General features: G+C 32.4%; 14 protein-coding genes, 3 long non-coding RNA genes and 3 pseudogenes across 34 annotated transcripts; 10 read left to right on the top strand and 10 right to left on the bottom strand.

Moving 5' to 3' along the window:
* Positions 1 to 2129: 2129 nt before the first annotated feature.
* LOC107635169 (uncharacterized) lies at positions 2130 to 6262 on the bottom strand. 8 transcript variants are annotated; one of them, XR_002361905.2, is made up of 5 exons: positions 5974 to 6262; positions 5730 to 5842; positions 5555 to 5648; positions 3063 to 3164; positions 2130 to 2487 (listed from the first exon to the last, which is right to left on the bottom strand). XR_002361905.2 is itself a non-coding variant. In XM_016338553.3 (5 exons), the coding sequence occupies exons 1-5, from the start codon at positions 6028 to 6030 to the stop codon at positions 2478 to 2480; spliced, it is 297 nt and encodes a 98-aa protein (XP_016194039.1). In that variant the 5' UTR covers positions 6031 to 6262; the 3' UTR covers positions 2130 to 2477. The 8 variants fall into 8 exon arrangements, 1 of the variants encoding a protein (XP_016194039.1); XR_015880565.1 differs by having other exon boundaries at positions 5555 to 5635; XR_002361909.2 differs by having other exon boundaries at positions 5730 to 5785.
* A 6547-nt stretch (positions 6263 to 12809) lies between these two features.
* LOC107637184 (F-box protein SKIP23-like) lies at positions 12810 to 14051 on the top strand. Its single transcript, XM_016340622.1, has one exon. The coding sequence runs from the start codon at positions 12810 to 12812 to the stop codon at positions 14049 to 14051; it is 1242 nt and encodes a 413-aa protein (XP_016196108.1).
* A 2942-nt stretch (positions 14052 to 16993) lies between these two features.
* On the top strand, positions 16994 to 26665 carry LOC107637183 (F-box protein SKIP23-like). The gene is made up of 3 exons (XM_016340621.2): positions 16994 to 18190; positions 26367 to 26549; positions 26657 to 26665. Exons 1-3 carry the CDS (start codon positions 16994 to 16996, stop codon positions 26663 to 26665), a joined length of 1389 nt encoding a protein of 462 aa, XP_016196107.2.
* A 3263-nt stretch (positions 26666 to 29928) lies between these two features.
* Positions 29929 to 31242, bottom strand: LOC107638099 (transcription initiation factor TFIID subunit 2-like). Its single transcript, XM_088485659.1, is given in 3 exon segments — positions 29929 to 30117; positions 30387 to 30744; positions 30930 to 31242. Coding segments are annotated over 3 exon segments (588 nt in total). The 5' UTR covers positions 31046 to 31242; the 3' UTR covers positions 29929 to 30003.
* A 4153-nt stretch (positions 31243 to 35395) lies between these two features.
* LOC148569424 (uncharacterized) lies at positions 35396 to 38945 on the bottom strand. The gene is made up of 2 exons (XR_015881167.1): positions 36490 to 38945; positions 35396 to 35697 (listed from the first exon to the last, which is right to left on the bottom strand). It is a non-coding gene; the product is annotated as an uncharacterized LOC148569424 (long non-coding RNA).
* Positions 38946 to 39744: 799 nt separating this feature from the next.
* Positions 39745 to 47893, bottom strand: LOC107635168 (uncharacterized). Of its 2 annotated transcripts, none has more exons than XR_015880615.1 (4): positions 47618 to 47893; positions 47237 to 47332; positions 43594 to 47155; positions 39745 to 43232 (listed from the first exon to the last, which is right to left on the bottom strand). It is a non-coding gene; the product is annotated as an uncharacterized LOC107635168 (long non-coding RNA). The 2 variants fall into 2 exon arrangements; XR_001619177.3 differs by having other exon boundaries at positions 39745 to 43907; positions 44001 to 47155.
* A 3190-nt stretch (positions 47894 to 51083) lies between these two features.
* On the top strand, positions 51084 to 55586 carry LOC107635167 (U1 snRNP-associated protein usp106). Its single transcript, XM_016338551.3, has 13 exons — positions 51084 to 51560; positions 51682 to 51734; positions 52294 to 52462; positions 52546 to 52609; positions 53201 to 53280; positions 53475 to 53628; positions 53746 to 53807; positions 53961 to 54032; positions 54278 to 54336; positions 54659 to 54740; positions 54869 to 54909; positions 54988 to 55209; positions 55282 to 55586. Exons 1-13 carry the CDS (start codon positions 51414 to 51416, stop codon positions 55298 to 55300), a joined length of 1224 nt encoding a protein of 407 aa, XP_016194037.2. The 5' UTR covers positions 51084 to 51413; the 3' UTR covers positions 55301 to 55586.
* Positions 55587 to 56076: 490 nt separating this feature from the next.
* On the bottom strand, positions 56077 to 56878 carry TIC20-II (chloroplast import component Tic20-II). Its single transcript, XM_016341270.3, has one exon. The coding sequence runs from the start codon at positions 56781 to 56783 to the stop codon at positions 56154 to 56156; it is 630 nt and encodes a 209-aa protein (XP_016196756.1). The 5' UTR covers positions 56784 to 56878; the 3' UTR covers positions 56077 to 56153.
* A 2359-nt stretch (positions 56879 to 59237) lies between these two features.
* On the bottom strand, positions 59238 to 61257 carry LOC148569423 (uncharacterized; annotated as a pseudogene).
* Positions 61258 to 62177: 920 nt separating this feature from the next.
* LOC148569422 (uncharacterized) lies at positions 62178 to 64507 on the top strand. The gene is made up of 2 exons (XR_015880834.1): positions 62178 to 62625; positions 63855 to 64507. It is a non-coding gene; the product is annotated as an uncharacterized LOC148569422 (long non-coding RNA).
* Positions 64508 to 67704: 3197 nt separating this feature from the next.
* Positions 67705 to 68883, bottom strand: LOC107635160 (uncharacterized). Its single transcript, XM_016338546.3, has 2 exons — positions 68704 to 68883; positions 67705 to 68584 (listed from the first exon to the last, which is right to left on the bottom strand). Exons 1-2 carry the CDS (start codon positions 68782 to 68784, stop codon positions 68111 to 68113), a joined length of 555 nt encoding a protein of 184 aa, XP_016194032.2. The 5' UTR covers positions 68785 to 68883; the 3' UTR covers positions 67705 to 68110.
* A 194-nt stretch (positions 68884 to 69077) lies between these two features.
* LOC107635159 (uncharacterized) lies at positions 69078 to 70498 on the top strand. 4 transcript variants are annotated; one of them, XM_016338542.3, is made up of 3 exons: positions 69078 to 69201; positions 69271 to 69348; positions 69633 to 70498. In XM_016338542.3, exons 1-3 carry the CDS (start codon positions 69175 to 69177, stop codon positions 70200 to 70202), a joined length of 675 nt encoding a protein of 224 aa, XP_016194028.1. In that variant the 5' UTR covers positions 69078 to 69174; the 3' UTR covers positions 70203 to 70498. The 4 variants fall into 4 exon arrangements, with proteins under 4 accessions (XP_016194028.1, XP_016194026.1, XP_016194031.1 ...); XM_016338543.3 differs by having other exon boundaries at positions 69151 to 69198; XM_016338540.3 differs by having other exon boundaries at positions 69100 to 69348.
* A 5378-nt stretch (positions 70499 to 75876) lies between these two features.
* On the top strand, positions 75877 to 77974 carry LOC148569421 (uncharacterized; annotated as a pseudogene).
* A 372-nt stretch (positions 77975 to 78346) lies between these two features.
* On the bottom strand, positions 78347 to 79334 carry LOC107635161 (uncharacterized). The gene is made up of 2 exons (XM_016338547.3): positions 79138 to 79334; positions 78347 to 79040 (listed from the first exon to the last, which is right to left on the bottom strand). Exons 1-2 carry the CDS (start codon positions 79216 to 79218, stop codon positions 78525 to 78527), a joined length of 597 nt encoding a protein of 198 aa, XP_016194033.1. The 5' UTR covers positions 79219 to 79334; the 3' UTR covers positions 78347 to 78524.
* A 136-nt stretch (positions 79335 to 79470) lies between these two features.
* Positions 79471 to 85998, top strand: LOC107638096 (putative glucan endo-1,3-beta-glucosidase A6). Of its 6 annotated transcripts, none has more exons than XM_021121904.2 (7): positions 79471 to 79570; positions 79652 to 79717; positions 81512 to 82443; positions 82536 to 82594; positions 83245 to 84156; positions 84242 to 85549; positions 85642 to 85947. In XM_021121904.2, the coding sequence occupies exons 5-7, from the start codon at positions 84111 to 84113 to the stop codon at positions 85677 to 85679; spliced, it is 1392 nt and encodes a 463-aa protein (XP_020977563.1). In that variant the 5' UTR covers positions 79471 to 79570; positions 79652 to 79717; positions 81512 to 82443; positions 82536 to 82594; positions 83245 to 84110; the 3' UTR covers positions 85680 to 85947. The 6 variants fall into 6 exon arrangements, with proteins under 6 accessions (XP_020977563.1, XP_020977565.1, XP_088339942.1 ...); XM_021121906.2 differs by having other exon boundaries at positions 83215 to 84156; XM_088483816.1 differs by having other exon boundaries at positions 81512 to 82594; positions 85642 to 85998.
* A 92-nt stretch (positions 85999 to 86090) lies between these two features.
* LOC107637182 (uncharacterized) lies at positions 86091 to 86471 on the bottom strand. Its single transcript, XM_016340620.3, has one exon. It carries the CDS (start codon positions 86457 to 86459, stop codon positions 86091 to 86093), a length of 369 nt encoding a protein of 122 aa, XP_016196106.1. The 5' UTR covers positions 86460 to 86471.
* Positions 86472 to 100132: 13661 nt separating this feature from the next.
* Positions 100133 to 104519, top strand: CAC1 (chloroplastic acetylcoenzyme A carboxylase 1). Of its 2 annotated transcripts, XM_016338537.3 has the most exons (7): positions 100133 to 100431; positions 100821 to 100874; positions 101113 to 101267; positions 101435 to 101750; positions 101843 to 101914; positions 103880 to 103945; positions 104146 to 104519. In XM_016338537.3, the coding sequence occupies exons 1-7, from the start codon at positions 100279 to 100281 to the stop codon at positions 104167 to 104169; spliced, it is 840 nt and encodes a 279-aa protein (XP_016194023.1). In that variant the 5' UTR covers positions 100133 to 100278; the 3' UTR covers positions 104170 to 104519. The 2 variants fall into 2 exon arrangements, with proteins under 2 accessions (XP_016194023.1, XP_088340255.1); XM_088484129.1 differs by lacking the exons at positions 103880 to 103945; positions 104146 to 104519 and adding an exon at positions 103039 to 103193 and having other exon boundaries at positions 100170 to 100431.
* A 1915-nt stretch (positions 104520 to 106434) lies between these two features.
* On the top strand, positions 106435 to 108070 carry LOC107635157 (uncharacterized). Its single transcript, XM_016338536.3, has 2 exons — positions 106435 to 107095; positions 107617 to 108070. Exons 1-2 carry the CDS (start codon positions 106625 to 106627, stop codon positions 107659 to 107661), a joined length of 516 nt encoding a protein of 171 aa, XP_016194022.1. The 5' UTR covers positions 106435 to 106624; the 3' UTR covers positions 107662 to 108070.
* A 2488-nt stretch (positions 108071 to 110558) lies between these two features.
* Positions 110559 to 116199, bottom strand: GFAT (putative glucosamine-fructose-6-phosphate aminotransferase). Its single transcript, XM_088483861.1, has 12 exons — positions 115972 to 116199; positions 115529 to 115837; positions 114350 to 114522; positions 114095 to 114206; positions 113552 to 113697; positions 113235 to 113399; positions 112619 to 112979; positions 112268 to 112518; positions 112059 to 112173; positions 111380 to 111635; positions 111138 to 111306; positions 110559 to 110972 (listed from the first exon to the last, which is right to left on the bottom strand). Exons 2-12 carry the CDS (start codon positions 115767 to 115769, stop codon positions 110889 to 110891), a joined length of 2073 nt encoding a protein of 690 aa, XP_088339987.1. The 5' UTR covers positions 115770 to 115837; positions 115972 to 116199; the 3' UTR covers positions 110559 to 110888.
* A 1154-nt stretch (positions 116200 to 117353) lies between these two features.
* On the top strand, positions 117354 to 118758 carry LOC107637181 (receptor-like protein 6; annotated as a pseudogene).
* The last annotated feature ends 3138 nt before the right edge of the window (positions 118759 to 121896 follow it).

The raw sequence follows: 121896 nt of genomic DNA, 5'->3' as shown, positions 1-121896 counted from the left end.
AGATGGAAGATGGATAAGGGGCGAAAGGCAGAGGAAGACCTAAGAAAACCATCTATGAGGTGGTCAAACGAGATCTACATGTAAATAGTCTCTCTGTAGACATGATACATGACAGAGCACAATGTCGTCATTTGATTCATGTAGCCGACCCCACTTAGTGAGACAAGACTTTGTTATTGTTGTTGTTGTTAACATGAGAGAATATAAGAAGATCTATTTTTTTATTGGTTGCTTTTCATTTGTTTGTTGGTTTTATTAATCAGGTTATTTTTACATCCCTAATGTATGAAATAAATTAAAAGTTAATTCTATCTTTGAAACGTTGTAATAGTCATATGTACATTGTTATAAATATTATTTTTATCTGCTTTTTATTTTTATTTATTTATTTTTTGTGGATTCACACGCTTTTGTCTCTAGTTTAATGCATGTAAAATTTAAAATTGAGTTCGTCAGGAAATATCTGTTTTTATTTTTGCTAAAAAAAAATTGGTTAGCAAAAGAAATAATTATCCATCATCATAATCCTAATATACTAGCCCAATTATGAAGGATACAAAAGTTAAAGGGACATTTCGGAAAGCCAGCATTTATTTAAAAAAATTATAAAAGATTAACAAATTGTTACTCGTTATAATGAGTTTATTTGTATGCCATTAAGTAATTAGAAAAATTTTCTATGTTATCTTTTAGTGTGTTTAACAAAATTTTAATAGTAAAAATAAAAATACTAAAAAATTTAAAAATATCTCTTTTAAAAGTTATAATTTATTTTTTTTATTTTACTTAAAAAAATATTTTTAATATAATAAATAAATAAATAAATAAATATTTTATATTATTGTATCAAAATATAATTGTTAAATTAAAAAATATTTTTACATAAAATATCAAAAATTCATAAAATTATTTTTATTTTTTTTAAAAAATAAGATCACTTAAAGAATTTTCATAAAAATTTACCAAAAGAAGCCTAAAGATTAGTTTTCCTCTTTGCCTATTTATTATTTAATCATTGATATGATTTAAAATTGACTATGCTTTTTATCATTAAAAAATCATCTCCAGCAACTTTTGTAAATAGATAGATTGTTGAGGTACTAAATTACTTATATAAAATTTCCTCCACATAATTATAACACAATAACTTTATAATAACAATGCTACCAATGGACCATTTTTCATGACCAAAGAAGCTTTTTTCCAAACATAACTTCATAAGTTAAAACCAGTCTTAATCCTAATCAGTCTTAATCCTTCCACTTCCTAACGTAACTATAGCTTAATCATCCATTCTTAAAACAAACTTCTCACCAACTCAGCAAGTAACACGGCCGTTTTTTTGGAGGGTTGAATCATGCACTTAAATATCAACATTAAAACATATAAATAAATTAACAGAAAGCTTTAGTTTAACAAATTACTTAACCTATAAATAAATATCAATGATATTAAAATTTTAATTATATCTCTTACCATACCACTAAGGTTCATGGCAGTCGAATGGTGTCAGTAGGAAGTGAAATTTTTACTGTGACTAAAAATAATTATTCATTCTTTTATTTTTTGTATTAAGTACTAAACTTGATATATTAATTAAACAAATAATAGACACCAAAAAAAAATTAAACAGATAATTATTCATTCTTTCATTTTATTGTTCAACAACATTATAAAAAACTTTTTTACTATTAAAAATTTAAATACATTTAAGTATATATATTAAAGAAAGAAACAAAAAATTAAAAGATTCGAATCAGTCAGTCACCCATATTGCAAAACATAAATATTCTAAGTGCATAATAATCAAGTCCAAAATCGAACAAAGGAATTTATCGTCTGTCAACAATAATACTTATCTTACAGCAATAGCAAGAACAATACCACACTCAGAATATATATTTTAAAAAAAAAAAAAAAAAAAAAAAAAAAACCTTTCAGTAAAGAATGAATAAATCAAGAACAAAGAACTCAACCAATACTAATTATATACATAGTTTATTCCAAAAAATAAGAGGAAGAACAGTTCCACAATAATTAAAAAAAATTGTTAAGAGATATCATTAAATCTCCGATACCCCAACTATCTTCTCAGTGGTTACTTATACATACTATACTATTAAAACTCATAATTAAACATAATAATCATATTTAATTTCCATTATTTACACGGTAGCTTAAAGGTATTGATCTATTGTAATATTATTAGCCTATTTAAAAAAAGGAGAAAAACCAAGAACATCCCAAAAAAAAAAAAATTTTGATAAATAGTGAAATAACTCACCAACAATGTCCCACAAACGAAAACTCATGTGATCACATAATATGCAATCTTACTTGTGATATGCAACATTATATCATATGAGGACTTATCACAACAGCTGCAACATACATATCAAGCTTCCTAATGGCAATGCCAGTTCCATGAACTCCAAGACCTCCAAGTCCCGGAAATCTGCTCCCATTAGTAACAACAATCATAAAAACCTGAAAAGAACATAAAAAGAGATGTCTGATTTTCATAATCAAATGGTTCTGTTTGTTATCCCGGGACATTGATGCGGGACATTGATCAATATTTAAGAAAATTGAAATGTTCCAATGAAAGAAGAAAATTGAGCACGACGTATTCAGCGTAACATGATAAGCAAGGGACAGAAATTTTATGGTACAATTTAAAAAATCCTAAACAGGTGTACCATCATTAATCGGTTATCATTAATCTATCTCACTTCTTAACGTATCACAGCACATAGCAGAAACCAAAGAAAACAGACCAAATAATTTCAACCAACAATGCCCTGATTTCTATGAAACATGCTAACATTTGGTTCTTTCATGAAGATTTTCCAAAGTTTAAAATTGATTATAATGAAAACAAAATTCGAGTTGCTTAATTGAAAGAACAAAGTATCAGCTGTTAAAGTATTTTTTTCGTCCAGACGCTGGGCCTGCTTCTACGAAAAAGTTATGTCTTGCAGAAAAGCCACTGTTAATTACAAACTGCACAAAGAATTTAATTTGTAGCAAATACTGCTGTTTTTTAAGCAATGGTCGAGTACCTTACTGGATTTGATAGATCATTATGTGCCTTCTATAATCACCAAGCATTTGTTTTGGGTAGCATATGTAGAATATCCAGCAATTTCTGCATATGAATCTTTCTAAAACGCAAAATGGAGAAAACCCCATCATAAGAAAGGGAAAAGAATATCACAACCACATGCACAAATACAGGTACAAATCGATACACAAAATATCGGAAAAGCACGAACGTTTCACGGCAAATAGATTTAAATCCAATTTAACATGAGTTTCCAGAAAAAATAAAACCCAAAACTATAAAATCATAAACCTATACCCCTAAAACCTAAACCATAGACATAAACCCTACATTTTAAATACCTAATTACTAAAGTCATAAGTTTACATAAAATTAAAAAGACGAATGTTAATTCCAATAATATAATTAAAAGAAAAAAACTAAAAGAATATTTCAATGAATTAATTCCCAACTTATAAATTATACAAATTTAACTTGTCATATTTATTAGATGAATCACATAAAAAAACATCCGAACTATTTTAACTTATTTCAATTTAAGATACCGAATTTTATTTGATTAAGATTAAAAATTTTGATATTTGATTATGGTTTTTATTCTGAATTTAAATATAGATGACATAAAACTTTAAAACCGATTAACATAAAAAATCATGTTGCTAAATTTGCTTAGTAAATAAAAATTAAGATAGAAGCAGTGATTAAGGATTATAAGCATACAAGTGTTTAAATTAAATACAATATAATTTACATGGCACAAATTTAAACTTCATTGAACCTGTTTCTTTTGCACACGACGTGATGACATTGACAATTAATTGAAGCAAATTAATTTGTATAGATCAGTGAAGAACCAAAGCAATGCTAGTTAATAAAACTAATTGAAAAAAAAAAACAGATGTATTTCTATATTAAAATATAATTTAACTATGGATCATACCAAAAATGAAGAATTCAACCAATACTAATTCTATACATAGTTTATTGGAAAAAAAAAAGGCGGAAGAACAGTTCCATCACAATGAAAAAATTTGTTAGGAGAAATGATTATATTTACGATGGTCCAACTCTTTTCTCAGTCAAACATTTCTATCTACTATACTATTACAGCATGAATTCTTCCTAAAATCTCTCACCCACTAAAGGGAACACAAAGAGAACAAAAAGAAGAGAAAGTAGCACAATGAATTGAAAAACAAAGAAACTAAGTTTATAACGTTGGCTATAACCTAGTAACTGTCGATGACTATTTTTGGTATACAATAGAGTAGTTATTTGCTGGAATATTAGGATTCAACAATATAGTCAAGAGATATGATTATTTTAGAAATGTATATCACCCACTCCCATAGACTCGCCTACTCTCCTTAACTCACCTACTCACTTTGCCTAAAGCTTATTTATACTTTCTCAATTTTGTGAAGGGGAAAAAGATCCAAATCAAGTAAATTGCAATAAAGTTATAGCACAATAACATAGCGATAGACAACTAACAGGAGCAAACAATAAACTAATTAAGATCATTTATAACTAAACTACTTTATGAAATTGTACTTCATAGCTTTTAGGGATTAGCTTTTAGTTAACAGCTCTGGCAGAACCTAAGATGCAATTTTAATCAATTGTTATTGATTAGATCAAATGTTATCCTCATCAATTATCAAGTAAAAGAACACTTGCCCACAGCAAAGACGATCAATTAAGAGAATTCATAACACAATAAAAATTGAAACTCTACAGGGAAAAACCCTAAGACCTAAATTTACGAAGTCACTTTTATTGTTTTCTTCAATCATCCAAATTTAAAATAAATGGATACATTCTCTAAACCAAAGAAAATATTTAAAAGGCATAATTTCAACATAATAATCACATTTAATTTTCATTAGCTCCACGATAGCTTAAAGGACTTAATCTATTATAATCTTATTGGCCTATTTCAAAAAAAGAGAAAAAAACCAAGACCTCCTAAAACAAAACTTAATAAATAATGAACTAACTCACCATCAATGTCCAACAAACCTAAATTCATGGTGCTCTCATCCACAATAAGCATTTACCAAGGTCTTACAATAGATAATCCTACTTGTAATTCTGATTATAATTTATAAATATAAAAGGCTCCTATAACATTATAGCCTCTGTTAGAATTGAAATTCAATGCATAGTTATTTCCAATTCCCTTACACAAAATGTTATTATTATAAAGAAAGTAGCTAAATTTTCCTTTCAAAAAAACCTCACTTTCATGAACTAAGTTTTGAATTCCAAAATATTCTTCATCTTCTTTTTTTTTTAAATCAAGAACCAAAAGTAGAAACAGTAACCATTATGTAGAAGATTACATACCGCAAGAACACCAAATAGTTTTATAAGAAACGAACCAGCTCCGGCAATTTCCCATTTCAAGCTAACTCTCTATGAGACTACCATGGCACAAAACCTCACAATAAACTTCCAGAAGAAAAAGAATGAAATGGGAATCCATACCTTCTCAGCAAGAAGCCTAATATCATAAACAATGGCATACAAAGCATCCATAGGCCAGGCAGATTCCCAATTTCAAAACTCCTATATCAACGCACTACAACACATATCAATAAATTAATTCAATGAGATAAAAATTTGAATAAAGAAACGAAGGAATTAGGTAAGGAAGGGTTACTTCGCGACTTTTCGAAGGCGGGTGTAGGCTTCGAGCACATTGGATTGACAGTAGCTCTGGAGGCAGCAGAAGAGTCGAGGATTATAGAGTGCCTGACTCACAGGATTTTGGATCTCTCTCAAACAAAAAATAGAGAAAACCCATCATAAAAAAGGGAAGGAATATCACAACCACTTGCAACAATTTTATATATATAATGAGAGAATTCCCCTTAGTGGAAACGAAATTGAAGGTAGTATGTTACCTTTCTTGGCTTTGCCACCGGCTTGGGGGAGCCATGGAAATGACATTGAAGCGTCATCTATGTGGGGGAAAAAGAGTTGAAAGAGGGCTTTGATTTTAGTGAACGGGAGAGAGATGTTAGTTTGGGGGATTAGGGAAAATTCGACGGGAACAGAAAAGAAGAAGAAGAAGAAGAAGAAGAGCGTGAAGGGGAGGTGAAGACGGTTGAAGCCATTGGCAGAGTCGAAGATGGTAGAGAGTCACAATCACCTGTCACCCAACAGATGCCACCAGCAACACCCATACTACGGTTTTGTATTTGAGATTGAAAGGCTAGGAATTATATTTTATTTTTCTCTTGTTTTAAAATAATTAAAAATGATTATTTTAATATCTTTGAAAATTTTAATTTTAATTTTTTTTCTTATTTATAAATCATACTAGAAAAAATATAATTTTTAAATTAATTTTTATACTCCTCAAATTTAATATGTTAAATGTCAAAAAACACAAAAAAATCTGGTAATATATTACTGGTTATTCCATCAGATAAATACATAGTAAACATTTTACTATTGGATTTCCAATGATAATTTTGATGCTACTCAACATTTTTTATAGTGCTAGTTAGTTATACCACTAGTTAGTTTTTTAGGCTTTTTCTATAAAAAATAGAAACCACAGTTAGAGTAGAGATGAATCTGGATAGGACATGACTAAAATCTTAATTCGATCAATACTAAAATTAAGATCCAATATCAACATTTTTTATTTTGAATCCAAAATGATCTGCACATTTTTAGATTGGATATCAGATATATTTGTAAAATATAAAAATATTTTAAAATTTTTATTTTTATTAAATTATTTTTTATTCTTTTAAATATATTTATTTCTAAAATATTATTAAATATACTTATCTTAAATAATATAACATATATGATAATTATTAGTTGAAAAATATAAAAATTTATTTATTTATTTATTTTTTACGGATCCATAAATATGTGATACTTACTTAAAATTCATAATCTGATTCTATTAATGTATGAATCGAATCAAATTATATCAACTAGCGGCTCAACAGGCATTAGCCGCTTTTCTATTACTTTTAAGAAATTAATTTTTATATTTTTATTGTTAAAATTTTAAATTTAATAAAATTATTTAGATATTAAAAATAAAAAATTTAAAAACAAAAATATTTTTTGAAATTATTTAACTTTTAGAATATATAAGATTTATAAATTTAAATTAAATAAAAAATTAAAAAATTTATTATGTTATTAGTATGTGTAAAAAAAATCAAAATAAAGATTAAAAAATATTATTTACAAATAAATTATTTATAAATGTTATTAGATTTATTTATTTATTTTTAATAGTATTTAATTTGAATCAGAGATAAAAAATGATATTTAAAGTATTTTTTTATTTTTATGCATAATTCTAATTGATAAAATTTTTTTAAGTTTATTATTCAATTTTTAAAATTATCTTTAATCTTATTATTTTTTAAAATTATTAATTTATATTTTTATTATTGTCTCAACACCACTGTGATATTGTATGGTTCTCTTTTTTTGTCTTTTTTTTCTTCCAAAATTTCTTCACCCGATGGTTATTAATTATCACCAAATATTATTATCACAATTTTTAATTTTGTCTATCACTTTGTTTTATAACAAACTATTCTGTTAACTTTTTTGAGTTGTTGAAGTTTTGTTAAAAGAATTATTTTTGTGTCTTTTAAATATCTATATGTATAAAAATTATAATTTTTTTCTTGATGTGCGTATTAGTTGTCTTATTTTATTTGATTAAGAAGAAATTTAAGATAAAAAACAACTTTTTTACGTAAATGCGCATTCAAATAACTTTAATTCCCAAAATGCGCATGGCTGAAAATGTTTCTGAAAATGCGCACTGCCAACTCGCAAGAATCACACACAAAATGGAAATAGGATACATATCAAGGGGGTGTCCACGAAATAGGTTCTGGCCACTGACACAAACCATTTCATTTGTTTCAACAACGAAATGGATCACCTCACACATGGCACACACAAAATACATCATATCACCTATAGCACACACGAAATTAACCATGTCACTCATGACACACACGAAATGCATCATCTCTCTTATAGCACACACGAAATGACCCAACTCACATATGACATCCACGAGTTGGGCACTTCATGGGAGGCACACACGAAATGGCCATCCTCACATGTGGCAGGCACGAAATGGGGAGGGGGTCAGTCAAAGCAGCAAATCTCAGTGTTTAGGATTCCCGTACGAGCATGCATTGGGTGATTGGGAGGCAATTTATTGTTGTCTTGTGAGTGTAAAGCAATATAAAAGGAGGTGAAGAGAGGGGAGGGGACCAATTCGAAGGTAAAAAAGAGAAGAGAAGTAGTGGGTTGTATGAGATAATTTTATTTGTTGGTGGGATGAAAAAAAAATTTTGTGCTGGAGAAATAATTTTTATTATTAAAAAAAATGAGTGAAAGTGGAATTAATGTGGAAGAAAACTTTAATAGGTTAGATGAATTTCACATTTTTGCTCATTTACATGTTAAGGTGAGTTTTTTTTAATAAATAAATAAAAATTTGTTAATGATAAAAAAAATTGTTGTAAACTAAATAATTGTGTTTTGATCTATTTCAATTTCAGCCGGCACGTGTATTGACTTCGCATGGCACGCTGGTCGATGTTTTCTCTGTAGACGAAGCAGATCCGAGTATGGAGATTAGGAGACAGATGCTTGAGCCGTATCTAAGAAGAGCTATGGAGTGTCAACTCAGCAGTACACCCATTTCGTGCCTGCCCGCCCATAGTTGTTCCTTCCATTTCGCTGCTGCCACCATGGAAATGGGATAGCCATTTCGCGGGTGCTGGCCCTGACATGAATTGCCCATTTCGTGGGCACCTGGAGTGAAATGGTATTGAAATCCATTTCATGGGCACAGGGCAAGAAATGGAAATGTGCATTTTCAGAAAGAGTTCCAGCCATACGCATTTTGGGAATTAATATTTTTTAAATGCGTATTTAGGTAAAAAAACCGATAAAAAACATTCAAAATTTTTGCTATATTATCAAAATTTGATGTCAATAATTCTAAAAAAAATATCAAAATATATTATTTTTAACTAAATAATAAAAAAATAAAAATACATCATCGTAAGTTTTTTAATTAATAATTATAAATTGAAGTCGCACTTTAATATAGTACCTTGGACAAAAAACAATTATTGTTATCTGCATTTGAATATTATCGCTATAAAATAGTTACTTAAAGCGAAACAATACATAAAGATAAATAGAAAAATTTCATCTTTCTCTCAATTAAAAAAAATAAGCCATATTTAACACTGGCAAGTATTGTTATCGTCTCTAAAAATACATAGATACACCGGAATAAGCCATATTTAACAAGAATTCTTTTAATTATAAATTAAAAAAATAACTATTTTTCAAAAATAATCCACTTCAAATATATCAAATTGGAAAGTTCCTTGTTATTTTTGGGAAATAATTATTTTTTTAATTTATAATTAAAAAAATCCTTGTTAAATATGGCTTATTCCGGTGTACCTATGTATTTTTAGAGACGATAACAATACTTGTCATTGTTAAATATGGCTTTTTTTTTAATTTATAATTAAAAAAAATTCTTAACGAAGCCATGCTTGTTGTCTGTGTTTTTTTCTGTACTCCTATATACTGTTTGTAGATCTATATACTATTTGGAGATGATGATAATGGATTAAAAACGCGAAATTCAAACTTGCCAATTTTTATAGAGTTTGTCGGGGTCCGGCAAACTTACTTAAATGCAAAAAAAAAAAAAAAAAAATCGTATTTTAGAAAAATATGAATTTTTTTTATTTTATTATTGAAAAAATCCCAAAGGTAAAAATATTTTTAACTTTCTATATAATAAGTATTATTTAAATTATCTAATGATTTATCCTAAAAATTAAAATTAATTTTTGTTATTATTTTACTTTTTTTTTGTTTTCTAAATTAGCCTATATATTATCAACTTATTTCTGTTATTTATGCAATAATTTTTTTCTTCTAATAGTTATTCATTAATAAATGTTAAATTATTCAATTTAAATTTATTCTCTTAAACCACTTTTTAATCATATAGTTTGAATCGTTTGAACAAGAGTTCTTTAGACTCTAAAATTTTTAAAGTAAAAGAAAAAAACAATAAAATAAATTAAAATACCTAATAAAATAAAATAATTCAAAAAATAAAAGACATATAAAAAACTAATAAATTAAAACTTACATGCCCATGAGATAGAAAAAAAATAAAATAATAATGAAGATTAAACTAATAAAAAATATATATTTAGATATTTATTGGATTGTCAAAATATTTAAAAAATCAAAATTATTAATAAAATTTTTATCTTGTCACATTTTAAAGTTATATGGAGTTTGTTCACTCTATCATTAGTATGTGCATGTTTTTTATGTCCTTTGTATGATAAATAAAGTGCTTTGAGTATAAAGAAGTCTTTGCGCAACTGGAGTATTCAGGAATAATATTTTGAGTATAAAGAAGTTTTTGCGCAACCGGAGTATAGAGAGCAAAATATGTTCGACAAGTGTAACACATAGATAAGAATAGCTAATGTAAATAATGAATCATAATACGTTTGGATTTAAAATGACAATGATATGAAGGGAGAGGTTTTATCAACACTCTCATAACAATAGATAAGAAAAATATAGAGATGAGGCTGCTGTGTAGTAGATGATCCTAATAGCTGAAAACAAAATTATAAGCGACTATATAGTAGATTTTGTACTCTTTCCGCTTTTGGTCAAGAATAAAAAAGATAGAATATGGCAAGTAATTAAAAAGTATGAAATTAAAATTTTTTTTGTAGGTGACATAGATTTATTTAAATTTTCAGGAGTTTAAAGTGCATATTTTTAGGTTTCGAATTATTTGATAAAAAGTATAACAAATTAAATATCAGTGTCAATAGTCATTTCATTATTCTAAATGAATTGTTTGTAAAATCCTCAATGAATATTATTTGGCCTTATTAAACTGAGCTTTGAATAGAGGTTGACAAATAAAAAAAAAAATAGAACACATAAATTGCTAAAATATATAAATATTATTTGAAAATTGATTCAAGTATTTGAATATAATTCAAATTCTTTGAATCTATTCGGTGGAGCATGAAATTAGTTTACCAGCCCACGGTGGACTCTAATTATTCTTGTAGAGGTTGGCCGGTGTATAGCTTATCCATCGGTGAATACTTGTAAGCTCTCTGTCAATATGAGTTATACGTCGGCGAGGAGAGAACAAGGAGGTGGGTACCTGCAAAAGACACTTCGACACTCAAGTCAATAAGTGTTTAAGAGGTATATAATAATTCTATGAATATAGAATATGTTAGACATGAAATAGAACTTATCACATGTGTGTCCTTATAATAATTCTATGAATATAAAATGTAAGACATGAAAATTGAACTTATCATGTGTTGTGTTTATAATAATTCTATGAATATAGAATGTAAGATATGAAATAGAAGTTATCATGGGTCGTCTCTATAGAGATATAGAAATTAATGTCTTTTATAGGTATAAAATTGATAAATGATATTCATGTTATGACTGTTTGGTCATTAAGATGGAAATGATGGTTATTAAATCGGTAATAAAGGTGTCGGTTACAAGTAAAGAATGAATGATAGTTAACGCTGAGTTAAAACTCATAATGTATAATAAAGACCGAGTTATAAGGTGACGGATCAATATTAAAAATAATAAAATTTTGTTTTTTATTTATATTTTTTTTTCCAAATGAAAACACAAATCTGTGCGAAAATAAATCAGAATGGTTTAAATAGTTTTCACTATCTCTAAGATATGAAAATAAAGGAAATCGGTATAACTATTTTTGTGTCTTGTAAGTAGCTTTGTTTACAAAAATAGGACATCAAACTATAAACATAAAGATATAAAATTGTGTTTGACAGCATAGACATTAATATCGTATTTTGTGATATCAAATTTGTGTATTTTATATTTTTTCTGTCAATAAAAATACAAAAATACGAAATCATATTTTATTTTTTTTATTATCATTATTTATAATTATATTTTTTATTATTTATTCTGTTTTATAATTAATTTATCACTAAATAAAATAAAAAAACACTAATTTTTATGTTCTGTTTTCGTTCTTTTTTTTGTTCAGGAGTCTTAGTTCTCAAACCACCGAAATATTCCAAAATTTGAAAGGGATTTCGTGCTTCTAGCCCACAAAAATGAGGTGGTAAATTTCTTTTTTCCAGTATACAAAAAGCTTAAGCCCAATAATGGAGGTGAAAAAAAACATTAAACAGTAACTAAATCATATATTCTATACTCTCTAAATAGTGTGATTCTTAATTATATATAAAAACTGAAATCGGCTTTTATTTTCTAGTGAATATTATTGAGTTATACATTGTTATACTATTGACAAAATGATATCAATTAAAAAGGTCTTTATATCTTCATGAAAACTGAAAAATTAGTTTAAATTTTGAAATACAAAATAACTAAGTAATCATAATTAATCTTAAAAAATCACTCAAATAAAAATATTTAAAATATATTTTTTAAAAATATTTTTTAATAATTAAAATTCAACTTATATAATGGATTAAATTGTATTATCTTTTTCCATCAAAGTTAGGCCAGAAATTAATTTTAAACGTGTCAAATATTATCTTATCTCATCTTTAAATATAATAACCTTCCAAGTCTTTTGAGTAGCCTTTTTCTTTATTCTGTAAGTCAGTTTGCGTCTCATCTGAAATTTGCAATGGTTGAGTTTGATCGATGGTCACACATCCATCAAGATTTGTTTAACGAAATTACTAAGCGGATCTATTCATATGACAATTACATTCAACTTCGATTAGTTTGTAAGCAATGGAACTTGAAACTTCCAAAGATTCCTGATGGCAACAAAGTTCCGTGGCTGGTACTATCCACTGGCAGTGCAGCTAAAGAATCTTTCGAAGAAGAAGCTCATGCTCTTGAAGAAGAAGTTCGTGCTCCCGAGGATGAAGGAATTCTTGACGCTCGTAGTCTCGAAAAGAAGGCGATTTACCACCTCATTTTACCAGATATGCAAGACAACATCATGTGTGGTTCTTATCATGGATGGTTGATCATTGTAATGGTAGATGAAGGTACTGTAAGAATCCTAAATCCATTTACAAAGGTTCACTTGGATCTTCCTCCAGTTTCAACTCTTCCAAATGTAATTAATATTAATGGAGATGAATGTACTCTGGGTTATAAGGGCGACATGATCACTAGAAATACCATTTTCATGCATCAAACCCAAATTTGGAAGGCTATTATAAATTCAGCTCCTAACAATGACAATGATAGTGATTTTATAGCAGTGGTCATATATGGATTATTCCTAGAATTGGCCTTTTACATGCCCAAGAAGAAGAGATGGATTAGATTTCCAACAAGAGATCTATACGACGTTCATGATGTCATATTTTTTGAAGAGAAAATATTTGTAGTAGACGGTGAAGGCCAACTATATGAATTTGATACAAGAACAAAGTCAGGACCAGTGGGAGGAAAACATGAAGCCACACCACCTCCATCCAATGTAGGAATACTTAATTGTTATTACTATTTAATTGGAGGTGATAATGGAAGTTTATTGATGCTGGTAAAAGGGGTAAGATATAGGTATTACATGAAGAATCAAAAACGGTTCTGCGAGTGCAAAACTGTCAAATTTGATATCTATGAATTGAGAAAAAATGAGAAAACATGGTCAAGAATACACAGTTTGGGGAATTACATACTAGTAATTGGATTCAATTCTTCTGTTAAATTACTGCCAAGCAATTTTTTAAATTGCAAAGGAAATCAAATCTACTTTACAGATGACATGCATGACATGCGTGAAGTGTACTTTGAAATCATTACTCCCCCTTTTCAGATTGGCATCTTCGATTTGGAAGATGGGAGTTACCAAACATTTTTAACAGATGTGGACTTTTTTTGTCGTCCTATTTGGATATTACCCTAGTTTAGGTTTTTGTCGTCCTAATATGTAATCAAATATTTGGATATTACCCAAATTTAGCTTTCATGTTTTTTTTTTTTTTAGATTTTTTGAAGAAGAAGAAACAAAACAATGAAACAATACAATTTTAGAATGCGTTTCATTTAAGTTTTATTTTTTGTTTTTTTTAATTAATTTTTATTCTCAGAATTTTATAAAAAATAATAAATTTTGTTTTTTATTTTTTTTTACAAAATTTTAAAAATAAAAATATTAAAATTGAAAACACAAATCCTTCTATGCCAAAATAAATCAAAATGGTTTAACTAGTTTTTACTCTCTAAAATATGAAAATAAAACAAATCGGTGTAACTATTTTTGTATCTTATAGGTAGGGCTGGTAATTTATATCCTTCTATGCCAAAATAAATCAAAATGGTTTAACTAGTTTTTACTCTCTAAAATATGAAAATAAAGTAAATCGGTGTAACTATTTTTATGTCTTATAGGTAGGGCTGGCAATTCATACCCTACCCGCAGGTATCCAACCTGGTCCAACCCGTTCGGGTAGGGTAGGCTACCCTACCCGCACCTTATATATAACACATATTTTATAAAAATTAGTATATAATAAAAGAAGTGAAAGTTGAACCCACAACCTCTCTTGTGTAATGACTTACAATAAGTGAACAACCACTAAACTAGTTAGTTAATTTAGTAATTTAGAGCATTAGTTTTTTATTTTTTATGTTATTAATATGTATAAAATTTGAAATGATTGAATTTTATATTTACTTTGAAAAAATTTGATATTTCTGCGAGTAGGGCAGGGTAGGATAGGGTTTAGAACTTTAGGATGCGGGTAGGGTTAGGGTTGAGAGATTCTCAACTCACGAGTAGGGTAGGGTAGGATTTTAATAAAATTTTCAACTCGCGAATAGAATTAGGGTAGAGTCCAAATCCTATCTTACTCTACTCATTGCCAGTCTTACTTATAGGACATTGAGAATTTGAGATATAAAATTGTGTTTCTTGCCCCTCTTCCTTTCTTGTCCCTTTCTTAAATGCTAATAGCAGAAAAGTGACTTTCTCTAGGATTTGGATTAGCTTGCATCTTTGTGACAAATTAGTATATGTTGTATTTTTTCTGTCAATAAAAATACAAAAATACGGAAACACATTTTATTTTTTTATTTTTTCTTTTATTATCACTATTTATAATTATATTTTTTATTATTTTATTTTTATTTTAAATTTGTGCGAAAAATAAAGTAAAACAAGATTAAAAAAAAAAAACCATTAATTTTTGTGTCTGTCTTGTTCTCCATTCTCAAATCACCGAAATATTCCAAAATTTGAAAAGGGCTTCATGCTTCTAGCCCACAAAAACGAGGTGGTGAATTTTTTTTCCGGTATACAAAAGGCTTAAGCCCAAGAAGCAAGAATAGAGGGAAAAAAAATTAAACAGTAAACCAACTTGGGTTGGTCGAGTGGTTCGCGACGGATTAGTCCTTAGCCTGTCGGGTTAGGGGATACCGTGGGCAACCAAAAAAAAAAAAAATTAAACAGTAACTGAGTCTAGATTGTTTCATGGTTATTTATTTTTTTTAATCAGCTACCAACTAAATTATAAACCCAACCAAGGCAATCAATTTTAGATTGATCCAATAAAATTTTAAAATTTTAAATAACAAATTCTAAATTCTTACCCATTTAAATAGATAAATTTTTATCTCTAAAATTAAATTCGTTTAAATTTTAAGTTAAATAAAATTAAATTGAGCCAGCATAAACCTTGTAAAAGTCATTTTAGTCGTTTCATCGAAAAATTGCACTTAAATGCAAAACTTTATCATTCTTTTTATTTATTTTATAATGGGAAAATAACATAATTATTTTTTTAAATAAAAAAAGTCCATCAAATATAGTTTTTATTAAATAGAATAATGTCCGTGTTAATTGGAGATGGGAAGAAAAATTTTTCCACAATGAAAAACGGACAAGAGGACAGGGAGAAATGTATGTTAGGGTATATTTGTATAGAGCGAATCACCAAAAAAAAAAAATATTTGTATAGAGCGGAAAGTTCAGGATTAGCTCCTATTTCAATTCATATTTTTTATAGGAGGCTTTGTTGGAATTTAAATTCTTTTTTTTTTGAAATTTTAAATTTTGATTTTGATTTGATTTGAAGAAAGATTTGAAAAGATTTATATGGAAAAAAAGTTTATCTTTTTAGTAAAATAAATTCTATATTTTTTATAAATGTAATTAATCGATTCTATAATTTTATTATTTTACTAATTTGTAATTAAGTATCTATATTTTTTTAATTAAATTTTAATATTGTTTTTAATTTGTAATTAAATTATTTTTATATCAACCATATTAAAATTAACATAATATTTCTTCTATAAAATATATAGTCAAATATTTAATTAGGTTTTTAATTATAGATACTTTTAATTTATAAAAAAATACTCTATTAACTCTAATATTTTTTCATGGGTCAAATTATAAATTTGAAGATAAAATTTTGAAAGGTTGATTTATGAGTTTGTTAAAATTTGATTTTTAGATTTATTATGTTCTCATAAGAGTTAAGACATTTAGTTGGAATTTAAATTTTTTTATTTTGAAATTTTAAAATTTAATTTTGATTTAATTTGAAAAGAGATTTAACTAGTGTGATTCTTAATTATATATAAAACTGAGTTTGGTTTTTACTTTTTAGTGAATATTATTGAATTATATATTGTTATATTATTAATAAAATGATATCAATTAAAAAGGTCTATACGTAGGAGATCTTTTCAAAAAATAAGAAATCAGTTTAAATTTTAAAAAACACAATAACTTACTTACTATGGTTAATTTTAAATATAATAACCATCCATGTCTTTTAATTTGAGTAGTCTTCTCCTTTGTATTCTATAAATCAGTTTGGGTCTCATCTGAAATTTGCAATGGGTGAGTTTGATCGATGGTCAAACATTCATCAAGATTTGTTAAACGAAATTACAAAGAGGTTCTATTCATATGATAATTACATGCAACTTCGATTGGTTTGTAAGCAATGGAACTTAAAACTTCCAAAAATTCCTGATGGCAACAAAGTTCCGTGGCTGGTACTATCTATGGGCAGTGCTGCTACAGAATCTTTTGAAGAAGAAGCTCATGTTCTTGAAGAAGAAGTTCGTGCTCCCGAAGATGAAGGAATTCTTGACACTCGTAGTCTCGAAGAGAAGGGGATTTACCACCTCATCTTACCAGATATGCAAGACAACATTATGTGTGGTTCTTGTCATGGATGGTTGATGATCATAATGGTATATGAAGGTACGATAAGAATCCTAAATCCATTTACAAAGGTTCACTTGGATCTTCCTCCAGTTTCAACTCTTCCAAATATAATTAATATTAATGGGGATGAATGTACTATGTATTGTGGGGACAGAATTATCACTAGAAATACCATTTTCATGCATCAAACCCAAATTTGGAAGGCTATTATAAATTCGGCTCCTAACAATGACAATGACAGTGATTTTATAGCAGTGGTTATATATGGATCATTACTAGAATTGGCCTTTTACATGCCCAAGGAGAAGAGATGGAGTAGATTTCCAACAAGAGATCTAGACGACGACGTTCATGATGTCATATTTTTTGAAGAGAAAATATTTGCAGTAGACGGTAATGGCCAACTATATGAATTTGATACAAGAACAAAGTCAGGACCAGTGGGAGGAAAACATGAAGCCACACCACCTCCATCCATTGTAGGAATGCCTAATTGTTCTTACTATCTAATTGGAGGTGATAATGGAAGTTTATTGATGCTGGTAAAAGGGGCAAAATATAGGTATTACATGAAGAATCAAAAGCGGTTCTGCGAGTGCGAAACTGTCAAATTTGATATCTATGAATTGAGGAAAAATGAGAAAACATGGTCAAGAATACACAGTTTGGGGAATTACATACTAGTAATTGGACTCAATTCTTCTGTTCAAATACTGCCAAGCAATATTTTGAATTGCAAAGGAAATCAAATCTACTTTACAGATAACAAGCGTGAAATGTACTTTGAAAACACTACTCCCTCTTCTGATATTGGCATCTTCGATTTGGAAGATGGGAGTTACCAAATATTTTTAACAGAGGTAAACTTTTTTTGTCATCCTATTTGGATATTACCCTAGCTTAAGGTCTTTTATTTTGTAATTTTTACTTTTTTATCTTGGACTTTCAAGTCTCTTATATTATATCTTTATTTTATTCTTCCTTTGATCAAGCTAAGGTACCTTATCACCTTTTCTGTTAGCATACTTATATATTTAATTATTTTAGTCAAATATTACTTATTTTCTTCACCTTGCGTTTTTTTGGAGGTTTGTATTATAAATCACAATACATTGTATATAAGTAGAAATTGTATAGTAAGTAGAAATTGTTTAGTAAAAACATGTGTTAAACTCATCCATTAAAAACTTTCACTTTATTTTTACCCAACCATATATATGTACGTTAGTAGCATTAAACCGTGCTGCGAATTTGAAGAATTACAAAGGAAGTGGAGATTGACAAATGGGCATGACTTTAATAAGAAAAAGTATAGAAAATTAATTTTTAGTTAGTTAATACTAATTAATTTTAGTGTTTAAATTTATAATTTAGAATTTAAAAATTGAAATTTAAAATAAACAAAATAATTTTTAAAAGGTTGATTGATGTTAGTAAAAAAAAAAGTTGGTTAATAATTTCTTAGTATTACTCTATTAATTAATAATAGTCTTTCCTCTAACTTTTTAACAACTTTTAGATAGTGCAGCTTTAAATGTAAACTGAGGACAATTAGATTAAAGAATAATTTTAATTAATATTAATATTATCAACTAATGCATGGTAGCTGGCACTCAAGAGCCAACACGGTGGGTGACACATGACATTAACGAAGATGAACATGTGGTAAAATATGAACAATTTTGGATGTAATGTTGAGGTATATTTTTCTTGGCCTAAGAAGATGTTTGATGTTGTCATGGCAAGGTGGCTTTAGAAATCATTGGTTAGGTTGATTGCTTGGAGGGGTGTCCATGGATTCGATGAAGGTCAGAATAATTTAGAAATTAATTTGGTGTGATTTTATGGGGTTTAAAGTTAGGTAAAAGTCTTAAAAATAGACTTAATAATTATTTTGGGTCGGATTCGGAACAAAACGAATTCATCTTTACCCGACCTATGTGCAATTCAAGGGAACTAAAAAAATATATGTTTTAACTTTTAAATTAATTTAAAATAAGCATCAAATTAAAATTTATGGACAAATTGTCAAATTTAAGTTCAAATATAGATATCAACTTTTCAGTAATAAATTTCTTTTTTATAAATAAGTGCATTATAAATAAGTTTTTTTTATAAATTATTGTTAAAATTTTAAAGACTCGGTTTTCATCCGATTTAAACTCGATATAGTTGTGACAAAAAAAATATTTAAGTTTCATTAGATCTATGATCGGGTTAAGATCTAAAAAAAATATACTCAGTATACATTTAGAGAACCAGATCTAAATTAAGACAAATCCGATTTTATCCACCTTATAAACACCCCTAATTGCTTGAAATACGATAATTCAATGTATTAATAATTATTATTAAAGATATCCAGACCTTGGTCATTATCAACTGGTAGTGTTCCATTCAACATGTAAATCTTCATGCTCCATAGAGAAGAGCAAGTTGCAAACTATTTGGGACAAAAGCTTATTAAACTTATTATTTTTACTGATGTTAGCTTCTCAGATGACTTATTTAAAATTAATTTCTTGTTATTTCTTTATTTTTGTTGAGCTCATGTATAATTTAATATCTATTTAACATTTAAATAAAGACTAAATTTAATATGTAATTAGATTTCTTCAAGCTATTTTTATTAAAAGATACAAATATTTTAAAAATTTTATTTTTTTATTCGGTGTAATCTATTATGAAATATTCTAAAGAGTAAATTTTTTAGTATTTTGTTTTTTGCTAAAAAAATAACTAGTAAAAATTTAATTACAAAATACTGACATATGCATTCATATTAGATCGAAACTAAATTTGTACCCACATAAAATACCCTCTGTACTCTACATGGCACTTTAATCCTCTAAAAACAGAATACTTTTGTCACACGGAAGGTGAATACAAGTTTTCGATTTAATATAGATGTATATGTCAGCATTTTTATCTTTTATAGGTACAAATGGTTATTTATTTCCATAAAAATTCAATCATAAATTTTTAAACTAGTAAAAGTGCTAGGATAATTAATTTTGTCTCTTCACTAATTATTTAAAATATGACCCTTTTTAATGTCAAAATTAAACAATAAATATGATCCTTTTTATTTTTCTCACGTCTTTCAATAAACCAAGAATAAATTTTTTTTTTCAACTAAGTTACAGAATCTAACAACAAACCGGGCTGCATGTTGAAAAGGTCATTAAGTCAACTTTTTGGATCCAATAAGCAATCACATACTTACTTGAATGGCTCAGCTCATGGCATTCTTCCTTGTACTCTTTTGACATTATACATAGAGAATAAGACAATTTATTTTCGTCCATGACCCGTACATGGTACCAATAAAATGGATGATATCCTTAAAAAATTTTCTATCTTATTTCCTATTAAAATATGTCAACATATCATTTAAGGCAAACATATATAAAGACAAACTTACTCATCAGTCATCACCCTAATATGACAAGAAAAATTAAATAGATATCTTACTTATTATAAATTGTTCAGTGTCCTTTCATATACACTCGTTTTCAAGGCTTATTAAAAAAGGATACCTTGTTGCAGTAAGTAAACTCTTTTTTTTTACTTATATTATATACAGTATATATATAAAATTAAGATAGTGGGACATGTATATGGATAAGATCAAAGATAAATTTTTATACGCACACATGACAGGAAAATTAAATACATAATTAGTACTAGTAAATTAAGGTTCATAACTTTAATTTACAAGGATTCAAGAAACAAAGGTTTGTAACTGCTTACAAATTACTAACTATGATAACGTTTCATAAAATATTTGATATATATGTGCCTTATTAAAAGGTTAAACTTTCACATGTACCAATCACTTTTTTGGTACAGCAATATAGCAAGTACGATCTAATTAGCAGTCAAATTTTTGTCATATAGTGATGAATAAAAAGTCTAAAATGTCTTTAGTTATATAATAAAATTATGGAAATGACAGACTGGCTTTGTGCTTCATGGTTGAAGCTAATAGAAAATTGAGGTCAGAATGTATGGCTCTAATGGCTGGAAGCTGATGGACCATTTATTTACCAACCCAAAAAATATATTAGATGAACTTGGATTACTAAATAATAAAGAACCTAGACCCGATAGTGATATTTATTTTGTTTGTAAAAATTTTAAACGTTGTGGTTTTCATGTAAAACAATCCCCCAAAAGTATTGTTTTTGTCCCCAATATTTGGAGTAAGTCCCAAAGTTGTCCCTAACATTTCAATCGTCCTATTTAAGTCCCTAACGTTTCAAAATTGACTTAATGTTGTCCTGCCGTTAGGGATCCATTAACAGAATTGACGGCGGAACAAAATTGAGACGATTTTGAAACGTTGGGGACTTAAATAGGACGAAAACGTTAGGGACAAAAACGATATACAAAAATAAATTTTAATTTAATTTTATCTTTCAATAATATTAATTTTTTACTGTATATAGTATTCAATTATTTTATAATTACATCTAAATAAATTACATTTAATCACATTACTTTCATTTTAAATCATTTTTTTTATAATTTTAAAGAATTTTGATACATTAAAGACAAAAGGTATAATTTATATTTTATTATATATATATATATATATTATTTTTTTTTCTGCAAGTTTATATACTAGTCATTCTACAAATATTTCATGATAACTAAAAATCTTTAAGAGTAAAATTATAAAAAAATTAATTTATTTAAAATAAAAGTAATATGATTAAGTATAATTTACTTAGATGTGATTAAAAAATAATTGAATACTATGTATAGTAAAAAATTGATATTATTAAAGGATAAAATTAAAATTTATTTCTATGTATTATTTTTGTCCCCAACGTTTTCGTCATATTTAAGTCCCTATCGTTTCAAAAATGTCTCAATTTTATCCCGCTGTCAATTCTGTTAACGGATCCCTAACGGCAGGACAACATTGAGTCAGTTTTAAAACGTTAGGAACTTAAATAGGACGATTGAAACGTTAGGGACAAAAACGATACTTTACTCTTAAAAATTTATTTTATATTACTTGACAAATAATTAGATTGTTATATTCAAAATTTATTAACTAATTACTTTTGTTAAAAATATTATTATATAATTGTTCATACCCTAGACCAATGTCCAGGCCCAGACCCAAACACCTTAAGAAGGCCCCATCAGTAAGGTTGGCCTTCCCCCGCAACTGACATCCGCATAGGAGGTCGGTTCCAACGCTAGGAAGTCGGTAAAGAGTGTTAACGGGCAGATAACACTCATTCAAATAAGTAACTGCCTCTAAAATCTTTCAACCCACTCCCCAAGTCAAATCTCAACCTCCCTAAGATAAAGGGACGGTTATCCTCCTTAAAAGGTAGAACTATCCCAACGGTAGCTATGGGTTTACCATTATAAGTACACTGACAATCCTCAGGTAATTAGAAGTCTCATACTCTTAAACTTGCTTAGACTCTTGCTGACTTAGGCATCGAAGTGTCTTTCCAGGTACCACCCCCCTTCCCTTGCACATACATAAGTCGGACGAGGACTCTTGACCGCGAGTCGGATCAAAAGCCTCCTCATTCACCCGATTGGGCCAACCTTGTGAGTCTAGCTCATCAATCTTCGGTTACCCAACGTAACAATAATATATTTTTTTATCAAAATATTTTAAAAAATAATTTATCTAAAATATTATATATAAGTATATAACACATAGAGATATTAACTTTTTTATTTTTTTTAAATTAAAAAAAGCATAATAAGTATTAAAATTATATACAAGTCAGACTATTGCAGAAATATAATCACATAAATGCAACGTGAATCACCCTAATCACATCTCTATGTAAATTAAATGAGTCAGACTAGATTTAGCTTTCTATATAAATCAAAACAGTCTGGTTCGATTTATACATATTTGCATGTTATCCTAGTAAATCTAATCAGGTTGTTTCGATTTATGCATGCGTGCATGCTATCCTAGTAAATCTAAACATAGTGATTAGATTTACACATGCATAAATCAAAACAGGGTGATTAGATTTATATAGAGAGCTAAATCTAGTCTAGGTCATTCGATTTATTTAGAGAAGTGATTGGGGAGATTCATATAACATTTTTTAATAACCATATTTTTTTATTCATTTGATAATTTAAATAATTATCAATAACTTTATACTATTCACGTACGGTTTCTACCTTCTTCGATTCTCTATATTTATAGTTGCACTAAATTTTCGTATCTTTTTTTTTGTTTTAGTTAAGTTTAAAATTTTAAACATTATTTTAGATTAGTAACATACACGAACAAAAAATTATTAATTTCTAAAAAAATCGATGTAATTTAAAATTGTTCATTTGAAATTAACACATTATTTTTATAAAAACCAACACATTTAAATTAGTATTCAAGCAAAAAAAAAAATAGTATTAAAAAAGAATAAAAAATTAAAAATTTTAATAAATTTTATTTGAACATATATAATTAAAAATTTAAATGTGTTGGTTTATATAAATATAATGAGTTGGTGGTTTTAAATGGACAATTTTAATTCACTAATTTTACGTAAATTCATATATTTTTCTAAAAATTAGTAATTTTTTATGTGTACACTAATAATTTAAAATTGATGTTTATCTCTATTGTAATTTGAAACCATTTATTTTGAATTGTTCACTACAAATAAACATGAAAAAGTTATTAATGGGATCAAATATTATTTTCTCCAAGAGAACCTTATTTAGTTTATTTAATGGGATAAAATATTATTTTGGTTCTCAATGTTTTGGCCAAATCCTAATTTGGTCCTTAACGTTTCAAACGTCATACTTCAATAAAAAAAAAATTTAAATCTCCTATTTCAATCCCAAAAAATATTTAAGCAGGTTTAATGTTGTCCTACCATTAAATTTGACACAAACAATTCGCATATTGAATAGCCAATAACATTCGATTTCAGTATATAAGTAATATCGATCCACCAACGGTCATTAATATAAAAAATTTTTCTTTTGATTTTGAAGCGTTCATAATTGATTATTAAGATTTAAAATTTTGTACCAAAAAAATGAGAAAAATGTTATAAAAAGATTTTGACTATATATTTTTTTTAATATATAGAAAAAGATATGACTTAATTAGTAATATTATTAACGTTAATAGTAAGACTATATTAAATCTGTTTAAAATTTTTTGAAATGAAAATAGTATTTAAAATGTTAAAGACTAAATGAAAATTTGTTCCAAATATAAAAAATAAAAAATACTACTTTATAAAGAAAAGAGAGTGTGGCACGTTTTTTTACTATACTATATTAATACTAATAGATGTATAAGACTTAGTTCCATTTGTTATCTGTGGGTCGGATTTCTCAGCCTAAATAATAAACCAAAAAAAATAAAAAAGACTGTAAATTTAACAATTATGGTTTCAGAGTTTGTAATCTCATAAAATAATGCTAGCCAAAAATCATACAAAAATAATGCACTTAAAAATTATTCATTATCCTTAAATTAATATAAGAAAAATCATGTACCAAAAAGGTCTATTAACCGTTCAATAAAGAAATTAGCAATCAAAACAAAAGGTCATGACAAAAAAAAAAATCGAAAACATAAGGTAAGCCATCCAAAAAACCAACGACTAAGCCACCAAGCCACGCCACCAACAAGAGAAGCTTGTGTCAAGAGGCAGCATGATGTAATTTCCATAAATCACACCTCACAATACTTTCCATTATAAACACATGTTACATAGAAAATCACAACCCTTTGTTTAATTAATTATTAAATTCAATGGACACTTTACATGGACCATGAGAGTTCCAAAAAAGTGCTCTGGACCATTTGAAAACTTTCCAAAAGGTTAATACTTTTACTTTGTTAGTAGTATAACAAAATAATATTCTGTAATGTATAGATAGAATTAATGAAAAATAAAATTTAATTTTTTAATATTTTTATTCTCTTCATTTTTTAACATATTTAGAATAAAAATTAAATTTTATTTTTTATTATAAAAATTATAATATTATAATAAAATTATTTATTAAAAAATTAAATTAAAATACGTATATAAGAAATTATATGTCTAAAAATAACTAGTAAGTAATTTCGTTAAGAATTTGATAAAGATAATTTTGCCAGCTAAATAGTCCTATTAGTACTCAATAATTTTAGTAGAATAATGACTTAAATATAAATATAAGTATATATACTTTTGTTTCTTATTTTTTTTCATAACTATATTATATTATTTCTATTGTTTATAGACTATAACATTATTTTTTAAAAGCTAAGGAGCTGTAGTGACATAGTCTTTTCACCCTTACCTAAAAGTTTCAGATTCGAGTTTCATTCCTAATTTAAAAAAAAAAATTATCTTTTAAATATATATATATTAAATTAAAATAAAAAAATTGATTAGCAAAATAAATAAAAAAGTGTGAGTGTGTGACACTGATGATAATAAAATTTGTGTGGCAAAGACATTTTGGCACGTGCTGGTACCCCAGAGACATAACTGAGTTATGTACCTTTCCATGAAACATCACCTCTTTGTGTTTTTTTTTTTTCATTTTCGGTATTTTCCTCTTAATAACAAACCATTTAATTAATAAACTTAAACATCACGAGTAATTAGGGGTGCCAAAAATTTTTAGAAGGTGGGATCCCCGCAGGAATTGCCCTGAATGGGACCCAATGGTAGAGAATTTTCTTTGTGGGGATGGAGATGGGGAGCGAAATTCTCTCGAGATAGGCGCGAGGACCCGAGCGGGGATTCCCGCCCCATCCCCGATAATTCTCCGAATCTTTTAACTTACTTAATAACCCTTATTTTATTTCTAATATAGGGGTTTTTTTAGTAATTTCACTCATTGAAAACCCTAATTCTATTATTCAAGATTTTATTTTATGGACTATGATTTGCTATGTTATATTTTTGGACTTATAATCTTGGATAAGATATGTTTGTGTGTTTGTAATAATATTTTGTAATTTATTTTTTTATTTTTTTATATTTTTTATTATAATTTTCATATAAATGTTAAACATAGGAAGATGGAGAATGGGGTCCCACAGAGAATGCGAGGAACGCGAAGAACGGAGATGGTGACAATTATTCTCCCATGGCAGAAAATGAGACGGGGACAGGGATTAATTCTGGGGGCGGAGACGGGGAGCAGGGAGGCATCCCCCTCCACGCCCCGCCCCGTCCCGCCCCATTGACATGCCTACGAGTAATCCATTTTTGGGTTACACCTAAAAAAAAGTTGATCATACAAAATTATTCATAATATACATCTCTTCTTTTCTAATTCGCTCTCACTTCCTATTAATTCACTAGTTTCATTAGTCACCAAAAAAAAAAATTCACTAATTTCATTTAAATCATATTGTATGACCAACAATTTTGTAACCAACATTAAAAAATGGATGGAAAAGGAAAACAGAAAACCAACTACGTTACCTTTAATTTCCTCTTTTTATGAAAGAAAGAGAATTAAAATGAGGATGTTAATTATCCAGATATTGACTAAAATATTATAGGCCACCTAAAATAATATTTTCTAAGGATTAATATTTAAAATCATCTCTGAAAAATTAATCATGTGTTGATTTAGTCATTAAAAAATCAAATGCACCTCAAATTAATTTCTAAAAAGTATAATTGTAAATCAAATTAATCTTCCATCAAAATAATCAATTATTTGATTCACTGTTTTATATATATATATATATTTCAATAAATTTATTACTTAATACCGAATGAAATTTTAAAAGTGATATTTATTGTGACCGAATGAAATAAATTGATACAGTATGAATTCTACAATTTATTTTCGTAAAACACTTGATAGATTCACTTGCGATGACCCATGCAAGGTCCCTACAAGTACGAAAAATAAGTACGAAAAATTTGAATTGTGGGCCAAACACGCTAACAAATGACAACCATTGTATCAATATGTCCAACGTATGGATCGCTAACTTAGTAGCAATATGCTTGCAAAAATATGACGATGATATCACTAGATTTATAAAAATCCTATTGCACATGGATGCGAATATTATTATCATTTCTATTATTCACAATTAATATATAACTAAAATTATTAATTATTTAAAAGTATTAAAATACACTTATTTACTTGCTATATTAAATTAACAAAAAGTAAATTGTATAAGTTGAATTTTTTCTATATTAATTCTATTTCGTATTGAAATAGTACCAATATATAATTCATAATATTACACTAATTTAGTGTTCTCATTTTCTTCTAACTAATTTCTTACGAAAAAAATTTTCTACCCAAATTGAACTATAATTTTTTTCGTTAGAGACAATTCTAGAAGAAGCCAAAGAGGAGGTTAAGAAAGAGGCTAAAGAGAAGACGACCATTTTATCTCATCTCTGTATGGGTGTAGGACGAAAACTTGCTCCTGGGTAAATGGCAACAGACAATGCCAAGATGGTTGCAAGTGTAAGCTCAATGACTATCAGAATCACCGGAAGGTACCGGAGCCCCAGAAACTCTTTACTTCTATCTAAATTTTGAGTGTACTCAACACCATTTACTAATACTTTGTTGCCGACAAGGTCTGCACATAATTTTGGGCTTTTAAGTGAGGAGGGTCACAATAATAACTAAGGTAAAAACAAAGATCATTCTCCGTTACGGGTACATCTATTTTTCACACAAAAACTTTTGTGTGGAAAAGGAACGTGCAACTTCCAAGAAAATGATCTTTAGCATCGACAAACGATGTCAATGCACTCAAAATTTAGACAAAAATAAGAGCCTTCGGAATATCGGCGCTTTCGGGTGATTCTGGCAGCCATCACGCTTGCACTTGCAAGCATTTTGACATTGTGTGCCGTCATTTTTGTAGGAATAAGTTTTCGTTTTACAAAATAGTTAGTCTCTTTTTTAACCTCTTTTTTGGCCTCTTCTTTGGCTTTTTTCAGAAGGAAATCGCTTAGATAAAGATGTTTAAAATGTCTTTTTTTAATGTTTTTAAGTAATTAAAATTTAATACATATAATTAATTAAACTATGTTATTTTTATCAAAATTAGATCAAATAAATTGATTTGGCCAAAAAATTAATAAATTATATTTTGAATTAGTCTAAATTAATATTTTTTTATAAAAAATCATTACAATATTTTTATTATAAAAAATGACTAAATATTCTTTTTTATATATATATATATATATATATATTTTAAAAACCCTAAATTCTAACCATTTTTTTGTCATTATAGAGTTAGAATTTAAGATTTTTAAAATTAAAAAATATATGTAATAAAAATATTTTAGTTATTTTTTATAATAAAGTTATTGTAGTTATTTTCTATAAAAAAATATTAATTTAAATTGGTTCAAAATTTGGTTTATCAATTTTTTTATTAAATCAATTTCTTTAATTTAATTTTGACAAAAATAATATACTTTAATCAATTATATATATTAAATTTTAGTTAATAACAAACATCTTTAAAAAAAAAGACGTTTTAAACATCTTTATCAAAATATCTTCCTTTTCAGAATTGCCTCCAACTGAAAAAAAAAGTTGTTCTTCAACTTAATAAAAATTATATGGTGAATGCTACACAACTCCCTCTAAAATAACATGTAAGTTACCCTTCATTATGTGTCACATTGTAATTGGTTCTTATCTTAACCATAGTTAGGGCGCCAACGTCATCGCCATCTACTGCCCTCCCACACAACCTCTCTTCCCAGTATAGCCAGCGCCTCTTTTTGCCATGAATCACTTCTTACCCACATAATTAATGGTTAATTTGGTTATTAAGTTTTTTTATTAAAAAAACATATCTTTATTTAATTACGTGATGGAACATATATTTATATGTAAAATATAATATAATAAAATAAATCTATTCAAAGTATTTAAAAGTATAATTAAAATCATGAACATACAAATATAATAATAAAATTTGTACTCCAAACAAATAAACATATTTTTTTATCATACATATATTATTTAAAAAATAAATATATTATTAAAATTAATAACAGAAATTTAAAATGATAAAATTCAACTTTTTTACCGTATTTTTATAGTATTTTTATTTTTTTAATTTTTAATTTATTAGTACTTTATTATTTAATTAATAATTAAACAAATTATTTTTATGAAAATTTACTTTTTGTATTATATTAGAGAAGAGACCAATATAACAGTTTAAAAAATAAATTATATAAATATTTAAAAGATAAATATTTTTTTGATACTTAAAAAACATTTTGATACTTATTTAAAAGATAAATATGAAATACATACCTAAGTAATATTTAGTTTGGTTATTAAATTTTTTTATTAAAATAAATCTTTATTTAATTACACGATAGAACATATATTCATATGTAAAATATAATATAATAACTCTATTTAGAGTACTTAAAAGTATAACTAAAATCAGAAAAAAATATATTTTTTATCGTACATAAATTATTTAAAAAAAAAAATAAATTGTTAAAATTAATAACACAAGTTTAAAATGATAAAATCTAACTTTCTTACAAGTATTTTTTATAGTATTTTTATTCTTTTAATTTTTAATTTATTCGTACTTTATTATTTAATTATATTTTACATATAAATATATGTTCCATCACGTAGTTAAATAAAGATATATTTTTTAATAAAAAATTTAATAACCAAATTAACCATTAATTATGTGGGTAAGAAGTGATCCATGGCAAAAAGAGGCGCTGGCTATACTGGGAAGAGAGGTTGTGTGGGAGGACAGTAGATGGCGATGACGTTGGCGCCCCACCTATGGTTAAGATAAGGACCAATTACAATGTGACACGTAATGAAGGGTAACTTACATATTATTTTAGAGGGGTTAGGTAGCATTCACCAAATTATATATAGACAATGTTTCGATGCAGACTGAAAATTCAGTTTCTACAATTCACTCTTTATTTTTAATTTGATATAATAAGTAAATAAATGCATCTTAATACTTTTAAATGACTAATAATTTTAGTTATATTTTAGACTTTTAATAGTGAATAATAGAGACGATAATAATATACGCACCCATGTGCAATGAGACTTAGACTCAACAAAGGAATGAAACCCATTTTCAGAGACCGGCTGCTGCTCGAGCCGTTCACTCTCAGCCTTGGCCGGCTTGCAACGGTTAATGAGCAAATTCGGCACCAGCTCCTTCTCCAGAGCAGACAAGTACACTGAGCCGGCAGCTTCAGCAGCCGAGGCAGGCGAATAGACGGAGCTCCACCTCCTGTCATCGTCCTCCGCCTGCTGCTGGTGCTGCTGAGGATAATACTCGAACTCAGTGGGCTCACCGTCGACGGAAACACTCTCAATCCCCAAATTCTCAGCGTGCAGGCGAACGATCCCGATCTCCGGCACGGCAATCTCCAATTCAGCATACCTGCAGCTCAAAAAGCCACAACAAAATCAAAAGCTAAAAAAGAAAGAAAGAGAACCCCTCGCTCGAATCTAATCAAATCTAAGTTGGAGGGAACCACGAGAACAAGAAAACCTAATCAAGAACCGCAAGCAGAGAACATTTGTAGTTTAGAGGAGAAACGGCAGGAGAAAGGGAAGTGAACTGACCTGTAGAGGAGGCGTTTGTGGAGGTTGATGGAGAGTCAGAGCTTCTAGTGGTGAACTAGGGCGCCAGAATTCTCGGGTTTAGGGTCCTCGTTCTTTGGCTTACGAGGCTTCGCCATGACACAGAGACAGAGAAAGTAGAAGAGAATCGATCTTCTTCCTTTGTGTATTCTTAACACTGTGCTGTGGTGTGTGGTTCGAGTTTTGTAAACAGCCAGTGCTATCAACTTAGCATTCTGCACATATTGATATGGTTGATGTGATTTGCTGATGTGTTTGTCCCACACTTTAAATGATCCTGTACATATTGATATGGTTGTTGTGATTTGCTGGTGTGTTTGGCCCACAATTTAAATTCTCCGTAGTTATAGGGACCTTGCATGATGGGTCAAGGCAAGTGAAGCTATCGAGTGTTTCACGAAAATAAATTGTAGAATACAACATACTATATCAACAAAAAATGCTATTTCTCCTCTAAATTTCAGTCTTTCATCAGTTTTTAAATTTAACAATATATTATTTTAATTTTTTATACCCACTCTTATACGGTTAATAACTTAATATAGAATAAAAATTACTTATTTTTTATTTTTTTCTCTCTTCTAAAAATTGAATAAAGGACATCTCTTAAAAAATACCTAATTGCTGATAGATAAAATATAGAACATTATTAATCAAGTAGTCGAGATAAAATAATAAGTTAACAGTTTATAAGCATAATACATAACAATATTTATGTAAAAAAATTAATAAAACTAATGTGATGAAAATTCGATCTAAATAGTAAATATACACAAAAATATTGATTGTAAAAAAACTCTTGATGGAACCAAAAATACCTTATTTCTTAAATAAAACAATTATATTCACATAAAATAAATCAATAATGTTTTTTGTTAGAAAAAAATATAATAACCTGTTCCAGTATAAATTAAGCACTTAGATATTCAAACGGATAAAAAATAAGTATAACAACAATGATTGAAATGCTGAGATTTATACTACCATTAGAGTGCGTGTGGTTAGAGGAATTATAAATAATTCCTAGAAATTTTAAGATGGGAATATCATATTCCCATGTTTGGTTCAAAGTTTGAAAAACTATTCCTAAGCAAGTTTGATTCCAGGATCATTTTAATTCTCACATTTCCCTTGGGTATCTTTAATTCCCATGAGAATGAAATCTTTATAACAATGTAATACTTGAACCACACACACCCTTAGTGTAAAGTAAGACAGAACACCCTAAACCATAAAGAAAGAAAATAAACGAAAGAGGAAAACATAATTCACCTAAATAAAGAGAAAAACTAATTTTTTATTTTATTTTGGTATGGTATAATTTTTTGTACTAATTAAATATTCTCCTTATCTTTCATGAGTATTATCCAAGTCTGATCAAATAAAATCTTGTTTCTATTGTAATACTTTCTTTTATTCAAAGTCGAAATTTCAAAACAACTTCGGCATAATTTAGATAATTACAAATTTTATTATAATGGAATTACATCATATAATTAGCAAAAATATAAATGTAAAAAACACTCGTTAATAAAACAAAAAATTTTTATTAAAAAATTATAAAAGAACTATATAATAATAAAAAAAAACTTAAAATTAATAAACAATGTCTCAATAAATTTTGCATCAATATATAAAATCTATGCAGTTCTATAAATTGAATAATAGAAACAATTTTTAAAAACCGTCTCTATTTTTTGGTGCAATTTTGGTGCAATATGTGTACGTGATACCAATAACTTTTAGAAGCACACCCTATATTTATAAAACAAATCACACGTAAATCATAATTTAATAAATACACCCTCCTAAGACTAACCTAAGTTGATTGTAATAGAATATATATTTATATTTGTTAAAGAAAGAAAAGTCGGTTTTAATTATTTGATTATATTTTCTGTGAGGATGACCCACACATGATTCAGCCATTCAGGTGATGAAATTGGAAATGAAAGCATGTTAAAATTATCATGTTTTGAGGAGCTGATTCTAATCCAGATAGATCACGTTCACACTTAGCTTAATTATTAAAAAAAAGGACAAATAGTTTTATTACTTTTTGTTTTGCAGACAATTTTTTTTTTTACTTTTGAAAAATATTTTTAAATTCTGATCTTTATAAAATTTAGATGGATCAGTCCCTCCGTCCAAATGCCTCCATAAGACTAATGAAAAATGCTTGTTACGCGTATGCATGGGTCATGCGTACATGTCGATGGAAAATTTTCCTCTCACGCGTATGCGTCGCCATGAATTCAACAATTTCCTTGTTTTTTCATCAATTTTTTACTTTGCATACTTTTTTTTTTCCATTTCTTTCAAGTCATTCTTGCATTTAAAACTTTAAATCACTCAAACAAACACATCAAGACATCGAATGGGAGAAAAGTAAATTAAATTTAGCAATTTAGGGTGTCTTTGGCTTAGCTTTTGAAGCATCTAACGTAGGTTTAGTTTTTTTTAAAGTTTCACTTTTTAGTTTGGCTATTTTTTCTTTTTCTGAACGTAAACGTGATAGCTTTTGCATTTACATTTTCACGTTAGATTGAAATTTATTTTCTATATCCCAATTTTGTACTTCATTGTTCATATGATTAACTTTGTTACTTTTTTATAATATTTTTTCTTTAGTACTCTCTCATGGATATTATTATTCTTTATTCTTATTTTTTGTTTATATACATTTTTTACCTATTATTTTTTTTATAGAATAATAATAGTAAAATTATAGCGTACTAAAAAAGAATACTAAAAATACTAAAAATATCTATATAAAAATATCATAAAAAACTTTTAGATTTATTTCTATCATTGTCAAGATATATATTTAATTTTTATTATTTTTAGTACTCTCTTTTATAATTGTAATTCTCGTGTATTATATTTTGAGAGCAGTTAACTTTCTTTAATCATGTAGAGGCTGTATCAATCTTACTTTTCTCTCATTCGATGCTTGATATGTTTGTTTGAGTGATTTAAAATTTTGAAGGCAAGAATAACTTGAAAAAATGGAAAAAAAGCATGCAAAGTGGAGAATTGATGAAGAAATAAGGATTTGTTGAATTTATGGCGACGCATACGCGTGAGAGGGAAGTTTTCCAAGCGACGCGTACGCGCGTGATCCACGCATACGCGTGACAAGCATTTTCTATTGGGTCTAACGGAGGCATTTAGATGGAGGGACTAATTCGTCCAAATTTTATGAAGGTCAGAAACTTAAAAATATTTTTCAATAGTCAGAACGAAAATGTTCACAAAACAAAAAGTGACAGACCTATTTATCCTTTTTTTCTAATTCTTATTTACTTTTCACCTAACTTTCATTACATTTCGATCTTTTATATATACAAAAGATCAGATTATCTATCCTTGAACGAAAATTAAAGAATACCCAATACGACAAGTCCATAAATATCAAGTGAAATTCTAGCTGCACTTCCCACCGCTTCATGCATTTAGTTTTTTGATCTCTCTGTTCCTAAAACAATAAATTTGTCTCTACATAATTAGAGTAATATTTTAAATTAGTTTTTTCAAAAATTTTAATCACATATTTTAATTAGTATTATTTTTTAAACTTTAATTTTAAACATAAATCAATTTTTTATCAAATTATTCGTTTATATAAAGAAGTTGATATAAATTTTTTTTAAGATTACTGTGCTTTTATTAAATATTAATAGGGATTAATTTATCTAATAAAATAAAATATTTAAGATTAAGTTAATATTTAAAATTTGTTAAGAATTAAAGTGTTTAACTTAATAATGTTACCTAAATAATTCTCTTTAATAATTATACAAACCATTTAATTAATAAACTTAAAACATCACGATTAACCCATTTAACAAATTAGAGTAATGCATCTCGTGTATAATTTTCTTTTCTGTTTGTGGGTGCATGCTAACTGTGCTAAGATAGTTATCTTATTTCCTATTAAAATATCTCAACATATCATTTAAGGCAAACATTTATGGAGACAAACTTACTCATCACTCTAATGACAAAAAAAAATTAAATAAGATATTTTACTTATTATAAATTGTTCAGTGTCCATTTGATATATATACGCGTTTTCAACGCTTAATGCCAAAAATTTTTTTAGATTAGGAGAAAATACATGATCCTTTAATCCTTTCTCTGTCAATGTGCATACCAAGAAATATGAAGTGTGTATTTATTTTTTTAATTTATATGTACTTTTTAGTTTTTGAATATATAAAACAGTTTTAGCCGTGTAAACGGATTCTAAACGATTTCATATGTGTCTACTAGAAGTGTTCGCGGTACAATTTGATTTAATTTTTTAAAAAATAGTCATCCAATTCAATCATTTAATTAAACTGTGGTTCGATTTGATTCGGTTTTTTAATCAAAACTATCTTAACCAAACCAAATTTATTGAAATCGGTTTGGTTTGGTTCGATTTGTTCGGTTTTTTCAATCAATTAAAAAAAATTGTCATATTATTTCCAAGAGTCAAAGAACACAAATATGCAATAATTAACAAAAGTCTTCATCCAATGAAATTCAACGACAAGAATTTAAAATTCGGCAATTAAAGAAGTTTAAAAGTTCAATAGTCAACACAATAAAAATAAATTTCCAACACCATTGAGACCCTCTTCCTCGCCAGTATTAAATAAAGAATATAACACCTTTCTTCAGTCCATGAGCCTGAGAAATTCCACGAGCAAGTTCCAGTATCAACATGACACCTATACATGAACTACAATCTCCAGCCCCTTCCCTGTAAAAAGTAAAAACAATGCTATATATTTAGTGACAAATGATAAGATTCAAAAAAACATTAAATATCTCATGCCATATACCCAAAGCCGACCCTTCACAGGTTTTTGTAGAATTTCAGAAACAAAGCACCAAGTAAAACAATAAATGACAGTTGAATAATATTCCAATAAAGTGATCTTCCTATAAAAGTACTAGTATTTCATCATTAATCTTCCAATTGTGCTACTCCTGTACATTGGTTTCAAATCATTATGATAGCAGGAAGTGATATCTTAATGTTTCACCGTTATAGATCAAAGAATTATATATTCCGCCGTTTAAAGTGACTAATGTGTTAACAATTCAGCAAAACACAAACGCATATAAGAAAATGAATTCCTTATTTATTAAAAGACCATATATATATATATACACACACCTAGGCACAACTGGGTAATTTGTGGCACCAAATGAATTTCTTATGGCAACTACATCGGCACACAAATCTTAAATCCAACATTTAATTATATATAAAATGCAGTTAAATATACCTTCTCTAACAATCAGAACTTAGAATCCTAACAATCAGAAATAATACACATTTAGAAGCTAAAACCCCCAAAATACAACAAACTACATAAACAAATAAAACAATCAACAACAATCAGCAATTTCAAAAATACACTGAACATAGAACAGAGATTATTCAAACAAAATAAAATTATTAACAATTTCAAAAAATCAACACAAATAAATGAACAATCAACAACAGATACATAATACATAGAACAGAAATTATTCAAATTAATACCTGACTTGGAGGCTCCATGTCTGGTGTTCGGCGCTGGGAGGGGCTGGTTCAGCGCTGCTGGGAGGGGATGGTCCGGCGCTGGTTCGGCGGAGCTGGGAGGCGCTGCTGGGAGGGGTTGGGGTAATGGGGTTTCTTTGAGACTTTGGCTGCGCTAGGTTATCTGATGGGGTTGGCGTAATGGCCTAATGGGATTGGGTTATCTAATGCTTTTTTAGGGTTTTTAGTTGAGTGGTTTGGTTAGATTCGGTCAGGATTTTCAAGGGCAGAACCGAAAATCGAACCGAACCACAAAAAACAGTAAAATATGATTTTTTCGGTTTTCAGTTCGGTTGGTCGGTTTTGTTCGATCCGGATCGATTTCAAACACCTCACTGTCCACAATTAAAATCACACATGTCGTGGAAGATGCGGTTCTAACATCTAAAGGGATAGGTTGTTGCAGTAAATAAACTTTTTTTTTTGACTCAGATATATCTTGCTTTCTACATTAAATTAACAAAGAGTGAATTGTATAAACTGAATTTTTTCTGTATTAATAGGGTTTTCCGGCTTAGGATTCGGTGGTCCCAGAATCTTTGGACCACTTAATGGTCCCATTAGAAAACATGTTTTTAGAGTTTTTTTAACAATTGCTACATAGTCCTTGAACTAATTTTAATTACAAATTAACCCCATATATTTTATTTAATTATAGAAACTGTTTTTTATTTTATAAATTATTATTTTATCAATTATCTATTATATTTATTAACAATCAAATATAAAAACAACCAATTATATCCTCCATTGATCCTAATAAAGCTTTTGGCCATTCCAATCGATTAAAATATTAAATTTGATCTCGTGACGTTTGTCCATGGCTTCCAAATCGTGTTTCCTTGAAATTCAATCGATTGGATTACAGTGTATCACAAAACAATCGATTGAAAATTGTAAGGTAGAATGGTTTTCGCTTAAACCAATCGATTGTTTATACTTTCCAATCGAATGAATGCCTCAAAACAATCGATTGAATTCACGAAAACAACATGGATTTGCCAAATACAATCGATTGGAAAGTGATGACATTGAAGTTTTAGCCAAATTCAATCGATTGGTAATGTAATCCAATCGATTGGAAGGTAATGAAGTTGAATTTTTTGCCAACTTCAATCGATTGGTAATGCTACCCAATCGATTGAAATGTGATGACTTTGAATTTTTTGCCAAATTCAATCGATTGGTAATGCAATCCAATCGATTGAAAAGTGATGATATTGAACTTTTTGCCAAATTCAATCGATTGAAATTTGAAATGTGCTATGTATTAAAGCAAATAACTCTGCGTATTCACACACACTCTCTCCCCCTTTTAAACGTTCGAACGCCATTTCTGCACCTCTCTCCTCTCTCTAAAATCCAAAAAGCTTTTGTCTTCTTCTTCTCCATTCTCACCCACATCCACTCCAAACTACATACATAATTTCAACCCTCATCAAAATCCCTACAAAACCCATAAAACCAGTATCCCCATAATGGCCAGAACTAAGAACGCCAAAAGAGCCAGGGTTAAGGGAGAAAGCTCTGCCCCCGCCAGACTAATTGCTTCATTCCATTACATGGCAAGGTGGCTGCCGTCTCGCAGGGCATTGAACAACTATGTGGAGAAGTTCGAGTCCAGGGCAATTTCATTCAGGATAGACATTATAATTTGGTGAGGAATGCATTGCAAACACAGCACTTAATTGATTTTGTACAAACTAGGGATGATTATTACCCACACTTGATTAGGGATGTTTATAGTACTTTAAATTATGTTGTTCCTGAACCTGATGAAAAGCGTGAGGAGGTAATGCCGCTGATTGAGTTTGAATTAGGGAAACAGCATTATAGAGTTACTTTGCAAGAACTAGCTGAACAATGGAGTCTAGTTTATCATGGGGCAAAATTTACTGGAGGTATTGCGGCAGATGAGGAATGGGGTGAATACAACAGATTAGTTGGTTTGCAGAGTTTACAATATGAGAATCCACACATGGATGCTAGAGGTAATATAAGTTGCAGTGGGTTGGGCAATGAGCAGTGTATATCGATGTATTTGTTTTCATACATGTTGATTCCAAGAAAACATAATCATGGAATCTTGTTTAATGAAGATATTCTAGTGCTTTGGGCTATGGTGACTGGAAAGGAGATAAACTGGCCTTATTTTATGGTTCATCATATGCTTGAAATGAAGAAAGGAAAATCAAGTGTTGGTTTAGGATATGCTTGCTATTGGACCAAGATTTTCAAATGGCTTGGAATTGACTTGACTGAAGAGAAAAGTGTCGTCTTGACTAATGTAGCCAAGATTGATAACAGCACTCTAAGACAGATGGGAAGAGATCCGGATGCCCAAGAACCTCAGGCCTAAGGACAACCACAAGACCAGGTGCAAGCACAACCACAGACACCCCACCACCCCCTCCTTCGCCAACAATGCAAGATTTGATGGATGAATTGCGAAGCATGAGAGTATATATAGAGGAGCAATTTGCTGATATGAGGCAGCGTCAAGACAGGCAAACGAAAGCTATCAATCGTCAAGGAGAAGCAATTGATATTCTATACACTAATCTGGGCATCACAAACCCAAGGGGCATCATCCCAAGGCCTGGACCATAAAGAAATTGTTATCTAGAACTCCACATCATCCTATGATCTCCATTGATGCTTGGATGGGAGTTAATATTTTTGAGTTAAAAAAAATGTAGGACAAAATCTAGGTGTTATCTTCACTGTATCATGAAATGTGTCATTTCACTTTTGAGAGTCCCAGGTATTATTGTTCATTGTGTCATTTCACTTTTGAGAGTCCTAAGTATGTTTGATGCTGCTACTATTGCAACAGAAGCATAAGTTATTGATCAGCTTATTTTTTAAATCACCGTTGCAAAATTAGAGAATAAGCTGATCAATAACTTATGCTTCTGTTGCAATAGTAGCAGCATCAAACATACCTAGGACTCTCAAAAGTGAAATGACACAATGAACAATAATACCTGGGACTCTCAAAAGTGAAATGACACATTTCATGATACAGTGAAGATAACATCTAGATTTTGTCCTACATTTTTTTTAACTCAAAAATATTAACTCCCATCCAAGCATCAATGGAGATCATAGGATGATGTGGAGTTCTAGATAACAATTTCTTCATGGTCCAGGCCTTGGTATGATGCCCCTTGGGTTTGTGATGCCCAGATTAGTGTATAGAATATCAATTGCTTCTCCTTGACGATTGATAGCTTCTGTTTGCCTGTCTTGACGCTGCCTCATATCAGCAAATTGCTCCTCCATATATACTCTCATGCTTCGCAATTCATCCATCAAATCTTGCATTGTTGGCGAAGGAGGTGGTGGTGGTGGGGGTGTCTGTGGTTGTGCTTGCACCTGGTCTTGTGGTTGTCCTTAGGCCTGAGGTTCTTGGGCATCCGGATCTCTTCCCATCTGTCTTAGAGTGCTGTCATCAATCTTGGCTACATTAGTCAAGACGACATTTTTCTCTTCAGTCAAGTCAATTCCAAGCCATTTGAAAATCTTGGTCCAATGGCAAGCATATCCTAAACCAACACTTGATTTTCCTTTCTTCATTTCAAGCATATGATGAACCATAAAATAAGGCCAGTTTATCTCCTTTCCAGTCACCATAGCCCAAAGCACTAGAATATCTTCATTAAACAAGATTCCATGATTATATTTTCTTGGAATCAACATGTATGAAAACAAATACATCGATATACACTGCTCATTGCCCAACCCACTGCAACTTATATTACTTCTAGCATCCATGTGTGGATTCTCATATTGTAAACTCTGCAAACCAACTAATCTGTTGTATTCACCCCATTCCTCATCTGCCGCAATACCTCCAGTAAATTTTGTCCCATGATAAACTAGACTCCATTGTTCAGCTAGTTCTTGCAAAGTAACTCTATAATGCTGTTTCCCTAAATCAAACTCAATCAGCGGCATTACCTCCTCACGCTTTTCATCAGGTTCAGGAACAACATAATTTAAAGTACTATAAACATCCCTAATCAAGTGTGGGTAATAATCATCCCTAGTTTGTACAAAATCAATTAAGTGCTGTGTTTGCAATGCATTCCTCACCAAATTATAATGTCTATCCCGAATGAAATTGCCCTAAACTCGAACTTCTCCACATAGTTGTTCAATGCCCTGCGAGACGGCAGCCACCTTGCCATGTAATGGAATGAAGCAATTAGTCTGGCGGGGGCAGAGCTTTCTCCCTCAACCCTGGCTCTTTTGGCGTTCTTAGTTCTGGCCATTATGGGATACTAGTTTTGTGGGTTTTGTAGGGATTTTGATGAGGGTTGGAATTATGTATGTAGTTTGGAGTGGATGTGGGTGAGAATGGAGAAGAAGAAGACAGAAGCTTTCTGGAGTTTAGAGAGAAGAGAGAGGTGCAGAAATGGCGTTCGAACGTTTAAAAGGGGGAGAGAGTGGGTGTGAATCGATTGGATTACATTACCAATCGATTGAATTTGGCAAAAAGTTCAAAGTCATCACTTTTCAATCGATTGGGTAGCATTACCATTCGATTGAAGTTGGCAAAAAATTCAACTTCATCACCTTCCAATCGATTGGATTACATTACCAATCGATTGAATTTGGCTAAAACTTCAATGTCATCACTTTCCAATCGATTGTATTTGGCAAATCCATGTTGTTTTCGTGAATTCAATCGATTGAGTAACAAAAACAATCGATTGTTTTGAGGCATTCATTCGATTGGAAAATATAAACAATCGATTGGTTTAAGCGAAAACCATTCTACCTTACAACTTTCAATCGATTGTTTTGTGATACACTGTAATCCAATCGATTGAGTTATCATTCAATCGATTGTTTTGATAAACCAATCGATTGAATTTCAAGGAAACACGATTTGGAAGCCATGGACGAACGTCACGAGATCAAATTTAATATTTTAATCGATTGGAATGGCCAAAAGCTTTATTAGGATCAATGGAGGATATAATTGGTTGTTGTTTTTGTATTTGATTGTTAATAAATATAATAGATAATTGATAAAATAATAATTTATAAAATAAAAAACAGTTTCTATAATTAAATAAAATATATGGGGTTAATTTGTAAATAAAATTAGTTCAATGACTATGTAGCAATTGTTAAAAAAACTATAAAAACATGTTTTCTAATGGGACCATTAAGTGGTCCAAAGATTTTGGGACCACCGAATCCTGAGTCGGGTTTTCCATTCCGTACTGAAACAGTGCCAATATATAGTTCACAACATCAAACGAATTCAGTATCCTCATTTTCTTCTGACTAGTTTTCTTAAAAAAAATGTTTACTGCACAAGTAGAATTAGATCTTTTCTGGGGGTAAGGCACAAGACCTGCTCGTGCAAATATGCTGGCACAATGCCAGGATGCTTGCAGGTGCAAGAGAAGTCAGAATGCGCCGCCTGCATGCCGAAGACTTTTTTGCTTCGGTATAAATTCTGAGTGCGCTGACACAGTTTGTCGTTGCCAATATTGTTTGCACACTCTCTTGTACTTGTGATAACTATATTTGCACTAACAACTGTGCCTTTGATCTCTTACCAAAATGAGATTCTTGAGACGGTATAATTTTACTGTTTACTATATTATCTTTAGAAGTGAATGCCAAATTTGATTTTAATATATATACTTAAATGTATCTAAATTTTTAATAGTAAAATTTTTTGACAATATTATTGAACAAATAAAATAAAAGAATAAATAATTATTTGTTTAATTAATATATCAAGTTTAATACTCAATACATAAAATAAAAGAATGAATAATTATTTTTAACAACAGAAAAAATTTTAGTCTTACTAACATCATTCGACTGCCATAAATCTTAGTGGTGTGGTAAGAGATATAATTAAAACTGTAATATTATTTATTTGTTTATAGGTTAAGTAATTTGTTAAACTAAAATTTCCTGTTAATTTATTTGTATGTTTTAGTGTTGATATCTAGGTGGATGACTCAACCCTCCAGAAATGACTACCGTGTTCGGAAGTTTGTTTCAAGAATGCATAATTAAGTTATAGTTATGTACTTATGTTAGTAAAGGAAGGATTAGGATTGGTTTTAAAGTTATGTTTGGAAAAGAGCTTCTTTGATTCTGAAAAATGGTCTACTGTTAGCATTGTTATTATAAGGTTACTGTGTTTCTCAAAATTATTTAAGGATGTTATAATCATTTAGAGAAAAATTTACATAAATAATTTAGTAACTCAACCATCCATCCATTTATAAAAGTTGCTATAGATAACTTATTAATAATAAAAAAAAACATATAGTCAATTTTAAATCATATAATATTCTTTAGGCTATTTATTATTTAATTATTGATATGATTTAAAATTAACTCTATATATATATTTTAATCATTAATAAGTCATTTATAGTAACTTTTGTAGATGGATGGATTGTTAAATTACTAAATTACTTATGTAAGTTTTTTTCCACATGATTATAACACCCTTAAATAACTTTGAGAAATATAATAAACTTATAATAACAATGCTAACAGTGGACCATTTTTCAGGATCAAAGAAGCTTCTTCCCAAACATAACTTTAAAATCAATCCTAATCCTTCCTACCATAACTATAGCTTAATCCTGCATTCTTGAAACAAACTTTCCAACAATTCAGCAAATGACACGGCGGTTTTTTCGGAGGGTTGAGTCATTCACCTAAATATCAATATTAAAACATACAAATAAATTAACAGGAAGTTTTAGTTTAACAAATTACTTAACCTATAAACAAATATCAATAATATTACAATTTTGATTATATTTCTTACCACACCACTAAGGTTTATGGCGATCGAATAGGGTTAGTAGGAGGTGAAATTTTTAGCAAAAAATAATTATTCATTCTTTTTACTTAGATATATTAATTAAACAAATAATTATTAATTTTTTATTTAATTTTTTCAATAACATTATCAAAAACTTTTTCTATAAAAATTTTGATACATTTAAGCATATATCTTAAAATCCAATTTGGTATTTACTTTTAAAGATAAAATAGTAAACAGTAAAATTATACCGTCTCAAGAATCTCATTTTGGTAAGAGATTAAAGGCACCGTCATTAGCACAAGTGTCGTCATCACAAATGCAAGATGGTGTGCAGACAATGCCGGCTACCGGTGTCGGTGCACTCAGAATTTATAAAAGTCTAGGCCAGAGGCACCTTCGAGCGATTCTAACAATCACTCCTCTCGCACCTGCAAGCATCTTGACATTGTGCCGGCATATTTGCACGAGCAGATCTTCCACGAGACAAAATGGTTGGTCTCCTCCTTGGCCTCTTCTTTGGCCTCCAAGAGGGAAAAGATCTAATTCTACTTGGCCAGCATACCTTTTTTCGCAGAAAACTAGTCAAAAGAAAATGAAGGCACCGAATTCGTTTGATGTTATGAACTATATATTGGCAAAGAAAGAGTTTACTTACTGCAACAAGCTATCCCTTTAGATGTAAGTGCACCCAGAATTTATACAGAAGCAAAAAGTCTCCGACAGCGCTACCGGCGCCGTCAGGCGATTATGACTGCTCTTGCAACTGCAAGCATCTTGGCATTGTGTGCCGGGCGAAAACCACAAACCCATAAATAATAAACTATAAAACAAAAATCCAAAACCCCTAAATCAAAAACCATATGACCAAATTCCTAAAACACTAAACCATAAAACCCAAAACTATAAAACCATAAATCCAGACCTGTAAAACCTAAACCATACACATAAACCCTAAATCTTAAATACCTAAATACTAAAGTAATAAGTTTATACAATTTAAAAAAGACAAACTTTAATCCTAATTATATAATTAAAAGGAAAAAAAACTAAAAGAAAATTATAATGTAATAATTCACCATTTATAAGTTACATATATTTAACTTGCCATATTTATTAGATGAATCAACATAAAAAACATTCTAACTATTATAATTTATTTAAATTTAAGCCATTGAATTTTATTTGATTAATATTCAAAGATTGATATATGGTTTAGATTTTTATTGTCTTTGAATATAGATGACATAAAAATTTAAAATCGATTAACATAAAAAATCATGATAATTAAGCAATTAACGTAATGTAAAATTGATTTATATGGATAACAAAAACATTTTTATGAACACTGATATTAAAACATATATAGAATATAATTTAAATTTAAATAAAGATGAAGAATTTAAAAATAACTATCCAATATGATATAATAATAATAACAAAAAACTTTATATTATCAATGTTTAATTTAAACTAATTTGCTTAGAAAATTATTGAAAGATAATTATATATTTTAATATATAAACTCTAGACTGTAAACCCTAAACTATAAACACTAAGCCCTAAGCCCTAATTCGGGAAAAACAAAACTCCAAATCCTCACCAATACAAGCTAATTCTAATTCCAAAACTCTAAAACCTAAACAGTAAAATCTAAACACTAAGCCCTAAACATTAAACATAAACCCTAATCCGTAGCTCCTAAAACCTAAACAAAAATACCTAGACACTAAACCCTAAATTCTAACCCCTAAATCCTAAACATAAACCCTAAGCCCGAAAACACAAAAACCACAATCTTAAACCATAAAATCCTAAACCCTAAATATAAAAACCTCAAACCAAAAACCATAAACTCATAAATAATAAACCATAAAACATACACCTAAATAAAAAATCACATGACTAAAACCCAAAAACACTAAATCGTACAATCTAAAACTCTGAATTCTAAACCATGAAACTCAAAACTATAAAACCATAAACCCAACCCCTAAACTCTAAAACCTAAATCTTAAATACCTAAATACTAAAGTAATATATAGAGCATTTAGATTTAATTTTAAATTTGAATCTGATATGTTGCTAAATTTGCTTAGTAAATAAAAATTAAGATAGATGCAGTGATTAAGGATTATAAGCATATAAGTGTTTAAATTCAATACAATATAATTTACATGGCACAAATTTAAACTTCATTGAACCTGTTTCTTTTGCACACAACGTGATGATGTTGACAATTAATAGAAGCAAATTAATTTGTATAGATCAGCGAAGAACCAAAGCAATGCTAGTTAATAAAACTAATTGAAAAAAAACAGATGTATTTCTATATTTAAATATAATTTAACTATAGATCATACCATGAATGAAGAATTCAACCAAAAAGAGAAACAGAAAGAGAACAAAAAGAAGAGAAAGTAGCACAATGAATTGAAAAACAAAGAAACTAAGTTTATAACGTTGGCTATAACCTAGTAACTATCGATGACTATTTTTGGTATACAATAGAGTAGTTATTTGCTTGAATATTAGGATTCAACAATATAGTCAAGAGATATGATTATTTTAGAAATGATATCAGCCACTCCCATAGACTCGCCTACTCTCCTTAACTCACCTACTCACTTTGCCTAAAGCTTATTTATAATTTCTCAATTTTGTGAAGGGGAAAAAGATCTAAATCAAGTAAATTGCAATAAAGTTATAGCACAATAACATAGTGATAGACAACTAACAGGAGCAAACAATAAACTAATTAAGATTATTTATAACTAAACTACTTTGTGAAATTGTACTTCATAGCTTTTAGGGTTTAGATTTTAGTTAACACCTCTGGCAGAACCTAAGATGCAATTTTAATCAATTGTTATTGATTAAATCAAATGTTATTGATTAAATCAAATGTTATCCTCATCAATTATCAAGTAAAAGAACACTTGCCCACGGCAAAGACAACCAATTAAGAGAATTCATAACACAATAAAAATTGAAACTCTACCGGGAAAAACCCTAAACCCTAAATTTACAAAGTCACTTTTATTGTTTTCTTCAATCATCCAAATTTAAAATAAATGGATACATTTTTCTAAACCAAAGAAAATATTTAAAAGGCATAATTTCAGCATAATAATCACATTTAATCTATTATAATCTTATTGGCCTATTTCAAAAAACGAGAAAAACCAAGACCTCCTAAAACAAAACTTGATAAATAGTGAACTAACTCACCAGCAATGTCCAACAAACCTAAATTCACAGTGCTCTCATCCACAATAAACATTTACCAAGGTCTTACAATAGATAATCCTACTTGTGATTATGATTATAATTTATAAATATAAAAGGCTCCTATGACATTATAGCCTCAGTTAGAATTGAAATTCAATGCGTAGTTATTTCCAATTTCCTTACACAAAATGCTATTACTATAAAGAAAGTAGCTAAATTTTCCTTTCAAAAAACCTCACTTTCATGAACTAAGTTTTGAATTCCAAAATATTCATCATCTTCTTGTTATTTTTTTTAAATCAAGAACCAAAAGTAGAAACAGTAACCATTATATAGAAGAATACATACCGCAAGAACACCAAATAGTTTTATAAGAAACGAACTAGCTCCGGGAATTTCCCATTTGAAGCTAAACTCTATCAGATTACCATGGCATAAAACCTCACAATAAACTTCCAGAAGAAAAAGAATGAAATGGGAATCGATACCGTCTCAGCAAGAAGCCTAATATCAGAAACAATGGCATACAAAGCATCCGTAGCCCAGGCAGATTCCCAATTTCAAAACTCCTATATCAACACACTGAAACACATATCAATAAATTAATTCAATGAGATAAAAATTTGAATAAAGAAATGAAGGAAATAGGTAAGGAAGGGTTACTTCGTGACTATTCGAGCACATTGGATTGACGGTAGCAGGAGGCAGCAGATGAGTCGAGGATTATAGAGTGCGTGACTCACAGGATTTTGGATCTCTCTGAAACACAAAATAAAGAAAACCAATAAAAAAAGGGAAGGAATATCACAGCCACTTGCAACAATCCAGGCGCAAATCAAGACACAATTTATCGCATTTCAACCAAGGAAACAAAAACAGATCGAAAAAACACTAAAGATTCACATCAAATAGACAAAATAAAATATTCACGCAACTGCAAGCACAACATAACACAACACCCAAACCATTTTATATGTATGTAATGAGTGAATCCCCTTAGTGGAAATGAAATTGAAGATAGTATGTTAGCTTTCTTGGCTTTACCACCGGGCTTGGGGAAGCCATGGAAGTGACATTGAAGCGTCTTCTATGTGGGGGAAAAAGAGTTGAAAGAGGGCTTTTGATTTTAGTGAACGGGAGAGAGATGTTAGTTTGGGGGTTTAGGGAAAATTCGACGGGAACAGAGAAGAGCGTGAAGGGGAGGTGAAGACGGTTGAAACCATTGGCAGAGTCGAAGATGGTAGAGAGTCACAATCACCTATCACCCAACAGATGCCACCAGCAACACCCATACTACAGTTTTGTATTTGAGATTGAAAGGCTCGGAATTATATTTTATTTTTCTCTTGTTTTAAAATAATTAAAAATGATTATTAGAATATCTGAGAAATTTAATTTTAATTTTTTCCTTATTTATAAATCATACTAAAAAAATATGATTTTTAAATTAATTTTTATACTCCTCAAATTTAATATGTTAAATGTCAAACACCGCCAGTAACATATTACTGACGAGGTTTATTCCGTCAGATAAATACCGATCCAAAATTCGACAGGAAACATTTTACCAAGGTTCTGAAAATTGAACCGGTCATTGAACCGCTCTAACTACTGGTTCATTGGTTCATAGGTTCAACCGGTTCGACTGTGGTTGAACCGAAAAAATCGTTTTATAATAAAATATAAATAAACACATTAAAACATAATTATAGTCTAATATAAATCTTAAAATATCATCCAAATTAAAAGTACTACATAAACCAAAATGTTATAATCTCATTCAAATACAAACTCAAAAGGCAAATAACAAAAACAACCAATCAACATAAACATAAGATGCCATGATAAAAATTTTTACTTACAACAGAAAGCATCAAAGCTGTTGATGGTAATACAGCAGTTCCTCCTGGAACATAAAGGCCCACAAAATTAATACTTCTTGCAACTCGCTTGCATTGAACTCCTTGGTACTTTCAGAAGACTCAAAACAAAAATATTGGTGTAACACCCCAAGAATGAACAAACACGTAAGCATAATTACAAAATCAAAGGACTTGGCACAAACATAATGGTGAAAATCCACAAATCAGGGGCAGTAATGCACATCTGACTAGAACCAAAATAAATCTTCCACGTATTTTGTATTTTGTATATAATCTTTTTAGGAATATCTAGCCTTTTCTAAATAAAGTTGCAAGCAACAATTGTCATAAAAGGACACCACTTAACATATCTTTAAATAATTTATTTTCAACTATTTAAAAAAATTGACTTAATAAAACATGGATCATCCAAAGTAAGTATAAGAATTGGAATGGCATACATACTTTCATGTTCTCAACAATTCTCTCAGGTGTCTTCTGAGCAGCATGGAATGCATATATATTGTTGTAGGCCACATCAAAAGCTTCCTTAACAGCTCCATCAAGCTGTACTCCCATAAAACAACATGAAGTTAAACAGCAGAAAAGCTGACTCTTACTCACTCAAACCAGAAAATTAGGTGCAGAATTTCAATTCGAATTCAAGAGAAATAAACAAACAAAACCTACCTATCAATTAGTTGCAGAATTTCAATTTCGATTTCAATTATTCAGTTGAAACAGGCAAACAATTATTCAATCAATTATTCACAATAATCTCAAGTTCACAACAAACACCATCCAAAATTATTCACAATTATTCAACAAACAACAAAATTCAGTTCAGTAAACAAAGAAAAATCAGCTCAGTAAACAACCATTGTTAAACAAACTTCACAGTTCAGTTCAGTAACTTCAGTTCAATCAGTTCACACTCCACAGCTCAAAGAAAAATAAAATATCAGTATATCAGAGACATGCAACAGAGCTTCAGTAACTTCAGTTCATAGAGCTTCACAGAATCAAAAAATTATTCAATCATACTCATTAGGGAGACAGAGACATGCAACACTGCAACGGTTATTCAATCAATTAATCAAACAATCATATCTAAAAGAAAATTACCTGGAAGCTCGAAGATGCCTTCAACAGAGATGGAGGGGAGACAGAGACACCGAGTGACCAAGGCAAGGAGCAGTGGTGGAGCACCTTCGAACCGAGTGACCAACAGAGCTAGCGGCGGCGTGGGTGCGCGACGGAGGCTTTGACGTTCCCACGGTGGCTGCTTAATGGAAGGGAAGGAAGGTTGCGATGGAGGGGAAGGGAGCGAGCTGAGGGACGACGGCGGCGGCACGAGGAGGTGGCTGGACGGAGGTGAGGGACGACGAGCTCGAGGAGATTGGGAGGAGCCCTGTTGCGTGAGAGAGGCGTTCTGACTTCTGGAAGCTGGATCTGGGCAAGTGGAATGAAACGGCAACGTTTGGCTGTTCATTTAAAAAACCGGTCGGATTATGGTTTGATTCGACCAACCGATTTATCGGTTTAATTTTTTATGATTCATGATTTAATCGATTCGACCGATCAGTTCAAACCAATTTTTAGAACATTGCATTTTATCCTTGAATTTTCGACGATAATTACGAGATACTTAACGTTTTATTTGTAGTTCTAGTTGGCTATATCACTAGTTAATTTTTTAGACATTGGATATCAAATTATTTGCAAAATATAAAAATATTTTAAAAATTTAATTTTTTTAAAGATCAATAATTTTTTCTATTTTTTTAAATATGTTTATTTTTAAAATATTATTAAATATATTTATTTTAAATAATACAATATATATGATAATTATTAGTTAAAATAAAATATAAAAAAATATTTATTTATTTTTTACAAATTTATAAATATATAAATACTTACTTAAAATCTAATATTTAATTCTATTAATATATAATTGAATCAATATCTGTAATTTTCGAATTAAATTCAGATAAATACCTTTTATATACGGTTTGAATTCGATCCACGAACTCCTTAACCACAATATCACTTTTTCATTCTTTTAACCCGGAAAGAGGGATAGATTATCTGGAGTTCAATTTGGAAGTTAAAATGCCAGCCCAAAATTAAAATTTTTCTATGAAAAGTAATGCATGAAGGCTTACCAGTTAAAGAAAGATTGCACTCTAGAATCCAAATGGTGAACCCAATTTGTAATCGTTGTGATGCTACAGTAGAATCAATTCTCCACTGTCTCACCCAGAGCGTAGGGCAGATGCAAAAAGAAACTCATTTGGCAGCAATACTAACCTGGCAGATTTGGAAGATGAGGAACTTGATAATTTTTGAAGTCAAAGTCATTTCTCTTCAAGAAGTAGTAGCTATTGCAAGATCCAGAACTTTGGAAGCAGTGACTCACCTCCATTGATGAAACTCCAAGAACGACACTCCTTCTCCAAAAACTCTTCCTTTTTCACTTTACCCTTTTTCACGTTCTATGTCTTAATGAGGAGATAACATCTAATACTTTTATTTAGTTAAAGAATTTCCATTTCTCTGTTGCTCTAAGGCCAAAATAGGTCTTTTATTTTATTATACCAATAAAATTTGTCTTTTAAAAAAAAAAGAAAGAGGGATGGATTCATGGATCCCACTTGGCCACTTGAAGTTGGAGCTGCTCCATAATCCTGATCTCAAGCCTAGGTCCGTAACCAAGGTTTTGCGGGTAAATACTAGAGATCTCAGGGGCACCCAGCAAAAAATAAAATTCACCAAAATGAACAAACAATAGTAAAAATTAGGAAACCGGAGAAGAAAAGAAAAAGAGTGAGTGTGTGTGTAAAAAACAGAAAAAGGTAGTAAGAAGCAAAATAAATCCCGTCGTCGAAATCCTCCCAATCTGCATCAATAGAAACCCTAACCATTGGGTAGGTGTTTCTCCTGCTCCTTCTCCTCCTCCTCCTCCCACCACCACCATGGATGCCATAAGGAAGCAGCTGGACGTGTTAATGGGAGCAAATCGGAACGGTGACGTCAGAGAGGTCAACCGCAAGTACTACGATCGAGACGTCTGCCGCCTCTACCTTGTCGGTCTCTGCCCACATGAACTCTTCCAGCTCACCGTAACTACCTAACGAACCATCTCTCTCTCTCTCTCTCTCTCTCTCTCTCTCTCTCTCTTTTGTTCCTTATGATTAGGGTTAGGGCTTAATTTTAGTTTTGTTATTTTTGTTTCTCTTTCAGAAAATGGATATGGGTCCATGCCCCAAGGTTCACTCCTTGCAGCTTCGGAAAGAGTATACTACCTTCTCGATCTCTATTTACTTTACTCATTTTAACCTTATTCTATAATCTTTTTCCCCTTCTTTCTTTCTTTCTTTCTTTCTTTCTTTCTTATGTTACCTGAATTGAAGATTTTAGCTGTAAAATGGTTTAGTTTGATTTTTAATGATCTACACCTGCTGCACGAGTGCTCCAATGATTTGTCATAATACTGATTCTTCACTGGAAAAAAGAGCCCCTCCAATTATTGATATAGGTTTGATTCTTCACAATGAGTATATTAGTGAGGAATTATGGATTTTACCTATGGTGGGAAGGACCTAAGCTGGAACCTTTTGGGGTTTTGTCATGTGATGACAAAATCGGTAGGAACATTTGTTATAGTAGTAGTTCAGATGAAGGGGAAGCTTAGCAGGTTAGGTAGAGGTAGACACATAAGAAACTGAAAACAAAACTATTAGAAGGGATTTAGACTAATGATCCTTTTAGTAGACATGGTTTTGTGTTAGGGCATAATATTGTCGTCAAAATGGCTTAGTCGGTGTTCACGTTGTATTGCTTTACCATTTCTAGATATGAGGAAGCAAAAGCGAAAGGGACAGATAATTATGACAGGGAGTTGGAGGATGTTATAGACAAGCTCATTGGTGAATGCGATAGGAAGATTGGTAGAGCTCTGAAGCGTCTTGAGGATGAAGATGCAAAAGCGGCAATTGCAATTTCAGTTTCTGAAGTTACTCAGGTGACGCTATGAGGCATGGTTGGGATTTTCTCAGTGATTGTGATGGTCTATAAATTCTAATGATTGTTCTGTTGAATGTGCAGACTCCTGAGGTGCTTGAGTTGTCAAAAGAAATCAAGGAGAAGTTAAAAGAAGCTGATCAATATGGTATAATTATTAGTCCATACTCCATAGACTTGTTAGCATGTAGATGATCCTGCATCTCTTTTCCGTTAATTGTATGAAATCATGCAATTCCACGGGGTATAATGCATGAATTACTTCTGCTTATGCCATTATAACCCCTTTTTTTGGGTCTTAAGTTGTAGCTTTTGCTGATAAGTTGAATGTATATATTGCCTAAGTATTATATTAATGTTTATTTTTTTGGTTCTTTCTAATGGTTCTTTGCTTGAAAAATGATAATGTATCTACATTTGTTGATGGTTCTGGTATGTTGTAGAATTGCATGGTGGCTATGCAGCCTACATCTATTCATAACATATATTTTCAAGTTTAATTACATGTAAAACCACATCAGTTGAAAGGGTTTATTCCTTTCACCAAAGCTGATTATGAGACTTTAAAAACATTTGTGGTGTTTAGGATTTGAACATTTGTGTACGCTTGATATTTTAATATTCCCCCCTTTTGATGAGCGTGGAGTTATATAAGATGTTATATTTTCATGTGTGTATTCCATGATGAAAACTTAAGTCTTTATTTATCTTTCCACCGTGTAAAATATTTTGGATGCAGATCTTGAAGGCAAGACAGATCTCAAGATTCGTGCTTTAGAGGTTGTGGAAGAACTTAGAACTAAAAGAGCAGACAAGCAGGTCAGTTATCCGTTATCACCCTTGAATGCTAAGATCCATGTGTCGTTGTCAGTGTTGTAAACTCTGGATCATTGTTTGACCTTTTTCCTTTCGTTGTTTATCCTTTGTCATTAGACTATTAAGATAGTTGTCTGATCACTATTTTAGAGGAGCATACTAACAATTCTTTTGACTTTCTAACAATTTCCAAACAGTCCATGCTCCTGTTAGATGCCTTTAACAAAGACAGGGCATCTTTACCTCAACCTCTGCCAAATCCACCTCCTTTGGCTCCCATTCCTGTTGCTGCTCCTGATCCTCGAACTCAAGAGATGATAAATGAGAAGTTGAAGAAAGCCGAGGACCTTGGTAAGCCACTGATCTGATATTCTTTAGCTTATTGGAAGACTGAGGAGAGATGCCTTCTTTAAGGAAAAAGCCCTTTAATTTATATTTAACAATATATAAGTTTGGATTAATGAACAGGCGAGCAAGGAAAGGTTGATGAGGCGCAAAAAGCATTGGAAGAAGCCGAAGCACTTAAGAAGGTCCTTCACTTTTTATAATATGGTTTTGTTTGTCTTGCTATTGAAATCATTTTGGGTACTGTTTGCTTATTTAAATCGAAGAGTTCATATATACCTGCAGTGATTTTTTCTTGTTAATTTTGATCTGTGTTAACAATCTGATTTTTGTGTCAGCTTCCGGCAAGGCAGGAGCCTGTAGTGGATAATTCAAATTCTTCAAAATATACAGCTGCTGATGTGCGGATTGTGAGTAGATTTCCTGTGTTCTATAACTTCAATGAGATTAAATCTGCACTCGTATTTCGATTACATTTCAAATGATGCATCAAAATAAATGAAATGTGTAATGTCAAGTCGTTTTCCATATTCTTGCATCCAAGCATTTCACTGCAACTTGTACCTTTTTGAGAGCAAAATACACATGTATCAGCATATATTATATATTATATCAATTGATTCTTATGTTTTCTTATTCATATATAACTACTCAGACTGATCAGAAGCTACGCGTGTGTGACATATGTGGAGCATTTTTGAGTGTTTATGACAGGTAACAACTGATCCTGTGCAATACATCTTTTTACCTATCTTTAAGTTTTGATAGGAATTTATGGAGTTAGAATTTGGGGTTTCAAGTGCTTCAGCTTTTGACCCGTTAGTAATACCTCTTGTCACCAGCAGGCTCTTGTGCCAGTTTTACGAGGATAACTTTTGCAGCTAAAGAATGTGCGTCTTTTCTGTTTTTGCTTGTCGATAATGCTATTCTTAGCTAGAAAATTTTTGGGGAAATCATGTGATACATCAGTTGCAATATATTAATTTTTTTTTTGTACGTTTCACTGTACCATTTTACTTTTTGTTACTATTTTCAGTGATCGCCGCTTAGCTGATCATTTTGGAGGGAAACTCCATTTAGGGTATATGCAGATTCGAGAGAAGTTAGCAGAACTCCAGGTAAAACATCTTATATGCAATTATTATCATTAATTATTTTGGATAATTGTTTATCTAATAATACATGAATAGTTTATTGGGGAGAGAATTTATCTCACAATATGGTATTATGTTATTTTCTTCTTCAGGAGGAGAGGACCAAGAGCCGGAAGTCACTTGATGACAGGAGGTGAATTTCTTTACTACAAGCTTGTAAGTATGATTTAATGATTAGTTAATTGTGTTTTGTGCATTTATTTGGCACTAGATCAAAAGAAAGGAGTAGGGATCGTGAGCCAAGTAGGGACCGTGATCGAGGTGACAGTCGTGAACGAGGGCGAGACTATGATCGTAGGAGCAGAGACCGCGATAGGCATCACGACAGAGATCGTGGATATGATAGAGAACGTGACAGAGACTATGATCGATCAAGACGTCGGAGGTCCCGCTCAAGATCACGAGAGAGATCCAGGGACTATGATCGCCACAGGTAAAGTTGTCACTAATTTTGGGCAACTATGAAATGTATTTGTGGTGCCTAACTCTTTTGTTTCTTTGGCAGGCGCTATGATCGGTACTAGGTATTTGATGTGGATCATTTGGATTATGATATAATATTTTAGTAGCCTGGTGTCGGACAAAATAATTTTGCAATTTCTGTGTTGAGAGGATTCTCCAATGATGGATGTAACTTGAGCTTTAGGTGTAGCTTTATGGTTTTGATGGATTGATGTTGGTTCAGAGCTATTGAGTCCACCTTGTAATTTGCCTACTTGGATCACTTCATCGACATTTGCACTTTTTAAAATAGTTGGTTTATTGTCTTAACATTTGTTATCCATCCGAAATACGATCATTTTGTCGTTATGAATTGTGAAAATTTTAGTTTAGTACAAATATATCTATAAGATTGCCCACACTTAAAATATAGACTTACTGCGAGTTGATTAATTGAAATCAAACTAGTCATCCATTTTAATGTGGATAATATTATTCCTTGATAATGACATTCTTATTAAGACATTTATGTAAATTTAATTTTAATACTCTTACATGATTATTCAATAAGATTTATGCGATTTTTTAGTTAGTATTGGTTATCTATATAAAATTCTTTCACATTGTGTACGAAATTAAATTCTTTTATATGGAAAAGAAAGACATATTTGGATATGTGCTCCCTATTTTTAATCATCTGTATTATTCGAATGTGAATCTGCGTTAGTTGGGACCAAGAAGCAATTAAATAGATATTTGATTAATTGCATATGGATTTTACTTCTAACATTGACATTGTAGAGGATTCTACTTCTAACTAACATTGCAGAATAATGGACAAATAAAGTAACAATGGAAATGGTCTTCGAAGATGATTCATTTGATTGCACTGGCATTAAAGTCAAAGTTAACAAAGAAAGAAACAAAAGCAACGGCTCAGATTTGCCGTGAAGCAGCATCAGCAACGAAAGGCAAGGTGGGAGTTCGTCCCACAACACAAGTAACCACACTGTAAACAAAACACACAACACTAAAAACGAAGAGAGCGTTGTGGGACCACACCATGACCTGGAACCCTAACCCGGTTCGACCGGGAGCGAGGATGCGCTGAATGAGAAGCGGCACCACGAGGAGAACGTCGAGCGTCACGGCCTGCATTGCGTTGAACCTCACATAGCGGGAGAGGGAGGTGTTCCTCACGATTCCGAGGTAGAGAGCGAAGAAGGCGATGAAGGAGGCGTATGGGAGAGAGCGGTAGAGCGAGTAAAGAGGGAAGAGTGGGTCGAAGAGCACGGCGAGGTTGGGGTTTGCGGAAAGGATGAACCGTCCGTACTGGAGTGAGTTGAAGAATGGGAGCGTGTATGCGGCGATTGAGATTAACCGTTCTGTTGGTGGCGGTGATGTGTATGAGCACGTTGTTGTTCGGGTCGATACGGTGCCGTTTTGGGGGATTCTTTTCGTTTTGAGGATTGGGAGAGGGGAGAATTGTCGCTGGTGAGTTTGGGTTAGGGTTTGGGGTTGGGGTTTGAGGAAGGTGGAGCGGAGGAGGAGAGGGATGGAAGCCATGTTTCCAAGGTAAGTTGCTGAATTTTGAGTTTAGGGCTTTACTTTGGTTTTGTTTTACACCGTTACTGGCTCTAACAATTCAATCAGTTGCCACTATAAGGTACAAATACACTTTAATAATACCACTCTCAGTCTACTATATTTTCATTAAATTTATTAAAATATTTTTTATTATCCTTAAATTTCTCTAGTTTTCTTTATACTGCATCCTATATGATATTTTAGGGAAACTTTTTTTTTTATTAAAAAAAAAGGTGCATTTGAGAATGATATCACTGTATCAGTAATTTTGGATTAACATTATCATCCTCCTAAATTATACCGTCAAATTAATATTTGAAAGTTTTTTAATGCAACTAACAAAAAAAAAATGACACGCTTTCTATTGAACAAATAGAATCATCTTCTGTCAAATTAGAGTAAATATTCATAGTAGTTTCTGAGATTCACGCAATTACTCATAGTAATCCTTAAGATCCCAATTTTCCTATTGTAGTCCTCCAGATAGAGCTCCGAGTACTCAAACTAGTCCCTGGCCATATTTCAGGTGATGACTCATCACCGGAGCGCTGACGTGGCCTAGGATTGCCACGCTGGAGTGCTGCCAACGGCTAGCTGAGCTGGCTAAGTTCCAATTTTTACCCAGATTGGTCCCTCCTAGTATAATTAACCCTAAATCCCCAAATTCTCATACACATCCCCTCTTCGTCTTGTTCACCTCTTCTTCTTCTTCTTTTATACACTTGTTCCTGTTCATGCACTCTCATCCGGGGCTGCTACTCATGTCGATAATGGGTGGAGGTAGCACTGCAGGTGGAAGCTCTGTTCGTTCCCCATCTAGCTGGAACCGGAGTAGAACGCAAATGAAGAGCAGAAGATCGGCCCTGCCAGAATGGTGCGGCTGTGGCTGTAGGCCAGTTCTCAGATGGTCTGGCACAGATTCAAATCCGAATAAACCGTTCTATGGCTGCCCCAATTATAATGTAGGTTAGAATAATCACTTGTGTTGCTGTTATTCTCCTCCCCTGACTGTTCTTGTGTTGTTATGCCTCCCCTGACTGTTCTTGAGTTGTTCCTCTCTAAACTTTGATCCTTTATTGGTTGCAGACAAGTGGGAAGAGATGGTGCGGGCTTTTTGTGTGGGCAGATTCTGTGAATGAGGAACAGGTTGAAAAGTCAGAATCGTGTGGTGATGAAGTGAAGATCAACGTTGATTGGAGGCTTCGAAGGTTGGAGGAGGATGTCCAGATGCAAAAAGTGATGACCCAGTTGTTAGTGTTAGCTCTGTGTGTATTGACAGTGTTGTTGGTGATCCTGTATTGTAAATGATGAATGAATTGGTGGTTTTGGGTTCGTTGTTATCAACATTTGTAAAAATCTACTTCTTGATGGAATGAAAAGTGCTATTAACTATGAAATTGTTGTTAATTTAAATTCCATTGTATATGAAAAAAAATAAAGAAACTGCTTCTTGAATGGTAAACCACATAGCATAGTATATTAACATAAATTCCATTGTTTATCAAGAAACAACAAAAGTTGACTGTAAAAGGCAGCCTAGAAACCATGTTGCTGCTATCTATAGTTTCATCAAAAGCAAGGCCAAGGCATACCAAAGAGGCCTTTGCATCACAGTTCACCATCTAGTCATTATACGATGGAAAAGACTAATTACAAAACACAAAACAGAAACTCCTAAGTACATATATCTAAAGTATTCAATTTTTCTTTCTTGGGGGCCTAAATCCTGGCGTTGGGATGAACTGCATCAAGTTGGCAAACTTTGAAGAAGTTGCTGAAGATGCACCCTGCAAGGAATTCACTGTTGGTGTGGTTGGCTGATTAGAGGATCGTCTTCGTGGTGACAGTTTCGAAGGTCTTTTCGGTGCAGGATCCTATAGGAGAAATAAGTGGCATTAAGTATTATTTATGCATGGAAATAACAACATACTCAAATGTAAAATTTTAGTTACCTTTTCAGAATCCTCTTGCTCAGAAGCAAAACGCAGAAACGGTGATGCACATCAAGCATCACCGCTTTCACTGCTGATATCAGTCCCTGCCAGATTCAGTAAATGTTACACACATAATCGTCCCTGACATTATAATCGTAACACATAATAGTTCCTACAATTGAAGGTCGTGACCCATAATAGTCCCTAACGTTTAATAAGACAGCCAGATTAATGAGAAAATCAGTAATTACAAGTTCTCCATAAAATACACTACAAGCATAATGAAAGCACAATTCTTCAAGTAAGCATAACAGCAGAATTCTTTCCCTAATAACTAACCATGAAAATCCAATGATCTCACAATTAATTCAGACAAGCATAACATCAAAGGTCTTACCCTAAAAACTAACCATCAAAATCCAATGAAAGCACAATTATTCACAGTAAGCATAACAACACAATTCTTAATATAAGATCACATAAAATCAAAGCAAGACATTCAAATTAAATCACACCTTTTGCATATCCGATATGAAGCACCAGTCATGCTCTTTATAATGCCCCAAGTCCTGATGAAGTAGCTCAAGAAACCATCTCCATGTCTCTGTATTCTCCACTCTGACAATAGTCCAGGCTATGACATAGATATGATGATTTGCATCTAACCCCACGGCTGACAAAACCTGTCCACCAAACCGGGTCTTCAGGAAAGCACCATCCAGACCTATCAAAGGACGGCAACCAGCCTTGAACCCGTTTTTGCAGCCACTTAAGCATATATACATTCTATCAAAGGTAACTTCACCATCTGGTTAGGGGTGGTGCATATTTGTACAGTGGAACCGGGATTAGTCTTCAACAGCGTCATACTATAATCCCTAACCATCCTATATTGCTCTTTCTTATCCCCATACACTACACTTCTTGCATCCATTAATGCCCTGGATATTGAGTTTTTATTCAGAGTCAAGTCAAACCGTGTCTTGAAGTAAGTTGTAGCCTCGCAGTGTCTAAAATTTGGATACTTTCTCACCTTCTTCACAAGCTTGCTGCATACCCAATTCCTGTTGACAGCCCTATTCTTGTCCTCTCTTGGGCAAGTGTGGTCATCATTGAATGTCTTAATTTGCCAACATGTGTGTGTCTTCATGGTCTCTTGATGCATAAGCCACCCATGGGCACTCTTTCACCTTACACACCACCCTGCACCTAATGTTATCATTTTTTACTATCTTTATGCTTCTACCCTCTTGGATTGTATATTCTCTCACAGCTTCTCTAAATTCTCATTTAGTTCCGAACTTCATGCCTACCTCAAGGTGCAGCTCTCCAAACCTTGCACTCTCCCTAAACAGCGGACTTGCCTCTTCAGATTCATTTCCTTCCTCCAGCTCATCTTTTGAGTTTGGAGGTGTCTTCATCTCCTCCGAATGCCAAGAATTGGTGCCATCTGAGTCAACACCTGGGTCTAGTCCATCCTCTACCCCTTCATGAACACAACCCACAAACCCAAGGTCAACCTCAGCGTCGCTCACCTCCTCCACCAAACCATCGTCTTCATGTAATATCTTCTCCTTCCCTTTATCTAGTGTCATGTTTCTCCTAATCCTACTCCCAGTTTTAGGATCATTCCCTGTAGCCTCAGAATCAGAGAAACTACCCTCATCCGGACCTGATTTGAACATGCTATCCTCTTCACTATCAGAGGAGTCAGAAGATACATCAAAGGGAACTTCATTGTTAAACACTTTGCTAGTAAATCCTCTAGCAGCAGACCGTGTACAGGGTCTCCTGGAAATACTTGGTCTCTTGGACAGTTTCTGCTTCTTGCTCTTATCTGATTTGGTGTTCTGACTGGATTTCCTGGGCTGGCTGATTTTGGTGGGCTTGGTGAGCTTGGTGGGCTTGGTGGGCTTGGTGGCTTTTGGGGAGTTGGTCTTCTTCAGAGTTTTGGTTGTCTTGGAAGGATTGGCAGTTTTGGAGTGTAATGGTTGTGATTGCCGTGGAGATGTTCTATTTTTTTTGGGACTGGATTTGCAAGAAGTGTTGGGTACAACCTTAGGGATAGGAGGAGCAACTATGATTGCATGAGTCTCTGTAACTGGGGGACTCACATCAGTATCTGTACCTGCATTACATCCCTCTCCACCATGATCATCCAAGTACACAACTGTGTTATCTCCCTCTAACACCTCCGGCACTGACACTGTATGCTCGAAATATATATCAATCAATCCCTCATTTGTCCTAGTACAATTTACTATCTCTCTTATCTCTTTGTCACTGTTTACATTTCTCAACCCCTTCTCCAAACATTTTCCAGGAACATGCCACCAGCACTGTTTAATGTTATTGTACCCAAGCTCCTTATGGTAGTTCCGTATGTAGAACACATCTAGAGTATCAGTGTCTAGATCACCTAAACAGGCCTTATTGTCCGGAGAATATATAATAATTCCTTCTGCATTTTTTTTTAAGTCACCCCCATGATGAAACATGATGTCCAACTTCTCCTCCATCTACAAGAAATTTAAAATTTTTACAATACATAGGGAGAATTTGAAAGCTTACTCATGCATTAAAAAGGAAAAATAATTACCACAAGAAAACATTTTTTTCCAAACCTCCATACTTCTCCCTGTTTTTTCCCTGTTTCATTCGGGTATTACAGCAACCCCACAAACCCCAACCAAGATTCAAACCCTAGACACTACAATGACACCAAAACTCCATAACCTCAACAACACTAACCAATGCTATCATCAACCAACACTGTATTCAAAATACAAAGTAAAAAAAAAAAAGGTTACCTTGAGTTCGATCACAACGTCAGAACCTCGTCTTTGTGGTGAAGGAAGGGAAGGGAAGAGCGACAACAACTTCTGATCAGATGACTTCTTCTCTCAAATTTTTGTAAACCCAGCAAATACAACCCTACGGCTACGCCATTGATGGGGAGATGAAGAAGAACTCAGAGGGTGGAAGAAGAAGAGACAAAGTGTTTGTGTTCGTGGAGAAAACTGTTTTTCATAATAAGTAACAACTATACGGCGTCGTTTTTGGCTTTCAAGGGCGCCAAACCCAAAACGACATCGTTTTGGACATGTCCCACGTGGCAATCCTAGGCCACGTCAGCGCTCCGGTGATGAGTCATCACCTGAAATATGGCCAGGGACTAGTTTGAGTGCTCGGAACTCTATCTGGAGGACTACAATAGAAAAATCGAGATCTTAAGGATTACTATGAGTAATTGCGTGAATCTCAGGGACTACTATGAGTATTTACTGGTCAAATTACCATAAAATGTTAGCAATAACAATTGAATTGCCACAAACGGCCGTTGTCACAATCAAAACGATGTCGTTTTCACAAAGCAATCCAAAACAATCGCAATTACCAAGTACCAACCAATCAACCATCTCCACTTCTCTGCCTCCTCCTCCTCCCTCTGCCACTGAAACTCAAGGAAGAAGCCTCGCACAACTCCATCTTGTGACTCAAATTTCTACTCTCACACCGCATCTCCTACTCCCTCCTCCGCTGGGCCACCAACTCCTTCAAACATTGTTAATTAATTAATTTTCCATTTGTTTAATATCCAATCCATTTCTTATCTCACACATTGTTCCATTGAGTTATTTTTATCTTCCTGTTCCCAAAACTACTTCAGTTTTAGTCTTTATAGTGTGTACATTTCTTGCTCCTTGCATCAAACAATTGGCTGAAAATGGGTGTGTAATAGTTATCAACATCTAATTTTGTGTAGACTAAATCTAAGACAAAACTTTTATGAATCTTCTACTAGATTAAATTGTTCGAGGTGCTGAAAAGCGTGGAAGCACACACTCGTGTCAACAACTATCCCCACACACGGTAAAATCATACAGGTATGATTAAATATTATACGCCAAGTAATTGTTTATCAAACAAACATAGTTTCTTACACAACCAACTTATAAGAAGTACCAAATGGCTTCGAATTACAAACACAAACTAGAAGTATATTTAGCATGGCTATCCCTAATACAAAGCTCATGGAAACATCTCAAAGCAACTCTTGGGTTCCATGTTTGGCTGCAGCTTTTCCCTTCCATTTGGTTGTTGGCTTGTTGCTTTCTCCGGGACGACCATATGAATAATAATCCAAGTATTATGAGGTCGATCCCAACGGTTAAACAAGTATCTGATTCTTGGAGCATGAGAATGGACAAAATAAGGAACATAACAACATGAATGCGAGTGAATTTTGCACCCACAAGAATAAATACTGCAAGAGCCCATCTAATCAAAAGGTAACTGAAGAATTCAATCCAGCGAACCAACTTGGACATGCTTACATGATGATTTATCAGCTTCAGGACAGGGCACAGCGGGTTCCTAAGTGCCTCCATATCTTTCCCCAAATATATTTCTTTGTTGACGGTTGCTGTGTCAGAAAAGCACATGGCGGATAGATTGAATTTGAAATAGCTGAAACTATAAACCAGTACCAAACTGGCAATTGCCACAAATAACCCAAGTTCTGCAGCTACCCTGAGCCGGTACTCTGGCACAGTTTACTTGTGGTGGTGCTGCTGGGCCTGTCCAGATAAAGAAGAAACAAAGAAATAAAAAAGGCGAATCGAAACCGAGTAATTTGTTTTATCCGAAGCAGTAATAATGAAATTTGGCGACCTTATTATTCCTGGAAGCCATGGGTGCAGCAGAGGAGTTTGTTTGGTTCAGAGCCATCCTTCCTAGATAGTGTACAAGAGGTAGAGAGCAATGAAAAGTGGAGGGTTTCAGAGCAGCAAACGTAACATTCGGTAATGGAATTCGGAAATGATAAATTATTGTTAACAGAGCTTAAGCAATGTCCTTCCTTTGGTCTCATCAACCCATTTGTTCATTTACAAAAGAGTTGAGAAACTGCATGACGCCCTAGAAGATGTGAATAGCATCAATAGAAGCAGCGGAACAACCCGAGTAAAACAAAAAAAATCGTCATGAAAACTAGACAAAAATAATAGATTTATTAATTTTCATATCTATCAATAATCAACACACTTTACTCTGAAAAACTAGCCCTTTTTTATTCCATCATCACGTTAAGTTTCTTGAGATTTGTAATATGCAGCAGGACCCCAGCACCACCAGCAGCAACAGTGCCAATACAAGCGCCAGCTGCTGCATCTGCAGCTGTGGTAATTGCAGTACTATATATTGGTCGTCATCTTCATTCTCATGGTGGTTGTCTTGCATATTATGAAGCCCTTTGTACCATTGAAGCCGCTTGGAGGTTTCTGTTTCTAGGCATTCATCAGTTGGCATCGGTGAAGTCTTTGGCATTTGAGAAGAGGAACTTCCTGAGCTTTGGGGAAGCTTTTAATACGTTCCTTCCACCGATGGTACATATCAGCATGAATTTCTTGAGTTTTGCTCTAAATTTGGTCCTGCTATTCCCAGTGTATCCTGCAGTACAATGTGTTCTTAACTTCTTATGCTCCTTTGCATGTTAATGCCATTGTATTATTTTGCTGAACTAGCACATAAAGCCATTGGCATTACTGTAATCTCAGGTTTATTCAAGATGCCCCTCATTGTTTTCTACCTTAGAGGTCCCTTGGCAGTTGGCATCTCCCTCATGATTGGAATTCCAAGGAATAAGAGTGAACGGGGATGCCATAATAGGGGCTATGAATGCCTCAATAACTCATCTAGCTGTGTTATGTTTATGAATTTCTGGAATTGGACCATGTAATAACTTATATAATATCTTCATTTACACAACTTTAGTTTGAAAGTTTTTGCCATGGACTTGAAAATAGTTTACGATGGATGTGCCTCTTGCTATGGTATAAGAAATGGTTGATATTTGAGTTTTTAACTGTGAATTCACTTTTTTACATGTCCCAAACCTTCTTAAATGTCATTTGTTTGGATCATCAAACTTGTGACTAGAAAGTAGAAACAGACCAAGAGACTAACAAGACCTCATTATCAGCTATCAATTATATGTTTGGATATATAATGAAAAAAAAATTTTTTAGCTATTAATTATGTTTGGATATAATAATATAAAAATATTTTTTTGTTTATTTATTACGTGAAAATTTTTTTTTAAAAAAAAAATTTAAAAAGATATAAATGATAGCTTTCAAAAGAATATTTTTTATTTTTCTAGTATTTTTATTTGTTTTATTAGAAATTTGACAAATACATTAATAAATAAAATAAAGTTTTTTTAATTAAATTTTTTATCAATTTAATGACACCCAAACAAACAATAATATCATTCTCATTCAACTATATTTTCATTAAATTTATTAAAATACTTATTAGATGATAGATTAAAGGTTGATATTAAAATGAGTATTATGAAGTATTTTGTAGATAGAGTATGTTAAAATGTAAGAATATATCATAATTATTAGATATCTTATATTCATAAAGCAAATGTGTAGAATAATTAATTTTAATAAATAATTATTATTTAGAAGCAAAAATATTTTAATTAACTAATATATGCTTTACGAATAAATTATTAACTATTATGATGCAAAACTAGTTATAAATAAATTTTTAAAAAAATGATAAAATAAATAATAAAATGAATGTTAACATATGAAAATATTGTAATTAAAATACCTTAATTCAATAATAAAACTTTAAATTAAAATAATTTATGAAACGAAATTATATAAAAGAGTAGATTCTTTATTTTATAAAATGAAAATATTGAATATAAGAAAAAATGCAACATTTATTTATTGACTTTTAGAAATAGAATTAAATTGGTTATTGTTCAGAACCTCGCTCATTTATTATTATTATTATTAGCTTGAACTGAAGGACAACCAATTGCAGTTTATTAAGGATAAACTTGAATTGACTTTTAGAAAAAATATTTTTATTTTTATTTTTTTTAAAAATAAGGTATTGTTGATTTTTAAAAAATTAAATAATATGTTTTTATAAAAATATTTTTTCAAAAACACGTATTTAAATATATTTAAAATTTAATAAAAAAAATTATTTTTAGACTTAGTTATTCTATTAATTTCTATAATTTTATTAAATTTATAGTTAGATTTTTATTTTTTTTTCATTTAGTTTTTATACTATTTTTAATTTTGTAATTAGGTACTTTTTGTGCTAAAATCGTTAAAATTAACGAAATATTCTTTTTAAAAAATATAAAAAATTTAATTAGATTTTTAATTATGAATTTCTTTAATTTGTGAAAAAATATTTCGTTAACTTTAATATTTTTTATATTAACAAAAACTTAAGTATACCATTAAAAACAATACAGAATCTAATTAAAAAAAATTATAAGAACCTAATTGTAAATGTAATGAAATTATAAAGATTAATAGAATAATAAACTTTCTTCTTAATAATTCTTTTTAATCAAATAAACCGATGGAAACCAATTTTTTGAAAAGGTATGTTTTTTTCATTCAAATAATTCTCCTTGCATCAACCAGAATTTGATAAAGTTGGCCCAATGACTTTTCCAAACTTTACGCGAGTAATAGACCAATTCTCATTTCTGCAACTCTCTCTCTTACATGGTGTGAGCTCTCATCTCACCGGTCACCACCACACTTTCCAACTTGGACAAAGTTTTATCAACTATTCCCATGCATAATTAATTTCACATTTGTGTGTAGCGAAAAAGAACGAGATTCTATAAACACTAGTAAAATGCAAAGTTAAGGCTCACTGGATAATTATACATACTGCAAGTAATTGTTAGTCAAGAACCCGTAGTTCCTTACCCAACCAACTTATTGGAAGCACTAAGGGTGTTTTTGGGAACTCGTTGGAAGGGAAGAAGTACGTTTAGACTTCTTGAAAGCTTTAACTTTTGGTTTGGCAAAATTTTTTTCCATAAAGGCAGAAGTGATTCTGCTGCCAAAACCAACGTTTACAAGAAGCAACTATTTTTAGCTTCTGCGTTTTTCTAACGAGCTTTTTAGCCATGATACTAACCATTTATTTATCTTTTACCAACTTTATCCTTCATGTATGTTATTATATTATTTATAAAATTATTGTTATTTCTATTTATATGAGCTCTATTTTTTTATTATTTATTTTTTTATTTTTTTTCAACTGTTTGTTTGATATTATACACTTTTATAATTGTGATTTTTGTGTATTATGTTTGTTATTATCTTTTTATAATATGATTTATTAATTCTGTTAGGTAAAGTAAATTAAACAAAAAATTAACTGTAAATAATAATAATAATAATATAAAAAATTATAGCATACTAAAAAAAGAGTACTAAAAATACTAAAAATATACTATATAAAAAGATCATCAAGAATTTTCAGATTTGTTTCAATTACTATAAAGTAAATATTTAATTTTTTTATTATTTTTAGTACTCTCTTTTATAATTGTAATTCTCATATACTATGTTTTAGTGTAATTTTTTATAATATAGATTATGATTCTATTAAAAAAAATAAATAAAAAATTAATCATAGATAATAATAAAATCATAAACGTTGGATTCTAAATTAATATTAAGAATAAGATTATTGACAGTACTAGAATAAGAATACGATATAAAAAAAATACTAAAATAACATTCTTAGTTAATACTTAAAAAAATGTAACATATTTGATTAAATATTCTTTTATATATTTATAAAATTTATATTGTTTTATTTTTATTTAAAAATATATTTTATCTATTTTTATATGTTATTTTTATTTTAGTAAGTAAATATTAATTTTATTATAAAATTAACTAATAAGATTTATTTAAATATCTAAATTAAAATTATAGGATAATATAAAAAAATTATTTAAGTTGAGGTCTATTTCAGTAATTTTTTATCTAAAAGTGATTTTGAATGGTATAAGCTAAACAACATTTATTTTACTATAATCAATTTTGATACAAAAATTACCAAACATAAATCACTTTAAGACAAACTTACTTTTTATCAAAATCAAGTTTGCAAAATCAATTTTATACAAATTTCCGTTTACAAATTGTAATCCAAACACACACTAAATCGCTCCTAAGTCACGGTTGCACAAATTTAAATTACAAAAACAAGACTCGAATAGACAGCCAACACACAAACACAAATTTAAATTTCAGATCATGCATTTTGCTCTCAACAAATTTCAATTATTCTGAAATCTTTAAGAATTACACTCATTAGAGATATCGGATTTATTTGTCAATTTTAATAAATTTATAATAATTTTTATTATAAAATAATTAAGTTAAATTAGTTAATTTTACAATAAAAAAACCGATATATCTAATAAGAATAACTTTTAAAAATTTATTTATAAAATAATAAAAATTTATTAGAGACTAAATGCAAATCTAAAATTTATTGGATACAAGTCGCACTAACTTAGGCTGCAGCTTTTCCGTCGGATTTGGTTTTTGCATTTTTCCGGGACGGCCATATGAATAATAATCCAAGTATTATAAGGTAGATTCCAATGGTTAAAGCACCTGATCCTTGGAGCATGAGGAGAATGGACCAGATAAAGAACATGACAGAATGAATGCGAGAGAATTTTGGACCCAGAAGAAGTAATACAGCAACAGCCCATATAATCACAAGGAAACTGAACAATTGAATTAAGGGAATCACGTTGGACATGCTTACACGTTGAATTATCAGCTTCAGGAAAGGGCATAGCAGGTTCATAAGTGCCAACATATAGTTCCCCAAACTTGTTTCTTTTTCGATGACCGTTTTGGTGTCAGAAAAACACAAGTCGAATAGATTGAAATAGATGAAAATATGAACCAGTACCATACTGGCAAGTGCCACAAATAACCCAACTTCTGCAGCTACCTTAAGCCCATGATCTTGCTGCTGGGGCAGTCGATGGCCAAAGATCAATTCAAACAGGGAAACTGAGTAATCTATTTCTTTAATACATACAACAAGAACAACAAGTAAAAAGGAAGCAGTAATAATAAAATTTGGCGCACCTTATTATTGGAGGAAGGCATGGGTGCACCCGAGGAGTTTGTCTGGTTGAAATCATGGCCTTGTGTATGGTTCTGAACCATCCCGCCTGGCTTATAAGAAGGGGAAATGAGCAAGAGAAGAGATGGAAGTTTCAGAGGTGCAAACGTAATATGCGGTAATGGCCTTCTAAAATGAATAAATTATTGTGAATGGATTGAGCTTAACATATCCCCCTTCCTTAATTGAGTCCCCATCAACCCATTAGTTTTTAATTCGCGTTACGCGTTAGTGGATAAGTGAATAACGTCAGTGGAAGCAGACATCCGGAGCCCGGTGAAGAAAACAAGACAAAAATAAGATTTATTAATTCTCATATGAATATCAATAATCAAGAGACTAACAAGACGCACTTTATTACTGCGTGTTTCCAAAGATAATTCCCTTTTCAAGTTTACTACTCGATCAGCTAATCGGAAACCCATACGATTCCAATGTCGGAAGGGCAGCCAGCTGACGTGGTAATCAATACTCTCTTGTTTTTAACAAAAACTTTGCCCAAATTAACACCCTTCTGCTTCTTCTTTCAGGCATCTAATCCCCCCATGGAGATGCCAGACTCACATATGCTTTCCTTTGAAATACAACACTCACTCTCACCTATGCTAGTAAGTTACACGATAATCTTGTGCCGTGCCTTCTCCTATTTTAATGTTTGTTTCTTCCACTTGATTCACAACTACTTCCTACTTCCTGGATACCAATTCTCATCTTTTCTCAAAATCCAAACTGTATAATTAATTAATAATTCAAACACACTTTTGGTTCCAAAATATCCAAACTCACCCTTATAATATTTTCTTCTATGTTTTCACAGGGCTATATTTCATGGGAAAAGTAGCCCTTTTTATTCCATCATCACGTTAAGTTTCTCGAGATTTGTAATATGCAGCAGCAGCAGCAGCAGCCGCATGAAGCCCTTCCTACCATCAGGTCATTTCTTCCCCAGATGTTTTCGATGGTGCGGGAAGCCAATGAGAAAACTCGTGGGTTTCTGCTTCTAGGCATTAATGGCGTCGTATTTCATCAATTGACATCGGTGACCTCTTATGTTTTTGATGAGAAGAGGAAGTTACTCAACTTTGGGGAAGCTTTTAATATGTCCCTTCCACCGATGGTCCATATCAGCATGATTGTTTTGAGTTTCGCGCTGAATTATGTCCTCCTATTCCGAGTTAACCCTGGAATACAATGTATTCTTCTACTCGTGACCATATTAGTGCCGTCGTATTATTTTGCTGAACTTGCTCGTAGAGCCGCTGGTATTGCTGTTGACTTAGGTTCGTACAGGATGCCCCTCATATGGTTTTCCTTTTTCGGGGGCATCGGCATGGCGCTGTTTTGTGGTTCAACGGTACTGCTCATAGTCTTTTTATCATGGCTATTTGCAAGAAGAAGAGGACTGCAATTCCAAGGAATAACGGTGAATGGGGATTCCATAATAGGGGCTATGAATGCGTGACCAACTCATGGACCTCTGTGTTCATCAAACCATATAATAACTTGTAGTTTGCGATGAACTTGTTAATAGTTTTTGTCTCCGGCTGTGATGATGTTGATGAGCTAGCTTTTAGCGGTGAATTCACCTTTTAACATGGCCAAACATATTTAGGGATGAGAGAATAAGACGGAATGGATGTTTTATACGCATATCCGTTATGGGTTTGTTTTGGTGTGTCTTTAAGAAAAAAAAAATCCTCTAAAAAAAGATCTTTTTTTCAAAGATCTTTTAAAAATGTAAAAATAATTATGTTTAAACATGATAATATACAAATATTTTTTTGTTTATTTATTATATTACGAGTTTGTTTTGGTGAGTTTTTAAGGAAATATCTTTTTTGTGTTATATTTTTTTAAAAGATTTTATGAAAAAGTAAAAGTAATTTTATGTTTGGGTATCTCATGTAAAAAGATTTTTTTATCTTTTTATCTATCAATTATGTTTGGGTATAACAATATAAAAGTACTTTTTTATTTATTTATTATATGAAAAACATCTTTTTTTAAAAAAAAATCTTTTAAAAAAAGGTGTAAATTACATCTTCTCAAAAAAATATTTATTTTTGTAGTGCTTTTACTTTTACAATTAAAAATTTTTCAAATACTCTAAAAAATAAAAATAAAAAAATTTCATCAAGATAACGACGTCCAAACAAACATCGAAACATTTTTTTCTATAAAAATTCTTTTTAAAAAATACAAAATATAATTTTTAAAAAATATATATTTTTTATTTTTTAATATTGTTATTATTAAAAATTTGTTCATGTTAAAAAAATTATAAAAAAAATTAATAATTTAATGACAAGTTGACAACCAAAAAAGTCTTTGTTCATTTTGAATACTTAGGTATCGTGCTTCCCACTTCCTATCTTGTTACTTTTATATTATGGTGGTTACTATGATAAAGATGCCTCTTTTAACTTTAGGTAAAGACATTTTCTTTTGTGTGGTTGATATTGATTTAAAAGTGTTTTACTAAAAGTGTTGTTTTAAAGAGAAAGTGTTACCCTTAATCGTTAATTTGGCTCTGATACCAATTTTTCAAATTCGATTTTTCTTTTAATTCTTCTTTTGAAATTTATACTAACTCTTCATATTTTGCTTCGAATAAGTTTATAATTTGTCTTGGTGGTACTCTATTCAAAGGATTTTGATAAAAATAATTTACAATTTTATAATCTAAAGTATTAACCATTTCTACAATTTCTCTTGTATTTGTTATATGATTATTTATTACTAGTCATTGATGTATATTTATAATTCTGATTTCATATTTATAATTTTTTAATTTTGTTCTAATTTCTATCATAATAATATTCTTTTTTACAGGGATTATTATAAAGTCTTTTATATGTTTGTCTTTTTCTATAATTTCTTAAATTCTCAAAAACTTCTTTTATTTCTACACTTTCTCTTGCTTGTAAATATCTTCTCAATTTCATTTTCCATCTTTTCTTTTAACAGTTTTAATCGTAATATAGTTTTCCAAACATTTATAAATTTCCTAAATTTAATTCCAACTTGTTTATATTTATTCTTATTTCTATCTTTTTTATTATAAGATCATCAATTTCGACCTGAAGATTATTTAGTTCTTTTTTATACTCCTCTATTTTATTTTTTAATTTTTTCGCTCTTTTCCTTTTTATTTTATTTTCTGGTTTCTCAATCTTTTTATGCTTCATAATTCTAAAAACAGTTTTGTTTAGCATTATTTATTTTAGAACTTCTGCAAATTCTATCATCGATTCGTGACTATTTTCTAGATATTCTATTAATTTTTCTAGTTCTTCAACTTCTTTTTTCAGCTTATTATATAGATTATTTTTAGAGCTTTAAATGCTCTTTGATTTATTTCAGAAAACTGCAAATAATTCAAACGATTCTCTCTTTCAAAGAGCTCTTGTTTCTTATCTTGATAAGTTACATATATTTCTTCCTTATTTATTATCATAATTTAATATTTAGGGTTTCATTTAATTTTTCGACCTTTTTTGTTAGTTCTTTTATTTCAGAGTCTTCTTCTTTAATTTTTAATTTAGATAAACTTAAGGGACTATTGATTTTAGATTCTCTTATTTGAAAATTTGATGAAACCAATTTTTTTTATGGTTCTTTTAATAATAGAATTGGGTTTTCAATAACTTTATATTTTGGTATTTCTATTTTTACAATTTTCTGAAATAATTCATCAACATAAATTCTTTCTCTATTTTTAAATATTATACTATGATGGCTATTTGTTAAAGCATAATTTATTGCATATGTAATTGAAAACGGTTCATCATCTTGTTCCATTAAACTTTTTCTATGGAATTTATAAGCTAAACTTATAGATCTACCAAGATTTTCAGTTGATAAAGGTATAGCATATCCAAGATGGGCATTAAATTTAACATTTACATTTGCTAAATTTCCATGAACAATCCCAATTATTTGATCTATTGGGTCATCCGTAATTTTTTTGTCACAGATTGCTAAACTTATTGGTGAATTAATTCCTTTCATATATGTAGATTTGATTAAAACTTGTATGGTACTAATATGGATCCATCCAATTTTAGATCTTTTCTGTTGATCCTTAATTTTCTCAATTTGTTTACTTAGTTCTTCATCATTTATCAAAGCTATTTCAAGTTCTCCATTAGTAGATTTTATTTTTACAGGGGCTTCAAGTTAAATTTTTTCATAGTATATTATATTTGTTCTCCACATTTATATATGGATGGAACAATGAATCTATAATTTTGAATAAATATTTCAACCATTTCTACTTTTTGGTCAATTTTATGTATTGATTTGTTAGCTATTCTAACTCTTAATGGTTTCTTTAATTTTTTCCAATCAAGTTTTATATTTGTACTAGCAAAGCATTGTGTTGCTCCAGAATCTATGAAAGCATTTATAAACTTTTCTGTTATTTTTATAGTAATAATAAATGTGGCATTATTTTTCAGTCTCTGAGTCTGTTTCTGAGACATATTCAAAAATATAGTCTAAGTTATCATCTGATTCTTCTAATGGTTCCATGAAACAAGACTTAGCAATTTCTAATTGTTTGGTAAGATCTTTTTTATCCTTCTTTTTTGGACATTCATTTGCATAGTGTCCCTCTTCCTGGCAATACCAATATTTACAATTTTTTTTTTATTTGGGCAATAGTTATTTTTTTGTTTTTTGTTTTTATTGTTATTTCTTTTTCTAAAATACCTCTTTTTTCTCCAATTTGGATAGTATTTTTTTTCTAAATTGATATTTTCTTTTTCTTTGAAAATTTTTATTAAGACCATATTTTTGAGGTATTTCTTCATTATCCTCACAGTAAATTCTAATTATATTTTCAAATCTTTTTTGAGTTGCTTCTTGCATACAACGTTCTTTTATTTCATCTCTTATTGCAGAGGTTGCTCCGCCAAAATTATTTTCAATTATTCCTCTATTTATTTCTCTTATAAATCTTCCCATTATAAATTTATTAGCAGGGTATGGAAGTTTTGTTATATACATACTAAGATAATGGTTTTTATCTTCTTCTTTTAGTTTATAATAATGTATTCTATATTCACATATATAAGATTCCACATTACATAAATCATATATTTGAATATTAGCTAAATAGTTTTTTGCTTCTTAATATTCTTTATTATAGACTTCTTGTCTATGATCTATAATATTCTTTCCAAAAAATTCTTTATATAGAATCATCATTATATGTAATATTTTATCGTAAACTGTTGTTTTTGTTGCTAATTCTTCTATTATTTGGTTTTCTATCGATGTCATAAAATCTCTTACAGTTCCTTTAGTATGAAACCCTATATAATTCCAGATATCTCCTCCAGATAATTCACTAAGTTTTGGATTAGTAAAGGCTTCTAATAAGAAGGAATTCAACCAGTTCTCGAAAATTTCTTTTTCATTCTTTTTACAGTCTAAATCGAGCATTCTTTCTCCTTCCGTTTCCTGAATTTTAGGAACGTACTTTGATGGTATTTTTGTATACTTTGAATTTTTATTTATAAATTCCTTTTTAAAAGCATAATTTTCAAAACCTGTTTCCCATTTAAATTGAGATTGATTATCCTTAGATGTTCCAGCTTCATTTTTAACTTGTATTGGAATTGCTGGTTCTTCATCACTTGAATAGTCTAGGATGTGTTCTTCATTTTCTATATTTTCAGAATTTACTAATTCTTCTTCTATTTGAAATCCTTGTTCCATAATATTATTTTTTTGAGCCATTTTTAATTGTTTAAAAAGCATTGTAACTTCTTCTAATTTTTCTTCAATATCCATAATTTCAATGGTGGGTTTATTTTTAGTTTTGTTATGTTAGCTATATTTTGAATTTTTTCTTCTTTGGGATTCTCCTTCTGAAAATATTTATTTAATATCTGTTTAATTTCATTTATATTTGGTTCCTCTTTTTTCTTATTTCTTTGCAATTTTATGGGTACTAAAATTTCTTTAAACATATCTACTATAGAATTTAATTGTGGGTTAAAAGTATGATAGAGATGTGGGGAGTCATTTTCATAGTAACATTTTTTAGAAACTCCGTGTGAAATATAAGTTTTTTCAGGTTTTTGAAGTCCTTCAATAAAGCTTATAGTAAAATAAAGATTTTAAGAAAAATCATTTTGTATTGATTTTAAGAATTCAGTGTCATTACAATTAACATTAGTTAAAATTATTAATTTTTGATCTATTAATTTTGATAAATTAATTATTTCTTCTCTTAAATCTTCTAATTTACTTTTTTTTCATTAGGTGATACTTTTTTTATATGATTTAAAATGTTTTGTAGTGAAAAATGTAGCTTTAGAATACATGATTTAAATTTTGCCACGTAGACGTCTTAAAAAAAAAAAAAGTTGTTTTTTGGAGTTTTATTTGAGTGGTGGCCTTATATTATATGTCTCGCTCTTAGACATAGTAAAAGTTAGATATCTTATCCTTAGTTTGTTGGTTTAATCACAACCCTTGACGTAGTCAATAATTTGGGATAAAATACGTACATAATTGATTTTTGTATTGTTTGCATAACAGCTCTGATGTAACACACTCATGTACGATTAAGTATTATAGTCCAAGTATGCTTTTGGCGAGTTTATCTCTATCAGAGTTACTTAAATGAAGATATAAAAAATATTTTCTATAAAAAAATTTTTTTGGTGACTATAAAAAAAATTATATAAAAATATAATTTATTTGTTTAATTATATTTTAAATAAAATAATATTTTTATAATATATTAAAATCTAATTTTATAATTTATCATTCAAATGTCAACAAAAGTTTTTTTACATAAAGACAATTATAAAATCTCGATTCACATATCCACCTATCTTGGTATCCTTGGCAGTTGGCACCAACTAAATTCCATGTGATTAGAGAGATTCCATTGTTTTCATGTTTCACTTTCAATTTATTTCATACGGTATAGTCAATTAATTTTTTTTAACATTTTAATATTTTACTTATATTATTTTGTCTAGTTCTTATTCACCAATTTTCTACATATCATTATGTGGAGGTTTTGGTGTGAAATGGAGATATTAATTAAGCACACAAATTTGAGGGTAATTGTTGAGTGAATAGCGTTGTGTGCAGAAGTAGTTTATTTGGAAATCATGGACTCGTCTCTGAACAAGTTCTGGTTCTTTGTTGTGACTGCAGACAAGAAGCGTGATGTTTATAGCTGTTTGCAAGAAGCAAATGAGTCAAGTAATTAATTTTGAGTTACCAAAGTATAACAATTTCAACAGAGCTTCGCACTCCTTATATGTAAGATTGCCCTTTCTAGATGCAGAACCAACTGTGAAAATTAAGATGATGGAGTTCACAAGAGATGCATGAGTAAACCTTATTACATTAGTCTAAGTTTCATTCATTTGTGGGTTCTTTATCCATCTTTTTGTTCCGAATACTACTTCAGTTTTCGTGTTAATTCAGTGCCTGAGGTATTACTTGTGTCATTTATAGTGTGTGTATTTCTTGCTCCTTGCATCAAAGAATTGGCTGAAATGTCTTTGGTTAATAGTTATCAACATCTAATTTTGTATAGAACACAGAGTTCTTTACCCAACCAACTTATAAAAAGCGCCAAATCACTCCTAAGTTACAGTTGCACAACTTGGAATTACAAAACAAGACTAGAATAGACAGCCAACACACACACACACAAAAAAACTTAATACTAAATTGATCAGATAAGGTAATTTGGTCTCCACAAATTTGTTGCCGCCCTGAAATTTTCGAGAATTACTCTCTTTAGACATATGGATTCTTTCATGGCTTTTAATAAAATTTTTAATATGCATGCTAGATAAATAAGTGTTTGTCATTTTATTATAAAACAATTAACTCACTAAAAAATATCATAATAACTCAAATTAGTCTCCTTAAAACCAAAGAAAGGAGCAATCCGTGTGACAGGAGTAATTCTTAAAGACTTCTAGAGCAATAAAGATTTGTTAGGAACATCCTTACACAGAAATTTATTTAGCATTGCTATCCGTAATACAAAGCTCAATGAATAATAATCCAAGTGTTATAAGGTAGAGCCCAATGATTAAAGTATCTGATCCATGGAGCATGGGAATGGACCAAATAAGGAACATAACAACATGAATGCGAGTGAAATTTGCACCCAGAAGAAGCAGTACAGAAACAGCCCATATAGCCACAAGGAAACTGAACAATTCAATCAAGGGAAGGCATGCTTACATGATGTCACTTGTGCTCCAAGCTTAACGAGAAATGAGTAGTTAGTTAGAAGTTACGAGTTCTAAGGCTGCTGCTCTTTTTTCCCCCTCACATATTGCTTTTTGCTCTAGCTAAGTACACACTTTAGATGGCTAGTCTTTTTATCTTATAGTTGATGGATAAAAATACTTCAATTACAAGAAGATAAAATCCCTTGGATTACAAATCAATTCAATTTTCATCTTTTTCTTAAAATCGAACAATATAATTGATTTGCAAACCAAATTAGTTCAAACAGTGGTTCCAAACTCATCTTTATTACATTTTCTTCTATGTTTCCACTGGGTTATATTTTGTGATCGGAAAACTAGCCCCTTTTAACTCCACCATCAGGTTAAGTTTCTCGAGATTTGTAATATGCAGCAGCAGCGGCACATTGGTCATCACTCATCATCGTCATTCATATTATGAAGCCCTTAATACCTTCATTTTATTTCTTTCGGAGATGTTGTCGATGGTGATTGGAACCAATGACATAACTCGTGGGTTTCTGTTTCTAGGCATTAATGGTGTCCTAATTCATGAGTTGCCATTGGTGAACTCTCTTGCATTTGAGAAGAGGAACTTACTGAGCTTTGGGGAAGCTTTTGATATGTCCCTTCCACCAATGGTACACATCAGCATGATGTTTTTTATTTTCGCTCTGGATTTGGTCCTCCTCTTCGCAGTTTACCCGGTTACCCCGGAACACAATGTGTTCTTCTACTCCTCTGCATATTAATGCCGTTGTATTACTTCGCTGAACTAGCACATAAAGCAGCTGGCATTGCTGTAGAGTTAGGTTCATACAAGATGCCCCTCATATGGTTTTCTACTTTAGGGGGGCTTGGCATGGCCCTGATTTGTGGTTCAATGGTACTGCTGATAGTCTTTTTATCATGGCTATATGCAAGAAGAAGAGGACTGCAATTCCAAGGAATAAGGATGAATGCGGATGTCATAATAGGGGCTTTGAATGCCTGAATAACTCATTGATCTCTCTTGTTTTAGCAATATTTGGAATTGGACCGTGTAATAACTTATAGAATATCTTCCTATCCACAACTTATAGTTTGAATATTTTTGCAATGGATTTGTAACTGGTTTACGATGGATGTGTCTCTGGCTATGGTATAAGAAATGGTCGATATTTGAGCTTTTAACTGGGAATTCACTTTTTTACATGCCCCAAACCTTAAATGTCATTTGTTTGGATCATCAAACTTATGTCTAGAAACAGACCAAGAGACTAACAAGACATCATTATCATGGAACGCATATACACAATATAACATGTAATTTCTTTTCAATATGACTTCAGTGAAATTAAATACTAGTAAAACACAAACCGAAATCTCACTGGGTAAATCATACAGCTATGATTAAATAGTATACTCCAAGTAATTGTTAATCAAGTACACATAGTTCCTTATCCAACCAACTTATAAGTACCAAACCGCTTTGAATTACAAAGATCGGCAAACATAAACACAAAATAGACATTCATTTAGCATAGCTATCCCTAATACAAAAGTCACGGATTCATCTCAAAATAACTCTTGGGTTCTCTCTTTGGCTGCAGCTTTTCATTCCCATTTGGTTGTTGCTTTTTTCGGGACCAACATATGCAGTATAATCCAAGTATTATAAGGTAGATCCCAATGGTTAAAGTATCTGAACCTTGGAGCATGAGAATGGACCAAATAAAGAACATAGCAACATGAATGCGAGTGAATTTTGCACCCAGAAGAAGCAATACAGTAACAGAACATATAATCACAAGGAAACTGAACAATTCAATCAAGGGAACCAACTTGGACATGTTTACATGTTGATTTATCGGCTTCAGAACAGGGCATAGCAGATTCCTAAGTGTCTCCGTATATTTCCTCAAACCAATTTCTTCATTGACCTTTGCGGTACATATGGCGAATAGATTTAAATAAATATAAATCAGTACCATATCGGCAAGCGCCATACATAACCCAAGTTCTGCAGCTACCTTGAGGCGGTACTCTGGCATGGTTTCCGTGTGGTCGTGCTGCTGGGCCTGTTCAGAAATAAAGAAGAAACAAAGAAATAGAAAGGTGAATTGGAAACTGAGTAATCTATGTACTTGGAAGAAGTAATAACGAAATTGGGCGCACCTTATTATTCCCCGAAGCCATGGGTGCACCAGAGGAGTGAGTTTGGTTGAAATCATGGTCTTGTTTGTGGTTCTGAACCATCCTACCTTGGTTGTGTACAAGAGGGAGAGGGCAATGAACAAGAGAGGAAAAAGTCGAGGGTTTCAGAGCTGCAAACGTAACATGCGGTATTGCCCTTCGGAAAAGGATAAATTATTCTTACTGTTAATAAAGCTTAAGAACTAAGCAGTTCCCTTCGGTGGGACCATCAACCCATTAGTTAATTTATTAATTAAGAGATATCAATATGAATTATCAACCATTGATCATACTTAGGGAGAGAGAAACGAAAAAGGGGTCTGCGTCTTTCCTCACACTTTACTTTGTTTCGTAATTCCAGTTCAATCAGCAAATCGGAAACCCTATGTCATCGGAAGGGCATCCACTTGACGGTGTAAGCAATAGTATCTTACTCTGTGTTGCTTTGCTTTTTTACAAAATTTCCCCCAAATTAACACGTTTCGGATTCTTTCAGGCCTCCGATCCACCGTCGGAGGAGGTGCCACGCTCAGAAAATGAACAAGAACGCTCACCTGAACCAGTAAGTTACTAATTCCTAAGCTGCTGCTACTACCCTACTACTACTGAACCATAAACACTGAATCCTAAATCCTATATCTTAAATATTTCAAGTGCAATAAAATCTATTGGATTACAAAATCAATCAATATTCTAGTCTCTTCTTAAAATCCAACAAATATAATTGATTTGCAAATCAAGTTACTTCAAACATAGTGTGTCAGTGTGTGGTTCCGGACTCACCCTTATTACATTTTCTCCTATGTTTTCACTGGATTATATTTTATGATAGGAAACTAGCCCTTTTTATTCTATCATCACGATAATTTAAGATTTGCATTATGCAGCAGCAGCTTCCGGAGTGGCTGCGGAAGCTGCTGCGGGAGCGGGAGCAGGGGCGGGGGCGGGAGTGGGAGCCGGAGCGGGAGTTGGAGTTGCTGCAGCAGTGGGAGCGGGAGCGGGAGCAGTGGGAGCGGGCGCGGGAGCGGCTGCGGGAGCTGCGGGAGCCGGAGCGGGGGATTGAGTTGCTGCAGCGATATTTTCAAGCCTTGGGAACTGCAGTACCATACATTGCTCTTCTTCTTTTTCCTCTTTGCTGTTCTCCATGTTATGAATCCCTTTCTTCCTTCATGTTATTTCTGTTGGAGACATGGTCAATGGTGACGGCAGTCAATGAGATAACTCGCGGGTTTCTGTTTCTAGGCACTAATGGTGTCGTAATTCATCAGTTGGCATCGGTGAACTCTTTTACATTTGAGAAGAGGAACTTACTGAGCTTTCGGGAAGCTTTTAGTATGTCCCTTCCACCGATGGTACATATCAGCATGATTCTTTTGAGTTTAGCTCTGAATTTTGTGCTCCTATTCCGAGTTTACCCTGGAATACAATGTGTTCTTCTACTCCTCTGCATATTAATGCCATTGTATTATTTTGCTGAACTAGCACATAAAGCAGCTGGCATTGCTGTAAACTTAGGAAGGTCGTACAAGATGCCCCTCATATGGTTTTCTACCTTAGGGGGCCTTGGCATCTCCCTAATTGGTGGTTCAATGGTACTGCTGATAGTTTTTCTATCCTGGCTATATGCAAGAAGAAGAGGACTGGAATTCCAAGGAATAAGGGTGAATGGGGATTCCATAATAGGGGCTATGAATGCCTGAATAACTCATTGATCTCTCTTGTTTTAGCAATGTTTCGAATCGGACCGTCCGATCATGTAATAGCTTATAGAATATCTTCCTATCCACAACCTGTAGTTTGAATATTTTTGCAATGGACTTATAACTGGTTTACGATGAATGTGTCTCTGGCTACGGTATAAGAAATGGTTGATATTTGAGTTTTTAAGAATTTTGACATGCCCCAAACCTTAAATGCCTTTTGTTTGGATCATCAAACTTTAGTCTAGAAATAGACCAAGAGACTAGGAAGACATCATTATCATGGAATGCATATGCACAATATAACATCTAATTTATTTTCAAGATGTCCCCAGTGAAATTAAATTAACTGAAAAAAATGCCATGAAGAAGGAGCCACTTGGAGAGTGCAATTTAATTATCCGATTATCCATCTTCACAAGAGATACATGAGTAAACCTTATTACATTAGTCTAATTTTCATTCATTTGTGGGTTCTTTATCCCCTTCTATAGTTTGTGATTAATGTAACTACATTTCTTGATACACAATAAGTTGAAAAAAATGGGTCAAAGCAAGAAGGAAACAAGAAGCAATCACACCCTTGCCTTTTACAGTTTATCACTAATTTAGTCATTTATAAACACCCACATTTCTTTCCTTTTTCTTTGTTTCAGAGAATACGAGCACAGAGAAGGAGAGAGTGGAGCTGGAAATGACAGCGCAACGATGAGCAATGATCTGGTTATCTTTTTCTTTTAAAAAAAAAATTAGTTAATTACTAGTAGAAAAACAGCATTAAACTATAAAAAATAGGTCATTGCTACAATGTCTAAAAGTAAAGGAAGGTTTTTAGTTTCAGATATGCAGGGCAAAAAATCTATTTATGAGAAAAAATTTAGTTCCATATGACACCAACTTGTAAAAAAATCTCATTAAAATCTATTTATAGAAAAAAATTAGTTCTAGGTCACATCAAGTCATCAACTAATAGAAAAATCACTTAAGAAAATAGCGTCAACTGAAACAGTAAAGAACAATACGAACCCATATTCTATTTTTTGAAGGTTACTCATCTCATCAGCAGTTGAAACGGTGTCATTTTAATCGGCTGCCTAGCGTGACTTTAAGCAGTATCTCTTCTTTTTTCCATTTGTTTTGCTTTGCTCTTTTACAAATTTTCCCCAAATTGAGGAGCCAGGCTCGGATATGTCTTCCTTTGAAAGTTTAACAACAGGAACCAATCTCTTAGATCTGCCAGTAAGTTACCCGAAAATCTTGTGCTTATTTCTATAGTTCCAGTTGATTCGTTAATAATAAATTAGTTGATATTTCGAGAAAATAACTACTAGTAGAAAAATCGCGTTAAACGATAGAAAATAGGTCATTGCTACAATGCCTAAAAGGCTAAAAGTAAAGGAAGGTTTTCAGTTTCACATATGCGGGGAAAAAACCTATTTATAGGAAAAAACTTAGCTCCAAGTGACATCAAGTCATCAACTAGTAGAAAAACCGCGTTAAATGAATAGCGTCAACTGAAGCAGTAAAGAACAATACGAACCCATACTCTATTTTTCGAAGGTTACTCGTCTCATCAGCAGTTGAAACGGTATCGTTTTAATGGCTTTAAGCAGTATCTCTTCTTTTTATCCTTTGTTTTGCTTTGCTCTTTTACAAATTTTTCCCAAATTGAGGTGCCAGGCTCGGATATGTCTTCATTTGAAAGCTTTGCAATAGAAACCAATATCTCAGATCTGTCAGTAAGTTACTCGAAAATCTTGTGCTTGTTTCTATAGTTCTTGTTGATTAGTTAATAATAAAGTTGTTGATATTTCGAGAAAATAACTATTAGTAGAAAAACTGCGTTAAGTGATAAAAAATAGGTCATTGCTACAATGCTTAAAAGTAAACGAAGATTTTTAGTTTCACATATGCGAGACAAAAAATTTATTTATAGAAAAAAATTTAGCTCCATATAACATCAACTAGTAGAAAAACCGCGTTAAAACCTATTTATAGAAAAAAAAACTTAGTTAGTTAGTTAGTAGTTACTAGTTCTTAAGCTGCTGCTTTTTTTCCCCTCACATATTGAAGAAAGGGTTTTTCTTTTTGCTCTGGCTAAGTACACACTTTAGATGGCTAATCTTTTTATTTTATATTTGATGGATAAAAATATTTCAGTTACAACAAGATAAAATCCCTTGGATTACAAATCAATTCGATTTTCATCTTTTTCTTAAAATCCAACAATGTAATTGATTTGCAAACCAAATTAGTTCAAACAGTGGTTCCAAACTCACCTTTATTACATTTTCTTCTGTGTTTTCACTGGGTTATATTTTGTGATCGGAAAACTGGCCCCTTTTTACTCCACCATCAGGTTAAGTTTCTCGAGATTTGTAATATGCAGCAACAGCAGCAGCAGCGGCACATTGATCATCATCATCATCCATATTATGAAGCCCTTAATACCTTCATGTTATTTCTTTCGGAGACGTTGTCGATGGTGATTGGAACCAAATGCAGAACTCGTGGGTTTCTGTTTCTAGGCATGAATCGTGTCCTATTTCATCAGTTGGCATTGGTGAACTCTCTTGCATTTGAGAAGAGGAACTTACTGAGCTTTGGGAAAGATTTTGATATGTCCCAAACCTTAAATGTCATTTGTTTGGATCGTCAAACTTATGTCTAGAAACATACCAAGAGACTTGGAAGGCATGTGCACAATATAACATGTAATTTCTTTTCAATATGACTCCAGTGAAATTGAAAAAATGTCATGAAAAAGGGGCTACTTGGAGAGTGAAATTTAATTAGCCGGTTATCCATCTTCACAAGAGATACATGAGTAAACCTTAATACATTAGTCTAATTTTCATTCATTTGTGGGTTCTTTATCCCCCTTCTAAAGTTTGTGACTAATGTAACTACATTTCTTGATACACAATAAGTTGAAAAAAATAGGTCAAAGCAAGAAAAAAAGAAAAAGCGATCACACCCTTGCCTTTTACAAGTTATCACTAATTTAGTCATTTATAAACACCCACATTTCTTTCCTATTTCTTGCTTCAAAAGAACATACTTTAAAGAGAAAAAGAAAGCCCTTTATTTAATACAATCATAAAGATCCTTCAGCCTAAGATATATATGGCTTCTTTGTGGCAAAGCTTATCTCATTCTATAAATTCATACAACTTACCCTCATTCTACTGCACACTGCATAGACGTAATTGGAGGCAACTAGTCACTGGATAGCTAGCACAAAAAGTTGGAGAAATGGGTCTTTTGGCTGTATTTCTCCTATGGTTACTTTCATTATCAAGTAAGTTTGAAAACTCACATTTCTTTTCCTTGCTATGCCATCCCATTTTCTAAACTATGTAACACCGTTTCCACTATTTTTATAGGAGCAAAAGCCTCAAACAACAACATTGGTGTAAACTATGGCCAACTTGGAAACAATCTACCTTCTCCATACCTCTCCATAGAGCTACTAACAAAAATGAAAGCTAGACATGTGAAGCTCTATGATGCCAACCCTGACATTCTAAACCTTCTATCAAATAGAAAGATTCAAGTCTCAGTTATGGTCCCAAACAATGAAATCTCAAACATTGCCGTGAACCGAAGAGCAGCGGAAGAATGGGTGAGGAACAATGTCCTACCTTACCTTCCCAAAACCAAGATTCGCTACCTCCTCGTCGGCAATGAGGTGCTAAGCTCCTACTCGGAACAAGGCCGGCAAATGTGGCGCGATCTTGTGCCAGCAATGCAAATGATCAAGAGATCCCTCAAGGCTCTAAACATCTCATCCATCAAAGTTGGCACCCCATTGGCAATGGATGTGTTGGAATCAACCTTCCCACCATCAAGAGGGATGTTCCGATATGAGATAAGAGACAATGTGATCATACCATTGCTTAACTTCTTAAACAGAACCAAGTCATTTTTCTTCATTGATGTGTATCCATATTTTCCATGGTCACAAAACCCTTATAACATTAGCCTTGACTTTGCTCTATTCAGAGGAGGCTTAAGCATAAGAGATCCTGGCAGTGCCTTAGTCTACACCAATTTGTTAGACCAAATGCTAGATTCTGTCATATTTGCTATGTCCAAACTCGGCTTCTCCAATATCCCGCTCGCCATATCCGAAACAGGATGGCCTAATTCCGGTGACATCGACGAGCCTGGGGCAAACATATTCAATGCAGCCACATATAACCGCAATTTGATCCAAAGAATGACAACAAATCCACCTCTTGGCACCCCAGCTAGGCCTGGAGTTCCAATCCCAACTTACATCTTTTCATTGTTCGACGAAAATCAAAAGCCTGGTCCAGGGACAGAGCGACACTGGGGCTTGTTACACCCGGATGGCACGCCAGTCTATCAAATAGACCTGACAGGAAAGTCGGCTGCGGCCGACTTTGGGCCATTGCCACCTCCAAAGAACAATGTCCCTTACAAAGGGAGGGTGTGGTGTGTGGCAGTGAAAGGAGCAAATGCAATGGAATTGGAAGCTGCATTGACATATACTTGCAACCAAAGTAATGTGAATTGTGATGGTCTTGCACCAGGAAGAGAGTGCTATGAGCCTGTTTCCATTGCTGCTCATGCCAGCTATGTATTTAGCTCTTACTGGTCCAAGTTTAGAAGTCAAGGAGCCACTTGCTATTTCAATGGACTTGCTCAACAAACAACTTCCAATCCTAGTGAGTTTTCTTTCCTTTCATTTCTACAAGGCTTCTAAAACAATGAGATTTCTTATTTGATGTTTTGTTTGTGTGTTTGGTTTTGGAAACAGGTCGAGGTCCATGCAAGTTCCCAAGTGCGACTCTTTGAATATAATAAACAAGAACTATGATCATTTTAGCAGAAAGTTGCAGGAAGAAAAAAATTAATTGTATGCAAACACAAACACTGGCAAGTAGTTAGTAATAAGAACTCCATCAACAAAATATTACATTGTATTGGTATATCTAGTGCTTTTTGGTAAGATAATTACTGTCATACAATGTCACTTGCACATTGCAATGTTTCAATGGTTCACAGTGCTTTGTAACAATTATAAATGATAAATCGATAAGACTTTAGTCTTCCTTCTTGTTTCTTTTCAAAGAGAAATACTATTCACAAATTCAACATCAAAAGAAAAAAAAAATATTCACAGTAACTATTTCTTTTTAATGCATCCACCCTTTGTAAAAAAAATAAAAGGATGATATGATCAACAAAGAAACACAGGAGAATTTACTAATCTTCTGCCTTGGACATGATGGAGAGGCAGCTCTGCCTTGAATGAAAGGCTTCACGGCGGCGATGGTTGTGCGAGGAGGGTCTGATCAGAGTACTCAGAGCTCTCTTCACCAGCTCGCCCTCCACTCCTCCGATCCGCACCAGCAAGTTCTGCATCGCCGATCTTCGAAGATTTAGGGTGTTACCACTCGAAGAAGAAGCAGAATGAAACGACGCCATTTGCTGTTGCTGCTGTTCGACGAGGCGTTTGTGGTAGGAGCAGCGGAAGGAGCCAGGGTGCGTCGTAGGGGAACACATGCACGTCCTCCTCTGATGATTGGACGTCGACACCAAGGCGGTTTTCCTCTGATTCTTGGCTTTCGCCATGGAGCGTTGCTCAGGGGAGAATTTCAGAGATGACGATGCTGGACACGGCGGCTTGGGGATGAGAAGGGAGGCTCCAGGAGAGAAATTCGCGGAGGTGTATTTTTTTTGTTGTCCACAGTATTCTCTAGTCGGATAGGCTAAAAACTAATCCATGGCGAATCTGAACTTTATTTAACAGTCTATTGCTGGCCAATGATTGATGAATGTACAAAGCGGGATCCGAAACCTTGACAATTGCTTAAGCGGACGAATGAGGTGACTGCTCAACCCACATAAGATGGTTTCGCGGAGGTTTATGAAAACGAGCGCGAGAAGGACGGCATTTGTTGAATTGATTCGAATCGAATAAAATCGGGTGTGACTGATGAAACGCTGTAAAGAAAGGAAGAAAGCAAGAAAGGGAAGAGTGTGTGTTGTTTTTTCATCGGCATTTAGCAGTGAAAACTGAAAACTGAAAAGAGAGAAACAGAGTTTGTTTGGATTGATAAGTTTGTTAAGTTCGTTATCTTCTGAAGCATCGTATACGGGAATCAGTTACGGAGACAAGTCATAGCATCTTAATTCAGCTTTTATACACAATGAATTATACTTTCCTAGATTTAAAATAAATTAAAATTTATATATAAAAAACTATTAAATTTAAAGAAATTTAAAAATAATATTAAATTTATTTTCATGAAGTTTTTAAAAAAAATTGTATTTAATTATATTTACTTGCATATTTAAAATTTTGTTTAATTTGGAAGTTAAAAGTAATTAGATTTACTTGCATATTTATGTAATTTACCGAAAATAATATTCAATATAATTTAAATTAGTGTGGCTTCGATCAATTTTCTATTTTGCTTGGGTTGAATGAGCAGATTTATTTAAATTGGTTTGGATTTGAACACTTTAACTATTTATTTTGGTGTTTTTTTGTAACATATTCTTTAATTGCAAGAATAAGCTTCCTTTTAAAAAAATTATAATTAGTTAGGTAGATATTATTCACTATGGTTATTCATATAGAAAGATATTAATAATATTAACATATGAATGCAGTTGAAAAAAATAGAGTTGTAAACATTTATTAAATATTTTTCTAAATAATTCTAAAATAATTTTTTATTAAGGTTTTATTTTTATATCTTGGTAAAATTTTGTATTTAAAATAAAAAATATATTGGTAATTTTTATCAAAAGAACATATTAACAAATTGTGGAGAATTCTCTTGTTGAAAAAATTTAGAATCACAATTGAGCATAATTGATGTAGTTTTGTTTAAGTCTTTTCTCCTATATTTATGATAAATTTCAGCTTAAAATATTTAAAATAATAATAATTTTTAGCAAAGGAATAAATCAGCACATACATATGAACCTCATTGAATAATTATCCTTCAAATTAAATTTTTCTTATAACTCATCTTCATTAAATCACCTTAAAAGATTAAAGGAAGGGAAAAATAATCTTATTAGTATCACTAATCAGACTCTTGTTTTAAAAATTAAAATTAAAATTTATAAATAAAATATATGAATTAATTTAAATTTTAATAATTTTAAAATAAAAATATATACATAGATTAAACTATAAATAAAATTATGAAAATATTAAATTGAAGTTTATTTATTTGATTTTCATATAATCTTTATCTTTGTTCATTCCAAGAAGTTATTTTTATTTATTATTTTTTTCCTTTTCTAGTTTACATTTAAATACTGTAGTGAAAGAATGAAAATATTATATGAAATACAAGTATGAATATAACGTTTCAATAGTTTAAATATAATATTTAATTTTAAATTTTATTTTTTATAAATTAAGACACTATATATTTTTATTAATATATTATAACTAAATGATATTAAAAAATATAAATTATTACAAGTAAAAAAGTGATATATAAATGATAAAGACAATATATAACTAATAAATACAATTAGAATAAAATGAAAAAAACTAAAAAAATAAAATTGTAAAGATATTATACATTCTAGCGTTTTAAAGAGTTCATAACCTAATACATATATTTAGTGAACTTAAATACCATAGTGCAAGAATGAAGTTATTAGATGTAATATAAATATGAATATAATGTTTCAATAAATGAACATAACATCTATTTTTTCTTGAATTAAGTTATTATGCATTTTTAATATTATTATTACAACTATATAATATTAAAAAATATAAATGATTGTATAGAAAAAAATATGATATATAAGTGACAAAGATAATATATAATTAATAAACACAATTACATCAAAATTAAAAAAAATAAAAGGTTTAAAAACATATATATTACAGTATTTGAGGAGTTTATCATCCAACAAATAATGAGTTAATTTCTTAGGAGACTAAAATAAAAAACTCTGGCCATTAGCTAAACTTTTTAAATAATTATGCAAAATATTAGTAAGGATAGATAAAAAAGAGTAAGTGATACGAGTTTAAAAAGATATTTTTATTATTTTAAAATTAAGGAGTAAAACAGTCATTTTGTCATACTCAAGACTAAAAGAATTACATTATGCTGATTTTGGAGATCAAAGCTAAGTGATTAAAAATTTATCTCAAGTACAATTGCAACAACTTGAATTTATGAGGAGTTTTCTAAATTTAAACTAGTTTAAACTAAGTTAGTTCGATTTAGTTTAGATTTAGAAATCATTTAAAATTAGAATAGTCAGGTGAAAAGAATTATATTGTGGAACATATCACTAAAAGGCACAAGATTAAGTGAGAATTAAGAGTGTTTATGATCGGTTCAATCCAAAATTTGGTTCGAATTCAAAATATATTTTATTGGGTTTGGGTTATACTTTTAGTCACTTGTCCTGTTTCAAAATTATTTTTAAATAAAAATATATATTTTATAATAAAATTAGTAATGTCTTATTATATTTTATATTTTAATTAATATTTTTTATATTATATAATATTATTTTTATTTAAAAATAATTTATTTTAATATAAATATAATATACTGTTCATACCCTGACCCAACGCTAAGGCCCAGGATCCAAGTAAAAAAACCCAACCCAAAAGAGTTGAGTCTCACCAGATGCCACGAAGTCGGCTATCTTCACGACTTACTCTAAAGAAGTCGGTACGAAGATCAGCTGGCAGATAAACCCTCCCTCAAGAGGATAACTGCCCCTAAAATCTCTCTAAACCACTTCCAAGAGCCATATCTCAACCACCCTAAGATAAATGGACGGTTATTCCCCTTAAAAGGTGGAACTACTCCAACAGTGGTTATTGGTTCACCACTATAAATACACTGACGCCTCTCAGGTATCTCTAAGTCCCAATACTCTCTAGGCCTGCTCACACCCTTGCTGACTTAGGCATCGGAGTGTCTTTGCAGGTACCACCCCCATTCGTTCATACTCACAAGTCGGACGGAGGCCCTCAAGACGCTGATCCGCACGAAGGCTTCCTTCCTCAGACGATTGGGCCAACCCAGCAAGTCCAGCCCAACAATCTCCAGTTACCCATCGTAACATTGGCGCCGTTGCCGGGGACCCGAGAGATCAACCAGTGATGGCGGACAGATCCCCCGAAGAGGTTCATGTGGAATCAGATTCCGAACGAAAAAATCTGGATACCGGAAACAATGACGCAGACCTGACCCTCCACCAGGGAACCAATGATCAGCATAGAGAAGGTACCTCCGGAGTCAAAAATCCGAAGGTGAACTCCTCAGAAGGGTGCGAATCGGAGAAGGACGGACAGTCCCATGCAACCGAACTTATGGGACTAGTTCATGTCCACCAAATCCGCCTGGAACAATTGGAACAGGAGCGGGAGCGACAAAGGGAGACGGAAAAGAACCTAAAAGAGGAGATGGAACGACGAAAGGAGTTAGAAAGAAAACTCTTGAAGTTGGAATCCTCCCTTAAAGGTCGGAACTCCCGCGATGAGCGAGAAGAGTCGCCCCTAGGAGGGGAGGATCCCTTCAGCGAGGACATAATGAGGGCAAAGGTTCCGAGGAACTTCAAAAGCCCCGATATGGACCTCTATGACGGAACCACGGATCCAAAGCATCACTTAAGCAACTTCAAAAGTCGAATGTACTTGGCTGATGCTTCTGATGCTACGCGATGCAAAGCTTTCTCGACAACCTTGTCGAAAGCGGCGATGAAGTGGTTTGACAGCCTCCCTCTGAGGTCTGTCACCAGTTTTGAAGACCTCTCAAGGAAGTTCTTGATGAGGTTCTCTATCCAGAAAGACAAAGTAAAACATGCGCCAAGCCTCCTGGGGATAAAGCAGGAGGTCGGAGAATCCTTACGAGCCTATATGGAAAGGTTCAACAAAGCATGTTTAGAAATCCAAGACCTGCCCACCGAGGCAGTCATAATGGGGTTAGTCAATGGGCTTAGATAAGGTCCCTTCTCACAGTCCATATCTAAACGACACCCCACCTCCTTAAGTGATGTACAGGAAAGAGCTGAAAAGTACATCAACATGGAGGAAAATGCCAGACTGAGAGATTCGAGTTGGCGACTTGGGCATCTCCCCTCAGCAAAAGAGAGGGAGAGGGAACCCAAGAAGAAGGAAGAACTCGGTCTCGATAGACCAAGGAAGTATCACTCTTATACTCCTCTAAAGGTTTCCATAGTGGATGTATACAGAGAGATCTGCAATACTGAAAGGCTGCCACCTCCCAGACCCATTAAAAATAAAAAAGGGGGGAGTCGCAGCGACTACTGTGAGTACCATAAAATATATGGTCACTCGACAAATGACTGTTACGACCTTAAAAATGTGATAGAAAAGCTGGCTAGAGAAGGCCGGCTCGACAGATATCTCATAGAAAGGTCAGACGGTCATGGGAAGAGAAAGCGAGACGATATGGATAGAAGAGACCCACCACCGCAGACTCCGGAGAGACATATCCATATGATCTCAGAAGGATTCGCGGGAGGGGGACTCACCAAGTCCTCTCGCAAAAGACATCTCAAGCGAGTCTACCAGGTCGGAGGAGAGTCATCCGACCTCCCCACCATTTCATTCACAAGAGAAGATGAGCAAGGAATAATCCCTGGACATGATGACCCAGTGGTAATTACTATGATCCTAGCCAATGCCTATCTCCACATAACCCTAGTAGATCAAGGGAGCTCAGTGAACATCCTTTTCAAACCCGCATTTGACAAACTAGGGTTGGATGAGAAAGAATTAAGAGCCTACCCCGACACCTTGTACGGACTAGGCGACACACCGATAAGACCACTAGGATTTCTACCCCTACATACTACCTTTGGAAAAGGGGAAAAATCCAAAACTCTGAGTATAGACTTCATAGTCATCGACGTAGGGTCAGCATATAATGCTTTGATCGGCAGAGCTACCCTTAATCGACTTGGAGCGGTGGTGTCAACTCCGCACCTTTGCATGAAATTCCTGACCCCAGCAGGAATAGCAACGGTGAGGGGAGATCAGAAGTTGGCAAGAAAGTGCTACAATGAAAGCCTGAACCTGAGGAGAAAAGGCAAAGAAGTCCACACCATAGAGCTTGGCGGTGCAAGGGCCCGAGAAGAGCTGTGACCACAGCCGGGAGGAAAAACTGAGGAAATACAGGTCGGCAAAGAGGAAGGAAAAAACACCAACATAGGAGCCAACCTAGGGGAAACCCTAAAGCAATGGCTGATTAAGCTCCTAAGAGACAATTCCGACCTCTTTGCCTGGAAAGCCTCCGACATGCCCGGGATAGACCCCGAGCTTATGTCCCACAAGCTCTCGGTATACCCAGGGTCCCGACCTGTACAACAGAGAAGGCGCAAGCTCGGCGCAGAACGAGTCCTAGCAGTGGAAGAGCAAGTGCAGGCACTCTTAGAAGCCGGCTTCATCAGAGAAGTTAAATATCCAACATGGCTAGCCAATGTAGTGCTAGTCAAAAAGCAAAATGGCAAATGGAGAATGTGTGTCGACTACACCGACTTAAATAAGGCATGTCCCAAGGACCCTTATCCACTACCAAGTATTGATACCCTAGTAGACTCTAGCTCGGGATATCAATACTTGTCGTTCATGGATGCCTACTCGGGGTATAACCAAATCCCGATGTACGAGCCAGACCAGGAGAAGACATCATTCATCACACCCAGAGCCAACTTCTGCTATGTGGTCATGCCATTTGGATTGAAAAATGCAGGGGCCACATATCAGAGGCTGATGAATAAGGTGTTCGCTCCCCACCTTGGAAGCTTAATGGAAGTCTACGTCGACGACATGCTAGTAAAAACCAAGGAAGAAGTCGACTTCTTGTCAGACCTCTCGCAAGTATTTGACACCATAAGGTCACACGGGATGAGGCTAAATCCCGCTAAGTGTACCTTCGCGGTGGAAGCTGGAAAATTTTTAGGGTTCATGCTGAGACAAAGGGGGATCGAGGCAAATCCCGATAAGTGTAGAGATATCCTAGAAATGAAAAGCCCGACTTGCTTAAGAGAGGTCCAGCAACTAAACGGCCGACTTGCAACCCTCTCCAGATTCTTGGCAGGATCAGCACTAAAATCCCTTCCATTGTTCTCCTTACTGAGAAAGGGATGTCAGTTCGAGTGGACTCCTGAATGCGAAGAGGCGTTCCAGGAGTTCAAAAGATTCTTGAGTCAACCTCTGATTCTGACCCGACCTACAGTTGGAGAAGACCTCGTCCTATACTTATCTGTAGCAGACAAGGCTGTCGCGTCAGCCCTGATAAGAGAAGACGAGGTCGGTCAGCATCCGGTGTATTTCATCAGTAAAGTTCTACAAGGCCCCGAGCTAAGGTACCACAAACTAGAGAAGTTTGCCTACTCCTTAGTAGTAGCCTCACGAAGGCTACGACCTTACTTTCAAGCGCACATGATAAGAGTCCGCACAAACCAACCCATGAAGCAAATCCTCCAAAAGACGGATGTTGCAGGAAGAATGGTTCAATGGGCAATAGAGCTCTCCGAGTTCGATTTGAAGTACGAAACTCAGACAGCTATCAAAGCTCAATGCCTCACCGACTTCATAGCTGAGTACGCAGGAGACCAAGAGGAAAAGCCAGCTTCATGAAAACTCTATGTAGATGGATCCTCAAATAAGACAGGAAGCGGTGCAGGCATAATACTAGTGAACAAAAGGGGAACCCAAATAGAGGTTTCCCTCAAATTTGAATTCCCAGCTTCAAATAATCAGGCAGAATATGAAGCCCTGATTGCTGGATTAAAGTTAGCAGAAGAAGTCGGTGCAACAAAAGTGATGATATATAGCAATTTCCAAGTGGTGACTTCCCAGATAAACGGAGAATATCAGGCAAAAGACCCAAATATGAAGAGATACTTGGAAAAAACTTTGGAATACCTCGGGTGCTTTGCGGAAATCGAGGTCAAACACATAACTCGGGATCTCAATAGCAGAGCAGACGCCCTCTCCAAGTTAGCAAGTACCAAACTAGGAGGAAATAATAGAAGCCTGATCCAAGAAACTCTCCAGGAACCTTCTGTGGTAAAAACAGAAGAAAGGCAAGTGGTCCTTGAGGTAACTGGATTAAACCTCGGATGGATGAACCCCTTGGTCGAATATATGAAATTCGACATCCTCCCCAAAGAGGAAAAAGAGGCTAAGAAAATCCGGAGGGAAGCACAACACTACACCCTGGTAAAAAATATTCTCTATAGAAGAGGAATATCAACACCATTGTTAAAGTGCGTACCGACCTCGAGAACCACCGAGGTATTAGAGGAGGTCCATAACGGGATCTGCGGAAATCATCTCGGAGCCAGGTCGCTTGCCAGGAAAGTAATCCGAGCTGGATTCTATTGGCCGACCTTGCAGAAAGATGCCACAAAATTTGTGAAAAAATGTCAACCATGCCAAATGCATGCAAACTTCCACGTGGCTCCTCCCGAGGAGCTCATCAGTATAACTTCTCCATGACCCTTCGCAAAGTGGGGAATGGATTTGTTAGGTCCCTTTCCCCAAGCTCGAGGACAAGTTAAAGATTTGATCGTGGGAATAGACTACTTCACAAAATGGATAGAAGCAGAACCACTGGCTACCATCATAGCCCAAAGAAGTCGGAGGTTCCTCTACAAAAATATCATCACAAGGTATGGGATCCCTTATTCCATCACTACAGATAATGGAACCCAGTTCACCGACTCTACCTTCAGAAGTCTGGTGGCCAGTATGAAAATCAAACACCAGTTCACCTCGGTGGAACATCCACAAGCCAATGGACAAGCCGAGGCGGCCAACAAAGTCATACTGGCAGGGCTGAAGAAAAGACTACAAGAAGCAAAGGGAGCCTGGACAGAAGAGCTCCCACAAGTGTTGTGGGCTTATCGGACAACGCCACAATCTGCCACTGGAGAAACGCCCTTCCGACTTGTCTATGGGGTAGAAGCTATGATACCAGTAGAAATCAGTGAGCAAAGCCCAAGGGTGCTTCTCCATGATGAAATCGGAAACATACAGGGGCACAAAGAGGAGCTAGAGTTGCTCCCCGAAATCCGAGAACAAGCCCAGATAAGAGAAGCAGCGCTGAAGCAAAGGATGGCTACCAGATACAACAAAGTCATTCGAAGAAGTTTCACACTAAGCGATCTGATCTTAATCAGAAACGACATATGAGTCAACAAGTCGGGGGAAGGAAAACTCGCTGCCAACTGGAAAGGACCCTACAAAGTCAGCGAAGTCTTAGGAAAAGGTTATTATAAGGTGACCGACCTAAGCGGCACCGAGTTACCAAGGTCGTGGCATGCTTGTAACATGAAAAGGTACTATAGTTAAAAGCGAACTCTACTCCCTGATGTACTATTTTCCCAACTTCATGATTTTTTTCCCAAAGTCAAAGGGTTTTTTCTGGAGAAGGGTTTTTAATGAGGCATCATAGTAGAAGCTAAGGGGAAAAAATTATTAAAAATCCTTAGTAGCAGTAAGGTACCCCTCCAATAAATAAAGATCTTTTTTATCTCTTATAAATTTCTTCTTGTTTTTTCTTTCTACGAAACGCACCGACTTAAGCTCGACAAAACGTGAAAATCTCATGAACCGACCCAAATGGTCGTCAGGATAAAACGACGAGGTACAAGTCGGTGTAAAGAGGTTATAAAAGTTGATCGTGAAAAACTCGGAGACATCTCGACTCATAAGTCGAAATGAAAAACCGAGTAGAAACAAAAACGAATCGCAAAAATAGCCTAAGTCATAGGAGCTCAATAAAATAAAGTTGAGTATAAGGAATAATCAAAAAGAGATAAAAAAAACCTAGCTTAAAGAATATCCTAAAGCCCTCAAAGGCTTAGAAGGACAGACAAAGCAAAAGGTTTTTTCAGAAAAGATTAAAGGAACTTCGAAAAATCAAAATCGGAAAGCATGCACACGCAAAAAGTAACTAAAACCTTTATCCAAAAAAGGTATTTCTTTGTTAAAACCTAAAACCCTTATCCAAAAAAGGGCACTCATAAATACTTTGTTTACGGCCTTAAAAGGCCAGAAGAAATTGTTCAGTTACCACCACCACCAACAAACAAATATAAAGAGTTTAAAAAGGGGGGGGACCCACAGGCCGGGCCCCATATAGCCAATAAAGTTATTTTTTAAGAGGAGTAGACGGATCACCACCGGAACCAGAAAGAGCAGTCGGAGCAGCGTCAGGACCAGGGAGAGAAGCATCCATAGGAGATGGAGAGGAAGTCGGAGGAACCTTTGAAGAGCTCGGAGCATCCTTTGAATGAAGAGGGGACTCAATAATCCTCTGCCCCCGAGTCTTCAAATCTGACTCAGAAACAACTTGGGGGGCAGGAGGAGACACTATAGCGCCATCAATGACGACCTTGTCAGGATCCAAAGGAGAGAGATCCAAGTCAGGAGCAATGACTCCGACTTGCTCCTTAAAAATCCTCCAGGCCTCTTCAGATCCCTCGGTAATAGAGTCCTCCAATTCGTCATAGGCATTCCGAGCATTCAGTAGGTCTTTTTTCACAACCACAAGGTCCTCGAAAAGGATTGAATAGCTCTCCTGCGCCTTCAGCCTTAAACCGACCTCCATGTTGCACTGGGCCTGCAACTTGCTCTCCCTCTCCTGGAGACCCTTCCTCTCCTCCTTTAGTTTGGCGACCTCCTCCTTCAACTTCTTCTCATGTTCTTGATATAAAAGAAGTCTCTCCTCCAACTCTTTAGCCTTCGAGGACGAACCAAGAGAGCTAAGAGGAGTCTTCTCGAAAATATCAAGAAATTTGGTGCACACCGCCGCCGCCTTGATACTCTCCTGAGCCAGAATAGTGAGGTGGTTCCGGATAGAAACATCATCCAAGCCTATACGGGCATGAGGATAGATGTACTTCCGGATAAATTCAGGAGCATCCACCTTGGCTTCACCCTCGAAAGAAGAGCTAGGCTCTAAAGCCTTGCGCTTCTTCCTTTTAGGCTCAGGGGAGGATCGGGGGGGGGGGAGGGGACGGCTGAGAAGGAGCAGAAGAGGAGATAACAATAGGTTCAGAAGGGGTCCCAAACTACGGGAAGAAGAGGAAGGAGGAGGAAGAGAGGAGCTAGTTACCCTGGCGCGACCGGTCCTAGCGCGAGACCTTGCCTTGGCCTCCTGAACCCTTTGGTAAGACTCATTTGAATTCTTCCTCGCCATCTCTACAAAAGAGAAACAATTAGTAAAACAAGTCGGTAACCACAAGTCGGAAACAAGGTGGATAAGTAAAAGCTACCTAGTTGCGACTGGACGAAGGATGGCGCCCCCTGGAGAAATTTTTTAGTGTCCAAATATGGGGCCCTCCCCCACACTTCTCGGAAGAACCCCACAATGGCTACCTCCACTTCATCCAGGTCATCCAGACCATATTTCTCACAGGGGAGGCCTCCAGCTAGTATAGAGGAAAGCGAGGAGAAGAATTCTCATCCAAGAAAAAGGGGTGGTGACCCTCTACAGCTTGCACTTTAAAAAAAATAATTTTTGAAGTCATGGAAAGATTCATCAAAAAGGATGAAGACCCTCCGACCTTGTATAGCCCGGAAGGACACCCATTGTTGTTTATTATTTTGCCCACTGAAGGGCTTAGTCATATGGAAGAGAAAAAAGAAAATCCTCAAGGAAGTCGGAAAGTCTAAAGCATGGCTGACAAATTGGTAAATTTTCAGAAAACCCCAGAAATTGGGATGAAGCTGGGTAGGTGCAACACGGCAGTGGCGTAAAACATCAATCTCAAAATCAGAAAAGGGAAGGAAAATGCCCAGGCGGGTAAGCATGCTCTCATACATAAAAAAGAAATGAGGGGCTGCCTCCGAAGCCCTCCCAAAACAGACCCGGTCTTCTGGACCCGGGGCAAGTAGTTCATACTTCGGCTCATCCTCATTAGAGGTGCAGAGCCGGTGACGAGTGCGAAGGTCAGTAATGAATTCAGTATCAACCAGAGGTTCCTCTCCTAAGACCGTGACATCAACCCACTGAGCAAGACTTTCAACAGAAGACATTTTCTTTCTTTGGAAAAAGGGTTGGTAAAACCTACAAAAGTAAAAAAGAAAAGAAAATAAAAAAAACATGGTCTCTAAGGGGGAAGTACGGAATCAAACAGAGATCTACGGATCAACCTATCCATCTAAAAAATAAAAGCATGCAAACAGAAAGCATGTCGAAAAATCTAACCTTTATCTGAGAATAAGGTTGGAGAAGATAAAAGCCTTCAAATGCAAGAATACTGCACGAACGGATGAAGAGAAAATTTGAAAAATCGCAGAAACGAAATAACGAAAGAGAGGGAAAGTATTTATAAACACGTTAGGGGCATAATGGTAAAAACGGGCAGACATTAATGGGTGCACCGTTACCAAGGTAATTAATACCTACGCGAACCTCTAACGGACGCGATGTTCGATTAGACGTAACTGTGAAAATCAAAAGTCACGAAAAGTCACGTCGGTTGCGCAAAATCACGTCGGTTCCCTCATAGGTCGGCTACGACCCCGAGTAGAATACTCGAACCCAATCCTAAAAGAGAAATTGGGCTCGAGTAGGGGCACTGTTCATACCCTGACCCAACGCTAAGGCCCAGGATCCATGTAAAAAGGCCCAACCCAAAAGAGTTGAGCCTCACCAGATGCCACGAAGTCGGCTATCTTCACGACTTGCTCTAAAGAAGTCGGTACGAGGATCAACTGGCAGATAAACCCTCCCTCAAGAGGATAACTGCCCCTAAAATCTCTCTAAACCACTTCCAAGAGCCATATCTCAACCACCCTAAGATAAAGGGATGGTTATTCCCCTTAAAAGGTGGAACTACTCCAACGGTGGTTATTGGTTCACCACTATAAATACACTGACGCCTCTCAGGTATTTCTAAGTCCTAATACTCTCTAGGCCTGCTCACACCCTTGCTGACTTAGGTATCGGAGTGTCTTTGCAGGTACCACCCCTATTCGTTCATACTCACAAGTCGGACGGAGGCCCTCAAGACGCTGACCCGCACGAAGGCTTCCTTCCTCAGACGATTGGGCCAACCCAACAAGTCCAGCCCAACAATCTCCGGTTACCCATCGTAACATATACTTTACAAATTTATATATACTATTTTTATATCAAATTGACTCCTAATTTATTTTAAAAAATATTAGGACTAATTTATCTCCGATTACCCATCGTAACATATACTTTAAAAATTTATATATACTTTTTTATATCAAATTTATATACTTATATTCAGTCTAATCTAACCCATAAACACCCTAATGAGAAGCATAGAAGAGAGAAGGATAAAAGAGAGAGATTTTTATTAATCTAATTTTTTAAAATTATTGGGGATTTATTAGTTTTTGTTTTCGAAAATTATTGTCACGTGACACTCACACCTAACATGTCAGTTGGCTACTGTTTCGCAATTAGTTGGAGAGAATAATTTAATCAATTACTTTGATGGCTAGAGTCTAATATGATATTTTAAAATGATCAAATGCACTTTATTCTTCAAATAAAAATTTGTTTCAAAGTCATTAAATATTTAAATTATTAAAAAAAATTAATTTTTTGGTGTGACAAATTTTTAATAATAAAAATAATACTAAAAAATAATAAATATTTTTAAAAAATTATATTTATATCTTTTTAAAAAAAATTACTTAAAAAATTTTAATATAATAAATAAATACTTTTATATTATTATATTTAAATATTAAATTATTTTTTACTTTATATTTTTTTAAAAAACTCAATCAAACAAATCCTAAATAGTAAATAGTGATTGGCGAAAATGAATATTCACTAAAAAAATATCTTTACTTTAACCAAGTATTAATGATTCAATTACTAGCTTAGAAAAAAGTCAAAAACTTTACAACAGTAGCCAGGAGGATGCCTAACAACATGGCAACATTAATCACCTTACTCATCATCAATGACAACGATCAATGCTTTGGTGATAGGCAAAAATAGGATTTAGCTACTATATGTGATCTAAGAACACAAGTTAAAGTTTTTAGAAATAAAAAGTTTTAAATAATTTATTTTAATAAATATGCAATAAATATATTAAAAAATTAAATTTTATATCATTTTTTATATAAAAAAATTTAATTGATAACTTTATTATGTGTCTCAAACTCAAAGCACATGTTAACTAAACCCTAATATTTTTTAAAGTAAAATATAAAAAAATAAAAATCAAAACTAAAATAATTAAAAAAAAAATACCACATACACACTACACACAAAGAAGAACAAATGGAATAGTGTTATAGTGCACGTGGAGAGAGAAGCAGAGGAAGAAAATGAACATTGCTGTTTTGTGTTGCTGAATTGAATGCTAACCTCTAAACTTGACACTCCACTCACTCATCCCTTTCATCAACACAACAATGGCATCTTCTTTCGCTTCAACTGCTTCTTCCGCATCTTCTTCGCTTCCCACTCCCTCAAAACCCAAACCCAAAATCAATCATTTCCGCTTCTCTCACTCCAACCTCTCTTTCCGTCTCTCTCCTAAACCCAATCTTCCTTTCCTCACCAAGGTACCTTCTTTTCTCCATTTTTTCATTCTCGCTCTTATCAATGCACTAACCCATATCCAAATTCGCTTCCTTTTTCACTTTTCCCTTTTAGGGTTTTGCTTAATGTACCACTTATTCCCCTAACTAGCACTCTTATTTACTTGGCTAATTTTGGGAATTTGGCACTTGTAGATTTTATATCTTGCATAATTCATGTGCTCTATGATTGGGGAGAAAAGAAATTAGCTTAATAATTTGTTTCATTTGGTAATGATTAGTGTAAGGTTTGAGTAATTAGGCACTAATTTGGTCCTGATATGCTGTGAAGAATTTTTCTGCAAGCATTTTACTCTAAGATTTTCATGATATGATATGACATTATATGTTTGTATGTATCTGTGTATGTATAGGGATCCCCACCATGTCAAATTGTATGCCCAAGGGTGAAGGCACAATTGAATGAGGTACCATAACACTCCCTTTGTTCCTATGAAGTTTTTCTTGGTTTTGGTTGGGTAATGTGTTCCATGATTAAAAAAAATGCATCAATTACCAAAAAGGCGATTATACTTGTCGATTGTTGAATGAAGTGAATGATACATAATCTGATAGCCATTTCATGCCTATGAGTTTCTTCCTCTTTCCATGTTTGTTTTCCATTTTCAATTATTTTTAATGCTTCTTTTTTGCATCTGGAACAAGGTTTCTCTTGATGGTTCCTCAAATGCTGTCGCTCCTACAACAGCCAATTCAGAGGCCGAAGCAACAGCCAAACCTTCAAGTGGAACATCGTCTGGAGTCTTGGCTTCTCAAGAATCTATCTCTCAGTTTATTACTCAAGTTGCAAGCCTTGTCAAGTAACCAACCAGATTTCTTTCTTTTACTAGTAATTACTAATTAGTGAATAAGCTTCCAATGATTCTAAGTTTCATGTAATAAACTAAGTGGTGATGATGATGATAATAATAATAATAATAATAATAATAATAATAATAATAATCAATTGCTCAATTTTCTTCTGCAGACTTGTTGATTCAAGAGACATTGTAGAGTTGCAGTTGAAGCAGCATGACTGTGAAGTAATGATCAGGAAGAGGGAGGCTATGCCTCAACCACAGCCTCCTGCTCAGCCTGCCATGTACTATCCACCCCCGTCACTAGCAGCGCCACCTGTTGCTCCTGCATCTTCTCCAGCACCTGCCCCAACTCCTGCTACCCGTGCAGCATCAGCTTCTCCACCTGCTGCAAAGTCAACTAAATCATCACTTCCGCCTCTTAAATGTCCTATGGCAGGGACATTTTACCGCAGTCCTGGTCCTGGTGAACCTCCATTTGTGAAGGTAGACCTTCCTTAAAAATTATTTATTTAATTTTTTCCATTCTTCTTTGTCCCCTTTTGTTCCCCCCTTACATGTAAGGACTCTTTATTTAGGTTGGAGACAAAGTAAAGAAGGGCCAAGTATTGTGCATCATCGAGGCGATGAAATTGATGAATGAAATAGAAGTAAGTTCATACATATATTTTTGCAACATTTGATTAAAAGTGTGTTCCATGCATTATGCCTTCAGAATATGAACTTATTGGGCATGCATGCATGCTTCTCAAGTCTTATCATCTCTGTTTGCATCCTCATAGTTTTGATTTTTGAATATGGTGCTTCTAGTTCTTTTCCTGCCGCATAAGAATAGTGTCCCCCCTCCCCCCTTTTATGGGTTTACAAGATTTGTTTTACTTTAGGTAATTATAATTTTCCTTTTCTCCTGGCATGTTTGATAATTTTAATAATTTTTGGTACGGCTTTGTATCTCTGAACATTTGTTTATTTTGTGATATGAAAAAACATTCTTTGGTATAAGAAAAAACATTGAGATTAAGTTTGCAAAGCAAATCTTCTGAAAATTCTCAATTATTGGGTATCAATTGATGAAGCAATGAAATGCTTAATGAAGTCCCTAGCACATATCTAATGCATTTTGACCTCCTTTAGTAATTTGAGCCAATGGATATGGAAAATAGTGATTAAGTCCTGATAGCCAATGTCCTTCCTCATCATCCTCTATACTAGCTAGAATTTTGGATCACATCATGAACAGGATGATGATCAGTAGGAATTGTAGGTTGAATGATTAAGGATGGTAGACCTAGCAAAAGATGATTCCATATAAGAAGAATATCATTGGAATTGAAGCAGATATACAAAGGAGTAGGGTAAGGTGTAATTCCAAGATAGAACAAAAACTTAAACTAAAGCAATACAAGAAGACAGAGTTAGGCTTATGAAGATCTGACACTTAATTAATTATGTCACACACATAACTAGAAACAACCATTGTGATTGTCTCATGCTTCAGTAGGTATACCTTGCTCTACATGGTACCAAGATTTCAGTTTTTGATAGAATTCAATGGTGTTTGGTTGCACATCTTAGATAGATCATTTGCTTTCGTTTGGTATTGTCTTTTTGTCCTCTTTCTATTGAAAGAGAAACCATTCAGTGTGTAGCACTGTCAATGGTTACTAATTATTGATTATTCTCTGAAGTGAGTGCCTTGGAAAACTACTTGCAAGTTGCTTTCTAGTACTCAAATCCCACCATGAATAGTATATCGCTTGACTTGTTTATGCAGTGCATGTTGAAGGTTGAGATCTAAGGTTCTCAATTTGCTAAGCGGTCTTCATTCCTCTCTATCGACTTTAAAATATGATTAAAGTGATGCCTTTTCCCATGAAAGATATGCTTTTCGGAAAGAAGATGATGTCAGCATAAATGAGGAAAGGGGGAGTATGTGGGTTGATCTTCTGCACTTTAGCATCTTTTTTTTTTCATTTTTGGTAGTATTTGCTCCTCATGTCCTATTGAATCTCACTCCTGTGGTACTCATTCATGTATCATAATATGCAAATAGTTTTTCTATAAACTTTGCTTCATAGGACTTTTAGTAATTGCTTGATTCAGAGTACTTTGAACGGACTCTTGCATTTTCGGGTTTGTGTATGTGTTTTAGTTTTGCTTTTTGTCTTTTTGTGAGGCTACTGGTTCTTCACGTATGTATATAGAATTTGTTACAACGAAGTCCTAACATAATTAAAAAAAAGTATCCCGATAATAGCTATAATTTTTGTCCTGCTTAAGGTGGAGTTTTTTCTTGTGTTTTATGAGTTCTTGTGTATAAAATAGGTATACTTTACTTCTTTTATGCTGGTGGTTATAGCAAAGCAAAGTGCAAAAACTTGTTGAATTATTTAAGGAAGCATTATGGTTGACATTTCCATCAAATGAACTATGCAATAAAAAATTGCATAGTGCATGCAGTAAACTAACTTGATTTTCTTGGATAGTAACTATGGGATGCAAATTTAAAAATCAATGTGAGATGCATAAGTTGTAGCATTATCTTCACTTCACAGTTCTTCAGATTTTCTTTCCATCTTGAACTACAAATTTGTGTCATGTGTGTGTATATACAGGCTGATCAATCAGGAACTATAGTCGAAATCCTTGCAGAAGATGGCAAGCCTGTTAGTGTTGACATGGTATGTATATTCTAGGTCTTCAACTAAATACTTCTTTTGTTCCCCTTAATCTCGCAGTGAAAATTTGATACATGCTTCTATCACCATATCCAGATCCTAGTTATATTCAGATACATTGATCCGAGAATGTACAAAATTTTCAAAGTAACAGATTAACTTGTCCATCATCATTGTTTTGATTTATTTTTGTTCCCTTGCAGCCCCTTTTTGTGATTGAACCTTAGAGCTTGTGGAGTGTTCAGAGTACAATCATTGAAAGAAGATATGAAAATTAAAGTTATCTGCAAGTCTCGGTAGTTTAAAATTGTGAGAGGCTTATCGTCATCGTCATCATCATCATCATGAGAAGTGTAGGAAGATTTTGGCCTGAAATATTGGAATGGTACAGTTGAGAGGAGAATTACTCGTCATAATGGATTTATTCCTTATATTTTTTCATCTCTTGTTGTACCTTACACTGATTTTTCACTTTTTAATTTATTAGACTATGTTCTAACTAGCTAGTTACATGGTGTTTATTATTATTATTATTATTATTATTATTATTATTATTATTATTTTGTTTTCCTCTCAAGTTGTTAATCTTCCAAGGAAGCATTAATCCCTTTGATATTGATTTCCCATAGCATATATTCTTTTCTTATGATTTCAAAAATACCAAATGGGTAGAACATTATCAAATCTTTTAGCATATTGAATTCGCATTTCTACTGATGTTTTTGATAAATAAATGTAATCACTATTGTTTGATTCCCTTTAACAAATACTCCTCCTATGTCAAAATTTCTAGCTGTCTGGCATTAACATTACTGTATTTAGTGGTCCTAACTATGTTCAACATTATCTTTCAGCTTTGTTCTTTGTGATTGTATAGTTGGTTTCTTTTCTTCCAAGTTTATGCAGCTTACACGCCTGGTAAACCAATTCATTATTAATTTATTACTCAATGAGGAATGCTACAACTCATTTATTATCAGGGAGGAATAAAATGGACCATAACCATAAGAGATGTCAGCCATGTGACAAAGTTATATTTTATACTCATTCTAATCACCTCAATGTTGATTGATACCTGTAGTCTATTTATCTAAACCAATATATGATGTAACATATAAGTTTCTTTTTCTTATTTTTATTTTTTTTAATCGAAGATACTACTAGATAATCACTAAGTTTGCAAAATATCTTGAATAGTTTGTAATAGTGAAAGTTAATTGCAACTTCAAACGGAATTTATCAATAATACATATACAATATTGGGGTTAGAATTTCAGAATAGTTAATTGAGAGAGAGTTTTATGTTTCAAAATTACATACGTTATATATAACTATGCTATATGCGTACTAAAATTTAGCTATTAAATTAATTATTTATACAAAATATATATTGAAAATAAATTAAATATCATATATATTTATACATAAATATATAATAACTGATTTTGTAATTAACTTTTAGTGTGTATATAATATTTTTGGTATATATGTATATGTATATCATAAAAGAAAATAAGTTACTATAATTTGTGTTATTTATAAGGAAGCAGAATTTAAAGTAGTTTTTTTTTTTTAACTAACAATCAACTAACATTTCTCTTTTCTTTTAAATAGTTATTTCAATTCCTTAATCTTTGTTTATTTATACTTTGTTACTGATGGTTTGGTTAAAGAAAATTTGTTCTCTAACAAAAGTACAAAACTGATAATTGATTAGATGTGTAAAATATTATATATCATTAATGAATTGAAATTAATTTTAATTTGATAACATGATCAAGTTGTATCCAAGTTGAATTTAGAAGCCTACGAAAACAATACTTTGCTTAAAGTTTTAAATTGTCTAACAAATTCTTATACTATATTCTAATATCAAGATATTAATTTTCTAACAAAGAAGAAAAAAAAACTGAAACAGGTATATTTTAAGCTTTTTGTTCTAGAACAACCCCCTTCTTTACTTTCTTTAGAAAAACAAATCTTTAACTGAAACAAATAATAAAGTTACGGTGGAAATACTGAATTAGGCATTATAGATCATCATGAGTTAAAAAATAATAAAAAATAAAAAAATTATAAATAAGATTTATTTATTTTTATTTATTATTATTAGCAGTATTTTAACTAAGAACACAAAGAAAAAAAGCTTTAGGAGAGATAACATTATATTAACATAAGTGTTTGTTATAAATAATTTACGCATAAATTTTAATTTCTCACTTTTATTTATAGTTATCTACTTTATTAATAGACGGATAAAATTAAATTTAACCAATAATTTAGATCAAATATTTAAAATTTTTATTATAAATATCTAACTTATTATATCTATTTAAATATTTTTTATTTTTTCTAAACTACTCTTTATACTTCTACATATATATTTATATTCTTCTAAAATATTTTATAATTTTTTAAAATAATTTCACTCAAATATTATACCGTTAAATCTAAAATATATATTTTCTCGTGGCAAGTAGGTAGGTAAATAAAAAGAAAGAGAATGAAACAAACCAAACAAAAGAAATCTTGGTTCTCCCATTATCCCATTCATTCTTCAATTCTTCTTCTGTTCCCAAAATTAAAAAAAGAAAAAGAAAAAAAAAACTCGGAGAAGAGAAAATTACCAATAAAACCACACAAGACAGAACCAATACAAACCATCCATCCATCCATCAATCCATGGCTGCTTCTTCTTCCTTTTCATCACCAATGATTCAGATTCAGTCATTGATTCTCCTCTTCCTCCTTCTTCTTCCTTCATCATCATCTTCTTCTTCTTCTTCTTCGAATTCTACGACCATATACGAGGTTCTCAAATCGAAGGGTCTTCCCGTGGGTCTTCTCCCAAAAGGGATCACGAAATATTCAATGAACGATTCAAGCGGTGAATTCGAGGTGATGATGGAAGAACCTTGCAACGCAAAGTTCGAGAACGAGGTTCACTACGATTCAAGCATAAAGGGTACCTTAGGGTACGGTCAGATCGGGAAATTATCCGGTATTTCGGCGCAGGAACTCTTCCTATGGTTCCCCGTTAAGGGGATTCGTGTTGATGTTCCAAATTCTGGGGTTATACATTTTGATGTTGGTGTTGCTGATAAGCAATTCGCAGTTTCGATTTTTGAGGCTCCTCCTGAATGCACACCTCAGGTGAGAAATTATGTAATTTGCAATGCCCCCATCATTTCAATTTTAGATTTTTCTTTCTCCACCGTGGAAATTATTGATTTTTTTAATTTGTTGGGTCATGGGTCTGTTGAAATTTTTGTTTTTTCTTTCTGGGTATGCGAGATTTATGGTTTTTGGTTTCTGGGCATGTGAAATTTATGAATTTTTTTGTCACGGTATATTTTCCCTGTAGCTGAGTTTTACATGCTGTGCTTGTTGGATTTGTGAAATTTATGATCCTTTTTTATTCCGGGAAGGAGATTCATGGTTTTCTGCTTCATGGGTATGTGAGAATTATGGCTTTTACTTCCCCATTTTAGCTGAATTTTTTCAGCTGGTTAAAAAATGAAAAGTTTTATTCTGGTTTAGTTATGTGAAATGTATGATTCTTTTTTCTTCTGAGAATTCTAGATTTATGGTTTGTGCAATTTGGTTATGTGAGATTTGTTAGTTATTCTGAATATGTTGCCCTAATTTCATTTGCTGTTTCAAAATTTGTTCAGCCTGATGCTGGTGAGAGTGATCAATCGCTGTGGTCAGTTTGGTAGAAGATAAAAAGAATGTTGCTGTTATCTTTTTCAAGAACTTGCTCTATCCCTGTGTTGGATCTTGTTCTTTTCTTATGTACAGTGAAAGTCTTCTCCTTTTTTTAATTTTTTGGTCGAATCAGTTACCTGTCTCCAGCAAGGGTCGAATGATGACAATTTTGGTGATGAAAAAAACATTGGATCCTTGCATCATTGCATAGAAGTTTTTATGGCAAAATCTTGTGACAGACTGGCATGTTGGTTCAGGTTGATGATTTTGCTAATAATATTATCAAACAGTTAATACCAAAGATTTTACCGTTTACTATCTTTATCCTTTTTGTCTTGTTAAGTTGTAAGTGTTTCTCAGCTGTGTTATGTTAGACTAATGGACTTGGCCATGTTAATAGTAATAAACAAATTATGAATATGTTGGTGATGAGTCTTGGGAATTAAGGTGACTCCAATCTTTAATTCCTTGTTCCTTCAATAATTATGGCGATTACTGTTTGTGTTTGTGGCAATCTTTCGGCTTAAGTTAGTACTTTAGAGCGCCAAAATCAATTTGCTAATCCAAAAAGTGAAGAAATTTTAAAGTGGGATATTTCGAATGGCTTAATTTGCTAATTATGAATAAATTATATTTTCTGTAAATATTTGTGTACATTGTTGGTGGTCATTCTTGGTTTCTGCAATATGTTTCGGCATGTCCTCAACACTAACAAGATATTATGATAACGCAAATTGCTTCTTTTACTTGATGACGACAAAGGATTTTATATTGACAGTTTCACAGGGTCCATAAATTTTAAAAAATTGCTGAAACATGTTGCAACTTGCAAGTAACTTATCTGTTGCAACAAATTTGCAACCTCTTTTATATTTAGATCTTACTAAAGTTAGTAAGTAGTGACAGCAACATGTAACAAACTTTGAAATTTAGTAATTTATCCCTCAAATAAAAAAGTTGTTCCAGGGTGCATTGTAACTTATTTATAAAATTAAGTTACGTTTTAGCACAACAAATCAAGACTAATTGAGTTAGGGACTTTGTGTCAGTTATATAAACTAGACTAACATTCACCCGCTGTACGAGGAGCTAAATTAATTATATTATATAGTATAAATTTAAAAATATTATAATATATAAGAATGAATTGTACGAGGAACTAAATTATTTATATTATATAGTATAAATTTAAAAATATTATAATATATAAGAATGAATTAGATAATATATGGATTAATGTTAAACTTAAAGATTTATTTGTAAAAAAATATTTATAATTTGTATATAATTCAATATAATTATTCAAAAAGGAAAAACAAAAAATACAACAACAATAACAAAAGCCTTGTGAAGTTGGCCTCTAATTGACTTATATGTGTTTTTATATAATAAAAAATTTCTTATATATTTTATCATAAAATATAATCAATTATAAGAAGTTGGGTTTTTTTATTTATTGGTATGAATATTTTTCATAAACAAATTATTCGGACTTTGAAAAACAAATTATATTTGTTTGTTATTATTTTCGAATAGATGATGCTCTATAGTGTAATTTTAAAGTTTTTCTTTAGTGTATTTGGAGATAATTTTAAAAAAAAATTAGAAAAAAAATAATTGAAAATAAGAATACAAAAAATGTAATATAACATTATGAATATACTTTATTAATCATGATACATTGAAATATATACATAGTAAACAAATGTTGATGTGTCATTATACACTTTAAATATTTATAATTAAAAGATATTATTATAGTTTTAATATAAATATTAATCATATTTAACCATTATTTTTTAGTTCAATTGAGTAATGATATGCATTAAATTTAATTATTTTTGTATCATTATTATGTTGAAATTTATTATTTTATTTTACAAAATTATAAAATTGTGATATATGTAAAATTGTTGACATAGCACAATCACAAAAATAAACCAATATGTCATAAGTTCATTTTATAATAAATTTGTATCAACTTCTATTTATAATATATAAAAGCTGATACTAACTTTCTCTACAATGAATTTAAGTCATTTTTTCTTTGCTAATGATGCCACATCAGCAATTCTAATTATTTGGCAAAAGATTAAAATCAACCAATCACTATTTAGTAAAATATTTTTAGAAAATTAAAACAAAAAACTTTTATATATTATTATTCAATTGAAATATCAAGTACTAATTAAATGTAATAAATATACATTAAAAGTGTCATAATAATGATAATTATAAAAAATTTCAGTTACAAATATTCAAATTCTACAACTTATACATATTAAAACTCTTACTACTCTTTATTTCTTAATCTCTTATATTAATTGTCAAAAATTTCTTAAATTTACTATAACATTTTTATATGTTTTTCATTCTCATTCATTCATTTTTTTAATTATTTACAAAAAAAAACGCAAGAGGTAGGAAATTAGAATTCCAAGGGTTAATGAATGCAAAACTTAAGTAAAGATTAAAAAATATCAATTTATGTCCCAAACATCTAAAGAATGAAAATAACATCAATATATGCAAACATATAAATAGAATGCAAACAAATAAAAAAAATAAAAAAATATTTTTTTATAAACAAATTGATTATATAAAATAAAATATAATTGATGATAAGACATAATATTTAGATGACATGGTTGTTAAAATAATAAATAAAAATGACATTATTTCATTGTAAAAATATGATATTTTTAAACTAATATGTATATATATATATATATATATATATGGTATCATATACCATTTGAGCTATAACTCATTGGCAAGAAAATACTCTTGTTTATATAATAAAAATAGATAGTTAGAAAGATAGATGCTAGAACAAACGGTGTAAACACTCCATATTTTCTTCTGACTACAGAACCCGATATTTTCTTTTCTACATAATTCAAGCCTATGCAACAAGAGAAGCTTTTCATTCCCAAATCATGGTATATAATAGTACATCAAAGTTATAATAACCATACTGAATAAATTCTTCAAATACTTCACAGTAAATGGTTCATGTTCTGCTCTCGTCCTCATGAAAAGCTGGCTCTATTGATGGAACAATCCGCCTACATCTATCAGTAATTTACAATGCTTTAGTATGTATTGTATCCTCAAAAAAATGTCAAACTTAAAAAGGGTCTATTTATCATCAGAAATCATCACACAAAAGAACAATAAAGAGGGCCTCTATTTCAATTCTTGTCAGAATCCAAGGAAGGAAGTGGAATCCATGGGTCTACTGTGTAGTGACACTCTTGGCAAGATTACGTGGCTGGTCAACGTTGAATCCCCTCAGTACAGTGAGATGATACGCCAGTAACTGCATCAAAACCAAGTAATCTTTTAAATACATAAGACATATAAATCTTTTAAATGTTTTAGGAAACCAGGAAAAAGTGCTTGAATCTTTGAATTGTTGACATTTGAAACATTTGCCATATTCTAAAATAAAAGCAGTACAAAGAAAAAATGTCAACAAACATACCTGTAAGGGAACTACATTAATAACAGGTTGAAGACAGTCCACAACTTGTGGAACTTCAATTACCCTAACAGTTTCACTAGGGCTTACAGAAGAAGCATCCCCTTTTGAACACATAACTACAAGGCGGCCTCTGCGGGCAATAAGTTGCTGAATAACAGACTGCTGCTTGCTGTCAAAGATAAAATAAGATGTCAATATCAAATTCCTAATTGCAGTTCTTGAAGCTACTCAGCACTACCAACCTGAAGCAAGCATCGCGCGTGGCTATAACGACAATTGGGAGAGTTTCATCCACTAATGCTAAAGGACCATGCTTCATTTCACCAGCAAGTATTCCCTCACTGTGCGTAAGTGCCACTTCCTTTACTTTCAAAGCTCCCTCCAGAGCAGTAGCGTAGTTGTATCCTCTCCCAAAGACGAGAAGCGACTGCTCGGCACTCAATAGCTTTGCGAGATCCTTCATTTCCTGATCAAGCTTCAGCACCTCTCTGACTTTATCTGCAATCCCACATGTGAGTTAGATTTGCTTCTACACTTGTTGTTGGGGTAAAATTTATGTGGAATTTGATACATTATTTGATGAATTCCTCATAAAAAATTGTTCAAGCTTATCACTACTTTCCCAGAATTATCTCATCAATATGATTTCTAAGCCTTATAAATAAATGGTACGCTATATGCATTCAGTCTTTTTAGTCTTATGAAGAAAAAAAAACATGATCCATCAATCTCATCCTCATAAACTAGAGTTGCTATATGCGTTCAGTCTTTTAGTCTTATGAAGAAAAAGAAACATGATCCATCAATCTCATCCTCATAAACTAGAGTTTCTACTGGATATCTTGATGCAGGAAGCCATGAACTATACACAACACTAATGTACCCAAATTGCTGTAAAATGCTCAGCCAAGAGAAACTCACTTGGCAAGTCAAATAGACCATCTATTATGGCTTCTCTTCTAGCTTGATTGGAGAGTGTATCACCTCCTATTGCAAGAGCCAACATGGCCATCACCACTATTTGACTTGTGTATGCCTACAGTGGTAAAATGTGTAAGCAAACCATTGATTAAACCAACAAATACATAAGATGAAATGAGAAAACATCATCCTTCAAATGCAACATATACCTTGGTACTTGCTACACCTATCTCAGCACCAGCATTTATATGAACACCGCAATGAGTATTCCTTGCAATTGCACTACCCACAGTGTTTGTTATTCCAACACATAATGCACCATTGTCTAAAGCATATTGCAGTGCAACTAGCGTGTCATGAGTTTCACCGGACTGACTAACAAAAACAGCTGTATCTTCTCTGTATACTGGGCCCTGCCGATCCAGTAGATCACTAGCAATCTCCATAGTGACAGGAATACCTATAATTTAATGTAGACAATGAAGCTTAAAACATCACAAAAATGAACATAATCTTTATCTGTAAAACTTACTAAAAGATTAAAATCATACAGCACTAACCAGTAAGTTCTTCTAAGATAGGCCTTGCTGCCAAAGCAGCATTGTAACTTGTACCACAACCAATGAAAAGTATCCTTCTACTACGCCTAATTGTTTTGAGGTGATCCTTCAGTCCACCCAGCAAAACAGACTTGGATTTACTAGATCCTCTAAGTATAAGCCTCCCTCTCATAGTGGTTGTTAGAGATTCTGGTTGCTCATGAATTTCCTTCTGCATATAATGTTCATAATGTCCTTTGTTTATCTGCTGAACCTCCATCTCAAGGACAGATAATGCACGGCGCACTGAAGCAATTTTTGTAGGAGAAGCAACACGTTCTCCCTTGTCATTTTCAAACTTCAAAATATAAACCCCACCTTCCTGGAACAGCCATTTTCAAGTAAGTATAATATATCATCAACTAGCTGGAAGACAAATCCATTCACCATATACAACAAATATAAGAGTGATGTAAGCTATCATCTGAAAAATATTGATGATGTGAGCCATAAGGAAATATTTGCCATATGAATAAATAAATAAACAAAAATTCGGGGAAATATTTGCCAAAGCCAAATACCTATATTGAGACATTCGCTAATTAGACAAACACCTTAGTTAATAGTTGGCATGTACCTTGAGATGAACTACTTCACCATCTTCAATAACAAGCACTTTTTTTGTATGCTCAATCACAGCGTTGGCGTCACTAGATAAAAATAATTCCTTGGGGCCTCCATCTTTTGATAGGGTTTTGTTGTCATCAAATGCAGAACCATTCTCCTTATTTTCTGTCATTTCCTGAAATTGGAGCACTAATTTCTTTAATCATCCATTTATTGTTAGTGAATTAAAATAAGAAAAGTCAAAACCAGAAAAGATCCATGAAATCAATTTTCACATGGATCGCTCTTTTAAGAAAATTTCTCTCTACTAAATTGCATTCAACTTACTTTAACACCTAGAAGCAGTGGGCTACCACGCTTGCACGCAATCAATTCATTAGGGTAATGCGAACTTTTGAAAATAAGGGCATAGGCTCCTTCAAGATGCCTCATAACTTCCAGAACAACTTGACTAAAGGTAACAACCTGGCCATCTGCATCATAATTAAAACAAATTAATATTTTCGATACAAAAAAGAAAAGAAAATTGATCATATCCAGAACCAAATGACAATATTAATTTCGTAAAAAGCAGCCTTGCATATTGAAATGGTAACTTTGTCTTTCTCGACCGTTCTTTCTTCCCTGTCACAACTCATATAGACCTTATGTCAACAGAATATCATGAATTAAATATGCTTTAGTCTGTGTGGGATAACTCTTAGGGGCCTTCCATAAAACAGTGTAACGAATAAAGGTTTGCGAAACTCCATATCATAACCCTATAAAGTCCATGTAATTAATGGCTATTGAGATTCAATAACAAACCAAAGTAACATCTAATATAAAATAGCTTAGGAAACACTTTGCAACAAGTAGGCACCAAATTACCTGCTGCTTCATTTGCTTTGTCATAAACATACTTTGCTAGCTTTGGAATGACTTCTGTGTCAGTGTCAGATTCAAAGATGAATCCATGTCGGATGAGTGTTTCTTTCAAAACCTATAAATATAATAAAAACACAAATGAACTTTAGCAACATGAGTTAGAAAATCCTTCTCGGTGAAGATTTGCATAGCATTTTTAGTGACTCTTAATTAGGCAAAAAATAACAAAAAGCACAATGAAATAAATGATAGTCATACCTCGTAGTTAGTGATAACCCCATTATGAACAACTAGGAATTCATTTCCGGGACCTGAGCTCTGTGGATGACTGTTTCTGGGAGCAGGCTCTCCATGAGTGGCCCACCGGGTGTGTGCTAATCCAGCATGAGTGGAAAATGATGCCTCCAAGTTTAGTTCCAATTTAGCCACATCTGTTATTGTTTCATTGTTGAAAAAACAAGGTAGGTAATATCAGTACTTTGGTCTGGGTTATCACCAAAGGTTGAGAAGGCGGCACTAGCCAACATTTTAAAAACAGGACTGTACCGGCATATTGAACCAGTTGGATTGATTACAATTCTGTTTCAAAACATTATTCAATTCAACCAGTTGCACTTAGATGGTCTCGCTATTTGAATCTCCATTTTCAAACTAGGGCTCCACTAGTTACTTACTAACTAAATAGTTATCATATCAATCAACTAGATTCAATTTTATAAAAATTGAAAAAAGGCAACAAAGTCTATTTTCCGGGAACTAAAAGGTTGCACAAAAATCATGCAACAAAAGCACTAGCCTGCACTTCAAAAACAAAATCAAATTAAGTAGATTGACTGTACCCATTTTTTCAAACATCATCTGGTTTTAACTCCCATCCACCCCCAAATTTAATCAGCTGAAACTTGAAGCAATACAAAACAACCAAAGGCTTCACGAGTTCATTCTATTAGGCTGCGTTTGGAAGGGAAATTGAGACTGAAGAGTGAGAGTCAAAAACTAAATTAAGTCTTTGTATTGTGTTTGGTGTAAAGAGTATCATATTTGGTTTAAGATAAATATAGAGACTGAGAGGTACATATGGAATTTCAAATATTAAATGAGTATTTTTGGAAAGAAATGTTATTAAAATTTTCATCTCAATCTCTCAAGAAATTTCAGTTCCAATCCCCCAGTCCTAGTCCCAAGAAACAAACATGATCCAGCTCGGTTCAGAAAATTTATCTACCCTAATTGAGAGAGAAACATCATATACAGTAGCAAGTAGCACAAAACTCATCATCATGATCATCATTTCCCCCTAAATTCATTTCCCTTCTGCTAAAATCTGGTAGCTAAATTACAAAGCTATACAAGGAACAATAAACACATTACACCACAGAACACAAAATTGACAATGTAAAAATGAAATACGCAAGAAATTGAATTGGAGAAAGCAACCTTGGTAGACAGATTTGACGAGGGACTCGATGTTGCCTTCCTGGCGAAAGACGATAGGAGGAGGATCGGAATCGGAAGCGGAGGAGGCTTGCGGCGCGGGTTTTGGATCAGAGTCAATGGCGATTCCGGCGGAATCGTAACCGCGATACTCCAAACGGCGAAGACCATTGAATAGGACCTGCAATATGTACCTCCTCTCCCTATTCACGTTGTAATTGAGATACGCGAATATCCCACACATTTTCTCTCTTCTTCTTCTTCTATGGTTGTTGAATGTTCAATCGAGGTTGACACTTCCTTTTCTTTCTCCTTTAATAATATAGAAGAGGAGGATCAGTTCTGGAATATTATAAAATAATAGTGTATTGTAAGTGATTTTAATTTAAATAATAATTGTAATAAGCGCCCAATCATTTTGACTTGTTTGGTTTGCCAGTAACAACCTTCACCGTCACCGGTTTCCTCCCAATTTCCACTCTCCAGAGGCAGTGAGGGAAATGGTGTGTTTTGCTTGCGATTCCAACTTCCAACTTCCTTTTTTCCTTTTGCAAAACAAATTATCTGACTAGTTAGTTGGTTGTTTTCACGCGCAAATTCGACTTGGACTGCGGGGTATTCTCGTTATTTCCAAAAACTAGTTAACGGTTTATCGTTGTAAATTAAGTGTAGAGAAAAATATATAAAGTTTTTGCAACAATATATATCATAACATGTTGATTTTAGAAGTAACTTTCCACTCATGTGTACTTGATAAAAAGTGATAAAACAAATAGTTTTGAAAAATTTTGCAATTGAATTGAAGGTGTACAAATAGTTTTGAAAAATTTTGTAATTGAATTGAAGGTGTATTGAATTGAAGGTGTACAAGATATTCTCTATACGGGTTGAGAGATGGATCGGAAACTTACGAGTCGAGGCGGATATCGGATTATATGACTGGAGCAATGGGGGGTGGTACTTGCAAAGACACTCCGACGCTCAAGTCAGAATAGATCTGAGAGGTATAAGGTGTAAAGAATGAATGAATACTTGGAAGGACTTGGGTCCTCTATTTATAGGTGATGATGGTTAAGAGTTCTATCAGGCTGATTTCGGGCCTTCTTAAAAGGGCAAAGCGGACCGGACCCGGATAGCTGGGTTCGGAGACCGTTCCGGGTATAGGATTCGTGGGCTGGATCCGTAACAGAAGGTTTTTAAGAAATAAAAAGTATCAAATAAGTTTGAGAAAATTTTATAATTAGACTTGTACCAAATCTCTTAAGAATTGTAACTGACAAATGATAAGTGTGTTTAGTATAATATTTTCACTGACTTATAAATTTGGTGTTTCAATTCTTGAAGAATTTATTTGATATTTTTTTTCAAAAGAACGTGTAAACCTACTATAAAATTTGTTGAAGACCTGTTTTGTCTGTTATTCTAAAAATAGTTATTTTCTTTTGATAATATTAAAATTAAAGCAACAAAAAAAGGTTAAAAAATTTAGATATGGAAGTTGAATGAGTGTTGTACCTTAACGTGGCAATTTTTTGTGTTTTTTAAAATTATGGAAAGTACATAAATCAGAGGTGTTTAAAAAATTTTAAAAATTTAAAGTACACACATCAAACCAACAATTTGTGTTTAAAAAATTAAAAAAATTTGGAGTATTATAAAGGAACATCACTATGAAGTTGTAACAAGGGAAAGTTAGTTCAGTTTGTCCAAGGTATTTAATGAAGCAGGGGGCTACTCTGTATAGTATCACCATAACTGCTTCCCTATAAAAACCGATTAGAGTGTCCAAACTTTTCATCCATTGAAATCTATTTTGATAAAAATGACAATGATGGGGTTGTTGCATTCTGTTGCTTTGTCCACACAGTTTCTTCTCATCTTCTCATCCTCCCTGTTTACAAACTGTTTAACTTTGAATGATTCAACTACTACTCATCATCATGAATGCCATCAACATGAAAGCAATGCCTTGCTCAGCTTTAAACAAAGCTTCTTCATAAGTAAGTCTGCATCTTACAATACTTTCAGTTATCCTAAAACTGTTTCCTGGATTCCAACCACAGATTGCTGCTCCTGGGATGGCATTGAATGCGATGAGCTCACAGGTCATGTCATTTCCATTGATCTTAGTAGCAGCCAGCTCTATGGTTCCATGGATGCCAATAGCACCCTTTTCTCACTTGTGCATCTTCAAAGCCTTGATCTTTCGGACAATGGCTTCAATCACTCGCAAATTTCAGCAAGGATAGGTCACTTGTCACAACTGAGGCATTTGAATCTTTCTCAATTTGGTGAAACCACATTGTCAGCTGAAGTCCCAACTCAAATTTCCCATTTGTCCAACTTGTTGTCCCTTGATCTTCGCAGCTATATTGAAGCTTGATTTTCCATTTATCAACCGTTTACAACTCAAGGTATCCACTCTGCAAAGCTTAATTCAAAACTCAAGAAGACTTGAACAACTTCGCCTTAATTTTGTCACCATTTCATCATCTTTACCTCACACGCTCACAAACCTTACATCTCTGCAAAAGCTCTCTTTTTGCCGATGTGAACTACATGGTGAGTTTCCTATCGGAATATTCTCTCTTGCAAACTTAACATATTTGAATTTTGCGGAAAACCGAAATCTGCAGGGCACATTACCTGCATCCATTGGAAACCTGACCAATTTAGCTCACTTGATTCTTGAAGATAATGTCTTTCATGGTGAAATCCCTCGCTCTCTTTTTGGATTAGAGAATCTTGTAACTTTAGATCTATTTTCTAATTTTTTCGAAGGCCGCCTAGCACTTGACATGTTTTTGAAGCTAAAGATGCTTAATGTTCTTGATTTGTCTTTCAACAAATTGTCCTTGTTCTCACAAAATAGGGATGTCAATGTGACAATCCTTCCTCCAATTCAATCGTTAGGATTGAGTGGGTGCAATTTAAATGGAGAAATCCCAACTTGGATAATGAATCTAACCGCTTTAAATAGCTTGGGCCTTTCTCGAAATAATCTTCAAGGTGAAATTCCATATTTCTTCTTCAGGTTAGAAAATCTTACAGTTCTCGATCTAATTCATAATATATTTGAAGGACAGATCGAGCTTGACATGCTTTCAAAGCTCCAAAAGCTTACTATTCTTTCTTTAGGCGGAGGCAACAAACTGTATTTTCTTGAAGGGAAGAACACTTCCAACGTAACAATTCCTTCTCAAATTCCTTTTCAAAAAACAAGTATTCATTGATATGAAAAAGATTAGGTGAATTCTTCCGTGTAAAAGGGGTTTTATTTCTACATGTGTAGAAATGCGGTGTATTCTACAATAGTATGACACGTGTTCTATTAAGGGACAGAATCTGTCTTTCCTAAGTCTATGTGCACGCATGCTATAGTATGCTCACATGATAAGGTTGTAATATATATACTATTGGAAACATTTTAAGTACACCGGGGAGTATCGATATACCAGTTGTTTTAACCGTTGATTTCAATTAATATATATTATATATATTTTTTATAATTCGGACCAACGGTTAAAACAACTGGTGCACCGGTACTCCCGGTGCACTTGAAATGTTTCCTATACTATTAGTAGTAACTAGAATGAGAGCTAACGATAGTATATAATAAATATTAAAAATTGTTATGTTTTGTAGAAACAAATTAAATATGTGTAAATTAAAGTTAAATTTAAAAGGTGTTTTATTTAAAATGATTTGTAGTATAAAATATTTGGATGTTGAAATTGTATAAAGTAACATTTTTATTTGGTGGTTTGATTTTTACATTTATTTTAGTTGATGGACCTAGTCTTCTTATGTGGCGCTCGTCATCCTTTTTTTTATTGGTTGTTGTTAAAGTTGTTGCTTTCTTCTTTCTATCGTAGGTTCTTGTAAAGGCATGTTCTTTATGAATTGTTGAGTTGGATGCACTTTTTATTGTGTTGTTTGTTCCATCTTTGCATGTACTTCTTCCGAAGATGTGTCTTGAATTTGTATGGTTTTCTTTCTAATCTCCTTAATCTCTTGATGGAGTGGTACTTCAATGTCATTACTTTTATAAAGTGTCATTAGATTTGAAATAGTTGTGCCCAATAATTTGTTTGCTTCGCCATCAAATAGTACAAAAGTTATTGTAGTACTTTAATATGAAACTTTTAATAGTTGCTAAAATTGTGAAGATCTTTTCCTATTCTAATATTCAATTTATGCTATCATTAGGTATACAGTATTTGAGTAAGTATGAATGTTTGATGCATGTTGTGAGTTTTTTTTGTCATACCTTATCATCATATTCTCATTGCAAGAATGATGTTCCATTGAGTAAGTTTGAGATGTTTAGTTCGAAAATAAATTTCTTGTGTTAAATTTGATGTTATTTGAAGGAATAGTGATAAGAGACTTATATAAGTAGTTCAAATAGTATGTAATTTGAATACTTGTAACGTAAAATTTATTATGATTAATAATATTATTATGACATTTGTAATATGGATGTTTATTACCTTTAGTAAGTTATTTATAAAAATTAATAAATTAATTGTTGGGGTTATAATGTTTATAACGGTAAGATATAATAAATATAGGAATATGAATTTAATGTATTTGTACGTTACAAATTTATTGTATTGTATTTTTTAGTTTTTTTTTTTGTATGTTTTATTTTTTGCTGATTTGAAAATAATAGTTGATTTGGCAAAAATTGAGTGGTTGATTCTAAAGTTTTGCCAAATAAGCGATTTTGCTGACATGACATTAATAGAAGGAGAAAGATGTCGTAAAAGTAACGTGGGTAAACCTATTCATCTACTTTTATATATTAAGAATAGATGTTGTACGCACTATGGGTATTATTGCATTAGAATAACATATGTTTCCAACTTTCTATATATTATCTATCTATCTATTATATATTATTAAAATCAATTTTTTTAATTAATAATATAACTAATGTCACATGCCAACCAGCTATAACTCAAATCGTATAGTCTCTCCATACTCACCTAATTCTGCTAGAATTTTTGTTATGCCCCAAAAATTTTTTTAGCATGGAAAAAGAGGAAGAATTTATGTTTATAGCAGAAGAAGACTTCTCTAAGAAACTGAAGACATGTATAAAATTTGTGGAAAAAAGATGTGTGTTGAATAAGAACTAATTGCCGATAAGAAGGTGGAGAGTGTAATGGCACCCCAAGACCCGTGAATGTTGTCGTGGAATTATCGGGGTTTGGAAGACCCCTGATAGTTCACAATATTAAAGGGATTGTTCAATCCCACTTCCCGAGTTGGTTTTTCTTTGTGAAATAGAAAACTATTCTCGACAGGTGATTCCAGGCTTGTGGCTACTCTAATTGGCAAATTGTTGATTCTCTGCTAGTGCGGGTGGACTTGTGTTAGCATAGAAAGATGATTTTGTTGTTAAGATTAAAAGTTGTTTTGAGCTCTATATTGTTGCCTTGATAAAAGATGTCCGTCTCAACATTGAATGAAACTTTGTAGGCGTTTATTTAAATTGCAATGAGAATATTCTGCTATCTCAATTCCAAGAAATCTCTTTGGTGCTCTCCCAACTCCAAGGTAAATCGGTTATTGTTGGTGATTTCAATTCTATTATTGATCAATGTGAGAAACTTGGTGGTAATCCTAAATCTAATTCTTCTATTGTTGCCTTTAATTACTTTATCGGAGATAACTTGTTGATTGATTTGGGAATGGTGAGTAGACCATTTACTTGGACTAACAGACGTAGGGAAGGTGAAATAATTCAAGAAAGGCTTGATAGAGTGCTTGTTGATAAATCTTGGTCCCAATTATACTCTCATTCCACGGTCTTTAGACTATCAGAGACAGGTTCTAATCACACATTCTCCTTTTGGACACTAACTACCAACCGGAGAGATCAAAGAGGAGATTCAAGTTTCAATCCCATTGGTGTGGTGAAGAACAAATTCGTTACTTCTTAAGCAAGGTCTAAAACTCAGATATAGAAAGTTCAGCAATGTTCAGATTATTTCAAAAACTTAAATTGGTTAGACACCAATTGGTTCTCTGGCAAAAGAACAACTCTACTAATTTTAAAAAGATTGTCTCAGTCTCTCACCCCTCTCTGCTGTGTTTTTAACCACGAGTAATTAACAGCGGTTAATTGCGGATAAATACGTCATTATGACGCTGACTATGTTTTCTCGAAATCATGCCCATTCTCTCTTATTATCAGCCTATTCCTCTCTAGTTTTTTCATCCATCTTTTACCATATTTAATTAGGTTAGACTTCTTAAGACAATTACCAAGCAAAAATTCAATAACATTTTACCGTAAAGAGGGAAATAAAAACCGTGAGTAAGAGAGGAGAAACAGAAGAATTTCTGCACCTATTACCTGC

The sequence above is a fragment of the Arachis ipaensis genome, chromosome B4 (genome assembly GCF_059453495.1).
Source record: "Arachis ipaensis isolate K30076 ecotype BB chromosome B4, ASM5945349v1, whole genome shotgun sequence".
Lineage (NCBI taxonomy): Eukaryota > Viridiplantae > Streptophyta > Magnoliopsida > Fabales > Fabaceae > Arachis > Arachis ipaensis.
The sequence above is the reverse complement of the archived record's forward strand: the minus strand, read 5'-3'. Positions and strand labels throughout refer to the sequence as shown.

Excerpts from the sequence above, each read along its gene's own strand:
- CAC1 (XM_016338537.3), top strand. The coding sequence starts at position 100,279 with ATGGCATCTTCTTTCGCTTCAACTGCTTCTTCCGCATCTTCTTCGCTT. Across the intron at positions 101,915-103,879 it reads AATTGATGAATGAAATAGAA|GCTGATCAATCAGGAACTAT; the intron begins GTAAGTTCATAC and ends GTGTATATACAG. Across the intron at positions 103,946-104,145 it reads AGCCTGTTAGTGTTGACATG|CCCCTTTTTGTGATTGAACC; the intron begins GTATGTATATTC and ends GTTCCCTTGCAG.
- LOC107638096 (XM_088483816.1), top strand. The coding sequence starts at position 84,111 with ATGGGTCTTTTGGCTGTATTTCTCCTATGGTTACTTTCATTATCAA. Across the intron at positions 84,157-84,241 it reads ATGGTTACTTTCATTATCAA|GAGCAAAAGCCTCAAACAAC; the intron begins GTAAGTTTGAAA and ends CTATTTTTATAG. Across the intron at positions 85,550-85,641 it reads ACAAACAACTTCCAATCCTA|GTCGAGGTCCATGCAAGTTC; the intron begins GTGAGTTTTCTT and ends TTTTGGAAACAG.
- LOC107637184 (XM_016340622.1), top strand. The coding sequence starts at position 12,810 with ATGGTTGAGTTTGATCGATGGTCACACATCCATCAAGATTTGTTTAAC.
- LOC107635159 (XM_016338540.3), top strand. The coding sequence starts at position 69,175 with ATGTCGGAAGGGCAGCCAGCTGACGTGGTAATCAATACTCTCTTGTTT. Across the intron at positions 69,349-69,632 it reads ACTCACTCTCACCTATGCTA|CAGCAGCAGCAGCAGCCGCA; the intron begins GTAAGTTACACG and ends TGTAATATGCAG.
- LOC107635167 (XM_016338551.3), top strand. The coding sequence starts at position 51,414 with ATGGATGCCATAAGGAAGCAGCTGGACGTGTTAATGGGAGCAAATCGG. Across the intron at positions 54,033-54,277 it reads CAGCTGCTGATGTGCGGATT|ACTGATCAGAAGCTACGCGT; the intron begins GTGAGTAGATTT and ends ATAACTACTCAG. Across the intron at positions 54,910-54,987 it reads AAGTCACTTGATGACAGGAG|ATCAAAAGAAAGGAGTAGGG; the intron begins GTGAATTTCTTT and ends ATTTGGCACTAG.
- LOC107637182 (XM_016340620.3), bottom strand. The coding sequence starts at position 86,459 with ATGGCGAAAGCCAAGAATCAGAGGAAAACCGCCTTGGTGTCGACGTCC.
- LOC107637183 (XM_016340621.2), top strand. The coding sequence starts at position 16,994 with ATGGGTGAGTTTGATCGATGGTCAAACATTCATCAAGATTTGTTAAAC. Across the intron at positions 18,191-26,366 it reads ACCAAATATTTTTAACAGAG|GAAGATGGAGAATGGGGTCC; the intron begins GTAAACTTTTTT and ends TGTTAAACATAG.
- LOC107635161 (XM_016338547.3), bottom strand. The coding sequence starts at position 79,218 with ATGGTTCAGAACCACAAACAAGACCATGATTTCAACCAAACTCACTCC. Across the intron at positions 79,041-79,137 it reads TGGCTTCGGGGAATAATAAG|GCCCAGCAGCACGACCACAC; the intron begins GTGCGCCCAATT and ends ATTTCTGAACAG.
- LOC107635160 (XM_016338546.3), bottom strand. The coding sequence starts at position 68,784 with ATGGTTCAGAACCATACACAAGGCCATGATTTCAACCAGACAAACTCC. Across the intron at positions 68,585-68,703 it reads TGCCTTCCTCCAATAATAAG|CAGCAAGATCATGGGCTTAA; the intron begins GTGCGCCAAATT and ends CGACTGCCCCAG.
- TIC20-II (XM_016341270.3), bottom strand. The coding sequence starts at position 56,783 with ATGGCTTCCATCCCTCTCCTCCTCCGCTCCACCTTCCTCAAACCCCAA.
- GFAT (XM_088483861.1), bottom strand. The coding sequence starts at position 115,769 with ATGTGTGGGATATTCGCGTATCTCAATTACAACGTGAATAGGGAGAGG. Across the intron at positions 114,207-114,349 it reads GGGTTATCACTAACTACGAG|GTTTTGAAAGAAACACTCAT; the intron begins GTATGACTATCA and ends TTATATTTATAG. Across the intron at positions 113,698-114,094 it reads CAAAGCAAATGAAGCAGCAG|ATGGCCAGGTTGTTACCTTT; the intron begins GTAATTTGGTGC and ends ATTATGATGCAG.
- LOC107635157 (XM_016338536.3), top strand. The coding sequence starts at position 106,625 with ATGGCTGCTTCTTCTTCCTTTTCATCACCAATGATTCAGATTCAGTCA. Across the intron at positions 107,096-107,616 it reads CTCCTGAATGCACACCTCAG|CCTGATGCTGGTGAGAGTGA; the intron begins GTGAGAAATTAT and ends AAATTTGTTCAG.
- LOC107635169 (XM_016338553.3), bottom strand. The coding sequence starts at position 6,030 with ATGACGCTTCAATGTCATTTCCATGGCTCCCCCAAGCCGGTGGCAAAG. Across the intron at positions 5,636-5,729 it reads CGCCTTCGAAAAGTCGCGAA|GAGTTTTGAAATTGGGAATC; the intron begins GTAACCCTTCCT and ends GCGTTGATATAG. Across the intron at positions 3,161-5,554 it reads TTAGGCTTCTTGCTGAGAAG|ATTCATATGCAGAAATTGCT; the intron begins GTATGGATTCCC and ends CGTTTTAGAAAG.